The following is a 144,179-nucleotide window of genomic DNA, read 5'->3' on the forward strand; positions in this document are numbered from 1 at the left end:
TTTCTATTTAGCAAGTTAAGGGCGACACAGCTCGCAACTAAAGCAAAGCTGTTTAGGCTTTTCAAAAAATGTTCTGCATTACAAAGATTTCATGGCTAGCTAATTAGCTCACTGTGGCTAACCCAGCTGGCTTGCCCCAGAAAGGGAAAATGCCAGTGACTTCTCAGTGCCATCTTGTGAAGTAAATATTGGTTTTTGTGTTTTATAAGTCTAACAATGCGCTTAATAGACATTAAGAATAGTGAAAATAAAACGTAGTCACTTAGGCCTTGTGTCACTATTTTTTTTTCTAAAATTTTGCTTCATCACCCCTACTGAATATGGCAAACATTTTTTTACCTTCTTAATGAACAGATGCCATATTTCCCCACTTCCTGTGAGGAACACAGCCACACAATCAGGTGATAAATCCAAAGGAGCACTAGTTCAGCCTTGTGTTTTTGCTCTTTAGTGACATTTAACTTCACATTCACACTCTCCACAGACTTGAAATGAAACATCTCACAAAGCACGTTCGGCCTAAATCATTCTGCCTTCAGCTTTGTTGCTGTAGATACACCAGGGAGAAGAAAAAGTGGACTGCAGCTTTGATAAAAATGGCTTCAGTGATTCAGTAGTTTTAACTCATGAAGTGAATGTTTAGTGTTATTATAGTGTATTAATATAATATAGTGTTTAGTGTAAATATTTTATTATATTTGATTTTAATATTTGATTTTATTAATTTTATTGTTAAATATTTTATTATACTGTGAGGTGTACTTGTGTTGCCAGCCATTTACACATTAATGGCTGTGTGTTGAGTTATTTTCAGAGGACAGTAAATCTACACTGCTATACAAGCTGTACACTGACTAATTTAAGTTATATCCAAGTTTCATTTCTATGGTGTGGTTTCATGAAAAGATAGAATGCAATATTTGCAGAAGTGTGAAGAGTCCTGCTCCATTTCAACCACCCAGTAAACCATCCTCTGTTTTATTTTCTTGTCCACTGATTCAGTCGGGCTTTTTGTTCAGCGTAATCATTTTATCACCATTTTGATTGGCTGTTTTATGAAACTTTTAGATGCTTGCAACTGTTGGGGTTTTGAACAAGTTGAAGGACGTTTCACAATATACTCCTCAAGTGCAACATAGCTTCATGTAGGTTGCATAGTCTATTTTGAAACACTCATAGTTTTCAGAAAAACTGATGCATATTGTGTCTTGTAAAAATGTCCAGGATAAAATAAGATCCTGATTTTATATTATTATCACCCATAAGGCCCTTAATTCTAATGACAATACATTTGTTTGAGTACTAATAAAAATAAAAAATAAATCTTGCAAACATCATTTCATAGTCAGTGAAAATGTAACATTCTTTTGGCCTTCGTTTGGAGAGCTTTTGCCAACTTTCTGACCAGTGATGGCCATTTCTAGAGTTGGCATGGCAACAAACAAAATGATGGATCAGCTTGATCTCTCCAATTGGAGCCCTTTCGCAATTAGTAAAATGATATAACTCTCCAAATGCAGCTCAGTTGAGGCTAAAACTGGGCTACGAACATTCGAGTTATAGCTTATGTTGAAGCTCTCAAAGTTTCAGCTCTCAAATGAAGTGGTTAATTCTCTACACTTTTTTTACTTTATAGAAATAAAACATAGCCTATTTTGTGTTATATACAAAATGTTTTATATATATATATATATATATATATATATATAACATTGGACAAAAAGGTATTACACTTTCTTCTATATTTAAATCAGTTTCTGATCATGCCGTTTGGTGATCCACACCACACCTGAGTGTTGGTGTTCTTTGATATGAGCAGTGGAATGTCCTGGATTTCTCAAACTGTAGCATGCTGCCCTCAGAGCTCAGGTCTGGATGTACCTTCAGAGATTTTGTTATTTTGAGCTTAGAGAATGCTGGCTGAACCAGAGAGCATCACACAAGCTCAGCACGACTGGCACCCTCAAACACTCAGTCTGTGAAAGACCTTCTTCTTAGAATACTTTTTTGAACTCAAGACAAAATCTGGCTCTAGGAAGAAAAAATCTGATAAAACTAAAAATGTGAACACTGTTCAGGATGTGTGAGGACTCATCTTTGATTAAAGAAAAATACTGGAGTCAAATTCAAGCATTCTGTTTTAGTCCTTTAGCCTGAGTTTTTCCATCTACAGACCTACCCAGCTCACTGTATTTGCAGCTCTGATGCATTAAACTTAATTTTGCAATTGTGCTGTGAGATTTCATAATAATAGCACTTACATTAAATTGCTGCAGATCTATCAAGGTAGAAGAGGATTTCCTATGACAGAGCCATTTTTAAAGAGCTCTTTACCATGCCACATTTCAGTTATGGAGACTGCAAGGTTATTTATTGATTTTATACACCTTTTAGTAATGGGTGTTGCTGAAACACCTAAGCTCAATAATTGGGAGGGGTGTCCACATACCTAGGTACTTGCATACTAGTGTATCAACTTGACTTGAATCTGTGCGGGCAGAGAATCTAATCATCAAATTACATTACTAAATGCAAAACACGTGCAATGTATTTTAATAGTAATTAAAATGTTTTGCAGTCCAATTTCATTGACTTGTGGTGAACCCTAAACAGAGAAGAAGTCAGTTCTGTGCTTGTGGCTCTTCCTTTTTCTCAGAAACCCAGCGATCTGCACATGCTTTTCTGGAAAGCTGCTTTGGAACAATGACTCTAGTAGAAATGACTGTACAAATAAAACTGAAGTGAATTCAGCTGTTTTAACCCCCCCTATAGAGTTCTGTGCAAACATTTGAGCCAAATTACATATTTTGTTAATTTTGTTTAAGTAAAATAACTAAACACAAAATCTGCAGCAAACTATTCTAATAATTGTTAAAAAAGGGGTTAGAAAAGGTTCATAGTAGATTTTGAGGTATATTTTGGATCATTGTTCTGTTTGTTCTTCAGTTTCCTGAGTGATTGTGCCATATTTGCTTCCAGAATTTCCTGATTTTTAGTGGAATCCATTTGTCCATCTATCCGTAGTATGTTTTCTGCGCCCCTTGCTGCCACACAACTCCAAACCCTCTGTAGATCCTCAGATGCACTTCCATGCTTAACAGACAGCAAGATGTTCTTTTTATCAAATGCTTCTTTATTTTCTCCAAACATACTCTTGGAGAGTTCCATTTTTAATAATCAGTCTACCGCATTTTCCAAACTGCCTCTTCCTTATCTTGGTGTAGTTTTTCATATTTCAGACGTTACCTTTTGATGTACAGGTGAGGTTTCCTTCTGATGACTCATCCATGCAGATCATGTTTGTGCAAACCATACTGCACAGTAGAACAGTGCACCACCAATACTGTCAGCTAAACCTTCTAGCAACAGCTTTGCTAACTTGTGTCACACTATGCAATGAAACTGAAAGACCACAAGATGATAAACAATGTGGTCTGTCTGCAGCTTGATATAGAAAGACGCTTTAAAAAACAAATCTAACACAGCAAATTAGCATACACTTTGTATTATACTGCTTCCGCAAATTGCTGCTGTCGGAAGAAAACCTTGCATCTTCATTTTTGATGTTTTTCAGTTTTTGAGATAATTTGAAAATGCCTTTTGTCCTTTACATTGTGTGTAAATTGCATGATGAAAGGATTAAAAGAAATAGCCCTAAATCACTTGGAAAAAATTCTGGTTCCATTGACTTACATTAAAAGTAGGCTTTTCCTTCTCCTGTAAAGTTACTATTTTGGAGATATGAGGTTCTGTTCTGACAACAGCAAAATGCAGACAACCAAAATCTAAAATAACCCAGAATCCCACTGTGTACAGTTGCATGCAAAACTTTGACCACCCCCAGTCAAAATACATGTTTTCTTGACTTCCAAAGTGAAAAGAAGTTAAAATATCCTCTTCAGCTCTTCAGGGAATAAACTTAAAAATGGCATTTTTAAACATTTTATCCTGTACACCATTTATTTGTTAAAAAATAAAATGCGCCATCACTTTTACACAGGCCACATTTTGTTTTATTTTTTCTAATGAATTAAATTCAGCATCCAGTAATTGTGCATTAAAATGTAGAAGTATGTAGTTTGTTTTCAAATCAACAAACCATGGGTAGCCAATTTTTTACATATGACTTTATAGCAAGCTTTAAAAATTCAAAATTAAATAAAATAATTTGAAGAATGTGAAGAAATAACAATTTTAACGTTGTGTCAAAGACATTTATGTACTGTGTTGCGTAATACCACTTTGTACCACAAGAGGCGACAGTGAGTCGGTGTAACAGTGAGTCTGCTACAATAGAAGCAAAACAAGAGTTAGCATTTGTGCTGCTTTCCATTACTAGAGATGGGAGGTCTCTCTGAGTAAAGGGATGAAGTTTGATGCTAAACCTGCAACATTTCTTCTAGACTTGTAAGTAAACAGTGAGAGGAATGAAAAGGGAGGGGGAGCAGGGTTCGAAATTTGGTAGGTTGTGTGATGTTACATATCGCTCTTTTAACCAGATTCACACTTTAAGCCTTCCAGTTTAATAACCATACATTTGCATACCTCACCACATACATGTGGACTCCTATGTCTTGTGTCTCTTGCCCCATTTGACATATTAGCTTCACATTTGCATGTTCCATTCCACCTTAATTGGCACTGGCAGAATGGAACTGAATATATTAGCTGTATGTTTGAATTTTCCGCCTTAAATGGCACTAGCAGAATAGAATTGTTGCACCATTTGACATATTAGCTTCATATTTGAATGTTCCACCTTAAATGTCGCTGGCAGAATGAAACTGCTACATCATTTAACACATTAGATTCATATTTTAATGCTCATATCCACCTTAAATGGCACTGGCGGAATGGAACGGCAGCACCATGTAAGATTAAGTGTAAGTTCTGAATAAGATGCTGGTGAATAAGATGCCAACTTCAAATCCGTGTGGCTTCGGGTCTTGAATAGATCAATACCACTTGGCCCCATGTGGCTCCAAAATTGCGGGTATGGGTCAAATTCGGCTTCAAATTCACATCTATGCAGACCTCTAGCTCAGACATCAGTGTATTTGCCACACCCATCCCTAAGAGCATGGTCCACAGGGGGCCCGATAGACCACTCCACACTCCTATTAGAGCAATGTATTAGAGGAGGAGGTTCGATGTTGGGAAACCGAGTAAGAGGAACCAACGCCTGCAAAGGAAGTGCTGCTTCAGACACAGGAACAGTTGGCACGGAAACAACGAATTATACCGATATCCAACCCCCAGCCTGCTGACATTCACCCTCCCCTTCTGCTCTCTCTCCCCATCTCTCTCTCTAACATGCTCTTTCAGCCATCAATGAAATCACAACCAAGCCTAGCGTGGAGAGAGGAACAGCAGGGCCGCCGTACATCTGTAAACACAGGCATGCAGTCCTCCACCTTCCCCCCTACTCCCATTTCATTTGTGTTTTTCTGGAGGCAGCTTTCTCTGCTCTCCTTTCTTTCCTTTCTCTCTCTCTCTTTCTCTCTGTCTCTCTCTCTCATTTCTCACTCTGTTTTTCTCATGGTTTAATCCTGACTGTTTTCCCCCCTTCTCCTTCTTTCTATCCCTGCCTGACTCCTCCCTCGGTTTCTCTCCCGCACGCCCTCTTTCTCTCTCTCTCTCTTTCTCTCTCTCTCTCTCTCTCTCTCTCTCTCTCTCTCTCTCTCTCGCTTGTACACACACACACACACACACACAGCACTACGCAAGCGCACACACACATACACGCACACACACTCACACGCCCTCCTCCTCCCCCCATCGCTGCAGTGTCTCTTAACTGCCTTGGAGCTAACAAGAGAGGAAATAGAACGCCGACAGAAACAGGCGGACAGAGAAAGACAGAAAGAGAAGACTGCTTTGTGAATGAGTGTGTGTGTGTGAGAGAGACAGGGAGAGAGAGAGAGAAGGAGAGAGATCTGAGGATGTTGGAGATTCGAGGCTCGCTCTGTCCTCCTCTCTGGCTGAAGGCTGGGCTGCGGTGCTGCCACTGAATGGACGGAAAACACACCGAAACGGTGAGGCCGCCCTTTGTTTTTCGCTGTTCTTCTCCACATACAGGCCAACCCACACTGCCTTTTCCTACCGTCTGAGCCGGGGTAGAGTGCCCTTGGTGTACTCCAGCCTCTGGAGGGTTTCAGCGTCTGGAGGGGAAGGATGCTGTTTTCCTCCATGGCGAAGGAGGTGATGTTCAGTGACGAAGGCTGATGGTATTGGCAAAGGTGGCAGCATTTGTTGTGTGTTGGTGGTATTGATGGAATTGACAGGGTTGCTGGAGTTGATGTTGATGGTTTTGATAGTGTTGTTGGTCTTCAAAATGGTGATGGTGTTAAATTATATTGTTGGTGGCAAAAGTGTTGATAATGTTGCTCATATTGATGGTGGTGATAGTGTAGCTGGTGTTGATGGTCTCCATGATGGTAATGGTCATTATTAGAATTGTTAGTGTTAGTAGTATTGAAATTGTGGTTGGTGTTCGTGGTCTCAATGATGATGGTGATGGTCTTTAATAGAGTTGTTGGTGTTGACTGCAAATAATGGAATTGACAATGTCGTTGGTGTTGTGTGTTGGTAGTGTTGGTAGTGTTGATTGTGTGATTGGTGTTGATCATACTGATAGAGTAGACAGTCTTCATGATGGTGATGGTCTTTATTAGCATTGTTGGTGTCAGTAGTGTAGATAGTGTGGTTGGTGTTGGTGGTCTCCATGATGGTGATGGTCTTTATTAGCATTGTTGGTGCCAGTAGTATTGGTGGTGTTGATACTGCCATTGATGTTGATCATACCGATAACGTAGATGGTCTTCATAATGGCGATGGTGTTTATTAGAATTGTTGTTGTCAGTAGTGTTGACAGTGTTGTTGATGTTTTTGGTGTTCATGGAATAGACAGTGTTCTTGGAGTTGAAAGGGTTTATGGTGGTAAAGATGTTGATAGTGTTAGAATTGTATGGTCTTAATGTATTGGTAGGGTTGTTTGGTGTTGATTATACTGGTGAAGGTGAAGATTTGACAGTCTTGATTGTTGATGGTATTAGATGTGTTTGAACTGGACACATATGAACTTTCAGTGGTGGCTGAGATTGAAAGGGTTTCATATTCCTGATTATACTTTCTATCATGGTAACCCTGAAATAAAGAGAGAGAGTGAGAGAGAGAGGGTCAGAGTGTAGTCACATGGCACTGGGTGTAGCATGTTCATTGCCACGCTTTGCTGGCTAATGAGTGTGAGTAGCTGAGGGAGGTGCACACCCCAGAGAGAGAGAGAGAGAGAGAGCAAGAGAGAGTGTACTTGTGCTGCCCTGCTGCTGTGTCTGTCTCTTTCTCCTTCTCTTTCTCACTCTCGGCAACAATAACAACATCCTCTACCTCACCATTGATCTGTCTCTCTATTGACAGTGGTGTGTGTGTGTGTGTGTGTGTGTGTGTGGCGGTGGTGGTGGTTGTGGGGTTTCGGTGCTCTGGGGGGTTTAATGGAGACAGAGAAGCCAGAGGGGCGGAGGTCGATGCAGCAGAAAGAAAGAGAGAGGAAAGGAGAAAGTGAGAAGGAGGTGAGAGATGGATGGAGTGAAGGCAGAAAGAAAAGGGAGGTGAAATGGAGTGAAGGGGCGAGGTGAAGTGAGAGCAAAGACAGAAGGAGAGTGAGAGTGAAGTGAAGGAGCAAATAAGAGAATGGGAAAGAGAAAAAAAGAGGTAAAAGAGAACAGATATAAGAGCGAGAGGGGGGAGAGGCGTAGGGAAGAGGTTAGAGAGAGTAGAGGAAGGAGACATTATCCTTCTCTTAATTAAAATCCTGCCTTTTTAAATCTCCAAACATTGTATATTTTTATTTCACTGCTGCACCAGCACAAAGTTTAGTGAACTGAATTAAGTACTGAAACTAAACGTTGATTTTAACTCGCATGTAACTGAGATGCAGAGAAGGAGTTTGTGGTTTGTAAGTGTAGCTCCACCAGTTTCTTGAAATTTCTGCATAATTCAGTGGTTGAGCTGAACGTCACTCAGAGTGGTTTGGTGTGCAGTGGTTTATTGCAGAGAGACTGGTGGTGATAGCAACCATGACTACAAAACTGATATGCAAAAGTGACAAAATTACGCATTTTGTTGATTTTCTATTTTAAAATAGGCTAATACGCCCTCCACAGATAACGCACTTAAATGATTTTAAGGCAGTTGTAAAAAAGTAGTTCTGGAACATACTGGAACAAATGTCATAACTTTTGCACAGGCCACATTTTATATGTTATTTTTTCCAATATGTCAATTTGTTTACATGTAGAAATTTAGAAACATTGGTTGAATTCCCCTTTGAGACATGTATTTGATTCTTTTTTGAGGCTGTAGACTGGGGCCTCGGAGAGTGGGCCTGGATGACGACTCCCAAAGTACAGTAATGTTGGCAAAACACTGACACACACATACACAGTGGACGCTGACTCTCAGCAGGGTCCCCGAAAAGCCCCTAATGTTGTGCTAGTGTTACTCACGCTGAAGAGCAGTGCTGTTAGCCTGCAGGGAGACAAACAGATGAAGAGAAGCTGAGGATGGGTTTAAATTTCCATCATTACTCCATAATCAGTGGCTATTTTATTTCGTAACGATTTTATAACGCAGCTGGACGGACAACATGCTGATAATCATCATGCATTCTGTTTCTCACAGTGGCATGGCTGTAAAGTCCTAAATAAAAATTGAAACAGCCCAACAGACGACGTAAATCATCTTCATACACAGCTTATTGCCTAATCTTAAAGGGGCCCAATTAAAGGAGAACCAACTTTTCCTTGCTTTTTTAAATATAAGAGTTGGATGTGGTGTGTAAACATTGCTGAGGTTTCTGAATACAGTCTATATATGGATTTTGTGAATTATTAGTTTGTGTGACATCACAAAAACCAACACTTGTACATATACATGGCTATAACATACATATATATATATATATACAGCCTAAAGCAATTTAGCTCCAGCCATTATCACTTGATTTGCAAGAATTTCAGCCTGGATAGGCTTTTAGAATGAAGACCAATACAGTGCAGCCAATGAGAACAAAGCTAATTTACATATCAGTTTTAAAGGTACATTAACACAGCTAAAATAGTCATGATATAAAACACAGCACAGAAATATTCTAAAAAAGAAAGTATAGCATATGGGCCCTTTAAATGAGGAAGAAAAATCTGTTGTTTTCCACATTAAAGCAAAACTATTTTGCTTAACCACGCCCACCCCAGGTTCCTCTATGACACAATAGTACCTACACTATGAAAAAAGAGGTTTTACTAATAAGTTCACTAATAAGTTAATTAAAACTTAAATATAATGTTTTTAGCAAGTGAAATCATCTTAAACCTAAACGTGTAGTATTTCTTATCAAAGGACTTCTGTGAGAATATTTTGTACTCGTTTAAATTATTTCCTTTTTTTTAATTTATTTATTATTTTAAGTAGTTTGTGTAGTGAAATGATCTCTATGGGCAGAGCATTTTGCTTATTTTATGAAGTATGATTGTGATTTATGATTGGCTGTCTTGTATTGTTCCTCATTAATAAAGCACTCAGAGCTGAAACAGGTCTCATACTTCGGTGTGAAAGACAGGCCTAAACCTCTGTTGGATGAATAGGCAAAAATATGCAACTGCAGTGTTTTTTAAATGACATCACAAAAACAGTGAGCTCAATATGGGCTGTTTTCCTAGTTTAGTTTCCATATATGAACTATATGGACTGTATGAATGATATTTTAACAGTGTTGATGAACTACATCAAACTATATCAAACAAAGATATATTGACTACATTTAAGATACTTTTACTTGCCAGAGAGCTGTTTTTTTGCAGTGTATGTACAGTTTATGAAAACCTTGTACAGGAGTTAAGCTCTTTGTGGAAAGCAGCTCTTTACGTGACTCTGCATTGAGCAAAACTGACCCTGTAATGTGAACCAAGCTGACCTCAGACTAATTATGCATTTTGAATCATATTGTTGAGTAAATAATAACAATATTAGGTTGCTGTTATGTGACCTTTATGTAAAATACAGATATATTTCAGGTCACATTTTGGGCTCAGATGCATTAAACTTTATTCAAATATTTACATTATTCAAACATTAATAAAATATATAAACACAATTACTGACAAAAACGCAAAACAAAGAAAACTATGTTGATGTCAGAGATGTTCACAAGTAGATTCATTCTGAGTGAGTCTCGAGTTTTGGGTAGAGAGTTGTAGTTTAGTCTTGTTGCGATATGCTACAATATGTAGCAAATGAGTTTTTTTAAGTAAAGAAGCAGCTTGAAACAGATGGTTAGCATGTCATTTATATAGCAAATATGCAAGTTAGCGGGTGCAGTAGCTAATCCAAATGGAGTTTGAGTAATTTTTAACTTAAAGAGTCAGCTACGGGCAAGATCAAGTCGAATCATGAGTCAGTTAGGGATGAGAACACATCATTTCACAAGTGAGTTATGGGTAAGTCCGACTCGAGTCACCTGTCAGGTAAAGACAAGTCGAGTCACGACTCCGTCAAGGACAAGACCACATTGATTTGCGAGTCAGTTAAGGGCAAGTCTGAGTCAATTTGTGAGTCTGTTAAGTTCAAAGCCTTGTCAATTTGCAAAAACTGTTCAGGTACTGTATTGAGGTTGGTGGTCCTAATTTAATCAGTTTTGATGGTGCTTTTTTCTTAGAACTTTCAAAAGTCTTCAGTCTCAAGTCCAAGCCAAGTCATGAGTCAGTTAAGGTCGAGGCATGTGTCAATTAAGGCCAAGTCCATTCAAGTCCCGAGTCAGTTACGGGCAAACCCAAGTCGAGTCATTTTTCACTTAATGCCAAAACTAAGTAAAGTCCCAAGTCAGTTATGGGAAAGCCTAAGTCAAGTCATGTGTCAGTTAAGGGCAAGTCCAAGTTGCGTCACGAGTCATATAAGACAAGACCACTTCTATTTGCAAGTCAGTCAACATCAAGTCCAAGTTGTGTTGTGATTCAGTTAAAGGCATGTCCAAGTTGAGTTGTACGTGAGTTAAGGGTAGATCCGAGTCAAGTCACGAGTCAGCCAAGGGTAAGTTGGAGTCAAGTCAGTTAAAGACATGCCTGAGCCAGTTAAGAGCGAGTCAGATTACAAATCAGTCAAGACCAAGTTTAAGCTGCAAGTCAGGGTGAGGCAAGTTGTGAGCTAATTATAGGCAAGTCCTGGTCAAGTCACAAGTCAGTTAAAGTTGTGTCAAAGTCATTAGCCAGTTAAGAACATATCTGAGCCAAATCGTCAATCAGTGAAAGGAAAGACAAAGTCGAGACACAATTTAAGGCACAGTTCGAGTCACGAGTAATTAAAGGACGACTCGTAGTCAAGTTGCAAGTCAGTTAGAGGTATGTCCAAGTTGTGTCAGTAAAGAGTGAGTCAAATTGTCAGGCAGTTAAAAATGAGCCCAAGTCGAATCGCGAGTCAGTGAGACAGGGTGACTTGAATCCCCATCTCTTTATAATATATTTAACTCGTGGAAATTACGTACAGTGAGGAAAATAAATATTTGAACACCCTGCAACTTTGCAAGTTCTCCCACTTAGAAATCACGGAGGGGTCTGAAATTTTCATCTTAGGTGCCTGTTCACTGTGAGAGACATAATCTAAAAAAAAATCCGCAAATCACAATGTATGATTTTTTAATAATTTATTTGTGTGTTACTGCTGCAAATAAGTATTTGAACACCTGTCAATCAGCAAAAATTCTGGCCCTCAAAGACCTGTTAGTCCGCCTCTAAAAAGTCCACCTCCACTCCACTTATTATTCTAAATTAGAAGCACCTGTTTGAGGTCGTTAGCTGCACAAAGACACCTGTCCACCCCACACAATCAGTAAGACTCCAACTACTAACATGGCTAAGACCAAAGAGCTGTCCAAAGACACCAGAGACAAAATTGTAGACCTCCACAAGGCTGAAAAGGGCTACGGCCAAGCAGCTTGGTGAAAAAAGATCAACTGTTGGAGCAATTATTAGAAAATGGAAGAAGCTAAACATGACTGTCAATCTCCCTTGGACTGGGGTTCCATGCAAGATCACACCTTGTGGCGTATCAATGATCCTAAGAAAGGTGAGGAATCAGCCCAGAACTACACGGGAGGAGCTACAGCCCAGAAACATTAAGCGACAGCCCAGAAACCTGGCTGATCTGGAGAAGATCTGTGTGGAGGAATGGGCCAAAATCCCTGCTGCAGTGTGTGCAAACCTGGTGAAAAACTACAGGAAACGTTTGACCTCTGTAATTGCAAACAAAGGCTACTGTACCAAATATTAACGTTGATTTTCACAGGTGTTCAAATACTTATTTGCAGCAGTAACACACAAATAAATTATTTAAAAATCATACATTGTGATTTTCAGATTTTTTTTTTAGATTATGTCTCTCACAGTGGACGTGCACCTAAGATGAAAATTTCAGACCCCTTCATGATTTCTAAGTGGCAGAACTTGCAAAGTCGCAGGGTGTTCAAATATTTATTTTCATCACTGAAGATTTTAATCAAGTAAAATCACAATTTTTTCAAATATTTCTGAGGCAGGATATTTTATGTAAAGGTCAAATAAGTCACCTAACATTGTTATTATTTACTCAGCAATAAAATGATACACACATGTGAATCAAGGACATGCAGTACATTACTGACTACATGCATACATGCACATGCATGTTGGCAGCAGGCGATAAGCAGCTATCGATACGCTCTTGATGAGTGTTGGATTTGTAAATCAATGGGACTTGATGGTCATTAAAGCGATCCTCGCTCAGAGCGTAGTTTGGAGAAGGAGGAAGTGCGGCACACTTCAGCACATTTCGAAATGAATGGCTTACATGAGAGTTGGTAATGGGTAGGCTGTTTTCTCACAGGGGAAATGCCAGCTTTTACACACGCTTATTAAAGAGCCAGTGCTCGAGTGCTTCTAACTGTTTCTGGCTCAACACGAGAGCCGCTTCGGCCAAACACCTCATCACGGTCCTTAAGAAAGCCGGCTGTGGAGCTAAAGCCTGCGTCAGCCAGAGAGCGCCGGGTTCCTTTGCTTTGTGCATGGCAGGTCTTAAGTGATATCATATGGTCATAATAATTCACAATGTGGAGGCATGTTATAGAATCTCACTTCCACTCAGGACAGGCTGGCTTTAAGATTCAATACAAATTTTTTATATTGTGTGTTTAAAAAGGTCTTCATTTGGCACAACTTGTATAAATAAAAGTTCTCATATATAAAATTTTCACCACCTACTTTCACGACCTCTAGAAATTATAGTCTCTTCACGAAAAAGCCCAGCCATTTGAGTGTGGGTGTGTCCACAGCATAAGCCACGCCCCTCTCTACTTCTTTTACTCTTATAGGCTGCACTCAGGTGCCTAGTACTGATCTTTGACAGCTGTTGCCCCAAAAGTTGGTAAAGAACAGACTCTTGGGAGAGAATAAGGGGCAACTGTTCTGTTTTACATTTCTGCTGAAAATAATATAGTAGCATTGATGTTTTTCAATATCAAATCATCCATACTAGCTAAAGTTGAACATGTTGGCTTTAGTTTACAGTTTGAGTGACTGGTATTATATATCAGTTCTGAAGTTTAAAAGTAGACTAACGTTCATGTAATATCATTTCGATGTACAGATGTTAGCATGCTATTGTAGTTAGCATATAGTACAGTGTAGTTTTTCTCTATGGGAAAAAATGCTGTTTCCCAAAATCACCATAGTAAACAACAATGCTTCCAATGTTACTTTTTGTACTGTGTGGCTTTTTCTTCTGAATATCACTGGACTAATTACGAGGTCATTAAGAAGCTGATATACTAGCACGCTAACATCTGTGCGTTGAAATAATGTTGCATGAACGTTAGTCTACTTTTAAACTTCAGTACTCAACTACCTCAGTGGAAAAAGCTTTGCTAGTTTGCGTGGAGTGTTTTGGTGACGTTGCCAGTCTTATGATGTTAGTTCAATATGTTGTAGTCTTAGCTCTTTAGCAAGTAGCAATATTCATATTTCAGCTTCTGAACAATCTTGTAATTCATTGTATTTGGGGTGATTTGGTGAGGTTGCCAGTCTTATGATATTCTGGAGTTCCTTGTACAGAGATGATGCCAACTATAGAATGATGCATGACTTCAGAGGTCCTTTTTGTAGTTTTGTCCATTTTTGTGTCATAGTTGATTTGGGTAATGAGGAAATTGTGTAAATGAATTCGATTCTATGCCAAACTGCTTCTTTACCTTTGTGGACATGTTACAAAATCATACTTTAACGCATGACATGTGTGCCAAAGTCAGAGATCGCAGTGGTGCGAGGTTGCTTCATGGGCGTAATGAACCACAATCTCAGTGAGAGCATGGAAAAAAACAACATTCTGACAAGTATCGGGTCAACAGGTCAGCAGGCCCCCCGGCTTCGTGGAAAAACGCCTCATGCTGAAAGGGCAGCTTCTGTGTAGCTAATGGACGTCAATCCGAAACAAATCATTAGCGGTAATCAAGCAGCCTGTTCTGAAAGCTAGCACATACTCATGCATACAGGAGCAGCAGTGGGGCATGCAGGTCTCTGTAAGGTACCATTAGTTTAGACAGGCAACTAAAGAGGTCTCATGGGAGAGTTTAAATGGAAGCTAAGCATTAAGACTACAGTCTAAAGACTGTGAGGAGAGAAGGAAAGTCAACGCTGGCAAATGTTGGCAGGTTTTAAACGAATCAATTGTCTATAGTGCCAACTGTTAGTCTTGGCTCTGTAGGTCAGTCCCATCCAAACTATTCAGATGTATCAGATCCATTTAACCTAATTTCCTGAATGTATCTGATTGGTTTTTATCTGCTGTCCTTTTTTCCGAATGTCTCTTATCAGTTGTAACGTTTTAACCCCTTAAAATCTCAGAATTATTACATACTAAGACTTATTTTTCAGTAATTACAGGAACTTCAATGCAAACTGGTTGAGCTATTCTTAGGCTATAGAAGTGTGTAATAAAACTTTGGGCTTGCTGGGCGGGGGGTTCAGGGGCTAACTGTTTTGAAAATGTATCTGATCAGTTGTCCCTAATTTCCTAGCTTTTTTAACTCTTTTCTAAAATGTATCTGATCAGTTTGTAGCTTTTTAAACTTTTTTTTAAATCTATTGGATAATTTTATTAATTTTCTCATTTTCTAAATTGTATATTTAAATGTTTTTGTTTTATGTTGGTCATTTTCTGAAATTTACCTGATCATGTTTTAGCTTTTAAACTTTTTATCCAAAATGTATCTGATCAGTCTTTGGCTTTGTGACTGGATTAAATTGTGCAGTCTGCCTGTTTGGGCTGATTTGATGATTTAATGCAATTCAGAACCCAAAACTGATCATGTAACACTTGAAAACCTGCATCGTGCTTGTGACGTGAGTTTCCTGTTGAACTGAGCATGCGTTCTTCACAACAGAGTTCTTTCTTTATGCAAAGGTAATTGTTCATTTTTTTTTATCACTAATTAGAATAATACACATCTGCAGAGAACAACCTACAACATCTATGAGCAGATAAATAGAAGCAGCTTGGACACTCCATCTGTTTGGTCAGTGCTGGAGCAGTGAGCAAGCTGCATGCCCGAATCATCACATACCTCAAAAGTTGGTAAATAAGCTCAAATAGACTTGCTTATGTTGTTTCTGATACTGTCTGATACTGATCATATAAAAATGGACAAAAGTACTGTGTGTAGATAAAATAGCAGTGGTGGCTGTGAGTGAGCCTCTGACACGCCTTTTGTAGGTAGATACAACCAAGTGAGCTCTTCCATTGGTTAAGACTTCAGGAGCTGAACTGAAGGCCTTACATGCTAGATGAGCTCCCAACATTATGAGGAAGAGACAGAGGAGTCAAGCATGTTTCTATTCACAATGGAACCAATTTTATGAGGAAAAGGGGTCACTCTTGGCCCTCTAGAGGTTCTAGAAACGTCACTGTCTGTCAATATGAGACGTAGCCTAACCAGATTTCAGGTAGTCGTTAGGAATGGAAGTGGCCATCTGGAAGCTTTGATTTTGTTCATTTTTGTGTCTTTGCTGATTGACTACATTTGCAAGTTTTTTTGTTTTTTTTTGTAAATTTATCTTTCATTGGACTTTTCATTATTAGGGTGTAAACTGAATGCCGATCATTCCCCGGAGTGAATTGAGGTGAAGCTCTCTGTGACCAGTCTGAAATAGCCACCACCGTCCCGACACAGACCTCTCGTCTTTCCTTCAGAACAATGTCCACTGAATGATTAAAAGCTGTTCACCTTGCCTGTCTTTGGGCTGCTGTCTCTGTCTCTGTGTCTCGTTTGGCACCTCACCATGCAGCTCAGACCTCCACTGATCTTTTCAGCTGATTATTAGCCTTTCTGTTGAAATGAAGTGATCTGACTAAGCATTTATCGTTGTTTAGCTCGGAGGTGTCAAGCTAAAGCAATACTGTTGTATTGCTCATTTTAATATGATTTACAACCAATCAGCCAAATATCAGGGTAGGTTTAGCCTGGACCTGGAGTCAAGCAGGGATAATACAAATATGCATCATTCTACCAAACTGGTTCAGAGTTGAAAACACATTTCAGACTTTTAAATGATCTTGGGCTTTATAATTATAATTTAATTGAGTTTATTTTATTAAAATAAATGATTGAACATTCCATTTTGTCACTACCAAAACTATCATAATCATATCACTACTAAAACCTTACCAACTGTTTCAGTTGTGACTGTTTCAGTAGTGACAATTTTATCTCATGAATCGGAATTGAATGTTCAGGGCCAATGAAAGCTGAGGTGGTCAGGATTTTATGCCGTATTAATTCCCACCTCCTATCTAATTACCCTTCTTTTTCTGTCCATTTTATCTTCTATCCCTTCATCTCCTTTCCCTTTCTTTCTCTCTCTTTTCTGAATTACTCTAGCCCTTCATTTTTTCTTCCTTCTCTCCCTTTCCTCCTCGTCTCTCATCTCTCTCTGCCTCCATTGTTTCTCTGCCTCTCGCCCTCTTTCTGCCCCTTTCTTTCTCTCTTTCTCATCTCTTTCTCTCTCTTTTCTTATCTGGCTTTTTCCACCTTCTCTCTCATCTCTCTTTTTCTTTCTCTCCCTTTTCTGCCCTTCCCTTTCTCTTTCTCTATCTCTCTGCCTCCCTCTCTCTCATTCCCTTTCTCTTTCTTATCTTTCTCTCTTTCTTTTCCATCCCTCTCTCCTCATTCTCCCGCATCTCTCTCTCCTTTCCTCTCCCTTTCTGATTTCCACCTCTCTCTCTCTCCTTTCTTTTCTCTCTCTTTCTCATCTTTCTCTCTTTTCTTCTCCATCCCCCTTTCCTCATTCTCTTTCATCGGTCTCTCCTATCCTCTCCTTCTTTTTGCCCTTCTCTCTCTCTCTCTCTCCCTCTCTTTTCTGTCCCTTTCTTTACCACTTTTTATTTCTCCTCTCCTTCATATTGCTTTATTTTCTTTCCCTTTCACTCTCTCCATTCTGAATTGCACACACACCCACAACCCCCCCCCCTGGGTTTCTGAGCTATGAGATGAGCTGTATGTAGGTCAGCAGGTAGGGGGGGAGAGATGCAGACGTTTGGGTGCTGAAGTGTCTTTAGGAGACTCAGTACAGCAGCTGAAAGGTGTCCCGGCTCAGTCTGTGTGCTGAGCGACTCTCTTTAATTAAAGCCTCAATGCTGCGCTCTCTGTCAGTGAGCTGTTTGGTGCATGTTTGTGCAGAGCTGTGGGCCGTCACACATGCCGCTGGTCTGAAGTGTCACATTTTGGCTCAGAGAGGCTAAAGAACTCCATCAGGGTGATGAGATCAGTTTGATGGGAGCTGGAGGAGACGAAGTGGAGAGGACGGTATTTTCATACAGCATGGATTAACTGATTTTTTCAATCTTGTTTTGATCTGCACTGTCTCTGTTCCTTCTCATCGCTAATCTGGCCAACTGCTGTGAGAACCAGCCTGCCCAAGTGTGCGACTACGTGTGTGTCCCTGCATATGCATGTGTGTTTGTGCGCGTGTAGCTCTGTGTACTTGTTTTTGTACCTATTGCTTGGAATAAAATCTCTTTACATTAACAGGCATTAAAGTCAAGAACATTTTTAACTTCTGCAAATGAGCTTTTTTCAGATACATGTGGGACTGGTTGTATTCTACTAATTGCCATGAGAGGGAGAGAGAGGGGGAGAGAGGGAGAGAGAATGCGGGGACGGTGTTTCTCCTCTGTACTCAGTACTCAAGCACACAGAGAATCTTTGTATTCCTCTCCACGGCTGCACCAGCGGTCATATGATGGAGGACGGGGGGCTCTATGTGTGTGTGTTTATGAGCAGTGAGCCTCTCTTTTTTTCTCTTCTCCCCACAAAGGTTTGGCCTGCGTTCCGGCTCAGTTGCTTAAAGCCTGACCCTGTGACAGTACACAGTAACTAACGCTAGTAGGATAGCAAGTTCTCAGCTCTGTATTAACTGCAGCCAACATGTAGATCTGTAATTAGTGAATCTAACGAGTTTGGTGTAGTACATGAACACTGTTACACTGTCAAAGCCGTTCACTCCCCAGTCTGATCATACTCAGAGGGAAAAAAGAAAATACAAGAAAAATGCAGGATATAGGCCCTTTAAGTCCTTATATGGTCAGGGTCCACCAGCAGACCCAAAGTTTTATTACACACTTCTATAACGTGTGAATAGCTCAGCCAGTTTGCACTGGAGTCCCTGTAGTTACTGAACAATAAGCATTAGTATGTAATAAGCTTGAGATCTAAAAGATTAATGTTTTTATTTTCAGTTTATGTGAGCATTCAGCCTTCCAGAAGTACAATATTTGAAACAAAAGCTGTGCTTTATAGGGTTCAGATCTAATACTCTTGCCACAAGCTAGATATTTTAGTCCCAATACTGTACAGTGCAATACTATACAATACAATACATTGTATTACATGCCTAATCATAAGGGGAGGAGACAGTTCACTGGTTGGAATGTGAATATGAATCATAGCTCAGCGTTTAATATGATGGCTGTATATAAGCAAAGTGACACCTTTCAGTCAAACAGTCCATTCACCTTGTTGGTAAAGGAGTGAGCAGAGAAACCTCCCTTTGAAAGAATATATGCATGTGTAGCAGCTGAAACCCAAAACATATGCTTTCCTTGCTTGTAATTCGAGCCACAAACCACAGATTAGTTGTGTGAGATTTGTCAGTTATTTAATACATTTTGAAACATTTACTTGGCTTTCAGTTTTGTGTTTATAGATTTCCTCCTGTTCAGGTAGAGCAGCCTGGTCTTGTATGACTAGAACGTCCAAAAGTTTGTAGACACCTACTCATCTAGTGTTTTGTCTGGTATTAATATTGAGTCTGTCCTGAGTCTGAGCTTCTGCTCTTCTGGGAAGGCTTAACACTAGTTGTTGAACATTGCTGTGAGGATTTGATTGAGCATTAGTGGGGTCAGGCACTGATGTTGGATGATTAATACTGGATCACTCCAACTCATCCCCAAGGTATTGGATGGAGCACCATCGCTCCAGAGAACAGTTTCACTGCTTCACAGCCCAGTGCTGGGGGGCTTTCTACCCCCTTAGCGACCTTTGGCTCCATGACTACTCCATCGAGTCCCATTCTGTTGGTCAGTGCTTTTTTATGGAGACTCATTTGTTATTACTTATTTGTACCATTAATAAATATTTAAAAATTATGTAACTAACTATGTAGTACTATGTAATTGTGTAACAAATTATGTAATTTTATATATATATATATATATATATATATATATATATATATATATATATATATATATATATAATTGCATTTATGTTAAAAATATAAATTAATATGAAATCATATTAAATAATATTAAATCTAGACTGTTTAGTTTTAACTCTCTTGCATCATCATAGGTTCCTCCATCACCTTCACTACGGCACCACCAATCAGAGAGAACTAGCATGAGTATATCAATGTAAGGATGTTTTTAGGCTTATATTTTATATATCGAGACCACACATTGGATTGAATCAAATAAAGAATTTTGTGAATCGTTAATGCAAAAGCATATGCTCATCAGGAATGACCACTTGACCTGGACCTTGTGAAGCTTTCACAGGACATGAGTGATTTATATTCGATAGTGACACTGTGTCTTTAGTTGAAGCATAAGTATTATTATTTTTAATTAATACATTTTGGGGGATTTTTAGCGATTGAGTCTTTGCCAGTTCCTCCGAGTTGCTACATCTCCGTCTATCATGTGATGTGACCAAGCTGGTAGAGTGAAAGCTACAATATGCTTCCTCTGAGACACATGAAGCTCCGCCACTTCTTTTCAAATGGCCAGTAATACTGCGTTCACGTGTTAGCATTGAAATGTACTGTGTTTGATGCCTCATAGCCGGACACGAACAATGGTGGCATGAAGCCAGGCAAACGTTAGCACAGTAACAGCATTACCAGTGAAAATGGATAATCATCAGACCAGAGCTTTAGCACTGTTGGATGTTATTTACAGGGGAAGAGATGGGAGGATGCTCTGAAGTCTTTTGTGTTGTATAATATTAGGTTTGTCTGTAAATCAACTGTTTGGTGTCCATATTTCCCAAAAAAAAACACATCCAATTTATTTCACCACTACCAAACGTTTGGAAAACTCCTGACAGAGTTTCCAGTCACCACTACAAAATCTGGTGGTGGAGTTTTCCATCATGGCTCAATTGAAAACAATGAAAAATGTGATTTGCTTGTCTTGTTGCTCGTCTGCCAACATGTAAACACAGCATTACGGCCCTACACGCTAAATTTATGATTATTTCCCCATTTATACATATATTTGCATGTTTTAAGAGGTTTTATTTAAGTAAAATTATCTCACTATATTGGCAGATAATTTAGCTTGTTGTAAGAAATGTGCTTGAAACCAACAAAATTATCTGTGAGTATAGTGAGGAGGATAGTTATGCTCCCAATTACAGATGACTATGGCATCACTGGAGATTGAACTCAGACTGGTTCCAGTGCTTGGTCAGATATACTCTGATGCTCTGTCCCCTCATCCGAGTCCTTCCTGGCTCCAGACTGCCTGCTGTTGTTCTTGCACCCCCTCTCTGAGGCGAGTAATGAAATCGCACCCCTGGCTGAGTGCAAGGTTAAGCATCGGAGCAGAAATGAGCCAGATACCGGTTCTCACTGAGCCCCACTGCAGACACCAAACAAACACAGCTCACAGCCTGAATATGAACATCATACATTGACACTTCAGCACCATTCCACTGCTTAGAAGCACAGTTATCACCACCGATAACAATAGCATGCTGTGATTTTGTGTGAATCATTTCTGACTCATAGCTCATTGAAAGAAATGGAGAAATTGTGTGGAAAGTGCAAATTCTAAACTCTCGATCCACACCACTCTGTGTTTATAAGTAGCAGATTAGATATTTATCACGTTTGTTTTTGTTTCCCATGTGTTTGTTTTTTATATTGAAATCAGCTGACTCAGACCTGTCAATACAGACAGTAAATGGAATAAGTATGTAATTATGTAATATAAAAAAGTAATAACTATGTAACAACACATGTAATAACTATGCGATACATTATGAAATATTCTTTAGCAATAGGCTCCTTGCTAGAACCTTTAAATTATTATCTACAAAACCATTGATTAAAAGGTTCTTGTACAAATGAGCCCTTTTTGACACTTTTTGAGCGTGTACTACTACTACCACTACTTCTACTACTACTACCACTACTACTACTACTACTACTAATAATAATAATAATAATAATTTTATTAAATAATTTTAACACTGTTGCCAGGGTTTATTACGCCTCTTTATTGGGAACTGCTATATTAAGACTAGCTCGAGTTCACTGTAAATGCCTTTGTTATGCGGTTAAATACACATGATAATTAGCTTTACAGTTGTTGTTGTTTAGTTCAGAGTCCAACTGGGAGTCCAACATTTCAAATTCATAATTATTATTTTCAGTTAAAATCTTATTGTTCAGTTAGCAGGGGTGTAGGGGTGCTAACCAAAGGTGCTAACAATGCTAATAATGAAAGAAAGTGAAAAGTGAGGTTAGCACTATCCAAATACAAGAAACCATGCTAACTGGTAGGTGTACATTTCCATTCATTGTTAGCATTGCTAGTGATGCTGTAACTAGTAGCCAAATGTTTTCATAGTTTTCATCATTGTTTGATGCTAATGTATAGTTACTGCTTAGCACTGTGCAAATGCAGTAAATCATGCTAACCAGTAGGTACATTTTCGTTCACTGTGTCAAAAAACTAGTAGCTATACGTTTTCATAGTTTTCATCATTGTTTGCTGCTGACAATAATAAAAACTACAAAAGGTATAGCTACTAGTTGGCATTAAGCAAATGCAGTGAATACTGTTTAGTGTTTATTTTCGTTCAGCACTGGCTGTGTTAGCAAACAAATGACGCTAACTAGAAGCTATTCATTTACATTCATTGTTAGCTGCATTAGCAAAGCGTTCATGCTAACTTGTAGCTGTTTTCTTTCTCTAGCATCTTCACAGCAGCACGACCAAACAGAGAGAGTTGTTACTGGATGCTTCCTTTGACGCTCATGTGAAACAACCTGCAGTTCAGCCAGAATTCATGCCAATGCCACATAATTAGGAACTACTGAAGAAGGACTAGCTTGAGTTCACTGTAGATGCCTTTATTATGCGTTACAGTACACATGAGCACTGTAGCGTTGTTGTTGTTGTTGTAATTGTTGAATGAGGAACGTTTCACATAAATTATGCAGCTTCCATTAAACCGTCTGTGCAGCCTTGGCCTAGTTGCGTTTTCCCTTACAGCCCTGTCATTGTCATGGCAGCTCCATGTGACTGAGTGTGACCCGTGCTGTGATTGACCCCACCCCTAACTATCGTGGGATACGAAGGCCAAAGGGGTCTGGCTCTGACCCGCTGTTACAGAAAAGAGCCACTATGTAGCTGCCCACCGCCAGCCTGCGCGGGACGCCTCTGTTTGGGGCCTCAGCAGGCCGAACAGTGACGCTCATTGTTCGGGCAGAGAAGCAGCGCAGTGGCCTTTGAGAGAGACATCCAGGGTCGAGCCTGCGCCCTGAGGACACAATCTTGGACAAATGTGATTATTTGGGGCTCATCATTTGATGCCCTCATGGTCCATCCAAATATTTGGAACCGGACTGAATGTTTACTTGTTTTGACTTGTTTTAATTTTGAGTTCATTGAGCCCCAGTAAGTTAACAGAACAATCATCTGTCTACCTTCCTTTAGAATTTCTTAAAGTCAGTCGAGTTCGAGGTCATCTCTGTTATCTCTGCTTCCAGTCATGGGATGTGATTGTAAGACCCCCATCTGCACTGAAAAAGTGATGCATTGAGTTTGCTTGATCCATATGCACAGTAATAACATAAATAATCTGGCAGTCTTAAAGGTCTGAGCTCATTAAGTCTTTAAAGGGGAACTTCACTAGGTTTGCAAAATTCCTGCATAATTACACGGTTAAGATGTAAACAGAGTCATTCAGATTGGTTTAGTATTAAATGCTCCGTTCTAGAGAAACTTGCCAAGTCAGAATTGTTCACAGAGGGGGTGATAGGAACCAGACATCTACCTCTAAAAGCTCCCTCACAGAAAGTTGCTTCACACGATGTCTGACACACGGTTTTATGACAATTTTGAGAACATTTTGGCTTAAAATATCTTTACACCTAAGACCTTGTAAGGCAAAATATCTGACAAAGAAAAGTCTTTTTTTTCATTGCATTTTTTTTTCTTTCCATCTCAACATTTCTTTAAAAATTCTGTAATTATTAAAGCTGCCAAATGACTTACTTTAAAAGTTGAATTTTTTTTACAACCTGCAAAAATGTTAAGACATTTTAAGACATTATTATTATTATTATTATTATACAAATAGAAGAAGAGAGATTTTATTATTTATTGAGTTTGACACAGTTAATTTTTCCTCAACTTGTTTTGTGGAAAGAAACAGGATCATTTACATTTTTGGCAGTATTACTTAAATGAAAGGAAAAATTGCAGTTCTACCAGTACATGTTTACTGGTACTCACACACTGAAACTCTGGGCTTTCTTTTCAATTATTATATACTATTATTATACATTATTCATTATAATAATCATTATTATTTATTAATCTAAAAGGAGTGGTTTACTCAAGTGTGCTAACAGCGCTAATCAGAAATGAAAATGAATAGCCACATTAGATTTATGCAGCCGAATCTTGCCAACAGCTATTAGTTTTTATTCATGGTCAGTTGTGTTTGCAAACAAATCAACTAGCAGCTCTTGGCAATTTTAAGAAAGTTTTATGCTAGTTATGGTTGGTTGGTTGAATCATGCTAACTAGAAGCTGTTATTTTTATTCTTTGATAGCTGTGTTGAGAATCATGCTAATTACTAGCTATTATTTTTCAACGATTGTAAATTGTGTAAGCAAACAACTCAAGCTAACTAGCAGCTATTGGTTTATGCTCATTTTTAGCTGTCTTAGTAATTTCAAGAAACATTTATGCTATGGATGGTGAAATCATGCTAACTAGTATCTGTTATTTTTTATTGTTTGATAGCTGTGTTTGTAAACAAGTCACGCTAACTAGTACCTTTTCATTCTATGATAGCTGTGTTAAGGATCATGCTAACTACTTGCTTTAGTAGTTTTCATTCTTAGATAGCTGTGTTAACATTCTTGCTAACAAGTAGCTATTAGTTCTGACTTGTTAGTTGTATCATGCTAACTGTTAGGTGTTAGTTTTCGTTCATATTAGCTCCTTTAGCAATTTGAGACCCACATACAAACCCTATAGACCAGTTTCCCAGTCATGGATTAAGTCTAGTCTTGGACTAAATTGATGTGCTAATGTTGATCCACAATTGGCAGTTCATTTTAGTGCAGGATTAGCCTTAATCTGGCTCTGGGAAACTTGCCCATAGAGTGTAAGAGGTTAAAAACAATCCATTTGCTTTTGCTAACAGCAGCAAAATGAACTACATTAGCTGTTCTTACAGTAGTTTTTAGAGAGCATATTGTTACTGTGGTAAAACCTGTTGTTGTTACAATTAAGTACATTTACATTATGTTACATTTTTATTTTGTTGTGTGAGGCTGACACGTGTGACTAATCCAGAAACCAAGAAATAACTGTCTGTGTCTGTGTGCATGTCTGTGTGCGTGACTGTGTGCGTGTCTGTGTGTGTGTGTGTGTGTGTGTGCGTGTGTGTGTGTGCGTGTGTGTGTGTGTGAATAATGTGGAACTGAAATGTCTCCACCCAACAGACTCAAATTGAAAAAAAAAACAGATGTATTTATTTACTAGACTTAATGTATACATCATTTCTACATTAAAATATGTGATATCATCATGTTTTGTCTTCTGGTTTACTGGCACATAGACTATGTGTTCATAGTCTGTATGCCATTCATGTGCAAGCACATTTTAAAAAAGAAGGGATTTTAACTTCAAAATCAGTAGATATATTTCATATATATACAATTCCGTCAATATTTACTTTTAAAATTTCAGCATAATTCAGTGGTTTAGATATAAACTAAGTCATTCAGAGTGGTTTGGTGTGAAATGGCTGATTGCAGAGACTTTATAGTGGTGGTGATGGGAACCAGGGGTCACCATGACTACAACACAAATAGAGACATTTTATTTTCTATCCAAAACCACCAGTGAACTTAGAGTTTTTATATGTATGAAGACACTGCATGATGTCCGAGACATTACGTTCATTTTGAGAATGCTTTGACCTAAAGCATAATGTCGCAGATGTATATCTTTAATTTCACCCTTATTTTTGTTGTTTTTTATTTTTCTTAACAGAATTTACATTGTATTAATATTTCACAGTGAATGCACCAACATGCTCTGAAATTACTTGGAAAGCAATCTTGTTGTTAATTTCCATTCAAAGTGCAGCATGTTTTTTTTTCTATATTGGAGCTAAAAGGTCTTATTCCAACAGCAACAATGTATTTTAAATCAAAACCTTCTCAAAACTGTCATAAAACAATGTCTCAGGCGTGTGGCAATGTATTCATATCCATCTCATGTAATCACTTACTGTGAAGGAGCTTTTAAAGGAGCTCATCTAGTTCCGATCACTACCACTGTGGGCAATTCTGACTGTAATTTTCTCCAGAACACAACATTTCACACCAAACCAATCTGAATGACTCTGTTAACATCTTAACCATTTAATCAGTAGGAATTTTGAATAACATGGTGAAGTTCCCCTTTAAAGACTTAATGTGCTGAAATCTTTAAGGCTGCCAGGTTATTTACTTTTTTACTGTGCATTTGAATCGAGCAAATTCAGTGCATCACTTTTTTCCGCACAGACGGAGGTCTCACAGTCAGATCCCATGACTGGAAGCGGAGATAAGAGAGAGGAAAACTTTGAAATTGACTGACTTTAAGGAATTGACAGTAATGCTGAATGACTTCATCCTGATAATCTGAAGCACATTCACTCTTAACAAAGCTCAGCTTCAGCCCCAGCCATTAGCCTCACATGCTCTTCAGGGGCGTCTTCACTCGCAGTGAGAGAAAAGGCCTCATCCGTGTCTCTCTCTCTCTCTCTCTCTCTCTCTCTCTCTAACTCTCACTCTCTGGCTCTGATATCAGACAGCTGGCATGTTGTAAGATTCCTGTCTGTGCTCAGTTTAAAAACACCTTTAGAGATGCTGCTGCTGTTGGCGCTCAAGACTAGACCAGGAGAAAATCACATTTACACGTTTCTACCCTTACTTCAAATGATCAAGAAAGATCAGCCAAGACTTATTTGGTGTCTGAAGTCTGTGTCTTTAGTCGAGATGGCTTGATAATGCTTTTCCTTTCTGATACTGACTTTAAAAACTTTGAGTATCTATCTGATTCTTCTTCAGTCAAACCCACTAAACTTTAAAATGTGCTATTTTTAATTGAAGCACTTCATATGAGATGAACATCTAAATGTAGCCTATCGTAATGAAAGTACTCACACTCTACTACCCCACAAGTAAAAACTGATTTAAAAAACCTCTATTAATAATTAATTTCAATAATTATTTTCATTCATTGATCACAATTTATGTTTTCAATGAATCAGCTTCTCCATGAATTTATGCTCTTGACAAATCAGAATTAGTCCACAATGTGAACTACAATTTGAAAACAAGGTTCATGCATAAGCTTTAAGTTGGCCTGACAAAGCCATTGCTATGTAGTTGCAGGTGGTTGCTAAGGTGTTGCTGGATTATTGCTATGGAATCCCAGGAGGTAGCTAAGGTGTTGCTAGACTATTGCTATGGAATCCAAGGTGGTTGCTAAAGTGTTGCTAGACCAATGCTAGAGAATCTCATGTGGTTGCTAAGCTGTTGCTAGACCATTGCTATGGTATCCAAGGTGGCTCGTAAGGTGTTGGTAGAGAAATGCTAGAGCATACCAGGTGGTGTTGATAAGGTGTTGCTATGCTATTCAGAGGGGTTTCTAAGATGTTGCTAGGCCATTGCCATTAAATCCCAGGGGTTGCCTTGCCAATGCTTTTGTATTATATTCGGTTTCTAAGGTGTTGACTGTTGCTATATTGTCCCAGATGCTTGCAAAAGTGTTGGTAATCTGTTGCTTTGTTATCCCAGGTGGTTGCTTAGCTGTTGCTAGGTCACTGCTAAGTTATCCCAGGTGGTTGCTAATATGTTAGTATAGACGTGTGCCAATGTGTATGTGAGTTTTTATGTAGTGTCTATGAAGGGCAGTGTGAGACATGTCCTTTGTGACATAATTTGTGGCAGTTAAGCTTAATTTTTTCCACCATTCCACCATTTATTTGCTATGAGAAAAAAGTAAAAGCAATGGTTCTATATACAGCCACAGCAGTTCAAAGAAATATTTGAACATCATGATTTTGTGATAATGAGATTTATTTCCTCAAGATATACAGCTTTTTAAAACCAGCTCATTCATTTTTAGAGTTTAATAAAGAAGCATTCACTTTTTTCAAGGCGTTTCCCTTTAAAAACAAGAACTTACCCAAACATGAGCCAGAAGAACTTATGGAACTTATGTCACCAGCACATGTTGTGTCTTTGTTGCTGGTATAAACCACCTTAACCATTGATTGGTTCATGTTTTTTTCAGCAAGGGTTTTGGCTGATATGAAACAACATTGCACCATTCTGCTCTCTCAGTCACACAAATGTCTACATGTACATGGGATCAAGTGCAGAATCAAGCAAAGCTTTTATTTTTCTCAGTCTAGTGTGAAAATATGAGAAAAAACACATTTTGTGCTGACAGCATTAGCTTCTTATAGTTTGTCATCTCGTGTCGAACTCTCTAATAGAAAAAATAGACACATTCTAAAAACATCAACATACCATCCTGGATTACATTCTGATGCACTTATTGGTCATGTAATAGTACTTTGCATTTTCATCTGGAAGAGTAAAGAATGTACTGTGTAACACCCATCATATACTTGGGTACATTTGACATTACAGCCTCAAAGTTATTGTAAATTGTGCCTTCAGTTAAGATGCTTCTGAATGCTGTCTGAATGCAAATGATCCACCTGAACATATAGCCACCTGTTATAGTTAAAAAACTGTCTGATTTGGACCATTTGAGTTTACTTAACTTGAGACAAGTGTAAGATGATGTCAGGCATGCAGTTAGCACCATGCTAACTGGAGCAGTATAACCTTCCATTATGTGTTAGCTCCAGTGCAAAACTGAAGGGAAAAACTTCAAACACCAAACATATCTTGGCTGACTGACTACATTTGGGCAAAGAGGGGGATTATCTGCAGAATGACTGCTTTAATTGCTGGCTATTTTTCCTGCGTGCTCTTGCAGCATTCGTACACCTCCCACTCTGTCCCCATTCGCAGAAAGTGTGAAGGCCTAAAAACAGCTTTTGTGTGGAAAAATGTGCACTGGGTGTTTCTTGTTAGGGCAAATTATTCTAAAAGATTGAAGTACCAGAGCTACACACAGTGCTGCGTACCTCATGGCTGATTGTGGCGGCAGCAGAGCTCAGCAGGGCAGCACTTTGGATATTGAAATCGCTCTATTTTGGCCTCTTGCATAATGAAATGGCGTGAACGGCCAGCACTGGCTATATCTCAGTCTGCGACCCACATCTCTTGCTCCCTCTCTCTCTCTCTTGATCACTCACTCCTGACAGCAGAAAGAGGATACTGACGCTACCTCTGCACCTTTCTCTGACTGTTTCAGCGCGGCTAAGCTAATATTACCAGTTAAATGTGCTGATCTGTGTTGAACAATTTCTGCCTTTTCATGTCTGAAAGTAAAAGTTTCGTGCCTCAAATCGGGTAGAGTTGTTAAGTAATCTCTAATAGACTTACTTATGTGGTTTCTGACTTTATGACACACTGTAATCTAGAAACATGGACAAAGCTAAGGCTTCAGAATGGCTGCTGCTACTGGTTTTAGCTATACAGATGTACTTTCAGCAGATTTTATTGATGCCATATGAAATGAAAGCATTTGTTTCCAACCGTATGTGTTTGCCTGTCAATATTGTGCCCTCATTACTGCAGTGCTGTTCTTCTGCAGCTCACGATGGAGTCAGGTTTAATATAGCTTCAAATAAAGAAACCTACATTAAACGTCAGGCTGATGGACCAACCTGAATAGCTACATGCAGTTAATGCAGTGCTTAAAGCAGTGGTCTCCAACCCTGGTCCTGGAGAGCCAATTTTGGCAGAGTTTAGTCCCACCCTGTATCCAATAAGCTGCCCTACCCCTTACTGAACTCTTATACATCTGATCCAGCCAATCAGAGACTTCGGAAGCAGTTGATCAGCTGGAGCAGGTGTGGCAAATTGTGGTTGGAATGAGGCTCTGCAGGAGGTTAGCTCTTCAGGATCAGTGATGTAGTCCACTGCCTTTAAGTAAAGAGGAAAACCAACCTGAAACAGTTGGCTTGCATGTAGTTTGAATTATGTATGCTAACTATTGCGATACTAAATTTAACTAAAGTTGTCAGCTAATGTAGCTGATATACTTCAATGATAAACTTCAGCTGGATTAGCCAATAATGTGGCTGCAGCTAATAAAAAAACTTGACTTGACTCAGACTCACAATCCAGAGGCTCATAACTTGATTCAAACTCACACTCAAAAGACTCAAGACTTGACTCTGACTCACAGAGACTTGACTCGAAACGTGACCCAGACTCACACACCAGAGACTCGAGACTTGACTCAGACTCACACACCAGAGACTCGATACTTGACTCAGACTCACACCCCAGAGACTCGAGGCTTGACTCAGACTCACACACCAGAGACTCGGGACTTGGCTCAGAATAGCACAATTGCAAGACTTGACTGAGACTCACACTCCAGAGACTGGACACTTGACTTCGATTTACACTCTAGGCACTCAAGAATTGGCTCGGACCCAAGAAGACTCCAGGCAGAATCCCACTTTAGAGACTCAAGACTCAATTTGGACTCACACTCCACAGACTCAAGACTTAAACTCACAGAAGCGTGACTCAGATTCACACCTCTGTGACTCAGGACACAACTCGCACTCATTGTCAAGAGACTCAACTTAGACTCACACCTAAGAGACTTGAGACTTCACTTGGACTCACACTCCAGAGACTCAACTCGGACTCACACCTCAGGGACTCAACTTTTCACTGCATTATCACTTTAACTCATTCACATATAACCTGATTAGTAGTTCTCTTACACTAGTATATTTGATAAAGGACTGTATTGTCTACTAGACAGTCGATTGTCTTGACTTCGGTGTGGGTGTTAATGCTGTGTTTTGTTTGTTCTGTTATTTTTTTGTCACTTCTCATAAGTGATCAGAAAAGGGAAGGCACTTTTTGTTTCCATGGTATTTGATCTGCTGAGTATTGTGTTTTTTTTTAAGATTATCATTTTTATTCGTTGCTGTGAGTGATTTTGAGACTGCATGAGAAAAGTCCCTGAGCTGCTAATCTGTGAAAGAAATCAAAGTTCCCAGTAAAACCCACAGACACAGAAATCTCTCGCATCCCTCTCACTCTTTCAGTTTCACTCACCACTCTGATGCTGGACACTGTAGGTGTGGTTAGTGTGGACGGCCTGCAGGCGCCAAGCCGCTCAGACTGTCGTCTGTTTTTAAATGGATGCTAAGTGCAATCAGAGGTAATGGAGGTGCAAATAGGGTTTAACGGGCCATCCACAGCTTTCATTACAGATGAACGGATGAAAATCGAAGCTGAGCACCTTCCTGTTTCCTGAGAATATGCACTGAACTATTTTTTTTCTGTTTATTTTTTTTAGATTTCTTTTATTTCTCTTTTGTGCTTGTTTATTATCTCTCGATTTTAATGCAAAACTACAGCTGTGTTTTAAATGTACATAGAAATAAACTTACTTTAACTAATGTATCACAGTGTCAAATGGTATTAGATGATAAACACTGGTCAGGCATGACATTAAAACCACCTCCTTGTATTTACACTCCCGCTGACCAATAGGAGCACTTTGTAGCTCTACAGTTACAGACTGTAGTCCATCTGTTTCTCTACATACTTTGTTAGCCATTCAACCTGTTTTTCAATGGTCAGGACCACAACAGAGCAGGAATTATTTGGGTGGTGGATCATTCTCAGCACTGCAGTAACACTGATGTGGTGGTGGTGGTGTGTTAGTGTGTGTTACGCTGGGCTGAGGGAATCAGACACAGCAGTGCTACTGGAGTTTTTAAACACCTCACTGTCACTGCTGGACTGAGAACCAAAAACATCCAGCCAACAGCATCCTGTGGGCTGCGTCTCGTGACCACTGATGAAGGACTAGAGGATGACCAACACAAACTGTGCAGCAGCAGAAGAGCTATCGTCTCTGGCTTTACATCTACAAGGTGGACTGACAAGGTAGGAGTGTCTAATAAATTGGTGGTGGTCCTGGAGGGTCCTGACCACTGAAGAACAGGCTAACAATGTGTGCAGAGAAACAGGTGGACTACATTCCGAAATTGTAGAACTACAGAGTGCACCTGTATGGTCAGTGGAGCTGATAAAATGGACAATGAGTGTAGAAACAAGGTGTGTTGAAATGTTATGTAATGTATAAGTTAGCATTATTGAAGTTAATCAACAGATCTGTTAATAAATTGATCAAGTTTACTTCAAGTACACAAATTAAGTCCATGAACCTGTACATTAACAAAACTTACAAAATAGCATAAATAATATTAATAGGTCAGCACTGATAATATCAATAAAGTTAATAGGATAGCATTTATAAGATTTATAAGTTAGCAATAATCAAGTGAATAAGTTAGGATTGATAATATTAGCAAGTTAGCAGTAATTAAATGAATGAGTTGGCATTAATAAAATGAATGAGTTAACATGATAATTTAGCATTAATAATGCTAACAAATTAGCATTAATGAAGTTAATAATTTGGCACTGATAAAGTTGACTTTAATGAGGTTAATAAGTTAAGAATAATAAAGTTAAAGGTAATATTAACATTAATATGTTAATGAACTGATACTTTAATAAGTCATTAATAAGGTAAATATATTAGCAGTACTACAAGTAATAAGTTAGCATTCATCCCGAGTGCTGCTACTCTGTACTGTGGTTGGGATAGTGGTTAACACCTCTGCCTTCTACACTGTAGACTGGGGTTCAATCCCCACCTGGGCAAACACCCTACACTATACCAATAAGAGTCCTTGGGCAAGACTCCTAACACTGCCTTGGCCTACCTATGTAAAATGATCAAATTGTAAGTCGCTCTGGACAAGAGCGTCAGCCAAATGCCATAAATGTAAAATAACGTCCTACAGACCTAACAAAGCCTACTTTGATTGATCTGAATAAACTAATGCATTTTACCTATTTCAAAAAATCAATAAAAATTGTAGATTAGAATAAAATATAAACATGTATACAAACCCAATTCCAAAAAAAAGTTGGGACAGTAGGACAAATGTAAATTAAAATCAGAAAGCATTGATTTAAATCATGTTTTTGTGAAGGGAACCACCACATGAGTTCAGGAATACTTAAACAAACTGTTGTCAGTAAACACTTCATCACTGCATCTACAAATGAAAGGTAAGACTTCTACACACAGCAGTCATATGTCAACAACATTCAGAAACACAGCTGACTTGTGGAACCTGTATTGTGTTCTGACGAGTCAACATTTCAGAATGTTAATGGAAATAATGCATTTCATATTCTTCAGGCCAAAGAAGTAAGGCTGAAGGGGGGGTTATTAGTGGGTAATCTGCACATCTGTGAAAGAACCATTAACATATGGAACACATTTTGGTCAGGGACATCCATGCTTATTTCAACATGACAATACCAAAAAACATGTTACACATGTTCCACCAGCATGGCTGCATTATCAGAGAGTGCGAGTACTAGACTGGCCTGCTTGCAGTCCAGCACTTTTTCACATTGAAAATGATTATTTAGCTCAAAATATGAAAACGAAGGCCTCATTCGGTTGCACAGCTGAAGACTTCTATAAAAGAAGAATGGCAAAAAATTCCACTTTCAAAACTGGATCAGTTTGTGTCTTTAGTCCCCAATTTAAAATGAATGATTAAATGCTGAATTTTTGTAAAAACAATTAGATTCATAAGATAAAACATCAGAGACTGTGATTTGTACTGTGTTCAGATGTTCCAAACACTGCTGTCTGTTTTTATAAGCATTTCCTACTGTCACAACTTTTTTGGAATCGACTTTGTAGGTTTACTACCAAAAAACAGCCACCTGAACATGTTATTCATGTGGAAATCATGGGGAATCTAAATGAATTCAACACAGCATTTGTTTCAGGGCACTATTTCATAACTTAGGGAAGTAGCTATGGGTTTATTTATAATGATGACATTGTGAAATATCCACCCATTTCCCAACACAGTGAGTGTCAGTTGCTTTGCCATTTAAGCAGGGCTTTTACAACATTTTGAAACCAAAGACATGACAAAAGTTGGCAAATGCAAAACTTTGCATTTGAAAGGCCAATTGCAGGCCTTATCTCTTTTGGGCCAAATTGGTTTGGTATTACTTTGCATTCAGAAAGAGCATTCAAAAGCTTTTAAAAGGTTACAAATAAAAACAGTGGAATGTTCCAAGTATTCATTTATGTCTTCTTGATCAGTTTATGCTTAGGGTTAAAATGGCTCAAACTGACAGATATGCATTCATATTTACTCTTTACTGCAAAGCCTTTAAAAGGAAAGTTTTCTAGTTTGCTATTGTTCAGTTAGATCCAAATTAGGGACTGATAGTCATATGCAAAAGTTTGGGTGCCACTGGTCAAATGATATTTTTAGCTGATTTTCTGAGTGTAAGTAAGTTAACACATCATCTACAGAGAACACAGTTATTGTTTATTTACTGAATTTAACATATTGGAATTTTACCTGTGCAATATTATGGCACATTTAATTTTTTTCCAATATGTTAAACTCCATGGATCCATCCATCCATCCATCCATCCATCCATCCATCCATCCATCCATCCATCGTCATCCGCTTATCTGAGTCTGGATCGGCGGGGCAGCAGCCTAAGCAAAGAGGACAAGCCACCCCCCCCCCCCCCCCCCCCCCCCCGCCACCTCCTCCAGCTCTTCCGGGGGATACTGAGGTGTTCCCAAGACAGTCGAGAGATATAATACCTCCAACGTGTCCTGGGTCTTCCCCGGGGTCTCCTCCCCGTCGGACATGTCTGGAACACCTCCCTAGGGAGGCGTCCAGAGGCCATCCTTACCAGATGCCCGAACCACCTCAACTGGAGGAGCAGCGGCTCTACTCCGAGCCTCTCCCGAATCACCAAGCTTCTCACCCTATCTCTAAGGGAGAGTCTGGCGACCCTGCAGAGAAAGCTCATTTCAGCCGCTTGTATCCGCAATCTATGTTGAACTCAATATGTTAAATTGTGCATTAAAATTTGCTGCACAGTTTTCTCTATAAATGATGTGTAACTTATGTTCACTTAGAAAATCAACAAAACATGTCATTTGAACAGGGGGTGTTCCAACTTTTGTACTTGACTGTTCGTTATAGCTGAAATGTGTAACGTTGTGGAGCATTGAAGAGGAGGTGAACAGAAGCGAGATTTATTACAGGCAAATCCAGGGTCATGGTCATAACAGTCCAGGGTTGTATAGCCAACATGGAGAGCAGGAGGGACGGACATAATGAAACAAACACAGAATTCCAAACAATACACACCTCAAACATCAAACATATCAAACAGTACAAAGAAATCAAACAAAGACCAGCACTAGCTTAGGGAAAACACAGGGTTTAAATACAAACAGGGATAATGAGGGTTCACAAGACACAGGTGGAAAACAGATTGGAACAATCAAGGTTGGAGTCAAGAAACAAGGGGGCAGAACTGGGAGGAAACGAAACAAAGAGGCACATGGACATGTAAACAAATGCACATGGAAGACTGTGACAAAATGTACTTCCGAATATGGTAAAGCACAAATTCCATAATTCGTTAACATATACTGTATATATTTCAGGGGTACTGAATTCATGTGCATGATGAATATAATATAAGCATACATGTTATGTGAATAAAGAAAATTATGAAAATAACCTGAATGATATAAAAAAAAAAACGAAATTAAGTGACCCTTATTAGTCACACAACAGGGAAATTTCACCTCCGTATTTAACCCACCCGTAAAGTGAAACACCACACACACACACACACACACACATACAATACACCATACAGACACACACAAGTGAGCACACTTGCCTGGAGCGGTGGGCAGCCCTATCCGCAGGGAGCAGTTCGGAGTTAGGTGTCTTGCTCAAGGACACCTCAGTCATGTACTGTTGGCTCTGGGGCTTGAACTCCCATTGTATTTTATTGCTGCATGGAGTTACCTTATGGTAACAATTATTTTTCATCATTTCATATAAAGCCCACATAGTCTAACTTTCATGACAAAATTTTAACTCCTCACAGATTGGTTTTTTCTATTCATAAAGATGTTTTGTATAAATACATATATACATAAATACACACCCACTTTCAAGGGGCTTTAGATGGTAGCCACTATGTGAAGTGTGGATTAAAAAGTGTACTATGATCTGCATGAACAACAGGAAGGCATGCGATCAGATAAATGTGCACCATTTTACATGTAGCGCCTTCATTTTACCAAAGGAAAAGGAAAGAACACAATTTTACATTGCATTTTAAACAAAAAAAAGTGCTTGTTGCCTAATCGCAACATTGTGCAGTAAAGGGATTATTCCTCAACAGCTTCAGTTAATCAGGCCAAATGTCATTCAGTGCAGCTTTCTGAAGCGGAATCATCACTTTTCTGAGTAGCTTCATTAAAGGTTTGTCAGTTTCAGGTGATGGTTATCAAGCTTTTTAGTGAACAATCTGTTTTTTAATCTCTGCTGTTTGAGAATTTGAGCTAATGCTCACTCTGCGATCTCATGATCTTTGTGTAATGACGTTTTATGAAACCAAGTGCAGTTTAGTTTCTCTGTTCTGCTTTGGACCTCGACCAAACAGGATGTTTTGCAGTTGTGAAGCTAAAAGAGTGAGTTTTAATGACATTTAGTCAAAGCTATCATTGCTAATGTGTTGTCTCACCAGATAAGACTTGATGACTTTTAGCAAGGACTTTGGTCTCACTGTATTTGGATAGCCCACCATATATTATCTACAGATGTTCAAATGGTTTACAAACTATCTATTGAAACTTGGTTAATTCTAAACAGTGTTAGGATTTAGACCAGGGTTAGGGCTAGGACCAGAATAAGATTTAAGGTTTGGGTTGAGGCTAAGGTTAGTGTTAGGATTAGAACCAGGTTTAGAGTTAAATGTGGTCAATTTAGTAGATATCTAGTTGAACATAACTTGAAAGTACAGTATCTACAAAGCATCTAAAGAGGACTATCCATGTAAAGTGTAACCGGCACTGTTTTATAAAAGTCCCCATAGTTTAACGCATATCATAGGCAAAGCAATATAAATTATATCAAGACAATGATCTGCAAATGTTTGTGTACCCTTGGCCAAAGGCCTTTTTTTATTTCATTTCCTAAGTGAAAATGATTGAACATGTCCTCTACAGAGAACACTTCTACACATGTAAATACACAATCTTGTAATTTTGTGGAGTGTAAGTCCCCAGTATGTAAATAAATAAAAATAGAACTTGAGCACTAAAAGTTTCAGTTAAGTGTCTTATATTATACTTTACTGCCCACCTTTACTCATTTTACAGTGAAAGAGTACAATGGAGGTATAACCACAGTTTGGCTCAGATATACTATGCCTTTCATATATCAAGGCAGTTTCAGGGTTAATGTAAATGCATTAGTTACACTAGCGTATTAAGTTGTCATCGCTGTGATAGATGTAACACTAAAATCTGACAAGCCATTTTCTGTCTGTGTTCAGTGAATTGTCTTTGCTGCTGTGCATAATGGTGTCACAATAGTATGAGTATATATCTGGCTTTCTGTGTTGTTGACACACTGTTTTTATAGTGTGCACAGTGCTGAATTTGAGCTGTGCTCTGTTGTTCTCCCCAGGCATGGCAGTATGAGGCTGTCAGGTCAGCTGGTGCATTGCTGTATTTTGAATTACAGCAGGAGCACTGAGAAGAAGCCTGGGTCTCTGACTCTGCTGCCGGAGAGTTTAATTCAGTCCATAATCCACTACACCTGCTCCTGCTAATTAACGTCTTTAGAAGTCTTTGATTTGCTGGATCAAATGCATTAGTGTTGGATGAGAAAGGGCCTGTTGTGTTAGGTGTAGACATTCTGCATGTCAAAAGTTTGGCCTTGCTACCTTTTAATTAAGTAAAGAAAATGGTTCAGCTTTGATGACAGACATCAGAAGAAAGGGATTAGGTGTTAGGCCTTTGGCTTTTTTCCCAATGTAGGTAATACCATCACTAATATTTACACGTGTGATATTGCTTTCCCCTAAATTAGTCCTCAGTATGTTCTATTATTGCAAGCCAGCCAATAAAACATGAACATATGTATTAAATTGCTTTGAAGACAAATATTCAAGAGCATCTTTTAGCTAACATGGCTAACATGCTGAAAGCTAGAACCAATTGTTGAAAATGTCTGCATGATTTAATCAAAAAAAGTCATTCAGAGGGATTTGGATTAAATGAAAATCAGATTTCTTTATAGTTGTGGCGATGGGAGCCAGGGGTCGCCATGACTACAACATAAATATAGCCATTTTACTAACTATCCAAAACCACCAGAGAACCTACACATTGTTCTGAGTTTCATATGTAATGTTGATGATGGTAAAATAGTGATAAATCTAAAGACAAACTTTAATTTGGGGACTGTTTTTGCATTTCCACCATGAAAGGATTTTTTAAAATATATGTTTGTCTAAAATCCTCTCAATGTCTCACACTTCAGGCAGTGTAAATAATCATTTTGTATGGGAGCTTTTAGAGGTGGATGTCTGGTTCCTATCACCACCACTGTAAACAACTCTGACACTGTAAGTTTCTCTAGAACAGAGCATTTCATATCTTAAGTATACAGGCATTTTGGGAATTTTTGGTGGAATTTCCATTTACATTTAAATACTGACATAGAAATGGTGCAGAGTCTTGAATATTTCTTCATTGTATTTCATATTTCATATTTCATCATGTATACATCTAACACTTTGTTTGCAGCTATAATATAATAATTATTATAATTATGCAGAGATTATGAAAAAGCTGTGAAATTTTGAAATGTTTTTAGCAAAATGGAAAATGCTAACTAACAACTCTTTAGCATAATGTATAATGTCACAGTTCATTTAGACACACACACACACACACACACACACACACACACATATATATATATATATATATATATATATATATATATATATATATATATATGTGTGTGTGTGAACATGACCAATTTCAAATAATTTGGTGTATTTACTTGTTATTATAATACATTTTTATGTCCATATGTGGCAAATACATTGTAAGTTGCATATATGATAACTGATAATGTATATTTCATACATTTGACACCCATTTATTGCCATATATCAGATTTCTGTATGTGGCCTGGTTGAGGCTCGTGAAGCATGCATGAGGCTACATATTCATGACAGCCAACAGCTCAGCAGACTTAGCATGCCAGGCTAGGCTAGTCTGTCTGTTTAAAGTCTTTCTGCTCTACTGTAGTGTTCCTCCTCTTCTCCTCTCTTCTTTTTATCACCTCCTGCCTCCCACTCTCACTCTGTCTGGCTGCCAAAGGGACTGAAGATCTGCTGAAATTCTCTAGAACAAGTAAACGGCTGGTTTGAGTCATGTGTGTTCAATAAAATTTTCTGACGTCACAATGCTGCTGAGTTCTTGGCTGTCTGGTCAGATTGAAAACCCGTGTCTTTAATACATAAAGTCAAAAGGAGGGTGGTAATCAGCCGTAAAACAGGAAATTCTATGCTACGCCTTATTCGAGCACAAAATGCGACGACATGCGGATGGTTTGAAGGTTTTATTTGTCAGGTAACTTCTCCTCACGAAGACTGCTCGGTTCAGAAAGCTAATTTCTAAACAGCTGTCGTCCTTTGATTTCTGGACCAGACCAAGACGGGAAACGAGAGGGAGTTCTATTTGATTAGAGATTATTGATTGAATTTTATGGCCATAGGAGTGAACAAAGGGACCGACCACATGCTGGCTGCTGTCTGTCCTTGGCTAACATTCCTCGGGCATCCTAACCCTGAGAGCAGCTCACTGTGGCTAACAGTTTTCTGCTCATTTGTTATAGGGGGACAAGTTGGGAAATGTCATGAAAAGCTCATCCAGTTTTCTACTGATGATGTTTATCAGTCAATCAATCAGCCTTTATTTCAACCCAGAAGTACATTGAGGGTGACCCTCATTTACAATGTAGTTGAGCAAATTGCCAAGGAATGTTTATTTAAATGTTTATTAAAAAAAAAAACATAAAATAGAAAACAGGCATAAATATGCAATAAAAACACATTAAAATTATGTAAAAAACAACGAACTTAGATAGTAAGTGATAAGAAAACAAACATTTTACAGTAAAAGAATGAACATCAAATCAAACATTTGCAATAAAATATTTGAATAAACAAATAAACATAGCTAAAGTTTTAGAGACGTCTGTAGTGAATTCTAGCTCATTGGTGCTCTGCAGCTAAAAGCAGATTTAGATCAATTTTATCACTTTTACGCTTGAGAGTGGGTGCTCTTCTAAATGAAAAGCTCATTTTTGGTGCAGTAGTGTGAAAAGGACAGCAGGGTTCCACTATTCCTCACAATTTTAGAACATAAACCGTGCATTAAAAGTTTGTCAATACCGTGCATTCCTTTGGAATTGGAATTTAAATTGAAATTGAAGTAAGAAACAGGACTGTCACTGATTTGACTGCTAATGGTGCCTTCTTGCGTATATTTTCAGCCTGTGAAATGTGAGTGAGTTATGGGTCAGTTTCATGACATGCTTCACATCTTAAAATGCTAATGCTTTATTCACAGGCAAAATATTGTTTAAAGCACATACTGAAACTCTTTGACCCAAAGCTGGCTCAGAGTTAAGTGTTTACAAGAAAAGGGAATAATCTCAGGCCAGCACTGTTACTAATACTGAGATTTACATGTTTGATTAACTTTAATCAGGGGTGGTGAACGTTTGGTGGTTTTTCTACTCCAACACATCTGGTTAAACTCCGAGCTAATTGCTAAGTTTGGTAGATGTGTTAAGAGCAGGACAATCTTCAATGTACGGTGGCCCCCAAGGACCACAGTTCGCCAACTGCGTATTTTAATGTGATTAGACTCTTAACTGCCCACATTATGGGGAAATTATACAAGAGTTTGATGTGATACAACATTCAACATTCAAAATGCTTATCAGTCTATATGTGGAAACTAAACTGTAAAGACAGCCTATTTTAAAATAATTTTTTGTGATGTCACAAAACCAACATATTTACATATATATGTCTAGTCAGTCTAAAGCAGTTTAGCTCCAGCCAGTCATACTGAGGTTATATGTAGTGTTTCAGTCCATACTGCTTTTGAAGAAGGCATAATACAGGCAGCCAATCAGAACAGAGCTCAATTACATACACTATATTTCCAAAAGTATTCACTCACACATCCAAATCATTGAATTCAGGTGTTCCAATCACTTCCATGGCCACAGGTGTATAAAACCAAGCACCTAGGCATGCAGACTGCTTCTACAATGGACGAATCAGGGTTTGGCGGTTGCCAGGAGAATGATATTTGTCTAACTGCATTGTGCCAAGTGTAAAGTTTGGTGGAGGGGGGATTATGATGTGGGGTTGTTTTTCAGGAGTTGGGCTCAGCCCCTTAGTTCCAGTGAAAGGAACTCTTAATGCTTCAGCAGACCAAGAGATTTTGGACAATTTCATGCTCCCAACATTGTGGCATGACACCAGTGCACAAAGCAAGGTCCATAAAGACATGAATGAGCAAGTTTAGTGTGTAAGAACTTGCACAGAGTCCTGACCTTAACTTGACAGAACACCTTTGGGATGAATTAGAGTGGAGACTTCTCCGCCCTTCTCATCCAACATCAGTGTCTGACCTCACAAATGCGCTTCTGGAAGAACGGTCAAATATTCCCATAAATACATTCAAACCCTGCAGAAAGCCTTCCCAGAAGAGAGCTGAAGCTGTTATAGCTGCAAAGCGTGGGTCGACATTATATTAAACCCTATGGATTAAGCATGGGATGTCACTCAAGTTCATATGCCTGTGAAAGCAGATGAGCAAATACTTTTGGCAATATAGTGTATATATCTTACAGACACATTGACCAAAACAGCCTGTTTAATTCTCAAGGTAAAAAGAAGTCAGAGAATGATTATGTAAAAATGAATTATGACACATGAAACTACACAAAAATGTAGGATTTTATTCCCTTATCATGCTTAGTTATTGCAAATTGCCAAAAAGCATGATCATTTATATTAGTAATGTTTTATTAAAGTTTAATAATGTTTTATTAAAGTAAGATGACCCCACACATTCAATGAAGAAGCACTACAGTTACAAGAAATAGTGCCATGACATGAAATGAACCTATAAGTTCACAGTTAAGGATGCATCACACAAACGCTGGACTACTTTCAATGTGCTAAAGTTAAAGTTGCAAAGAACAGTTAGTAATCATTCAGGAGGCAGAGAGGCTTTCCATGTTTAAGTGGATACAAGGAGAACCCCACAGCCCTTTAAAAGCCCCTTTTAAAAACTGAGCAACACTTATTACTGACGATGTATTTATATCTCCTCTAAAGATTTGCTCCATTGGTTTCTCCAGCTCCTGCCAGGAAGCTGCCCAGAAGTCTACTGCTTTTTCTCTTCTGCAGAAATAAAACGGCAGCTTTGGTTATTTGCTTATTCGCCTTTACGCGACTCTGATTAAATGTTGTTTGATCACAGCATGTAGAATCAAGTGGAGAAATGTAATGGAAAGTAATTTATGCTACACTCTTAAAAATGTCTTCAAGGTTTTGTTAGTTAAAACAGTGGTTCTTTGTACAACCATGAACTCTCACAGAACTAATTTTATGCTTAAATGGTTCTTTGCGTTGTGAAATGGGAGATTGTGTCAACATTCTAAAAGGAACCTTTTTGAAAATGGTTCTGTATAGAACCAAAAAATGGTTCTTGTATTGTCACAAGCTTGACATCGTAAAAGTAGAAGAACCTGTTGTGTTGCGTTTCTATGGTTTCACGTGTTTTTCTGAAGGTGGTAAACAATGAGGCACTTTTTTTCTTGGGTTTTCACTGTCGTGCACTTTCAAAGGCTGCATTAGCCAGCGCTTCTCCCTGTTGCTAAGCAACAACTAGTGAGCTATCTGGCTAGCTAAAATTAGCCAAATGTCTTGCTTGTTAATTTTAGATAAAATAACAAAACAACCAAAAAAAAAAAAAAAACCTGAAATCTCAAGCGCAGCACTGATCAAACTCAGCAAGTTATTGTTTGGAACATGTAGATGCAAAAAGTTCTTCTATAAACTCCCCAGCAGTGAAACCAGCTGCTGCCAGACTAAAATCTCATATCTCTAAAATGGTAACTTTGCAGGAGAAGGAAAAACATAATTAACTACAAACAGATGTCAACTGAACTAGAATTTTTTAAGTAATTTGGAGCTTTTTTATTCATGACGTTGTCATGAAACTTCAGCATGTTGTAAAGGGCAGCTGGCCTTTTCAAATTCCGTAAAAAGCACAAAAACAAAAACGGAGATATGACGTTTTGTTCCAACAGCACCGATATGCCATTAGCAAACTGGGTGACCAGCATTAATCAGCTCCAAACCAATATAATCCAACACAAGTCCGGCATAAATCAGCACCAGACCAGCATAAACCAGCACCAGACCAGCATTAACCAGCACTAGACCAGTATAAACCAGCACTAGACCAGCATAAACCAGCACCAGATCAGCATAAACCAGCACCAGATCAGCATTAATCAGCACTAGACCAGTATGAACCAGCACTAGACCAGTATAAACCAGCACTAGACCAGTATAAACCAGCACCAGACCAGCATTAACCAGCACTAGACCAGTATAAACCAGCACTAGACCAGCATAAACCAGAACCAGACCAGCATTAATCAGCACTAGACCAGTATAAACCAGCACCAGACCAGCATTAACCAGCACTAGACCAGTATAAACCAACACTAGACCAGCATAAATCAGCACCAGACCAGCATTAATCAGCACTAGACCATTATAAACCAGCACTAGACCAGTATAAACCAGCACCAGACCAGCATTAACCAGCACTAGACCAGTATAAACCAGCACTAGACCAGCATAAACCAGCACCAGACCAGAATTAATCAGCACTAGACCAGTATAAACCAGTACTAGACCTGCATAAACCAGCACCAGATCAGCATTAATCAGCACTAGACCAGTATAAACCAGCACTAGACCTGCATAAACCAGCACCAGATCAGCATAAACCAGCACCAGATCAGTTAAAACAGTACTATAAATCAGTACTACTGTCCTTTAGTAGAGCTTGCAAACATGGTGCTTTTTAGGAAAAAGCAGCTTTTGTTCATTTCATAATTTGGATCCATAAAGGACTGCTATCATTAATCCCTCATCCATTACAGTTGTAAGTGAATACAAGCGTTACATTTGATCTCACCAGTCAGCACAGAAAAAATACCCATGACACAGAGTACTTGAACGCTTAGAGTTGAACTTGGAGCGCTGCGAGCATTTGTGTTGATCTTTGTAATGGAGGTGGTGCAGCTCTGAGTGTTATAAACAGTCAAAATTTGCTTTTTTGGCTAACTAGCTAGAGAGAATGTGGTGTTGATATTGATTGGTCAGCTGCTCACGGTGCTCAGTGGAAATGTTGACGGTTTTTTAATCTAAATGTGTGGTTTAAAGTGTTGTGCAGGTAAAGAAGAGCTTTTCCATGGTGCCATGCGTTGCTTCATAGATGATAATGAAAGGCAGTGTGCTAAGGAGAATCAGAATTCAGTGACTTTTATTTATTTAAGTTGGAATAAAGGATTCAAAAAGTGCTTTTGTCTGTGACGGCCTTACATGTTGTATTATTTGCTGTGACATAATGGGAAGGACCCCTGTAGCTACGCCCCTGGTCCAGGCCCAGTGCTGTAATTCACAGAATTATGTAAGTAACGATGTATTTAATTATATTATTTGCTGTGTAATTAATTACATAATTACAGTGAAGTAGTATAGCAAAATGGCAATAATAAATCTTTTAAAGGGTTAATTTAGCAGTTAATTTGTCTCTCTGACAATAGCTGTGAAATGTCCTAGAACAATCGAGTGAGTGAGTGTGTGTGTATGTGTGTGTGTGTGTGTGTGTGTGTGTGTGAGATGTGTGGGCCTGTTTGAGTCGGGGTGTATTCAGTGTGAAGTCGGGGTAATGGCTCTGAAACCGTTCTGCACAGTAATCAATTACCGCCTGTTTCTGGGACATGAGTCAGACGAGGGTGGGAGAGCGTGGTGGTGCCGGTGGTGGGGGAGGGGGTGCAGTAATGTGATGGTGACATAAACTGCCCCCACCCTGCAAACACAAACCCCCACCCCCCCCCAACAAAATATTAATACTAGGGGAGGAGGGAGGGGAGGCTGACGTCAGTGCCGTGCGGTAGATGCTGCAGAAGGAAGGCCTAAACTCTCAATGAACCCAGAGCCTGGCTTCAGCTCAACTTCCAGCCACGCTGCCATTGGCTGAGGAGGATGCAGCACAGTGAGGGGGCGTGGCAGAGTTTTGCTTGTGAATTATGGCGAGCAGAGAATGATTTGTGTAGTTTGTGTGACTCTTATACACTATCACAAATCACACAAGTAAGCAGTGTCTGGTGAAAGAGCGGTTGGAGTGTAGGGTGGAAATGTCAGAGGAGGCATTTTCACTGTACAATTAAAGTAAATTACTAGCTGTTACTTGTATTACTTTCATAGCAATGTATTGAACCATAGTAACAGTAAATAACAGGAAAATAGAAACTGTATACCTGCACTACAAGATTACTGTCAAGTATTCAGCTATACTCCTAGTTTGTTTGCTAAAGTCTGCAGGTTTTTATAATATTGTATCTTTTTCAGTTGGTTCGGTTGGTTTCACACTGCAACAGCTAAAGTGCGCCAGATTATACATGTGAGTGTTTGTGTATTGGCCATGAAAATAGAGACATATAATGTCTTCATATCAAATTCAAAGCAGGAATTATAAACCTTACTTAATATCTGCTTCTTAATGCTTGGTTTGGTAATATGACCAGTCAGGTTATTTAATACAGTCCACAATCCATTTTCAAAATTTTTTTTGGCTTTTTTGCCTTTACTAGCAGCAGCTTGCGCTACATAAATGATATGAGTGTCTATCAAGAGTCAGTTGTTACGTTAGATTATAAAGACAGTATTGCATTGACGTGCTGTTGGAAGAAGCAGAAAAGAATGCTCTAAACTGCGCTTCACAATTTTTTAGCTGGTATCTTTGTTTAGTGTGGCCCCAAGTACAGATGGAGTGTTCACACCTGACAGAATTAACCAAACTAAAGAAAACTTTAGGATTGAGAAGGTAGGTGTGAAAGCTCCTTTACAGTTATGATCTGTAATTAACCCCCCACATGGCGAGGACTCGCCAGCAGGCCCAAAGTTTTATTACACACTTCTATTACCTAAGAATAGCACAACAGGCTTGCATTGAAGTGCCTGTAGTTACTGAATAATAAGCTTTAGTATGCAATAAGACTGGAATTTTAAGGGGTTATAATGCAGTAATCTCCTGTATTTTAACATTACAACTGTAAAAGTAATGCAACTCGGTATCCAGTAAATGAAGTAATTGTTTTTCACATATGCATGTTCATTTACTATGTTTTGAACTGTATACATACAGAAAGTCATTGCATTTGAAAAATGCAAATACACATTTTACAGGGATTTGAACTTTGCTTATCATTTGCACAAACATGAACAAAAACTCTGGCAGTACAATAACATTTTTGTCAACACCTCAGTGTTCCAGCTTTTAAACAATGAAAACTAAAGAGGTAAATAAAAAATGCTGTGTAAAACTTTGTCTTAAAAAAAAATGTATGCCTTTTTAACCCTTTTAACAATGCTTTGTGGTAAACCTCAACATCAGCCTTACAGCAATATGCTGTGATATTACAGAAAATGGATAAAGATAAGTTCATTTTAGAGTAAAATGATTAATATAATTTGTCACAGTGAAAAAGTTGTGTTAAATCTTGTGAAATATCCTGGTGATAAATAACAGTGATGGGATGGATAATGGAACATTAGGTGCCCAGACATGAACTAATCAAATACCTATAAGCATGTGCAAGGAAATATATACACATTTTCACTAGTAAGACCACTAGTGAAAATGCCTCTAATCTGCGTTCCTATGTAATGCAATTAAGTTTTTCATTACAAATTGCATTATCAGTATAAGAGTAAAAAGTAGAATCTTTCAAATTTTAATGAGTTTCAGAATTTCTTAGTTTTTGGTGGTGGGTTATTATTCAGTAATTACAGGGATTTCAGTGCAAACTGGGTGAGCTATTCCTCGGTTATAAAAGTGTGTAATAAAACTATGGACATGATGGCAGGCCCTGGCCATTTAAGGGGTTAATGGTAGCGTGCACTCAAGCTGTCTAACATGCTCAATTTCACAAATTTACTGCCAGTTTTTCAAATTTTCTGCATAATTCAGTGGTTGAAATGTAAACAGAGTCATTCAGAGAGGTTTCATTTGAAATGGTTTATTGTAAAGAATATACAAACTCAGATTTCTTTACTGTGGTGGTGATAGTAACCAGGGGTCACCATGACTACAACACAAATATATATTTCAAATATATTTCCTATACAAAACCACTGGTGAACCTACATGTGTCTTCTGAGATTTATATGGAATATTGATGATTGATGTTTTCTTTGTTTACTATTTTGTCTCACAAGGCCCTACAGTATCTTTCCAGCATAGAGAAAAAAATTAAGCCAAAATCATCACAAAACAATCATAAAACAATGTGTCAGACATCCGGCAGTGTATTCATAACCATTTCATGTAATAAATTTTATGTGAGGGAGCTTTTAGAGGTGAATGTCTGGTTCCTGTCATAATTCTGACTCTGTAAATTTCTCTAGAACAGGACATTTCACACCAAACCACTCTGAATTACTGTTTACATCTTAACCGCTTAATTATGCATAGGGAATTTTTTGTGGTGGAATTTCCCTTAAAATTTTAATAGTGACCTAGAAATTATGCCAAATCAGCCATTTTTTTTCTTCATATTTCCCTGCATATATGTGTAATTCTCTAGTGTTTCTTCTGAAATTAAGGGTATTAATAATGAGTTTGTCCCTCTTTGCTGCAGTGACAGCCTCTATTCTTCTGAGAGTGCTTTACACTACATTGCTGTGAGGATTTGATTGAGGATTAGTGAGGTCAGCAACTGATGTTGGATGCCCAGTCCTGGATCACTCCAACTCATCCCAAAGATATTGGATGGAGCTCCATTACTCCAGAGAATGCAGTTCCACTGCTCCACAGCCCAATGCTTGGGGGGTTTATGTCCCTGTAGATCATGCTTGGCAATGCACATGGCGAGCCACATGGTGATCTTTTCTGTGGAGATGCCTGAATCAGCAATGAATTAGCAATGGCCCCACCTTGAAAAGTTGAATTCAGTCATTAGGAGGGCTGTTTGGATACTGTTGTATGGATAATGATGTATGTATGCCTATGCTTTCTTCTGAGATCAGCTAGGCCTTTGGTATGTACAACTGTATGGAAAAGCTTGGGCACCTCTGGTCAAATTACATGTTTTGCTGATATTCTAAGTGAAAATAAGTTACAAATCTTTTACAGAGAACACACCCCTGCACATCTTAATGCACAATCACTTGCTTATTGATAGAAGTTGTTTATTTGATGAATTTAACATAATAGAAAAAAAAAGAAAACTATGTAGACTTAATGGCACACCTTATATTTTAGAAATTGTGCATAAAAACAATCAAACAAATGGCATAATCGAGTGTGTTTTCATTGAGAAAATCAACAAAACATCATTTGACCAGGGGCAGCCAAACTTTTGTATACATTGGCACATGTTTCTGTTGGAGTGCTGAACTGTCTGAGACTGATTTTAGAGGAACTGTTGCTCATTTCCAGCAAAACTCCTATTCTCATGATGACTATTACATTTTGTGAATTATAGGAAATGAAAGGTTTACCTGAACAGAGGGGAAATGAAAGGTGGATTAGCTGTATGAGGACAGAATCTGCTTCTCTTTTTTTCATTCTGTATTTGTATTGGGGCTGGTTTACGTCTGAAATGAAGGCTTCCGTCTGAAACGAAAAGCTAAAAACAAGACCAGCCCTGTTTACTAATGAAAGGCCTGGTGACTGAAAATGTATGGAATTGACTTCACTGGATTGTGTACATCATTATCACATTCATAGAAAATATATAAAAATATATATATAAAAATAATTATGGCTGAAAGTAAGTGAACTGAAAGAAAAGAACTGTGTTGGTGTAATAGATTTTATGCATTTGAATCAGGCACAATCAGTGTATCACTCTTCTTTGATTGGCTATTTTAATGGGTATGGTCTTGTTGTTGTTGTTATTGTTGTTGCCGTTGTCATTGGACTCCCCTGTTTTGGTATCAAAAATGGATCTGTCATTCTCTGTTAACTCATGTTCCGATACTCAGCCTATGGTGCACAGAAGCGTGATGGCATGACACAGTGTTACTGCTTACTGGATTACTCACTTTATATTCTTGATATCTATGTAGTGTGATTTCCTTCACTGAAAATATATATCTCACAAATCTAATGGCAAAAATGTAGTGAAAAAAAGAAACATAGGTCAGCAGCTCAACCCTGATTAGTCCAAGAGCTGTTTATGATCCAAAATCCTGAACTTAACCCATCCTGGAACAGGTAGGGGGTGCAGCATAAATTGCCATGGTGATGTGACCTGTAAAAAGCAGTAGTGTAGGCAGAAATGCATCAGTGGCTTTGCCAAATATATATTCTCCAAATGCACCAATGTCTTGCAATGTCATTACTTCAGTCTAGCTATCAACATTGTAGCAATGAACGAGAACACTGGATTCACATAAACAGAACCAGCACTGTAGCACCTTTCATTATAAATCAAATCATATATCAAAGATGAGGGAAAAAACACTGTAATCCTAAACTGATAGGCTAAAGCATACTGCCACAGCATGCATGAACATATTTTTATGTCTTACCTGTGATGATGTTAGATGTCTGCTTTGCCTATTTAAACTTTTGTGGGAAAAGTAAAATTGTAAGTACCAAACTTGCAGAAAACTGATGATGAAGTTGTTTTTTAAATTTGTTGTTGGTTGAAAATGACAACTCTACAGGACATATTCGCATTTCAGTATTTCCCCAGTTACATCTTTTGCAGCTTCTAATACAAGTGCTGGCACGCTGATAGTGAACTGAATGCTTGAGGCAATGGTGGATAGTAGTGGCTTCTAAGCAGTGCTTTGGGGGCTGAGAAAAGAAGGCGGAGCTTGGCAGAAGCAGGGAAGCCTGTTTCAGTAGATTTCTCTGAATTGCACAGAGGATTGTGAGAAGCAAACTTGTGATCATAATGCACCTTAAAGTTGGCTTCTACAAGCATGCAAGAGTTTAAAGCTTCTCTTTCAGGGCCTGTGCGTCATCATTTAACCCTGGTCTTACGTTTCTGATTTCATGCATCCCTGGCAAAGCTGATTACTCATTAAATTAGATGCCCACTGTTTGGAAAAGGACGCATGTGTAATTCGCTGGATGAGAGAGTGTCACAGCGTGCAACCTCACATAACTGATACAACAATTTATTTATTACCCAAAGTTGAGTCTGATATCTACTATTAGGACCCACACAATAAGAGAATGGTAGACTTATATCTGTAAAGCTACTCTATAAAAGTTTCAGAGTTTTGGAGGCCTCTCTGGTGGAAATGTGTAATTGCATGCAACATGTAGAACAACATTTTGTAGCGTGGGTTGTAAACCGAACACCCTCCCTGAGCAGATAAATCTGATGATTGAAAGTAAATTCAAAAACAACTCAATCAAAACATGAAGGGTGTGTCTTTTCAGCATGTGAGTGAATTATCTACTGTTGTCATCATTAACATTAGTATAATGTTTATTTCGCATTTGAGACCCAAACTTCAAGTCAGACCATCTTTTTTGAGACAGTGTGAGTGACATTAATGCAATAAAGACATACAACATGGTGTAAAAAATTCAGAACCGACCACTTTGACTTTTAAATGGTTATTTCAGGCTTTATAGGGAGATTTATGCAAATTTTAGTCTGTTTTTTTCAGCTTTTTTATGTAAATTGGTATGCATAAGTTAATTTTAAATGTGTTCTCTGTAGAGGATGTGTTATCTTCAGTTGAAAAATCATAAAACATGTACAATTGTACTGAACTGTATATTTTATTGTGGCTACTGCATTAGCTTGTGGCTGGAGTGTTAAACTATTTATTCAAATATTGTACTGTTATAATGTTGAATACTCCAGTAAACTAAAAACTGAAACATTAAGTTATAAATGGAAGGTACTTTTTTCAGGTCCTACTTATTTTTAATATTTTATTCAATATTTTAATGATTCTTAACTATTATACACTATAAATTCTGTGCTGTAAACAATAATAATTTCATCACTTTTTAGATTAAGTACATTCTAAATACACATTTTATTGGACTTTTATTTTAATTATTATTTTAAGACAAGAATTAGAAATGTTTTATAATATGATTTATAATTGTAATTATAAAAATAATAATTATTTTTATATATAATCCAGACTTTTGATAGATAATGTAGATTTGTGCACAGTGTAAAGACATGTAAAGAAAATAACAGAGTTGTGAGGTTTACCACAGAATGAACAGAGTAAAAGCAGTAGTTCAATGAAAAACCACATTTATGCTGCCCCCTTCTCTTCCTCCAAATGTAATTTATCAGCCAGGACATGTTTGGGGTCTAAAGTTTTCTTTTATAGTTTTACACTGGAGCTACAAGGCTAATGTACTTAACAAATAATGTAAGCTTATACCCCACCAATTTGCAAGGTGCTAACTGCATGCCTCAATCATTACTCACTCGCCTCAAACTGTGTGAAGTTGTTATGTAATCTCCAATACACCGCATAAAAATAAAGGTGTATGGATTTTTTTGTTAACTTTCACTTGAATTCATCTAAATGAAATGGGCTCTTATAAACAAATAAATAAGGAGTCATGGCTGTTGGAAAACGTGGTAGCATTTTCCAGTTACCCTTTGCACCGTAGTAACATTTAAAATTTTTATTAAGAATAGATCACAAAAGAACATAAATGCTCCAAAATTGAAAAAAATCTTCTACTAAAGGTTACCATTTTCTTCAGACAGCGACAATATGCTCATCTACAAAACTGCACAGCTCTCTTATGCCACATATATAATACTGAATGCAAATATCAGTATCAGTGGCCTTAATTAAAACCTATTAATAAGTAAAATGTATAAATAATTAAGTTGAACGATGTATGTAATTAGAGTTATAATTAATGACGGACTGAAAAGATGGGGAATTATAGCTGCTGAGGGCTGCAGCCTGGAAGTGAACGGGGGCGACTAGTGTTACATCACCCTCCATTACTCCATTACTGTTCTACTGAACTGGATCAAAGTCAGAGCTGAAACACATTTAGGGCTTTTAACTGACTTTGACTTTGATGGTTTTGATGATAATTGTGAAATAGTTGTGCCTCCTTTTGCTATAGAGCGTCCTGTGTGTGCCCCTCCATCAAGAATGGATTAAAGAACCTGTATTATGCCAACATCATAACTCTTATACTGACTTTGACTTTAGACTAAAATCCTTTTGTTTTGAGTGGTTCTATACCTTAATTATAGTTATTCTATGAAAATAAATGCTTGAACATTTCATTTTGTCACTACCAAAACAGTCATAACACTACCGAAACTTTACTGTTTCAGCTCATTTTGAGCTCAAAAATTTGACATTAAAACACAAAAAGTTACTTAATTGCAAAAAGTATGTGTTTCAGAAGTGACAACTCTTAATGTCTAACTGCTGACTATGTGGTCATGAGGGTTAGCAATGGAGCCTCACTTCCTGATCTAAAATGCAGAGGCATGGCTAAAATAAGGCTGCTTTGTTTTATAGCCACTTTCCGAAAGAAAGTGACCTATAAATGATCTCTATTAATGCATTGGGTTTAGAGCATAACATAATTCTTAAGTCTGATGTATATACATACATACATACGTGTGTGTAGTAAATATGTATTTAGTAGAATATAAATATTGGCTTACTGAGGGGTTAAAGCCACAGACACAGTGAAGCCTAAAAGCTCTATCCAGGGCAAAAAGCCAGCCTTCTATAGATGCAGAGCTTTATTTCATTGAGGTGTTATTGCTGGTCTTTTATATGTAATGTAATAAAGGGATTTAGGTGGAGAAAAATGTTCACACTGCAGGAGAGGCAGTAATAACAGTGGTCAAGGTCCAATGCACCAAAACATCCCTCTGTGTTTAGAGTAAAGACACAAACGGCGGGGCCTGTGGAGGACCACTGCACTACTAACAATCATCCAGAAATATGCTTTAATAAGTGGAATCTCGCTGAAGTAATTACCTTGAAAAGTGGCTGTAAAACGGCTGGAGCCCTGAGCGGTGGAGCGCTGAACAGGCCAGCTGATATAAACCTTTCAGTTATTGGGGCCTGTCAGGATCACAGCACTGTTTGGACAGGTGTTCGTTTTTCCTCAGCTGCCCTTTGATTCTCTCTTCACATCACAGAAAAAACAGCTCTATAAATACACTGTATGATGTCTTGGCAAAGCAAAATCATCAAGCGAATCCTAAAAGGGAAATTCCACCAATCCAAAACGACCAATGAACCCATATGTGTCTCCTGAGTTTTATATGGAGTGTTGATGATAATAAAATGTAGAAAATCTGAAAAAAATTCTGAATGGATTTCAGAATTGATGCTTTCTTAAAACAGAGACATCAGACATTCCAGCGTATCTACATTTATACTAATGTTATAGTGTTTTTTTTTGGCCATAGAACATCCTGTATGTACCCCTTCACCATGAATGGATTAAAGAATCTGTTTTAGCCCAAAATCTTAAACGGAGTCGATCACAGATCATATCAGACACCAGGCAGTGTATTCCTAACTGTTTTTAAGTAGCTTTCTGTGAGAGAGCTTTTACAGAAGAAGGCCTGGTTCCTAACACCACCACTGTGAACAATTCTGACTTGGTAAGTTTCTCTAGAGCAGAGCATTTCACAACAAACCACTCTGAATGACTCCGTTTACATATTAACTGTTTAAATATGCGGTAGTTGCAGTTGTGGAGTTTTTTTTTCTTTTTCAGATTAGGTAGACAAAACAACTACAGTTAGGATCAAAATGAATGAATCATAATGTTTTCAAATAAATATGCAAATATGATAAAATTTACAACAAACCTGTAATACGAAACTTGAAAAATCACATGCTCTACTAACCCCTCTTCCCCACCACCGACAAATCCCGCGTGCCTCTGACACTGCTTGGCAGATCACATAGCCAAGGAGAGTAAAAAAAAAAACACACTACAGCAATGTCTTTTAGTTCAGTTTAGTTTAGTTTTAGTACTTTATTTCTTGGCCTGACAGCATTTTAATGCATTAAATCATGCCCTTGAAAAACATGCCAAAACAATAAATTGATAAATGATTCAATGCTGGTGCATTCAGTCGAGCGCCATTCAGGTTGAAAAAAGCATGCGTGCTGGAGTGGAATGGATGAATGTTGAAGGTGATCTGTTAGGAGAGCAGTGAGTGCCTGTGGGAGTGGAAGGGGGTGGGTGGGGGGTTAGTGTTGGGTGGAGAGGGGGGTTAAATGGATGCTCTTTGTGACAGGTCGTATGCTATTGGCTGTGTAAATTAATAAATGTGAAACCATGGCGTGGCCTACTTTCGTCTCTCGGTTCAGAGATTACATTCCCCAGAACCTGGCAAACAGCGAGGCTGCAGTTTCAGACACAGTGCTGTGCTGCTCTTGGAAAGACTGGAGACTGGGGAAGGGGTGTGTGTGTGTGGGGGGGAACTACAACAAAGGAACAACAACACAAAACAGAAAAGGAGCAACCAGAAGAAAGGTGCTGTACATTGTTCAAAATAAAGCTGCCAAACTGGGTTCTTCGGCATGATGCCATGGGAGGAGAATCACCTTTGGTTCCCTTTTAAACATTGGCAAATGATAACTATTAGAGCTGGGCCTTCAAATCGAGCCATAAATGTCAAAACTTGATCAAAGCACAAGATAAAAAACTCATCTCAACAATAATGCTAACTCTATCCCTAAGGGATTCTAGTAGTGTGTTAATACTAAGCTAAACAACGATTCGCAGGTCTAGATTGAACACAGACATCTGAAGCTTCTAAAAGACACTTTGTGTTTTACTTGAAGCTTGTGAAAGACTCATCATCATATATTTTACCCTGGATTAGTTTTACAGTGACTCTTTCAGTAGAGCTGCAGCCGCTGTTTTCCATTTCTAACAGCCTATTATTCAGGCTCCCACTAGTTTTCAAAATCAGTGATGTTTCTGGAATGTCCAGAAGGCGAAGAATGATGTCTGTTTCTCATTAAATTGGTCCTGCATGTTGGAATTGAATGCTTTAGTTGCCATCCCAAATTTAACTATCAAACAAAAGTAGTACAGTAACACCTGCAGAGTTTCAATACAAGCATTCTACTGAATAAAACTGAACAGACATTTATGTAATTTTTAGTTCCCAGAAATCATTAGGCCTTCTCTGAAGACTTAGAAGGCTCTGAGGCTTCCCCTCTGCTAAAATACTTAAAAATGAGAATTTCAAAAGAAAAATCAAAAATAAAAATTGTTTTTTATTTGAGTTCTGGCAGGGCAACCCAAATATGGTCAACGTCAGATGCCATTATTGTTTTTTCTTTCACTTAAATACATGCGATAGATAGCGAGTCAGTCAGCTTGGTGGCCTTCAGATAGCTAACATAAACAAGCTATAAAACAAATGTAAACACAAGAGGCATAGGCTGGCACATTTATTGTAGTAGCATCACAATGTAATTCAATGCCCTGAAAGCTCACAGAAACAAGTGAGCATAATTTTGGATTGTAGTTCTAAACAAACATGGGTGGTTTTGTCCTCTGTGGTCTGAGGTTGCTGGGATTCTGGGAAAAGCCTGCCCAGATATGTATACTGTCGGGTAATGAAATTTACTGTCCTCTAAGCATTCAAATCCTGGTGTTTTTTATGCGGACGTACCAACTTGGGAATAAGCGCTATAATTTTCCATGTGCATATCCGATACACTGATACATAAAAATTTATAGAACATAGAAAATGGGGCCACATTTACCTGGATTAGCAAGTGCAACATTTATTTCTAAATGTATCTATGATATTTATTGCCCTATATGGATAGCAAAAGGATAGTCTTTGTTAATATTACAGAAAAAGAAATGAAATGAGAGGGAAGCATTTGAAAGGTTTGCCAAAGTGCAGGAGAGAAAGACTGAATTGTACGAACGGGAAAGAGCGACATGTATACCTGTAATCAGGTTCCAGAGAAACTGTGTTCCCTCTGTGCTTAAAGCCTCACACATTGCCTGCTGTCGACATCTAAAGTTGTACGAAAAGGTCACTGCATTTGTTAGTAGGCATATAAACGTTTACAGCGTTTCAGAGCAATCTAACATTACCAGCAAATAAAATAATTTTTTGAAGTAGTCCCTAGCGTGAGCTACACTAGCATTTTCTCTCACCCTTGTTCCCTTCACTTATCCTCAATTACATAAGTGACTGTAATCTAGAACTGGGAATAGTCTGATGTGTTTTCCTAGAAAAAAAATGGGAGATAATGTTGATTAAAGCAGAGCTCATAAAACTGAAAAATGCACCTGCTTTTCAGAGGCTGTTATTTTCTGTTGTGACAGTAAACAAGCAGCCCACCTGCTATTAGCATGCAGAGTTAGCACATGAAGCTCAGTGCAGGTTTGTTGGCTCAGTAAGGCCAGTTAGCACCATGCAAAAGCTCTTTGTATCTCTCTTAAATCAGTTAGGGGTTAGGTGTCTTGCTCAAGGACACCTCAGTCATGTGCTGTCGGCTCTGGGGATCAAACCAGTGACCTTCTGGTCACGAGGCTGGTTCCCTAACCTCCAGCCCATGACTGCCCTAATTAGCTGTGTTAGCAAACTTCTGTGTAGTTAATTGATAATATCTCTATCTTCTCTGTATCTATCTCTGTGTTAGATATTGATAATATCTGTAGTTCACTGATAATATCACAGTTAGCTTAGCTAAGTTATTCTACCCCTGATAGTAAAAAGATAGTTTGCCAATTTTGGCTCAAAGCTAGCAGCCCACTGTCGATGGACACCATAGCGGTGTGCTGGCTTTTTGCTCATCGCTCATTGTCCACTAGAGTGAAAGTTTAAGACAAGGTGTCCCTCTTTTACTCCTCATTTTCCACACACATTCCAATCTCCGCCTTCTCTCAATCTTAATTTATCTAGTTATGTATTCTTTGTAAATTGGTTGAATTAAATCATTTTAACAGTGACATCAAAAATGAAGTCAGTTATGTTCAGTAATCCACAAGAGTTTTCAATTCAGATTCAAGTCTTGAGTGTTGAATGTGTGTGTTCACCTGGAGTAGCTCATTTGAACAGCGTGGCTTCTCTTAATGTAAACAAACTTTAAACAAAACCATTTTATATTAAGCCTGACCATTTAACATGCATCTCATGAGATTAAAAACTAGCTGACCTTTCTAGAAATCATTGAAAGTTTCTGGACTAAGTCTAGACACATTTGGTGGTTTTCCTACGATCCAGTGATCTCTAACCCTTAATTTGACCAAAGTTTAATAAGCTTAATTAGCTTAGGCCAGTAGTCAGCTCAGCTGACTCACTTAACTTATTTAGCATAGCACCTAGCAGTGAGCCTAGCAGGGACAGTAGGCTGTTTTTGACACATCTAGCTATGGGGAAGGACATTTTCCTGTGTAAGCTTTGGTTGTGTATCTGAGGTAACTCAGAAATGCAGAACGTAAGAACAATAGAAGAGAAAGAATAGACAGTGAACACAGGGTCACAAAACAAAGAGCAGAAGCTAGACCGAATGGGAACGTGGTCTGTGTGCATGTTTGACTACCATGGATTTGTATTGTGAGCTGGCGCATGCACAAACCATTTAGCATCTGTCTGTTTATTTTACTTGTGTAACTCAAGTGTCATTGTTTGCTGAGGAAGTACACTCTAACAGAGCGCGCGCATGTGTGCAAGTACTCACATCATTTTATCAAGCGCCTGTTCATATCTGGGTGCAGGTTCGTAGCGTTACTTTATACGCTTCAAGTGTAGCTGGCTGTGATTATGATTATATTACTTTCCCGGAATCCATTTGCTTTAATAAAGTGTTCTCACATTTTGTGGACACAAGACTTAGTTAGCTTGAAACTGAGCAGACAGACTCCTCTAATCAGAATTTGGCTCAGCCTGCTGTCATGTGGCCCCGTGTACAAGGCTGATACGGTCAGACCAGAGGAGGGTTGCTAGTAAATATTAACTGAGCTTTGTAGCAAGTTTGGAGAGAAAGTGAAAGCAACGGGTGGGTGGGGAGGGGGTTGAATTTGTGGCTGCGGTCACTGGAGAGCTGTTTGAAAAGAGAATTTCAATCTTAGAAAGCAACGTGTTCAGCGTGTAAAGCCACTTGTGTTAAGTAAGCATGTTCAAAGCCTATTTTTGCCTACTCTGCTCTACAGCAGGACCATATGCACTCTGTAAGTGCTACTTTAGCTGCTGCTTTTTTTCTGCATCTTCTTGATTCTCATGAAAGTTAATCTGTTTATCTTTTTACCCTTCAGGTACCCATGCCTTTGGCTGTCTGAGAAGCGCTGGCTTATGCAACGAAGAAACAGCAAGACAATCTGTTGTCCAGAAGTCCTAAAAGCACCACCTGGAGAGCATGAGGTCTGACAGTCTGTAGAAGCGTGAAAGGAAAAATCAAGGACTATAGAAAAATATCCGATGATCACCATCTGTCAGATACAAAGGAGCGCTCACTCTATAACATGAGGGAGGACACAGAGGGGCTTTTGCCTTATCCACACTCTCTCCCTCAATGCTGACAGGTTCTTTTTAGTCATCACTTTTTGGGGGGGTGTCCCCTCCTTGACCCCCCCATCTACTGGGATCTACCAAGGAAGCCAAGCTGCTGAACCAGGACACAAGTGGGTCTTCTTCCACCATGTTCCGGTAGCACTGAATACCATATCCCATATTGTTGATCTCTAAGAAAATACAGATTCACTGCTGAACTTGGACGAATGCAAGCAATCTAAATCCACCTACTTCTTTGCTTTGGACTAGGGTGAGGTCAGCAACCCATTTGTCACTGACTTTGTTACGCTATTGATGCTCTTCCTCTTCACCTTTCTCTAGTATTATCTCCTCACCTTGGCATCGATTTCCTCTTCTGCTTTTCTGTACTTTCTGGGAGTTGTTGTGGAGTTCCTGTGTAACCCGTATCTGACCATGGGCTGCCGACAGAGTTCGGAGGAAAAAGAGGCGGCCAGGCGCTCAAGGCGCATTGACCGGCACCTTCGCTCAGAGAGTCAGCGCCAGCGTCGTGAGATCAAGCTGCTACTGCTGGGCACCAGCAACTCGGGCAAGAGCACCATTGTCAAGCAGATGAAGATCATCCACAGTGGTGGCTTCAATCTTGAAGCTTGCAAGGAGTACAAGCCGCTGATCCTCTACAATGCCATTGACTCACTCACCCGCATCATCCGGGCCTTGACAACTCTCAAGATTGATTTCCACAACCCAGACCGTGCCTATGATGCCGTTCAACTCTTCGCCCTCACAGGTCCAGCAGAGAGCAAAGGGGAAATCACTCCCGAGCTTCTGGGTGTGATGAAGCGCCTTTGGGCCGACTCTGGGGTGCAAGAGTGCTTTCAGCGCTCCAATGAATACCACCTGGAGGACAACACGGCCTACTACCTGAACGACCTGGACCGGATCTCTGCACCTGAATACATTCCGACCGTGGAGGATATCCTGCGCTCCCGAGACATGACCACTGGCATCGTAGAGAACAAGTTCACCTTCAAGGAGCTCACCTTCAAGATGGTGGATGTGGGTGGCCAGCGCTCAGAGAGGAAGAAGTGGATCCACTGTTTCGAGGGCGTGACCGCAATCATCTTCTGTGTGGAGCTGAGTGGCTACGACCTTAAGCTTTATGAGGACAACCAGACGGTAAGTGCAACAGCAGTGTCTTTGGCACAAAGTTGATTAGTAGTCGCTGATGCCAAATATGACTTACTTACACAAATGGTCTGTAATGCTCATTTGATACACAGGTCAATTCTAACAGATAGCAGCACACCACAGGAAGCATAGGGGGTGATATGGCTTCTATACTTTCATTGCACCAAGGAAATGGCAGTGACAAACTTTGAAAGAAGATATGAAGGCTTAGTGGCCCAATTAGTCAATTAATAATCAACAGCATGATTGTTTAATAGCCATTATAATTATTAGTTTCATTGCACTGTAAAAAAAGAAATAATGCTTATCACACAGTTGGAACTTTGAATGATGGCAAGAAGAAACAGCAGAAGGCTAAGATGTTCAAATTAATCAAATGATTAAATAGTCATTGACAGCTTAATCAATTACAGAAATTAAGTTAATATTAGTAGTTAATAGACATTATTCATTAAAAATAAGTAGTTTTGGACCATAACATAAAAAAATTATCATGTCACACAGGCAGAACTTTGAAAGATTGTGAGAAAAAACAGAGGAACATAGTGGTCAAATTTGATTAATTGAATAATAATCGGCTTAATCAACTTAAACAGCTTAATCAATTATAGAAAATATTATTAGTTAATAATAGTTATTTATTAGTTTCATTGCACCATAAATAAAAAATGCCTCTTGTACAGAAAGAACTGATAGTGGTGGCAAAGTTAAAAGAAACAGCAAAAGGTATATGGCTCCAGTTAGTCAATTAATTGAACTGTAACATTGGCAGTTAAAATTTTAAGTGTACAAATAATCAGTAGTTAATCATAACTAATTATTAGTTTCATAGTTACACCATAAAACAAAATTCTCTCTCATAGTAAACCGCTTAAAAAGCAGAAGGCATAATGTTCCAATTAGTCAGTTCATTAAATAATAATCAACAGCTTGAATGATTAAAAAAATAAGCATTAGTAAATCATCTGATAACTCGGTACTCTGAGGATTGTGTCACAGTTCCGGATGGCTTCTGAGTTCTGGGGAGTGAAGCCTTCACAGGAAATGCAAGATGGAGATGAAATATATATAGGAAGTTAGTTTTGGAGGGAGGAGGCCTTTCAGGCGAGGTCTTTCCTGTTATTTCATAACTCCATTTTAAGATTGACTAAACCATAAGTGTATAGCATTACACGATGAGCTTAGCGCAATAGTAACCAGGGCTAAAGCAAACAGACGGAAATGAACAATAACATTAAGGCAATAGCGCCGAGTTTGAAAGCCGGTCAATACGCCTTAGTTCACCTCAACGATGTGGGACTTGCTTGGATAAAGACATTGGGGAAAAGCAGAGAGAGGTGGACAAGCGCAGCTGTGTTTTCTGGCAATTGAGGTGTCCAGATAATGCAAACAGAGCCACACTAGGGTCTGACATTATCAGCGCTACGCAGTGTCATCCTCACCATAAATCCATCCTGCCGGTGGCCCCTGACGCTCCTACTCCTTTATCTCCCTATTTCACATTTCCCATGTGCCAACCTGCCCACAAAATTCAGCTCTCATGCTCCCCACACTTGAGAGAGCAGACACTATTATGCCTGATCTCCGCAAATAATTTACACATGATATTTACACTGGCCCATTGAGTTGGATACACTCGGGCAGTCTGTGGGTAAATAAAGGTGTGTTTGTTGTAGATACTGATATGCTTCTTCAGTTCTGCTTGTTGGCTCCCTCTTCCTGCAAGGGCTAATTGCTAATCACCAACTTCTCACATCAAGATAGTGGTGCGTTAGCCTGGAATATCAATTAGCGATGGAGAGTTAAAAATAAAAGTGTTCTGTGAGTCATAAAGGGGGAGGGTGGGGGACATGTACAAAAGTGATAATTGAGTTCACAGTGCAAGGTGTTAGGGTGTACCTGCGAGAATTAGCATCCTTGGCACCGGGGAAATAGCTGATGCGAAGGTTTGAATGTCCTGCTGTGGTACATGTGGTTTGCGCATGTGTGTGAGAGAGAGATCGGGTGGATAAGGACGTGGCGAGTAGAGGAAGTTGAGAGATGGTAGGAAACTAAAGTCAGCATTCTAAGAGGGACAGTGGGGAAGCCTCACTTCAACAGCTTGCGTGCCCTTGATGCCCTTATCTCTCCAGTAATGGCTGGAGCAGTTAAAGACGGGCTCAGGCTGTCTCCACATATGAGTCACTAAATTTATAAAATTAGCAGTGCTGAACGATCCCTTACAGACTTTGAATTCAAATATGCATGAGTCCTTCTTTATATATACATATATGTGGTTATGTGAGTGTATATGTGCACAGTTTAGCTGCAGGTTTTTTAAAGTTAAATATTAAATATACCTTCAATTAAACAGCTGACAAAGACTGAATAAAAAAGTAGGTAGAAGGTAGAAATCCAATCCAAAAATGTTACCTTAGCAAATGAAAACATCGTTAATCTAATCAATATCCTTAAAATGTCTCATTATGAGGTTGTTGTGGGAATATGATGAGACTTATTTCTAGACATTTTTTACTTGTTTTAAGCGATTTTGTCTAATTAAAGAACTTTATTCAATTAGCAAATTATTTTACTTGTTTCATGCAGTATTTCTCAAAATAAGCAAAAATGAGGAGGCCGGCCTCTAGTTGAAATACGAATGGGAACATCTGTAACGCTCAGCTTTCCTATAAGGCCTTGCTTACATGGCATGATCCTGCATGATCTTTGCATGCGTTCAACTGGCCTGAAACCGTTGGAGTGAAACTGCGGTTGTACAGTGGCGCCTCTGTGACTCTGCAATCTGAACCTTCTCTGTTCATAGGGTATACTCTGTTCATGTACATTGTGTGCCCAGAAAACCAGCATTGACCTAAATGGAAAGAAAACAAGTTTTCGGTTCTTAGGTGTTTCACACTAAAGTGGTTGTATGGCGAAAACTCAAACTTACAGGGTTCCTTTACCTCACATGAAGTTGATAAGCCAAGACATGTTGGAATTTTGCTTCTATAGTTTTGCACTATAGCTAACAAGGCTAATGTAGCTAACAAGGCTAATGTAGCTAACAAGGAATGGGAGCTTATATGCCACCTATTAGCATCACGCAAACTGCATGCCTAAATCTCCACACAGTTGCTCCAGGTTGGGTCATGACAGCTTAGACTTGCTTAGGTGGTTTCTGATTCTATCATCTACAAAAATGGACAGATATTTATTTGAGATTGCTTAACCAGATGTAGCTAGAGGCAGGTGTGTAATGGTCTAGGCATGCAGCTTGCACAGTGCTAATTGGTGGGGTATAAAATGAAGAACTTTGGACACCAAATGTGTCTTGGCTTGACTGCAGATTGAGTGAGGGGCAACTATGTGTAAGAAGCAATTAGGCCTGTTACAATTCCTTCATAATTGCCTAATCACAATTATTTGAGCATTGTCTCTCAACAGTGGGGAACTACTGAGTATTAACAGCAAGCTGAGTATAACAGCAAACAAGACAGCTCAGCCAATTTGCTTTAATTAGAATAGAATAGAATAGAATACTGAACCATTTGTCACTGTGTTCTCACACTGTGAAATTAGACCTCTGCATTTAACCCATTCCGTGCAGTGAAGCACCCACATATATGCACACTAGTGAACACACACACTAGGGGGCAGTGAGCACACTTGCCCAGAGCAGTGGGCAGCCCTATCCACGGCGCCCAGGGAGCAATTCGGGGTTAGGTGCCTTGCTCAAGGACACTTCAGTCACAGACTGTCAGCCGAGGGGTCGAACCGGCAACCTTCCGGGCACAGGGCTAATTCCCTAACCTTCCGCCCATGACTGCCCCACTTTTTGTTGCAATAAAGGAAAAAATACATGCCATGATTGTGATAAGTGGGTATAAACTATTGTTTTACACACATCTGGATGATTTTTAAAAATGTATTTTTTTCTCTGTTTTCAAAATAATCTTTGCCCTTACCAGACTCACCATGGAGCCACTGAGGAGCCAGCAGTTTTATCAGGATGGCCATGGCCCCCTTGGCCCACACTTGATGGGTATTTGTATGGGGCCTAAACTTGCTTTTTCATTGAACTATCTCGTTATGCAAATACTTTGTTATATTCCTGACCCTTAACACAAAACGTGCTGTCCTGTTAATATGGTGATTTGTCAAGAGGCAATATAAGGCATCATACATGTTTTATACCATTAAAAATGTGCTCCTGTGCACACATGTACTTCCCTATTTATCCCCTGGGCTACATTAGGACTTCATGCATTTCATAAATCCAGAAGCGAGCTGGTACAAGAGTGTAGGAGTGAGGGCCTGAGGCAGGAGCCCCTGAATTAGATTTGTGAATGAGTACACAGTGTATTAAGACAAGTCCACCACGCTTACAAAGCACCCATTTAAACCACACCAAAGGTATCAAAGCAAGCAATGATTTTCATTTAAAGGGATATTCCAGTTTCAAACTAGCATTTAACATGTTATTTGTAATGTTGTAGAACAGCAGTGTATCTGTAAACCTCATCAGTTTAATAGAATTAACTATTTTATAGCATTTTTGTGGTTTCCCATCATATACTAAACAAATACATCTAATGTGATGTTCTGCTATGTAGCACTCACATCAGCTTCTGGCTTCTTTCTGCATTAGCCAGCCTGCAAAGTTTTTTAAACAGCGAAGCTTCAAATATTCACTCTTTTAGTTTTTCAAAGTTCCTCCCACCTTCAAGATGTATCATCATGAGAGGGTTTTCTTACTCTTTAAAGCAGAAAAGCATATTGTAAGACACAAGTAGGCATGTTTACAACAGATGTAGTAATGGTTGCATTTTTATCTTGGCTGGAGCACCCTTTTAAAGTTTCAGAAACACACTATATGGCCAAAAACATGTAGACACCTCACTGTCACACCTATGTGACCTAACGCTAAGTTGTTCAAAATGTCTTTGTATGGCATAACATTAACATTAAGTGGAACTACAAAAAACAGCCTCAGCCCATTATCCCTCCTCTACCAAACATTACTGTTAGCACTATATATTCAGATAGGTAGTATTCAGATTTGTCCAGATTCGACCATCAGACTATCAGGTTGTGAAGCATGATTCATCACTCCAGAGAGATGTTTCTACTGCTCCAGTGATGTCATGCTTCACACCACTCCAGCAGACCCTAGGCATTGCGCATAGTAGTACTTAGGCTTGTGTGCAGCTGTTTGTCCATGAAAATCCATTTCATTCCATAGTTCTTGGGCTTATGTTGCTTCCAGAGTTTGTAGTTGACCAGCACAGAAATTTCACAAACTGGCTTGTGGCAAAGGTGGCAGTGCCATGTTTAAAGTCACCGAGCTCCTCAGTATAACACATTCTACTGCCAGTGATTGTCTAGGGAAATTGCATAGCTATGTGCTTTATTTTATACACCTGTTAGCAATGGGTGTGGCAGAAACACTTGAACTCAGTAATTAGCAGGGGTGTCCACATACTTCACTCTCTATGCTGATAATGGTACTCTACATTGAGCAGATGATCCTTCAAGAGCATCTGAATTAGGGAAACAGGTGGATCTAATTAGGGCTGCAACAAAACTCTGCAGGAGCTTGACTCATTAACAATCACTTATTGCAAACATTTTGGAACAAACCTAGCTGTTCTGGGCTCATGAACACATTACTATATTTTGGAAAATTGTACTTATTTGTATAAGGTTAGTGTTGCTTCCAAGTTGCGCACACACAGTAAGTAGCATTAGCGCTAGTCTACAAGCTTAGCACGTACCATGCCTAGCATGTCTGGATTTGCCTCTGAAGAGTAGCTTAGCATTACTGATGATCTTCTTTGGAAAGAGTAAATAATATAGAAATTATAATGCATTAGTGTAGTTTTACATGCTTAGCACATAGCATGTAGCATACAGTATGGCTGGTTCTTTTTGAACAGTAGCCTAGTATTACTAACAGTCTTCTTTGAAAACAACAAAGTCAGAGTATGTAAAACATTAATGCAAGCAAGTTTACATGCTTAGCATGTAGCATGCATTGAATTTTCAGGATAACTCTCTTTGGAAATGGTACGATATACCAATAATATATAAACAATAATAATAACAAATAATATAGAATATGTAGAATTAGTGCTAAAGCTTACTTGTTTGGCCCATAGCATGTAACATACAAAATGGACTTGCATTTCTGATTTTTGAACAGTAACTGAATATAAGGGATTGTGCTCTATTCTAAAACTATGTATTGTTGCAATAATTATATGACATTATCACAGTCACAGAGCACAACAACATTAATAACAACATTGTACAATCTGACAGAATCACACCGTAAATACACAGAGACAAAAATTATCCTCAACTTTACACTCTACGCTGACACAGAATTCATTAGGCTACATTATCTTTCTTTGTACTTGTGCTAATTTTCATTATATGCAGAGAAAGGGTTAGACTCAAGATGCTAGTAAGAACTGACTAGACCGGTTCTGGGTTGTAATTTGACCTTGCTGTGTAATTTGGATGTCAAAAGAGAATACACTGGCCAGGATGCTTCTGTTTATTAGCATATGAGGAGGCCGTCAGGCACAGTTGATGTATTCTAGCTTGGCCCTGCTCCAACTGACTGGGCACTAACTGGCTGCAGGCCAAGGTCATCAACCCTTCCAGAAAAAGAGTGCACAGCCACAAAACAGCTCACATCTGGAATAATAAAGAGACACAGATTAAGCCTGTAGCACTGTGTTAAGCTGTGGTGCTAATAATTATGCTAACATAGGCTTTTTATTGAAAGCGCTTCAAAGTTCAGAGCTCGTTTAAAACTTTGTCTAGAAATGTTTCTAGACATGTTTCACCACCCTCTCCCGCACTCCACATAGCATGCTTAGCCAGATCAGAGACCTTCCCTGACACATAGTGTCTGTGTATGAAAGAAAATGTGTTATTGTTTCAGATTCACTTTGACTGTAAAGGAGCATTCTGGCCCAGAATTATGGTTTAATATGTTATACGGTGTTCTGTGGTGCAGCACTGTATCCCTCAGCTTCAACGCTTTGACATAATTCACAGTTTTGTGTTCTTGTTATGCTTTCGTTCATCAGTTTTCTCACTACAGTACCCAACATGCATTATGCAAATACATCACACAGTAATTGGTGTAATAAAAACCCCTGTGGTGTTAAGTCAAAGTTTCAAGTTAAGTCAAAGTTTATTTATATAGTGCTGTTTACAACAGGCGTTGTCCCAAAGCAGCTTTACAGAAAAATCTAGGTCTGAGTCCCCATGAGTCTTGCCAGTGGTGACAGTGACTATAAAAACTCCCTAAGAGCAAGAGGAAGAAACCTTGAGAGGAACCAGGACTCAAAGGGGGAACCCATCCTCCTCTGGTCAACATCAGATAGCAAACCATAACACAAGAGCAAGATAAGCAGAGAGTAAGGTTATACCTTTAGCGTAAGTATAAAGATTCAGAAAAAGGAAAAAGCAGGTGAAGCAATGGATCTGATGAGTCTGTGCAGCAGCAGCATCAGGAGGGTCAGTTCAGGCCAGTGAGGTTTGCACAGCTTTGTACAGCAGGAAGCTCCATGGTGGTCAAAGTGGTCCAGTGACAGGTGAACAGCGGGCACCTGATTAAGACAAAGGAAGAAACTGCATCAGACTGCCTGAGATGGGCAGTCAGCAACCAATGCTAACTGCTAGCCTAGCCACTGATCTAAAACCAATGCTAACTGCTAGCCTAGCCACTGATCTAAAACCACAGCTGACTGCAGGCCTAGCCACTGATCTAAAACCACAGCTGACTGCAGGCCTAGCATGTTTACAAGACATTTAGTGTTACATTTTTCATTTTGGCTTGACCGGCCCTGCAAACTACACTGTTGTCGGAACAAAACCTTGTATCTCCATTTTTGTAGTTTTTCAGTTTTGGACACAATTCAAAAATCCCTGTTTCTCTTTACATTGTGTGTAAATTTCATGGTGAACCGACCAAAAGAAACAGCCTAAAGTCTAGTTCCATTGACATACATTGAAAATAAATATGGTTATTCCTTCTCTGGTAAAGTTATTATTTTGGAGATTTGAGGTTTTGTTTCAACAGCAGTGAATTGTATTCATAAATAGCATAAAATACTGTCACTGTTCAAAATAGTTTACTTTAAATGTAAGTCAGTGTAAAGTGTAAAGGATGACTACTGTGTTTAAATGATGTAGAAAAATCTAAATTAAAAAATGTATTTTTTTTGTACAGCAATGACATGCACCTAAGTTGAAACGGACAGTGGACAACATTTAAGTGTCCTTTTAGGAGGTTCTTTCTTCTACCTGAGACCCAAAACAGAGTACAAAGATTATCATTTCATGAGGCACAGTTCGTTCTCCTCCCTCCCTCTCTCTCTCTCTCCCTCTCTCTCTCTCTCTCTCTTTCTCTCTCTCTGTCTCATACTCACACCCCTCCCCTCAACATCCCTTTTCTCAATCCTCTTTTTTTTTGACCCATCCCTCTTAAAAAAAAGAGCCAGTTGTCACAGCAACCGTTGCCTAGCAACAGAGCAGGTCCAACGCATCCTAATCCAGTGCTGTTGACAATGAGCTGTGACGAGTTTGGGTGGGGTTTTTGGAGGTGGGGGATTTGGTGGTTTGTACAACGCTCCAGAGAGATAGAGAGAGTGTGTAAACGAGAGGAAGAGAGAGAGAGAAAGAGAGAGAGAGAGACAGAGAGAAAGATAGTGCCCATTTAGAGTTGGGCAATGTAGAGAGGGAGCTGCATTGCGCAACATGGCCCACTGAAGTGAGCAGTACAGAGGGAGAGAGAGAGAGAGAGAGGGGACTGTGTTTAGCTGGGAGGGAGGAGATGTGGGTCATGGGAGAAAAATGCACACGCATCTCAGGAGGCCGCGTTTGGCTCTGGCAGCCGCTTCAGTCACGGAAGACCACTGGCCACAAGGCATCTTTTATTCTTACCTAATAAACGACAGCTGCTTCTCTTCTTGCTCTGGCCCTGTGCACAGCTCCAGAGATCATCTCTGCGTTTATTCTTCCCTCGACTGGTGGTGATAACTGAACCTGAAACTACTGACCTACATTCAAACATTCATGGTAATTACGCTTATGCAATTCAGTCTGTCAGCCATCCTTTCCTGCCTGAGTCCCAAACTGCAATATTTGCCACAGGTTCCATATCTCGTGGCTATGGCATTAAACATGAACACTGTTATTATAATAACATCCAGGGAGGCCTCTTTTATAAGGACTTATATTCTTTCTTCACTCCTAATTTTTCCCTGGGGTCCACTTATTATGTTTATTATGTGATTTTATATACCAAAAACAATCATAATTCATTTTTACATGGCTCTCTTTATTCCTTACAGTTAAACAGGGTGCTTTTGTTACTGTTTCTACTGAGTTCTGCTCAAAATGATCTGTTTCAGTAGTGATGTGATTGTTCTGGTAGTGACAAAATGGAATGTCATTTATTTTAATAAACTAAATATAATAAAGGACTCAGAGCAAAAGTATTCCAGTCTGCATTCCAACTCTGAGACTGAAATGTTTATTACATTAATGAGATTGAACAACTTGTATATATATAACATTATATATATATATATATATAATGATACAATTTAAAACAGATGGCCTCAGTGGAGGAGTGGTTATGCATCCTGAGGTTTCACACACTGCAGAAAGAAGGAAGTGTTTTGTGTTGCTTAACTTATGAAAAACTGCAGTATCATTGCAAGACTGTTGCCTACATGCTCGAACACAGATGAGTTATTTGTTGTAATGTTGGGTCATAATTCCAATACTGCAGCAAAAGATGTAGTTATGTTATAACTGAAGTTTGGGGGAGGAACGTGCCTGAAAACCCTCCTTCTTCCAATATAACACCCTATAAATCTCTGCACTGTTTCTTAGTCCTGCATTAGTCCTGCTACAGCTATGAGGGGGGTCTGGCCTTCTACCTACAGGCAGAAGCTGCCCAGAACTCCAGCCCAAGTTCTCAGAGTTCTCCCCTCTCCCTCAATCAGTCTTCTCTCATACTACCATCACCATGCTGAAGGCATGATTGGAACTCATAAATAATAATTAAAACTTCTGTTTGTGTGTGTGTGTGTGTTTGTGTGTGTGTGGTGGGGGGTTAATATACCAGCTGTTCCTCTATAAAACATAATATTCTCTCTGTATACCATATAACATCTACCATAAGTATCTATGAACGCATTCATACCTCACTATAATGCATTTCTAAGATCTTATAAGCATGGCCATAAACATAAATATATTTATATCTGTATATCTGTTTATTATGCATTATGTGTTGCAAACATAATGTTTAGTAATAAGACTTTATAATATTTCTTTTAATATATTGTGCCTTTTAGAAAGTGATGTTTTAACCCCTGAACAGACCACAGTCCCAAACTTTTATTACACATTTCTATAACTGAAGAATAGCCCCACCAGTTTGCACTGAAGTCCCTGTAGTTACAGAATAAGTCTTAGTATGTAATAATACTGGGACTTTTACGGGATTAACTGTATTGGGTTTGCAAGCTTTAAGTGACAGAATTTGTATATGCATTAGAATAAATATTCATGTTTCTTTTGCTGTGAAAAATACAGTCATATGCAAAAAAAAGCATAAAATATAAAAGGGTGCCATTACTTTTGCATGGGCATTTTATATTTTTACATTTTCCAATATGTTAATTTCAGCAAATAAACAATAATCATGCCTTATAACGTGTTATGTGTAGAAACTGTGCTCACTTGTCTTCACTTTTAAAAAATCCACAGAAGACATTTGTTTGTTGTTTGACCAGGGGTGCCTAAACTTTTTTACACAACTGTCATGTATCTGAACGTGACTTACAAAGCACAATATTAACAGCTCATGTGGAGTAATGACATGCAAGGTCCTTTTTATGGATATATCTAGCATATATCTTAATGCATTATAGCATGTTATGAATGTGTCCGTAAGGTTTTTATGGACACAGTATTCATAGAAAGTGTGGGTGAAGATTTTTGGCCCTGTTTGCTTTCCAAGCTCTGTATCCAACTGAGCTCGGGCCGCAGCTGCTCCGGAGACCACAAGCGGGTTGTGATTTATTTCAGCAGAGAGCTTAATGTAAACCAAAGTTCTTACACAAAGAAATAAGACACACACACAGATACACAAGCGTGAGCCTTTCCAACCTCCTGTGCTGTTAGCAATGCACGAAAAGTGAAATAAGGCCGTGCAGCACAGACACAGAAAAGGCTCTCCGATATTTTACGTGGATGTCGATAAGACAAACAATAGCGGTGGAGTCAGCGCAGTGAGAGCTATAAAGGGACACTGCGCTGGTCAGGCAGACTGCTTATGGCTCTGTGGCCTTTTAAGGCAAAGATAAGCTGTGTCATCGTTTTAGGCATGTAGTCTGCGATATTGGTCATTTTTCATAAATGGACATTTTAAAGATAAAAACATACTGCAGTCACACTGACTGAACATTTCACAAAGATAAGCATATTTTTGTTGTTTTTTCTCAAAGAGAGAGAAGCTGCATTAGGATTTGCTCTCTCTTAAAGACTCTAGTTAAAAACAACTTATATATATATATATATATGTAAACAGTCATTCAGAGTGGTTTGATGTGAAATGCTCTATTCTAGAGAAGCTTACCAAGTCAGAATTGTTCACAGTGGTGGTGATAGGAACCAGATGTCCACCTCTAAACGGTCCCTCACAGTTATTGTTATGAGTACACCGCCTGATGTCTGAGATATTGGTTCCTATGGATTCCTGTCACCAACACTGTAAAGAAATTAGAGTCTCTGCAATCGACCATTTCACACCTAACAACAGGAAATGATTCTGTGTACATCTCATCCACTGAATTATGCAGACAATTTGAAAAACTGGTGTAATCTTTTATTTGAATAATGATTAACTTATATAAGTACAGTGAAACTTCTTAGTACATCCAGGCTTCAGCATAGGAACTGAGGTTTGTGGATCGGACACAGGGGGCCAGTTGGAATATTCTGTCCCCTCAGTTTTGCATTCCTGTTTTGTTCTTCATACACTCTCAGAAATAAAGGTATGAAACTGTCACTGGGGCAGTACTTCTGTTGTTACTGGGGTGGTCACCTCAAGAGTACATCTCAGTTCCTTTTGTCAGTTAACATAATTGTACCATAATCCACCAAAATGATATTGTCTAAGTTGTATTGACTCCACACACCCCATCTTGTCTCCACTCTTTATGTTTTATAGTTCTGTTTTAAAGCATTAGGTTGTGAAAAGATACAAGTACCTACTTTTCCACGGGGAAAACCTTATTTAAGGTACCTTTCTAACTAGAGCAAACCAGTTGATATAACCCGATATATGTAGGATGTATAGCTGTGTGCTACTGTCCTCAGTTTAATTGATTTCCACATGATATTTGTACAGCTTTTCAGCCCAAAACAATTTTTAATCTCTATTTTACAATGTTCAAATACACTTAGAGACCTATCACTTTCAATATCGTAACAGTAGCATGGAGAAAAAGTAATATATACCACATGGGCAAAGCAAAATTTCTGTAAAGGGATTTTTGGACAAAACCAAACGTGTTTTAAATGCAGTGGAAACTTCACATAAAGTTCAAAGCACTATTTTAAAAGAACATGGACAGATTCCTTGCATAGTCACTGCGATTCTGTGGCCTTTCAGCTGCAGTCCAGCAATTATTTTCTTTATTTTCTACATGTTTATAGCCAGCATGTTACTTGTCATTTAAGCTGTTCTACTATGCCACCATCTTGATGCACATTTGCTTGGACTGCATTTGTGACAATGGAGCCTGATTTTAAGGCATCCGTACAGCACAAAAATTGAGCTGACTCCAATTAAATTGAACACAGTCCACAAAACTGAAAGATGTCATCAGTACATGTTTTTATTTTCATTTTTTAAAATTTAGTATTCATTTGTCTCTATCATTTATTTTTGCCAACGTCAATTATTATTATTATTATTATAATTATTATTATTATTATTATTATCATCATCATTATGTGCCAAGTCGACTCAATGTCTGTCTCCTGGTGAGCATATGAATGGTTAGGCTTCTGAATAGCTGGTTCATGCTTTCAAATATTACTCACCAATAATCATGCTCATTTGGACATTAAATATACATAAAGTGCATCTATCAAATAGGCTTATGCATGAAAATGTACGTATGTTTAATGTACTTATTGTCTCCATATGTAAGTGAGCATGTCAAAATTTGTAAAAGTGTTTTTATTGTGTTAACATGCTGTTTTTGTTTATTGTGTCAGGTAAATATGGCTGTCTGATGTGAAGTTGCAGTCTTGGCACAGATGTCTTGGAGAGGCATGAATAGTTTTTACAGCAGGGAGTTTGAACCCCTCCCTTTTCGCACCTCATTGCTCACTAGCAGCTCAACACAGAGTCACAACATTTCACACATAGAGAGACAGCAGTGCCCTAGTTCATATGATAACAGAGCAAAAATATTACACTTTCTTACAATAATTAAAAATATCTATGTTTTCCATTCCGCTGGAGTAATGTCCAATGTATTGCAGAGAGAGGTTACTTAGTTTGTACAGCTGAGTTATCAGGTAAGTTTCACGATGCAAGCTTTACTCTACAAGTTTAGTACTAAGTGGAATGCAGTTGTGCTAACCCTGCTGCTGCGCCTCTTTTGGGCCTTTTTGGTCTGAAAGAAAATTTATATAACAGCTGTTGTAAAATCCACATTATATGCACACCTATGACTGCCTTACAACAACTGAATAGTATATAACTGCACCACACGGCACAAAAAACCCTTTGTGCTGTTAATGGAATAATCTTGGATTCTCATGCTGCTCGCATGGACTACCGATTGTACTGAAGTAAAAACTAATTTTAAGTTTAAACTGAGGGGCTGGAGACTTATGTTGTTAACTAGAGCTAGGCTGGTCAGCTAGCTAACAGGCTGAGGTAGCTAACGGCCTAAACAGCTTCACCATTAATATCACAGGCTTAAATGAAAGGACTTCTGGTATGATTAAATGTAAATTGGCAGTATAAAAGACCAAAAATGTCACTTGAATGGATTACAAACTTCAGATGTTTGCCTTTTAGTCAGAAGTAGTGTCTGTATTAACTAAATAATGTGCTACCTGTGGAAGTTTAGAGACTTTAGCCTCTGCAGTGAAATTCAGCATCATTTATCGAGTATGGATATGGCTGTGTCCCAAATGACTGTTGAGCTGTATTTTGCACTGTTGGATGCAGGATGCGATACTTTAATCCCTACATAGTGCACTATGTAGTGAGCATTTGAGATTCCGTCTCAGCATGAGAAGAGGGGCGCTGCTGGATTGGTGCTAAATAAGACTCACGGTGGCAATTTGGTGACCAGAAAGTATTTATAAAGAGAAAGTTTCGCATTAAACAGTGCTGTGTTATCATATGTTCATTATTATATGACAAAATATACTGAACATTCTTCTCCTCATTCAGTGGTCCATGGTTGCTTGGCAACGATCCCCCTCTCTAAAAGAACTACATTTCATGGTGGAATACTTGATTATGTTGATTATTATTAATAATGGCTTAAACTATTTTTTCAAAATTGTGATTTTATCATGTTTTATGCTGGCCACCATGAAATAAAAGCAATAAGCCACTTGAGGCTGTGTGTTACTGCGATTTTATCACAAGAAAGTTTTACTCAGCTTCGCATCAAGCCTGAGAACACCCTTCTTGTGATAAAATCGCAGTAATGCAAGGCCTCATGTGGCTTATTGCTTTAGTATAAAACTCCACAGTGAGAGGCACAAGCAATCACAGAACCCATGCAGCCACCAGCATAACAGAATGAAATTAAACACTAAAAGGAACAAGGAAATACAATTTAATGACTAAAACAGAACTGAGCATAATCACTTTACTCAATCTCATACTTCAGTAGAAGTAAAGGTGTTCTCATTTGATAACACTCTGCAGTTCACTGTAAAGCAAACAATATGTGGTGAGTTAACATGTGAGCCATTCTGAACACAGTGAAAGAGTGTGTGAGAGAGGGAGAATGGGGAAAGAGAAGAGAGACTAATCCTCACCATAGGGTCACATGATAATTATCAATTACAGCGTATCTTGCTGTGCAGTGTTCTTTGTGTGGCGGCAGCTGTTATAAAGGCCAGCCGTTCTGGGATATCAGTGAAAATCACTACAGCATTAGAGCATGTATCAACCTGTGTGTGATAATATTGGAAAAAAAATAATCTGGCATTCATTTGAGTCGGAAAGGATATATCTGGTGATGAAACGCATGCAGTAAAATGATGCCCCAGCCTGTGGTTGCAGTAGTCGATGTCCACATTGAAAAGAGTGATGCACTGATTTGTCCTGATTCAGATGTGCACATCATTCAACCTCTTTCACACTGACTGGCTCTGTAGTTTTCAGAACTTCTACAGTTACACCCAGGGATGTGAGGGGGCCCTGATATTTTCATTGCTATAAGAACAAAACATTGAATAATCATTAAAAAAAAAAATTCTTTACAGAATTGAAAACGGCAGAAGCCCTTTGCAATGTTTTCAAACTACATGATGAACGGACCAATAGAAATGCTCCAAAATGACTTGGAAAAAAATTAAGTTTCATTAACTTTCACTCAAAGTTTAGAACATTTTTTTCTTTTCCTGTATCCACTTTGAAGATATGAAGGTATGAACATACACATACACATAATGATATGCTTTGCAGTTAATTTTATATTTGATTATTTATATCAAACAAAATGCTTCATATCATGCTATATTGCAATGAGAGACAACAATATACACTTAAACCTGACTGTTGATTGGCAACCTTCTGGATCCAATCTATGCAAATGAGCTGAGCAGTGACCAAACTGCCATGGAAAGCACCTTCTGTTACACCTCTAGTCGAGCTACTCGCCTCAGCCGTTCAACACTCATACTCGTACAAACATTGAGCAGGAGATAAATATATCCCTCAACTATTTTCATAAGTAAAACATTTTCATTGAAGCTTTTGTTAACTCATGGCATTTTCAATGGAAACAGTGCTGGACTGCATGCAGGCCAGTCTTGTACCCGCACTCTCACACTGTGATTACACAGACATGCTGATACAGCACTTTTTCTTGATGTCTTCATGTGTCATGTCCCTGAAAAAGACGCCATCTAGAAGGCAGCAAATATTTGCTCCGAAAGCTTAGTATTAATTACCTTCACAAATGTGCAGGTTAACCACTAATCCCCCTCCACCTTGACAGATGCTGGTTTTTAAACTTTATGCTGGTAACAATCTGGATGGTGCTTTTCTTCTTTGGCAGAACACAACGTCCATTATTTCCAGAAATCTGAAAGTTTGCAGGCGAACTGTGATTAATAACACTGCTGGTTGTTAACGCAGGAGCGTCTGAGGGATTGAAGGTCACACATATTGAGTTGTGGTTTTCTGTCTTGACCTTTACACAGAGAGATTTCTTGGGATTTCCTGATTCTCATTTTTTGGAATGTGTTTCAGGCATGTATTTAAGATTGAGTGAATGTTTACAAAATATAATGAAGCTGATCAGGTAAAACGTTAATTATCTCATCATTGTTAGGTGACTGGTGAATTTATAAATCACTGCTTTGTGTTTTTATTTGCATTTCAGCTACTGTCCCTTTTTTGGGTTTGGATATATTAACAGACAGACAGAGAAACAGATAGATGAATAGACAGATAGACAGACAGATAGGCAGACAGACAGACATACAGACAGATAGATAAACAGACAGACAGACAGATTTCTCTCTGCCTCTCTCTCTATTTGTCTGTCTTAATCTCTCTGTAAATCGCTCCTCTGTTTGTCGTTGCCGTGGTGATTATGATAGCGAGTTATTTATGTTAAACTTTAGGTGGATGGATTTTTCCACTGGTTGGGTGTTTCCAGCTAGTTCTGTTTACTGGAAACAAAACATTAAACATCAGTGTGCTGCTGATGCTCCTCATTACTCCACAAGCTTAATTAAAGCCTGTGTGTGGAGCACCAGGGGAGAGAGAACACTCATGGGGGGTTTCAAGTGGGGGTGTGAGGTAGGGAGGTTCACGCTGTGCTGCGTATTTTGCAGTAGGGGGGCACCCCCCTACTTTCACTTATTCTCTCTCTCTCTCTCTCTCTCTGTCTTTGTCTGTCTCTCTGTCCTCTCTTTCTCTGTCTCTATTTAATTCCAAAACATTGTATGGATATGATCATATTACGCTATAGTGTATAATCTTTTTAAAATTATTTAGCATGTCTACTCCTGGACAGCGTTTTTCACCTTTATTACAACTTTCACTCTCTTTAGGAGACTTTGCTTCCCAAACACATTCATATTTAAACACATTTTGATGAGAAGCGGTTTAATGAATAAAAGCCAATAAATAATAACCTTAATAAGAAGTTATTAAATCACAAATCATATAGTGTCATATTTTAAAAATATGTTTTCATTTTATTACAACTTCATTCTGGATATACATCTTATTAGGCTATCATTGGTGATGTTATATGGACATTTCAATCACTTCTAGAATGCTGTTTGTCATTCTGGACACTCTAACATTTCTTCATTTTCATTCACAGCTTTATTATTAGCTGGATCCTGTGAAGTGTAGACTAGTAGCATCATTGGTTTCATATTAATGAAAACTGATATTAAACTTGAATGTGAATGATTGTGTTTCCTCTCACTGAAGAGTCCTTAAAGCACAATGTATTTATCCATCTGGCCCTGTTCTGTCTCACCCTCCTTCTGCTCTCCCTCTTCCTCTCTCTTGCACTCTCTCTCTCTCTCTCTCTCTCTCTCTCTCTCTTTCTCTCGGATCTTGTGATTTGCTCAGAGCGTGATGTGTTGTTTAACCTTTTGAACAGCGGCTCAGTCTTTACTAAACCCCTCCTCCAGTCACACGCTACTGCTGCCCACCACGTGCCCACAGCCATTGCATCAGACATCACACACAGCACAGACATATACACACACAGACCATGAACAGCATTTAAAACATTTAATTTAATTTGATTTATTAGAAACACTCACCTTATTCTTCTACTCACTAGCCACTTTATTGGAAACACCTACCTTGTGCTTCCACTCACTGGCCACTTCATTAGAAACACCCACCTTGTACTTTCACTCACTGGCCACTTTATTGGAAACACATACCTTGTTCTTCCACTCATTGGCCACTTTATTGGAAACACATGCCTTATGCTTCCACTCACTGGCCACTTTATGAGAAACACCTACCTTGTGCTTCCACTCACTGGCCACTTTGTTAGAAGCACCTTCTTTGTGCTTCCACTCACTGGCTACTTTATTAGAAACACTCCCTTGTATTTCCACTAATTGACCACTTTATTAGAAACACCCACCTTGCACTTTCATTCACTGACCACTGTGTTAGAAACATCACCCTTTTTCCATGGATATTGGTGCAAAAACTCCAGCAAAACCATAGTAGTGCTGAACTATGTACCTGTCACATGGAGTAAAGTAAGTTGCATAGTGCAAAAAAAAAACAGTAGTAGCAATTCTGAAACAAGAGTTGTGTTTGCACTTTTGTCCATTTATATAGATAAAATGGGATGGGCATTTCAATTAATTTTAGATTTGAATTTGTGAGGTATTATTGGCATAATGAATAATCAAATGCCTAAATTATTAACTCCCATCTTTAAAACTTTAAGAAAATATGGAAATTTTTAAAAAGATGTGTTATCTAACTACTAAAAGAGTCATTCAGCTTCGGCATGCACCACCTTGGATATGTCAAAACCGCCATGTCCACATCAAAGAAAAGGTTACAAAATGTATTTTAGAGTTAAAGTTAACATTCCCTTCTATTTATAATAATACATTCATTCAGATAAAAACTTTTTTTCACAATGTTTGTAAAAAATTTAAACAACAATGCTAGGCACAGCAAATAATATTTTAGTGTCCGCCACTGGCTCCGTACAGCCATGAGAAGCTTATGGGTGCAGCCATGCAAAGCGGCTCTGAGAGTGCGCCATACTCCCTGTTAAAAAGGTCAGTTTGTTGTGACTGCTGCTTTTCTGGGTGGGTGGTTTGTAGTTAATTTGAATGATTGTAACCGAGTTCGAAGTGACTACCCTCCTCGGTTGTCATGTTGGAGTAATGCTTGGCTGGGCGTTTTTTGCTGCCTGTTGAAGTGCCTATTCAAATTAAAACAATTGCATTATATGTAATGTTTTCTGTGTTTTTTCCGGTAAAATTAACCCAGTTGTGCTTTGTATTAAGCACTATATGACTCTGAAGACCCTCTGCCAGTGCAGCACAGAGCTTTTCGCCTGGTACACAAAAAAGAGTCAATTTAAGGAGTTCCAGGTCCCTTCCTGTTTCTCCCATTATATCAAAAATATGTGACTATAAAACAATAGAGGGTGCCATGAGGAGTGCTCAGTGGATGGAGGTTAATGGTGCTAAATGGCTTTGAAATAATACAAAACAATAATGAAAAAATAAACATGTTTTAATTATGTTTTAGTTATTTCGGAAAAGAAATTAAGTATCTTTCTGTATTACTACAGAAGACTACAGAAAGACTTTGATCACTAATGTTACTGCTACTGAGAGCTGATTGGTTAAAATTACTGCTAGTGAGAGCTAATTGGTTAGCATTACCCCTACTGAGAGCTAACTGGTTAGAATTACTGCTAGTGAGAGCTAATTGGTTAGCATTCCCCCTACTGAGAGCTGACTGGTTAGCATTACCCCTACTGAGAGCTGACTGGTTAGAATCATTGCTAGTGAGAGCTGACTGGTTAGCATTCCCCCTACTGAGAGCTGATTGGTTAGCATTACCCCTACTGAGAGCTGATTGGTTAGCATTACTGTTATTGAGAGCTGATTGGTTAGCATTCCCCCTACTGAGAGCTGATTGGTTAGAATTACTGCTACTGAGAGCTGATTGGTTAGCATTACCCCTACTGAGAGCTGACTGGTTAGCATTACTGCTACTGAGAGCTGATTGGTTAGCATTACTGCTACTGAGAGCTGATTGGTTAGCATTACTACTACTGAGAACTGCCTGATTAGCATTACCCTTACTGAGAGGTGATTGGTTAGAATTACTGCTAGTGAGAGCTAATTGGTTAGCATTACTGCTACTGAGAGCTGATTGGTTAGCATTACCCCTACTGAGAGCTGACTGGTTAGAATTACTGCTACTGAGAGCTGATTGGTTAGCATTACCCCTACTGATGGCTGATTGGTCAGCATTACTGTTACTAAGAGCTGACTGGTTAGCATTACCCCTACTGAGAGCTGATTGGTTAGAATTACTGCTACTGAGAGCTGATTGGTTAGCATTCCCCCTACTGAGAGCTGATTGGATAGCATGACTGCTACTGAGAGCTGATTGGTTAGCATTACCCCTTCTGAGAGCTGACTGGTTAGCATTACTGCTACTGAGAGCTGATTGGTTAGCATTACTGCTACTGAGAGCTGATTGGTTAGCATTACCCCTACTGAGAGCTGATTGGTTAGCATTACCACTACTGAGAACTGCCTGATTAGCATTACTCCTACTGAGAGCTGATATGTAGCATTACTGTTACTGAGAGCTGATTGGTTAGCATTACTGCTACTGAGAGCTGATTGGTTAGCATTACCCCTACTGAGAACTGATTGGTTAGCATTACCACTACTGAGAACTGACTGGTTAGCATTACTGTTACTGAGAGCTGATTGGTTAGCATTACTGCTACTGAGAGCTGATTGGTTAGCATTACCCCTACTGAGAACTGACTGGTTAGCATTACTGTTACTGAGAGCTGATTGGTTAGCATTACTGCTACTGAGAGCTGATTGGTTAGCATTACCCCTATTGAGAGCTGACTGGTTAGCATTGCCCCTACCGAGAGCTGACTGGTTAGCATTCCCCCTACTGAGAGCTGATTGATTAGCATTACCCCTACTGAGAGCTGACTGGTTAGCATTCCCCCTACTGAGAGCTGATTGGTTAGCATTCCCCCTACTGAGAGCTGATTGGTTAGCATTACCCCCACTGAGAACTGATTGGTTAGCATTCCCCCTACTGAGAGCTTACTGGTTAGCATTACTGCTAATGAGAGCTGACTGGTTAGAATTACCCTTACTGAGAGCTAATTGGTTAGCATTACCCCTACTGAGAGCTGATTGGTTAGCATTACTGCTACTGAGAGCTGATTGGTTAGCATTACCCCTACTGTGAGCTGACTGGTTAGCATTGCCCCTACCGAGAGCTGACTGGTTAACATTCCCCCTACTGAGAGCTGATTGATTAGCATTACCCCTACTGAGAGCTGACTGGTTAGCATTCCCCCTACTGAGAGCTGATTGGTTAGAATTACTGCTACTGAGAGCTGATTGGTTAGCATTACTGCTACTGAGAGCTGATTGGTTAGCATTACCACTACTGAGAACTGCCTGATTAGCATTACCCCTACTGAGAGCTGATTGGTTAGAATTATTACTAGTGAGAGCTAAGTGGTTAGCATTACTGCTACAGAGAGCTAATTGGTTAGCATTACTGCTACTGAGAGCTGATTGGTTAGCATTACCCCTACTGAGAGCTGATTGGTTAGCATTACTCCTACTGAGAGCTGATTGGTTAGCATTACTGTTACTGAGAGCTGATTGGTTAGCATTCCCCCTACTCAGAGGTGACTGGTTAGCATTACTGCTACTGAGAGCTGATTGGTTAGCATTACCCCTACTGAGAACTGACTGGTTAGCATTACTGTTACTGAGAGCTGATTGGTTAGCATTACTGCTACTGAGAGCTGATTGGTTAGCATTACCCCTACTGAGAGCTGACTGGTTAGCATTGCCCCTACCGAGAGCTGACTGGTTAGCATTCCCCCTACTGAGAGCTGATTGATTAGCATTCCCCCTACTGAGAGCTGACTGGTTAGCATTCCCCCTACTGAGAGCTGATTGGTTAGCATTCCCCCTACTGAGAGCTGATTGGTTAGCATTACCCCTACTGAGAGCTGATTGGTTAGCATTACCCCCACTGAGAACTGATTGGTTAGCATTCCCCCTACTGAGAGCTGACTGGTTAGCATTACTGCTAATGAGAGCTGACTGGTTAGAATTACCCCTACTGTGAGCTGACTGGTTAGCATTACTGCTAATGAGAGCTGACTGGTTAGAATTACCCCTACTGAGAGCTGATTGGTTAGCATTACCCCTACTGAGAGCTGATTGGTTAACATTACTGCTACTGAGAGCTGATTGGTTAGCATTACCCCTACTGTGAGCTGACTGGTTAGCATTGCCCCTACCGAGAGCTGACTGGTTAGCATTCCCCCTACTGAGAGCTGATTGGTTAGCATTACCCCTACTGAGAGCTGATTGGTTAGCATTACCCCCACTGAGAACTGATTGGTTAGCATTCCCCCTACTGAGAGCTTACTGGTTAGCATTACTGCTAATGAGAGCTGACTGGTTAGAATTACCCCTACTGAGAGCTGATTGGTTAGCATTACCCCCACTGAGAACTGATCGGTTAGCATTCCCCCTTCTGAGAGCTAATTCTTTAGCATTACCCCTACTGAGAGCTGATTGGTTAGCATTACCCCTACTGAGAGCTGATTGGTTAGCATTACTGCTAAAGAGAGCTGACTGGTTAGAATTACCCCTACTGAGAGCTGACTGGTTAGCATTCCTTCTACTGAGAGCTGACTGGTTAGCATTACCCCTACTGAGAGCTGATTGGTTAGCATTACTGCTAATGAGAGCTGACTGGTTAGAATTACCCCTACTGAGAGCTGATTGGTTAGCATTACCCCTACTGAGAGCTGATTGGTTAGCATTACTGCTAATGAGAGCTGACTGGTTAGAATTACCCCTACTGAGAGCCGATTGGTTAGCATTACTGCAACTGAGAGCTGACTGGTTAGCATTCCCCCTACTGAGAGCTGATTTGTTAGCATTCCCCCTACTGAGAGCTGATTGGTTAGCATTCCCCCTACTGAGAGCTGATTGGTTAGCATTCCCCCTACTGAGAGCTGATTGGTTAGCATTACCCCTACTGAGAGCTGATTGGTTAGCATTACTGCTACTGAGAACTGACTGATTAGAATTACTGTTACTAAGCGCTGATTGGTTAGCATTACTGTTACTATGTGATTATTTGTTGGTATTATTGGTACTGAGTACTAATTGGTTATCAATACTGTTACTGAGCATTGATTGATTAGAATTATAGATAGTGAGTGCTGATTGGTTGATAATACTCCCCACTAGGAAATTCTCTAGCTGTAGCTTTTTAATGACTAAAATTGTCTTCCTTGCTTTGACCGGCAGACTTTACAGTGCCCTTTGGCGGAGTATAGAGTTCAGACATCTCTTGGTATTTTATATGAGAAAGTAAAACGTTAGAGTGGATAATTTGCACATCAGAAATGCTCATTTGATTTTTTTACATTTGAATTACTACTTGAACATTCAAAAACTCTCCCTAATAGAAAGTCATGCCTAATAGAAAACAGCGAGTCATACAGTATCAGAAACCATTTAATAAGGATGATTAGAGATTACTGAACAACTGCACACAATTTGAGTCAAGATGTGATGATTTAAAAATGCAGTTAGTATCATAAACGAGATTTTTCAATGAGCTGTTGCTTTAACGGCATAGTCTGGGTTTAAGTGGCTCTTATCATGACTGCACCTCTGGCATGAGAACGCCAGCCAAGACAGTCTGCATATTGTATATAAAAGAAAACACATATTTGTACTTGTTTAAAGAAATTCCATATAAACTGAATGAGCCTTTTTTCTGCTGCTATGTTCACACGCAAAGTAGGGGTGCACTGATCACAAACATCATGTGTAGGACTGACTGTATTCAGTCATTCAAGTTTGAACACTAATGAATATCACTTTTTTTTTTTTTGGCCAAAAGATTATTGTTTCGTTCTGAGTCACTGGTTTTACGCAGTATTGGTAATTATGTGGTCATATGCTGTTTTTGTTGTTGAGAAAGTTGCTTATCCTGGTCAATGAATTTGCATGTTTGTCACTGACAAAGTTAACTTTGGCTGATGCATTTAGTGTTGAAGCGATTGGTGCAGATGTTCTAATCTACAGCTTCTGCTATGTTAAGAAATTCTTCAAAGATCTACTGAAAAGTGGAGCATACTAGTGGGCTGAGAGTTATTTGAAGGGTAAAATGTTTCCTGGGGGTGCAGAGCAATCCACAGCTGATGTCTCCAAAAGCTCCGTAAACAGATACGGTTCAGTCATGCCATAGTGTAATTAAATCTGCAGTGTCAAGACCACAAGACTCAAAAGACATTCCAGACGATTTTCAGACGCAGACTGGTCAGTGATTAAACCTGTGTAGATAGCCTAAACCCGTTATCAAATAAAAGTGTAGTTTATTTGCTGAAACAAGAACCACAGTAAAAGTAAAAGCACATTTCCAAATAAAGGTACAAAACTAATAGCTAGAAAAACTGTTTAAAGCTGCACTATGTAAGTTTTGGGGTATTTGGAGACCTCTCTTGTGGAATTGTGGAATTGCGTGCAATGTGCAGAAGAACATTTTGTTTGTGGATTGTGCTTCAGCCTTCGGCTGAAAAGGCGCGACATCACGAAAACAATGAATTCAAAGCAGGCAACTTAGTTTCCGTTTATAGACTGTACAGCTGGGGATCGTAAGGCACATTTTAAACTCAAAAAGTGAGATAAATGAAGTTTTCCACAACTCTCTATTGTATATCAGAGCAAGGATTTGCCATTTCAGAGACTCCAGGATTTGGTAAATAGGGTTTTTTTTTAAATATTCATACAAAATACGACACCTATTGTGCTTCTTTTCACAGGTCTGTAAAAGTGTGAAGCAGGACAATTCTGAGCGCTTCACAGATATTATTTACATTCTGTTCTCTGTCATTATTATTATTATGGGAGAAACGCAATGGGGTAATTGCACATGGGCAGATGACTAATTGAATTAAATAGAGCGCTGAGCAGGTCTACAGAAACAGAGGTTAATATCCTGATTGAAGATCCAGTGCTTGTTGGAATCTAAACGATTCAGTGGGCAAATTGCCCTCATTAGACATGCTGCGTCAATTTGTACCGTTTTCTTCTCCTCCTCTGTGTTGTTTTTGGGCTGCTCTGTGGCGGAGAATGAAGCGAGGCCTTGGCTGTTGAGCAGGTTGGAAATTAATCTTGATAAATATTTGGAAAGGGATCGTTTGTATTTATACTGTGGACATTTGGAGATGATTCGCTGGGTTCCTGGTAGAGAACAATAAAATATTATTCTGAAGCATCAGTGGGTGAGCCCGTCTCTCTCTGCATATCATTTGGCTGGTTAGTGTTAATCTATACTGTGGAAAGAGACACCACACTGAGGGCCAGTTTCACACAGAGACACGTTTTGATAATGAGATATGCAGCGGCATTAAAAAGGTCGCAAATGTGTTATAGTTTTCTTCAATGGATTTACCACATTTCTGCAAACTTCTCTCAACATTCACTGCATGCAAAACACTGTCCATTACATTAAGTTTGTGTCATTGTTACAGATGATGATCGACTATGCTGGCTGACAAGACCCTATTCATTGTACAACAAAAAACTTTACAAACTCATAAACGCGCTGCGCACACAGAAAACACTTTCATCAACGTGACTACACCTGAACTACATTTCACACACTGCAAGAAGAAAAAACAGGCAATTTCAGAAACAGCACAAAGCCAGTCGCAACACAAAAAAAGTGAGCCATAACACAATGGAAATGAGCCACAACACAAAAGATGTGAGCCACAACACTGTCCTCAGAAACACAAATCTTCGGAACTTCAAAAAACGTACTTTTACTGGTGAATGTTTGTGCTGCATATAATTTAAAAGTCTGAATGGCTCTGTCCTCTTTGATTGTCCACCAGAAACACCTCCATTGTGTTGTGACCTGCTTATCAGCGTTTCTGACGTTTCATATTTGTTTTTTGTTTTTTTTTGTATTTTTAGCATGTTTATGAAATGAGATCATTTTGATAGTGTTTTTGAGTTTGCAGCTCATTTTTATTTTGCAGTTTGTTGGGTCTTCTCGGCCACCATGACTGACAAACGCTTCTCAAAATAATAAAATCTGCTGCAAATCCATAGACGCTTTGCAAACTCATCTTCAGAAACACAGCAAAGTCAGTCACAACACAACGGAAATGTTTCCAGAAATGGAGCCGCTCAAACGTCCAGGCTGTGCAAACATTCACCAGTAAAACAGAATGAACTTTTATTAGAGCAGATAACTAATATCACTGTATTGTAATGGGAATTAGCTATAGAGTGTAACTGTAGAATTTGTGATAGCAATAGCAGACATGACTGATAACTACTGTAGTACAAGTAGGGCATGTCAGATAGCTTACTAGCCAGCCAAGCTAACTATGAACTCACTGACATTCTATCTCAGTTTTGAGTCTTCCACTAACATTCCTGTTCTGTTTTGAGCATGTTTATGAGTTTGCAATGTGGTTTTCATCGTACTGTGCATGTGTACTGTAGTTACATGCATAAATTCTTGAAAACAATAAGCATCTACAATCCTCCAGAAAAGTCAGGGACTTATGTATTTTCAGTCAAAATGGCCACTATGTTAATTTTCCCTGTCAGAAAAGCCTCACCAAGTACAAATATTAGTAACTTGTCAGTATTTATTATGTCCTCTCTTTATCTTTAGTTCAACTTTGTTTCAGGATACTCGCTTTTAGTTTCTCAAAGGAATTTGCAGACACACTTCCAAAGTTCCCTCTTTGGCCCAATCCCATTTCTTCTTTTTACCCCTACCCCTTGTTTTTCAGTGTCACCTTGCCTCTTGGAACTGAGCTACAAGGGGTAGTGGTCGAAATCTTCCCTACGAAGTGGGACCCTCAAATTAAAACAGCATTACTTCATTAACAGGCTGTTAGCGGTGCTCTGTAGGCAACCCTGCCAGTCTACACTGATAGCAGAGGAGGGTAATTCCTCGTTGCTGAGCTTTATATACAATTAGGGAATCATATGCCTTTAAAGAGGGGAAGAAAATTATTTATTATTACCCACCCATAATTCTTCAGTGATATGAAGCCAGATATGAAGTCAGCTATTCGCCAGCTTCTTGTTCAAATTTTCCCATTACATTGTAAAAGGAGCAGCAGTTACATTCTGGTACTTCAGGCATCAGAACTACACTGTTTATGGTGGTGAGGAGAGCTAGCCAGCTACCAAGACATCAGCATACTATTAGCAAATTTTTATGCTCTTTATGAGGAAACGGACCATAATACAGGTAATACAATGGTTATAGTAATTTTGTTTTGAGAAAAAACATTTGTGGGTTTCTTTTGTCACTTGCACAACAATGCTGTTTTCCACTCTTCTTCAGAACAAACTTAATGTACCAGAGTTTCTTTGTTTCATTTCGTATTCCCCAGTGCTTTCTATACTGCAGACTGAAAATCTATGTTACAATCTTTCCAGGTGGCTTTTAATGTATGTATGAATTAATGGTAGTTAATTGGCTGGCAGTGTTCTGTATGAGACAATTAAGCACAATCCTTTGTATCATATATGTTCTTAAAATAACCACAGATAAGTTTGATAATACTAATAAAAGGTAACAGTTAAATGAAGTAGTAAATAAAATAAATAATCATGTTGCACTTGAAAGAATGATCATTTGCATAACATCTTCAATTCATTTATTGCTACATTTCATAATAGCATTTACTGTCCTAAGCCTACCACACACATATGAATGTGCCAGCTAGTGGTCAAACAACCGAGTGTAAAGGCTGACCTATTAAAAATGTATCATTTCTTTAATTGACGTGGTTCCCAATTTAGTGGAATGCGTTTAAAATAAATCTACTGTTTCACTGTTGATGTGTCCATATTGAACAGTTCCTTGTTAAACAGGAATATATAAAGTGTACTCAGTTGACCTACCACTGAATACCTGAACTGACCTTAGCGTGCAAGATCAATTGAGAGAAAAAAAAAACAATAGCAATTCTAATTAGCCAATCCTACTGACCACTGGCTGCTGTAATGGATCCATGAAAAACACATTTTCCTGCTATGTGCAGTCATTAAGGAGTCAGCGAGCTGAGATGAGGTTTAGAGGATAAAGTGCGAGTTTGACGCATGCTGTTGGAGGAGGGAGGGTGCTGAAGAGCAGGTTTCTGTCTGAGCCTCTTCAGTCTGCAGTTTAAATAACACTGCGCCACTAGCTGGCACAGGCAGGGTAGGAGGTGTGGCGGGTACTTACTGGTTACACTGTGCCAGGAACTGATAATGAATTACAGTTACCATTGTAAAGAGCAGCATCGTTTTGTCTTCTTTTTTTCAGTCAGAAATCTGCAGCACTCCCGAATCCCTGTAGCTATGCATGGTGGTGGATGATATAACATTAACATAATAAACTGTCTCACAATAAGCTTTTATGAACATACTGTTTTGTCTGTACTTTTGTTTAAATTAAAATTTTTCTTAACAACTACAACTAGGCTGATGAAGATGAAGGCTAGCGAGCAGGCTCTCCTGCTTGAAAAACAGCATTGACCCACATTGGTCATCAGCAAAACCAGCTAATGTTATGTTTTCCATGGTGACTATGCTGGGTGTCCAGCTAAACCAGCACCAGACCAGTACTAGACCCCAGCTTAGACCTGAATGAAATGCATGCTGAGTTTTTTTCAGCAGGGTCCTCTTTTATCATTCAGTGTTTGGCTTTGAATTAAAGCATTCACTGTTTTTGATAGATCTGATTTAAGTAGTATTAAATGCTGTTAGCTTGATGTTAGCATAACACAGAAAATCCAATAGATGCTCTAGCTAGAAAATACCATTATCACTGCAGTGGTAATTTGATAAGAAAAGAATGATATGTTCACAGTTATATGACAAAAACTAATGCAATATACAATGAATGTGTTGTCCTTATTAAGTGGTGCATTCATTTATGTTATTCATTAAATGTTTCTATTTTATTGTAAGTTGCCAGTGTTTTTTAAAAACAGTAAGCCATGACAGACTGTGCTTTGCAATGGTTTGATCAGAAGTAAGGGATGTTGTTAGGCATAACATGAAGCAGCCAAATGCTTTATTAGATAGATAGATAGATAGATAGATAGATAGATAGATAGATAGATAGATAGATAGATAGATAGATAGATAGATAGATACTTTATTGATCCCGAAGGAAATTTAGGCAATGTATTAGAGACTGATACAGCACATAAAACCTATATTTCAATAAAGAGATTTATTTGCGCATATCTGTGTTTTGGTCAGTGCATTGCAGGCTTGAATCCTGACTGTGTTGCACATTCAGGAGATAATTACTGAATCTACATAAAGTAATGGTGTATAATATATGAAATATTATGTAAACAAAATATTGTGTTTTCAGTGTGATATTTGCTGGTATATTTTATATATTCCAACTTTTCAGACCTGAGAAAAACTGAATATTTTCATGCATGTCAAAAATACTCTAAATATAGCTATAACGTGTCTCCCTCTCTCTCTCTTTCTCTCTCTCTCTCTCTCTGTCTCTCACTCTCTCTCTCTCTTTAGAGTCGTATGGCAGAGAGCTTGCGTCTGTTTGACTCCATCTGCAACAACAATTGGTTCACCAACACCTCGCTCATCCTCTTCCTGAACAAGAAGGACCTTCTGGCCGAGAAGATCAAGCGCATCCCGCTAACCGTCTGCTTTGCTGACTATAAGGGCCAGAACACCTACGAGGAGGCGGCCGTCTATGTCCAGCGGCAGTTTGAGGACCTGAACCGCAACAAGGAGACGAAAGAGATCTACTCGCACTTCACCTGTGCCACCGATACCAGCAACATCCAGTTTGTGTTCGACGCCGTCACGGACGTGATTATTCAGAATAATCTCAAGTACATTGGTCTGTGCTAGGACTAGGGGAAGGGTGAGGGGGTGGTCTATGTTTGGGGCTTTTGGAGGCAAGCGGATCATCAGCGAAATCCTTCACAAACATTGAGATCTGGTGGTCCGTCCATTGTATTTGGCCTCTATCGCTTGCTAGCTATAGCAGGAACCAATATAAGATGGCCAAGAGTGAGGAAGCAGATCCTGCTGTCTTGCTTAAACATTAGAAGGTTCATGTTTGAGGACTACTGCGTTGGTATAAATGTGTTTGCACTGAATTTATGAGAATATACACACATACACACCCTTATGTTTTTTTGCTCACTCACAAAAAGACTCAACTGGCAATTGCAATCGATTGTCAAGCACACAGTTGACATGGAAACAATGATAGCTTATGACAGCTTCCTTTCAGACCTGCCAAACAACCCCCTGAAATACAACGAGAAGCCCGCACCGTCCCCTTTGAGTCCAGTCCCATCCTGCAAGAGTGTTGGATTTGAGCAATGCTGCTTTGGGACAGGATTAAAAACAGGGACGGTTTTTAGAATATTCTCTTCTAAGAGAGATAAAGTATGTAATTGGGGAGCCTATCAGAAAAAAACTGATATCACTTTGGTTCCCTTCCAAAGGTGAAAACTGCCACCGTCTAATTCTGAGATATGGCTTTTTACACTGTATTTTATTTATGGCTGTCTGACCCATAGAAAAAATGCTCTTTTTGCTGTTTGTTTTTTTGTCTTTTTTGGTTTGTTTTGTCTAAAATAGGATGTACGGATGTACTTTGATCTTGAGTTTTAGAGCAAACGCCTGATTTTCCGAGAGTGTTATGATGAGTTGAGCATTAAGTGTTTCGTAAAGATCATTCCACTTTCCAAAAAAAAAGAAGAAAAGTAAATAGTGCCAATATAAATGTAAATAAAGAACAGACCATCCAAAAAAAAACCTTTTTGGTTTTTACTGAGAAACAAAAAAAGAGACAAGAAAATGCTGAAACATTCAAATATGCATGATTTTGTTACTTTCAAATTTTGATAAATTATCATTTGATTTGTTTTCTTATATTTTTTGATTTTACTAATATACTCCCAAATGCATATATACAAAAATATATATATATAAAAGTATCTATAAGACAAAGTCGAACACTGTGTACACTTGTACAGCTGTTTTCTGAGAGGTATTTATTGAAGAGAAGACTGTAAGCAGAGACAGTAATTCATATCCAGCTCAAACCCCAACCCAGCATGTGAATATTAGCCAAGAATATGCTGGTGCAACAACAAAAAAAACAAACAAAAACAAGCAAACAAATAAAAAAAAACAAAAACTTATACAAGCAAAAAAGTAATGGAAAAAAAAACTCATACTAGCGAAAGAAATCTTTCCTTTTTATTCTGCCGTCATTTTGAGTGGACATTGTTCTCGGTATGATGTGTAAATAGTATGTGAGGTGCATTCTTTGTGAGAAAAAAAAAATTCACTTAAAGATATAGGGGTGATCGGCAGGAAGAAAAGGCCCCATCCCCTTTCTTCATCTCCTCCTCTTCCTCTTCTTCTTCTTCAACTATGATGATGATGATGATGTGCGACCATCCCAAGCTAAGGGCTTCAGGCTTGACTTTACATGATGTCCACTGATAAACAAACAGAGAAATATTTAAAAAGAAGTATAAAAGAACAATAATAGTGAATAAAAAGGTTTATGCAAATGTTTCCTTGTGCTGGAGATGTTTTTGTTGGTTGGGTGGGCGTCGTAACAAAATCAGATCTAACAAATTCAACAGGCACTTCTGAGAAACACCTAAATAAACTATTTATTTAATATTGTGATTAAATATGCGTTCACTGTTCTACCATCAGTTACACTGGACCCTTTATTAGAAACCCCCTCATTTGTGCAGTCAGAGACTATGGCTCATCTGCTGATGCACAGCTCATGTTTATGTGATCCTCTAGTACTTCATCAATGCTCAGTTTCTGATCACAGTGACACTCTTGGCTGGATATTTTGGGTGGTGGCCATGCTTGAAAGGACAAGGTAGGTATTTCTAATAAAGGAACTAGTGAAGGGAAGTACAAGGAGAGATCAATTTTTATATACCTCACTGTCATAACTACATAATATAGACAAAAATTTTCATAGCAATCACTGAATAACAAGTCTTCCTTAATTCGTGTCTAAAGTTTAGTATGATGTGCAAAAATGCCACAGAACTTGTACTCTACCAGTCTAAAGTTATACAGTAATAGCTTGAATATGTAACACCACATATCTGATTGTTGTAGTTGTTGTTATTATTATTATTATTATTATTATCAATAGTAGTAGTAGCAGTAGTACTAGTAGTAGTATTAATAATATTAATAACAATAATTACTGTTCATACTTTTAGTCACACAGAAATTGGAACATTTTATTGTTTTGTAAACCAGTCAACAGTGATATAAGCACAAAGGTGAGTGTTTCTAATAAAGTGGCCAGTGAGTGGAAGTACAAGCTAGGTGTTTCTAATAAATTGGTCAGTGAGTGGAAGCACAAGGCAGGTGTTTCTAATAAATTGGCCAGTGACAGGAAGTACAAGGTCGGTGTTTCTAATAAATTGGCCAGCGACTGGAAGCACAAGGTAGGTGTTTCTAATAAATTGGCCAGTGAGTGGAAGTACAAGATAGTTGTTTCTAATAAAGTGAATAGTGAGTGTATATGTTATACTGAGCTTTGTAGTATGTTCATTTCATGGTATTGATGAAGCCTATTTGTGTTTTTAATTACTTTAAAATGATGTCTGACTCAGGAAAATGTACTTCACATACTTATTAAAGAAAATACTGAAACTTTCTAATTGGGAATGTAATCAGATATAGGCTTTACATGGTTATTATTCTTCTATTTAACGGATTATTTACAGGATTACCCACCTCGTTCAACTGGATACAAATCGTATTTCGAATGGCTTCAATCTGACAAGTCTGTTCCAAGTGAGGCTTACATGGATGTATTCTATCCTATTGAGCTATTAGTCTGATTATTAACAGATTATCAGGCTGCATGTAAACGTGGCTACTGTCATAACTACATAGTTTACATATTATTTTCATAGTAGTCTTAATTCAATTATTTAATCTAAATAGTAGTCTAAATTTAATTAATTAATTAAATTATGTCTTGTAAGTAAATTTAGGATGATAAATAAAAATGCCACAGAACTGTATTGATTGGTCTAAAGTTGTACAGTTATAACTTGAACATCAAACAACAATAAACATATCTGATTATTACTATTTAATAAATGTATTGCTTTTAGGCACATAGAAATTGAAATGTTCAATTGTTTTGTAAATCAGTTGTCTCATTTAACCAAGAGACTGAATTTGAAATGATAAATTAAGGGTTTAAAAGTGGGCTGACTGAGTATGCAGAGAAACAGATGGACTACAGTCTGTAACTGTGGAGCTATACAGTGCTCCTCCTTTATGGACAGTGAGTGTGGAATCCTCCATCTAGATTATAGGCAGTACTGTGCGAAAAATGAGAGTTTACCCTTCATTTATTTAATTTCCACTCAAAATGGCCATCATGTACAAGCTATTCATTTTTCATCACCAAAAAAAAGGAGACCTGCTTTCAGTTTTATAAATAAATCTGCAGGAATATTTTTCCACACCTCCAAAGTTCAGTCTTAGAAGCTGGTTGATCATTTTCTGAAGTAATTAAACACATTGATGTTGAGGTCTGGACTCTGTAGTGGTCAGTCCATTGTTTAGCTTCTTTGTTTGATGTGTCTCCTTTTCTCACTGAGGCTTCTTGACAGCTATATATCCTTTCAGACCCATAGTGCTGAGCTGTCTTCTCACAGTGGAAGGATGGGCAGAAACACCTGTGGTTGTTTTCAGATCTGAAGCCGCTTGATTTTCTCCTCTCTCTCAAAGATGAAAGCTTTAAGTGCTGTTTATCTGATGGGGACAGTTTTGGTGTCTAGCAGGTCTTCCAGGTGGATGTTAGAAGTCAAAATTTCTCTTAGCTTATAACCATTTGTTCAACTTCAGTTTGGGAAATTCCTGTTTTTCTCTGACCTTCCTCCTTCTTTTATCTAATCTTAGTGAGGTGGGGGGGTCAGACTCAGACTTTTGCACAGTACTGTAGCTGCTGACCTCTGTGTTTTTCGTCATTATTCCTCAGTCACTCGTGGAGCTGCAGTGCATACATGCAGGAATCCATGAGAAAATGGTTTTCCTTCTGTGGCTGTCTTTACATAACTCAGCTCGGTTCATTCTGGGAAGTCCCAGCATTCTCTGCTGTATTCCCACAACACACACCATTCTTTATCTCTCTCTTTCTCTCTCTCTCTCTCTCTCTCTCCTTCTTCTGTGCTCTAGTCCACTCTTGGACACCCTTGAAATCTGATTGCCCTGCGCTAGCGCCAAACAATCAACGCGCTAATTAAGTGCGCAATTAAATTATTCTGAAATTGATTTATGTCTACAGAGAGTTTGCCTGAGATGTAAAAAGCCATGTGTGGGTGTGTGCATGTGTGTGTGAGAGAGAGGAGAAAGTGTGATTGAAAAAAAAAATGAGTATGGTGGAGAAGACAGTTGGGACGGTCACACATTCCATGCCAATTAGTGCCCAAACCCGGGTTGACCTCTGTCGCTGTTTACAGAGTGCTCTATTGTTTTGCACTTGGAGAGGAGAAAGAAGCAAATGTGTGGAGGAGCTGCTTCATTTTTCTGGTCTGGTTTGTTCGCAGTGAAGTCCTACTGGAGCTGGGATAGTTTTACTAACTGTCATTTAACTTGCTTGAAACCTACATGACTCTGAATTGCAATATGGCTTGTATGATGTAAAGCATGTTAAAACTCTTTTGAAACTCAGCTACAACAGATGCAAGTGTCTCAAATTTATAAAACAAGTTTCATGAAATAACTAATGAAAATGCTCATATCAGAAGACAAAAAATAAAACAGAAGGTGGTTAATTTGGTGGCCAGTTAGTGGAAGTACAAGGTATGCGTTTCTAATAAAGTGGCCAGTTAGTGGACGTGCAAGTGGGTGTTTCTAATAAAGTGACCAGTTAGGGAAAATGCAAGGTACATATTTCTTATAAAGTGGCCATTTAGAGAAAACACAAGATAGGTGTTTCTAATAAAGTGGCCAGTTAGTGGAAGTTCAAGAAGGGTGTTTCTAATAAGGGGGTGAGTATGTGAAAATACAAGGTAGGTCCATCCATCCATCCATCCATCCATCCATCCATCCATCCATCCATCCATTCATCCATCCATCCATCCATCCATTTTCCAATGCTGCTTCTCCGTCAGGGTCGTGGAGGGTTGCTGGAGCCTATCCCAGCAGTCATCGGGCGGAAGGCAGGATACACCCTGGACAGGTTGCCAGTCCATTGCAGGGTAGACAGACAGACACAGACAGTCACTCACACCTAGGGGCAATTTAACATATCCAATTGGCCTGACTGCATGTCTTTGGGCTGTGGGAGGTAGGTATTTCCAATAAATTGGCCAGTGAGTGGAAATGCAAAGAAGGTGTTTCTAGTAAAGTGGCCAGTGAGTGAACATGCAGGGTGGGTGTTTCTAATAAAGCGATCGGTGAGTGGAACTACAAGGTAGGTATTTCTTATAAAGTGACCAGTGAGTGAACGTACAAGTGGATGTTTCTCACATAGTGGCCAGTGAATGGAAGTACAGGGTCGGTGGTTCTAATAAAGTGATTGTGTGTTTATATGCATTATATGTCTGAAAGTATCCAGACAGGTGCTCTAATTAGTGAGTTCAGCTAGTTTAAGGGGCACCCAAGTCACCATGACAACCACTTGTAGGTCAGCACTTTAACAGGTCACACTGTCCTGACCTTAAATCAGCTCTGATGAACATGAATCCCATCGGCAATCGCTCGCTATAAAGTGGACCTCAAAAGTACAGAGGGAAAAACAGGCAGCTGTTTTCAGGACAATAAAATCAAATGAATGAAAAATCCCACACAGGGCTGAACAGCAGGGCTGGCTGGTGCGTGCCTTGTGACTGTCATGAGCAGTAACGAAGGAGAGATGGCGAGAACGCACACACAAGCTAAGCTCATTTTTCAGAGTGGGATTAAGCAAGAGGAGCAGAGAAATTCAACTTGAAATAGAGACCACGATGAGACGCTGAATGGCCTGATTCATTCTCAAGACCGAGGAATTTTGTTTGCATCACATTATCGTTTGTTAATTATTATCACAATATTGGCATCTGCAGTGTGATATAACAGCATAAATGAAAGCTCTAACAGTCATAAGAACTATGTTTAACATGAACATCTCCAGTAATGTCACATGCTCATGTCAAGTGTTACCAATGTGTTATGACACAATTACTATTTCAGTGGAAAAACATGTTTCTTATTTTGAATAAAATAGTGTGTAGCTCATGGCTGTGAGCAGTTTATTTTTACATTATTGATATGAAATTGTCTGAGAGTTAAAAGTTAAAAAAAAACTCAAATGCACTAGAAATGAAAAATAAATACAAACATGAAGAGTAAAAGGTATGATTTTCCTTTTACACATGTTCTTGAGTAAAAGCACAAGTATTCAGTTTCAATAATCCTTGAATAAAGTAAAAATCCAAAATAACACAAGTGCAAAAAGAGGAACAATTGCTCAAAAGGCCCATAACACATAAAACCCATTTTTCTTTGCTTTATTGACATAAAAGACTGTAAGGTAGTGCAAAAACCGTTCATGGTTCAAAACATATCATTCACTCTGTGATTCATTTAGTCCATATAATAAGACAAAAATATTTCTATATATTTACATATTAAGCAGTATTGTAATAACCAGTTCTACAGAGCTCTAATTATCTACTACATAGTTGGTTTGCAACAAGCAAATTTTAGGTCAAAAACTTCAAAAATGAAACCTGACCTGCCTCATCTAACACCTTTTATTGAGTCAGAGTGATCCAGAACTGATTATCCAACATAAGTACCTGAGCTCACTAATGCACTTGTGGCTGAATACAATCAAATCAATTGAAGAGAAACTTGCAGACTCTGATTTCTTTATGGTGGTGGTGATAGGAACCTAGGCTCACAACATCTACAACTAAAATCAAAAAAATCAAAATCAAGTTCACTTTCTTATTTCTTTTTCATAGCGATCGGCTGCAAATCTGACAAAATTAAAATGAAAATGCAAAATGGATAAATCAACAGCAACGTGACAGTCTGTGATTCCGTTTTCGGTGCTGTCGTGCTTTAACTGTCAGAATGAAATGGAAAATGAAAAGGAACATCAGTGCCACCTGCTGGAGATTCATTTTTCATTTTCCAGTTCTCTTTTTCTTTTTCTTTTTCTAGCTGACCAACATGCAAATATATGTTAATTAGCACTAGGCGGGGCTACGGGTACATTTTAGGACAGCCCCAGCCATCTGAGATAAAACACGTCATGTCTCAGATCTGGTGACCAAACGGCCTCAGAAAAAACTGCGAAAATGTTACACTGGCATTTATATCGAGATACACCATAGTGTTCTAAGTCATACGATCTAGTCTTTGCTCGACCAGGCTTGTGTTTGGTCTGTTAACTTTTATCTGAGGCCGTTTGGTCTGATAACCTTTCTCTGAGGCCGTTTGGTCTGACAGCATTTGGTCTGATGTTCAGTTTCACCAGATCCGAATCATGACGGTGTTTTTTTCTGGAGACTCGAAGTTTTTTTCTTGAGGAATGATGGCGAATCTGACTCAGACGGCTGAGGATGTCCTAAAATGTACCCCGTGGCCCCGCCTAGTGCTAATTAACATACATTTGCATGTTGGTCAGCTAGAAAAAGAAAAAGAAAACTGGAAAATGAAAAGTGAATCTCCAGCAGGTGGCACTGATGCTCGTTTTCATTTTCCATTTCATTCTGACAGTTAAAGCACGACAGCACTGAAAACGGAATCACAGACTGTCACTTTGCTGTTGATTTATTCATTTTGCATTTTCATTTGAATTTTGTCAGATTTGCAGCCGATTGCTATGAAAAAGAAATAAGAAAGTAAACTTTGCGTTTTGATTTTAGTTTTGACACTTATTCTGCGTTTCATGAAGAAAAGCCAAAGCCAAAGTGAAGTTTGCATTTGCTTTTGTCTGTTAGCTTTTTCATTTTAGAGTTGGCCATGAAAAATCAGAATAACGACTAAAAAGAAATGACAAATCGGCGTTTTCAATTTATTTTTATTTTTGTCACAAACGACTCGTGCTCATGAGAAAAATGAAATTGCAAATGAAGGCATTTCATTTCATTTTCAATTTTGGCAGGATGTTTGTGCAGATGTTTGGAAAAGGAAATGGCAAAAAGAGGTTTGCATTTACATTTTATTGTTTTCATTTTCATTTCCTTTTTGGCTGGATTTGCCTCCCATAAAATACAACCATTTTATTTATTATCCAAAAGTTGATGAATAGTAGAAAGTCTGAAAAAAAATAAAATTCTCTGGGGATGATTGAGCCTTAATGTTCTGCATGTATCTCCTTGCCAGTGACGGCTCTTAAAATTACATTTCAGGCCAAAAGCATTAAAATAACATCACACAATGTATTCATAACCACTTCCTACAATGACTTTCTGTGAAGGAGCTTTTAGAGGTGGATGTCTGGTTCCTATCACCACCACTGTGAAAAGTTTCTCTAAAACTGAGAATTTCACATCAAACCAGTCTGAATCACTGTGTTAACACCTTAACCACCTCAACCATGCATATTTTTCCTGAAAAATCAATGTAATTTCTCTTCTAGGAGAAACACTGAGTAGAATGAGGAGGTGTCTACAAACTTTTGCACATTTAACAATGAACGATGGCTTTATTCAAGAGCGGAAAAGTGGCTGGCATTCTGACCAACTTCTTTCTCAGCATATAACTACTATTCATCACCAGTTCAGGCAGTTATGGGCCACAGTGAAATTATAAGTGTCAATCTGGACTCCTGCTCAGCCTCCCTGTAAAGCACAATTGATCTGACACTAAATGAAATCGCACCCAGGATGAGCCAGGGTGATTATCTTACACACATTTGGCTTTAGCGATCATTAAAAGAGGTGGTTGACACAGCTGCGAAAGTTAGGGCCCTCTAAGCCTCTCCAGGCCGAACAAGCCTCCAAGGCTTATAATCCGTTGTGAAAGTGGCCCTGTATGTGCATTAAAAAAAGACAGTGGCTGATGATTTAATACTAGACAGCAACACTTCAATTTGTGACCTTACAGCATAAAGAAAATGTGAAGATAACATTATATAGGCCTGCTTGCATGCTATTTCACACTGGAACCACATTTAAAATGAGCAGAAGAGCACAATCTAACATGCTTAGCATGACACAGCATGTGTGTGGTGTGTGTGTGTGTGTGTGTGTGTGTGTGTGTGTGTGTAGACCCTCTCTCGCCACCTAGTGGTGTGGTGAGGCCAAAACCACACTCACATTCATGAAAATACTCATAAACGCTCTTAAAAATATAAATTGAGGCTGTGCCAAAAAGGGCACAGCTGATTACATTAAGTGTATTAAATATTATTTTTTATAAAATAGTATTTTACAGGGCAGGCAGTCTGTTTGAAGGCAAATCAGGTTTATTCTGGTGTTACAGTGACATCTGCTGGGGAAATGTGCTCCAGTCTACTGTTAGCTGATCACCACAGATCATCCTCTCTCGTGGAGACTTTTTTGTGGTTTATCTAACACTGTGTAAGTTAAAGGGTTTGGGGAGATGGCGGAATGTTTAATTACACGTATTTACACTTAATAATTACAATAATTACTGTTAACTTTTATATGTGAACAAAAATGTCTTATACTGAAATTACACTGCTGTGAAAACCAGCATAGACCAGCATGGCTGATCACCAGCAAAAAACAGCATGTTGTGTTTTGATGCTGGTCAACCAGCATGACTACGTTGAGGTGACCAGCTAAACCAGAACCAGACCAGCACTAGACCAGCATAAACCAACATGAAATGCGTGCTGTCCTGTGCTTTTTTTTCAGCAGGCTCTGAGGTAATTTTGCCAATATGTTATTTCACTATAAAAACAGAAAAAATGCTTTCTAATTTTTATGTATTTTTTTACTTTCTAAGCTGATTCTTTATGATTTCTTTATTTTTAATAATTTCATTTTTAACAGTTTTTTTTCTGATTCTTATTTTAAAACCCATTTCCGAGCCTTCTCTGTTTCCGGCAGTAGCATGTCACATAAAGTGAGTTAGTATCTCTAAGTAACTAAATAACTAAATAAATAAAAAAAAAAGAATATTTTCTCGATATATTGACATAGTACTTAAAATTGTTGAGTTATTACTTTATCATTATAATTACTCACCTTCTTTAAAGTTAATAAGGCAACCTCTCGACATAAATAAAGCATGGTAGTTATTATTGGTAGTATTTAGAGAAAATGACATCATTTTGAGACAAACTAAGTCAGCCTTTTTGATAGACTGCTGCAGATTTTTACTGCTTTAATTTTTTTTTGTTTTTTAAATTTTGTGAATAGATTTTTTTTTCGTTTTTTTTTTTTTTGTAATAAATCGCTCTCTCCGCTATCGCGGTACGTCAGCCTTTAGTCACGTGGTTTCTCCGACGGTGCAGTGGTTGCCATGGAGATTTGCCTCGACGCATAGAGACCCACACTCGGTTTGTCAGGTAAGTTACAGATACCAGCGCAGAAAATACAGAACAAACACATTAAAATAGACCAGCAGTCATCAGAAATCCAAAGAAAAACGGTTCCAAACAGTATTAGCGTCTAAAACGCCTGATGAGTGAGCAGTCGGCTCCGCCCAGAGAAAAGAAACGATGCGGTTAGTTTAGCGACCTGCTAGTTAACGTCTGCTTTCATATCCATTCGGCAGTTTAACTTACCGATCTGTCCACAGCCCCCAGCCCCACCCCTCCTCCGCGAAGCTAGTTAAATGCGTTTGTGTTGATTCTATTGCCACTAAATAACAGATTTAGCGTTATAATCCTCTGAAATGTTCATGATTTTGTGGAAACAATATGGTCTCATCAAATAAAGCTGCTTAGGTTCCTCTGACTCTACGACATGGGTTTCGTTTCTACACTACGCTGTTAAAAAGTTGTTTGCATGATGAAATGGTTTTTCAGATTGATGGAGAATGTGTTGTAGGTTATATGGCTTTATACGGAACCTTTTTGAATATGGTTGAATATTAAAGGGTGTTTTAGCTTGACGTTGTCACGATAGAAAGACTGTTTTTGGTGCTATATAAAACCATGCACAACATATTCTCCATCAATCTGAAGAACTGTTTCACACACACACCTTTTAAGCCGTTTATCCTTCTGGCTACCTGGGGGGGGGGGATCCCAGCAGTCACTGGGTGGCAGACAGACAGACACATACATTCATACCCACACCCACACCCACACCCATACCAATGTAGCATGTCCATTTGGCCTGACTGCATGTCCTCAAACTGTGGGAGGAAACCGGAAGAACCATCTTTTTTAAGAGTGTGCAAACTGTCGGATTATATAAACTGTGTCAGGAATAGGAGCACCTTAAAGTATCTGAATTTCCTTATGGGACTGGAAAAACTCATAGAAATGCGCTAAAACATTTAACTAAGTTATATAGAAGCAACAGCAGTAGTAATAGAGGCTGTGCTTAGAGGCCTATGTCATGAAGAACTGAACCATACCTGCTTTAAAAAAAAAAAAAAAAATCTGACATAGCGTGTAAATATTGTTTCAAAGCATACTGTTCAGTGCCCAGTCCATACAGCAGTAAAAACAGAGTTTGTTTTGAATTCACTGTTTTTGTGATGTCACAAAAACAAGCACATTTACATATGTTGTCAGAAACAGTCGAAGGCATGACGTTCACACTGTGAGTGTTTCAGCCTGGGCTTCTTTGGAATGAGGCAAAATACAGAGCAGCCAATCAGAACAGAAGTCATTTACATAGTGTCACTAAAGTTAAAGGGCATTTCCACAGATTTTTCAAGATTTCTGCATGATGAAATTATTAAAATGTATTTTTTATGAAATTATTAAAACAATGGGCTGGAGGTTAGTGAACCGACCCTGTGACCGGAAGGTCGATCCCCAAAGCCGACAGTACTTAGATGTCGAGCAAGACACCTAACCCTCAACTGCACCATGGGCACTGCAGATAGGGCTGCCCACCGCTCTGGGCAAGTGTGCTCACTGCCCCCTAATGTGCCCCCTATTAAATTATGAAAATGAAAAAAAATGGTGGAATGTCCCTTTAAGAATGTTTCCTCCTTTTCCTGTGAAGTTACTGTTTTGTTCCAACAGTTCAACAATATGTCTTAAAGGCACATTTACAGAAAGAGCCTGTTTAATTCTAAGGGTTAAAGAGAGGTTTAAAAACATGCAAAATCAAAAGGAAGAGAATATGAGTCATTTAATGATTCTTGATTTTATATAGCTTTTTCTATATATGCCTTTATTCTAACTTATATCTAGAAGTCCTTATGAGAGCCTTATCTTTAAATGCAAAGCTGAGATAAGTAAGCGAGCTGACGCCTTACAGGTGTGCAGCTTTTCAGGTGTGCAGTTTTTTGTCTCCTAGCAAACAGCCCAGAAGGTAAATAGCTAATAGCAGGCTGCTGAGCTCTCTGTGTGCTCTTCTCCCCTCAGCTCAGTTACCTGGACGCACGGACGGCCTGCTGAGAGAATGCATTTCAGTCCACCTGTCAGCAAAAACAGGATCATATCCAAATTCCCAAAGGTAGGACAGATAATGATATCGTACAGTGCTGAAATGGAGAATATAATGACTTATTTTAAAAGGAATAGATATTTTGCACACTGTTTGATCCTGAAAACCTCATATTTTAGCCTTTCAGTTGTATCATGTCAGTCTGTTTCTCTTATTGTAAGTGTTCTGCTGAGGAACGTCACATGTATCACATTGATTAGACTGATGGTGATTATTTACACTGAAGGAAGTGAAGTTAACCCTTAGAAGTCGCAGTTATCAGCAGCACGGTGTAATTTGTTATAAATTATCTCTGTAGCTCCTTGAAACAAACAGAGAAATTCTGTTGAAAGTACAGATTTAAAACTTTCAAGCATGTTTGTATGCAGAAGAAGATATATTTTATTATGATTTGAATATGAATTTGATGAAAAGTTATTGCTGTGTACTGTTTTGTTTCACAGAAAACAGACTGTACATGTTTTGGCAATGCTTCTGTCACCTGTTGACACTAAAACAAACAGAAAAAGTCAGTCATGCAGACTCAAACCTATGACTCGGATGTAATACACTATGTAATCAATCGGCTAAGTGTTAACCTAGTCAACTCAGTGCTAGCTGCGTTCATCCTCTCCTACTTTTGCTGAAAAGCAAAAACATTCTGGAGGTTGTTTGTGGTACGCTGCAGGCTTCTGATTAAAGATGTGTGACCTCCACAGAGAGGCCTCAGACTGAGCTGATTATGAAGAACAGATCACAGGACCTTGCCTGGATCTGGACACGTTAACTCATCAAGTCCATTCTGCTGCAGTCAAAGAGAGCCACTGTGTCAATTCAGAGAGTGGGGGACAGTTACTAAATAAACAGCATGACTCCTTCCATTTTTCCCTTTATATATATATATATATATATATATATATATATATATATATATATATATACTCACTCTGTACTCGCGTCACATCCAGAGGCACACTATTTTAATAATAATTTATTACTTCTCATGTGGTCGTTGTGATATCTGACCGTTTACGTGCCCATATTGCACATCCGTAATATGTATAGTACTGTGCAAAAGGCAGAGATTATGCTTCAGTGGCAGACAAAGCAAGATACATGAAAAAATATACAATATATATAATACATAATATGAAGATAATATATCAGTATTACACCTTATATTAATATAATGTGAATATAAATATACACCTGTTGAAGAAGTCTGTTTTTCAGCTTTTAAAGAAAGCTGCAGGGATATTGTTCCACATCTCCAAAGTTCAGTCTTAGAAGTTGGTTCCATTTTTTGTTTCTCACCATCCAAATAACCTCAAACACGTTTAGTGATGATAAGTGTATATATATATATATATATATATATATATATATATATATATATGTGTGTATTAAGTATACTTCCTTGTTTCTCATAGTCTATTTTATCAGCTCCACTTGCTCTGTAAGGGCACTATGTAGTCGTACAATTACAGACAGATGTCCATCTGTTTCTGTAGATACAAGAAGATGTACTTATTCAAGTGGCCAGTCAGTATATATGCGTGTACCGTACTGTGCAGTATGTGCACCTAAGCACATTATTTAAAACCGTTTGTCTTTTTACCAGTAAAAACACCATGTATTATTAGAATAAATGCAAATCACCATGATTACAGTTACAGAAGTAGTTGATATCTTGTGAGCTAGTCTGAAGAACAAAGTGTATTTCCAGTTTTCTCCTTTATGATTTATTACATTTCATCAGCAACACACTAGATTTTGCAGAATTAAGTATTGATTAATCCAACTAGGTAATGAATGTTAGCTTCAAATAATGCTGAGCTTCCTTGAGGAGAAGTTTGTAAAGTGTTAAACAAACACATTGGCACATAAAATCCCTACTTATTGTATTAATATTATTTGTATTTATTGTAGTGTCAGTGTTGTTTCTGATCAGATGAATGCTTCCCACCCAGATCAACAACTTTTTAATTTTATTTTGCTCAGGTGTCTAAAACATTTGCACATTATTGTGTGCATGTGCAGATATGGTAGTTGTTGCTCAGTGTTTCTGTGTTTCTGTGTGTTGCAGTGCTATAATCCACAGGCCTGTCTGCAGATGAAGGACGACTGGAATGCTAAAGCTAAAACAGTGTGCCTAGACCGAGCGGCCAGGCAACAGGGGTCAGTATTTCACCAAAGTAATGGGATTTTTGTCCTGTTTAGTGACTGAATCTGTGTTTGTTTTGATTGGTGCCGCCCAGTGCACAGCATTAATGTACAGCATACTTTAAGTGTGTACCAAATGAGAAAAAATCCACCCAACTGTAAAAAACATGCCCGCTACATTGCCCACTGTAGATGGTACATGGCCAGGGATTAAATAGATCATTAAGGCAACTAATAATAAAACAGTATGTCATAAAGGATGTGTAATAATAATAATAATAATGATAATAATAATCACTCTAATAGCAATAAATAATAGCTAAACTAGACAAACACCAGTCTGTACTTTTTATTATACTTGAGTGTCACCTGGTAGTTAATTGCAGTTGCATCATTTGTAATGTACAAGACAGATGTGACTTAGTGCACTGAAAACAAAAGGCACTTTTATGAAAACATGAAACTCTTTTTTTGAAGAACGTCTTTGTTTTTCTGTTCACCTTTTTTTAGACTGGACAGACTAAAGATGTCAAAAGCTGTTGTAGTGGGAGACCTCAATGTGGGGAAGACTTGCTTAATTAACAGGTACAGATACTTTAATGTAAACGAATTGTAATGAAATGTTTGTGGCCTGTTTGTGAGTATATGCTGTATCCTGTATTCCACCTGAGATGTTCTTGTGTTCCAGGTTCTGTAAGGATGCTTTCGACAGAGACTACAAGGCCACTATCGGGGTTGATTTTGAAATAGAGAGATTTGAACTGTCTGGGCTTCCGTACTCTCTTCAGATGTGAGTGGGGCTTCTTCACCGCTCTAACTCTAACTGTTATAATCTAACTCACTTTTGAGGATACTTAATTAAGTGCTATTTTTCTTGCGTCACTTTCAATCGCTGTATTTGATTTTGTGCTTGTAGCTGGGACACTGCCGGCCAGGAGAAATTTAAATGCATTGCTTCGGCGTATTACAGAGGAGCTCAGGGTGAGATCTTCATTACAGTTTTATATTTTATTATCATATGAATGCCTATAGTGGGTACCCAGCATAATGACAATGTTTTCTGTTTGTTTCTTTCACAGTGATCATTACTGTCTTTGATATGGCAGATATTAAGACCCTGGAGCACACACGGTGAGTGAAGGTCATGGACATACTTTAAATGGCCTGTGTCATATAAAACTCACTTTTTAGGTGTTGTACGTGTGCATTCTGTACAGCCTATATATGGAAACTCAGCTACAAAAGCAGCCTGTTTTTAATTAATTATTTTTGTGATGTCACATTTACTTAAGTGTAATGTCAATAAGGTTGGAAAATGGTCATGTAAAATTGAGTAATTACCATTTCTGATACATAAAACCATACAAATATTATAATAGGATCTGAGGAGAAAAAATAAAATATAAGAAAATTGCAAAATAAGTGCTATTATTGTACAAGACAGTGTAGGACATGGGCCCTTTAAACATGCATATGGTGTTATGTATATATATATATACACTTTAAAACTATAAATATATAGGCATGTACGCTGTAGTCATCTGTAAGTTCACTTTCACCTCTTAAATGTCCAGGGCCTGCGGGTGGCTTCACACTTTTATTGCAGACTTTTACAGTTTAGGAATAACTCAGTTCACACTGTTATCTGTGTAATTAAGCCTTAATATACTTTCAATTTTTTCTCCAAGGTAATTTTGGAATCTATTGGTTTCATCATCTGGAAATGTTCATACAATGTAAAGGACAGCTGCTTGAGCTCATATTATGCCAAAAACTAACAATCAAGATGCTTTTTTTGGACAGCAATGACAGAACTAGAACTTTGGAGGTTTAACAGGAAGAACATGAAAGTTTTCCATGCGCCTGGGTTTGAGCGCAATAGCTGTAGAGGGGAGAAAGGAGTAAAATCACATTTCAAATTTTGCTAAATCAGTTTTAAATTAAGATTAATAATCATTTTAATTCAGTAAATCTAAACATTTCTACTGAAAATCAAAACAAAACCGTTATTTCAAACACATACTGTTTATGAACAATTTGAGTGAAAGGGGGTGAGTGTAAATGCTTCAACTTACCCCATAGAAGGACTTCATTGTAACAGAAGGAGGGGCTAGTTGCAATGGTCACTAGAATCTGGCAAATTCATGTAAAACATTTTAGTTTATTTGAATTCTGTGACATATAAACACAACTCATTTATCAAAAACACTGGCAAATACAAACCATAAAGTTAAGTTAATTTGATAAAAACAGTCTTCAGGGAGAATCTAGAGAAACATCTGTCTGATTGCTAAAATTTACATTTGACATTGGTATGAAAATACATTTTATCTCATGTTAGTTTGTGCCCCACTCCTCCCTATAACGTAGTACTATCAGGTAGGTCTAAAGTGCACTTAAAATAACAGAGTGATATTTATATGTGTTTTACAGGCAGTGGCTCCTAGAGGCTCTGAGAGAAAACGAACCAAGCGCCTGCTTCATTTTCTTGGTTGGTACCAAGAGAGACCTATTGGTGAGAATGAATCTCCTCTGTCTTACTGTCATACTGACACATACACATAGACACGCACACAAACAAGAGAGAAAAAAAATCAATATATACAAATATAAAAATTAATTATATATACTGTATATAATACAATTGATACAAATACATAAGAATTTAAGAAGTTAAAACACAGGTGTATGCAAAAGAACACCAAATTACATGTGTTGTTAAATTAAAGTGAAAATAAGTTAAGATGTTTTTTTCAGAGCACTTACAACATTTAGGCATTTTACTGCTAATTACAGTACATAGTTTTATATATTTGCTGAATTTAGCATATTAGAAAAATGAAACATAATATGAATGGGTCAACATATTTGTCACTTTAAAAACCCTAAATCTTTAATAAATAAATGTTTGGCTTACATGTACAATAAGGCACACAGGCAGTTTAGAATCTTATATTAGTGTGGCTCTTATTAGTCTCCAGAGGAATGCCAGCGGACAGAGAGAGACGCAGTGAAGATGGCATCGGAGATGAACGCAGAGTTCTGGTCTGTTTCATCCAAAACAGGTACATGCTGCACTGACATTCATGTCGTATGTGCTTTATGCTTTTAGAATATTAATTTATGTGAGTATTCTATGTAAAATAATCAAACATAAATAAATAAAAAACAATAGCCTACTTTCAGCTTCCTACTTTTGGATTAAATTACATTAATAATCAATATACAGTACTGGGCAAAAGTCAGAGACCATCCTTGGCTTTCTACCAAAGACAATATTCCATAGAAAATCAACTAATATAATATCAAGCAGCTTGATTTTCTCCTCTCTCTCAAAGATGAAAACCTTATATCATATATCACTGAGCATAAAGCATATATCACTGAAAAAATGTGTTGTGTTTTTGAAATATAGGAGTTTGCAAAAGTAGTATGGAAAAGTGACAGCCTCAAAAAATGTTATGTTTTGTTGTTTAAGTACAAGAAAGGTGCTGTTTATCCGATGGGGAAAGTTTTGGTGTCTACCAGGTCTTGCAGGTGGTTATTAGGAGCTCCATTTTCTCTGTAGCTTCTAATTATTTTTTCACCTCCAGTTCTGGAATCTCCTGTTTTTTCACCTATTTTCCTTTCATGTTCTCCTTCTATATATAAGTGCATTATCATATATATATTGAAAAATGAATAACTGAATAAATGAATACATGAATAGTGACTGTTTTGTGCAAAGCGGCGTCTGAGCTGTGTTGCTGTCATTGTGATAACACAGATCATTGTGTGTATGTGTCACAGGACAGAATGTGCAGGAGTTCTTCTTTCGAGTGGCTGCTTTGGCATTTGAAGATGCCATCCTGCAGGAGCTCGAGCTGGGGAACAGCTCTGCACGGATAGGAGACGGAGACATTCTCAGTAAGTTGTTAGTTAAGAGCATACAGTCTTTGGATGGATGAAGAATGAACATTTTGATGTGATAGTTTGGCAAATGGAGTCGATCAGACAAGACATATTTGTGCATGAAGTTTGCTTTTTAAGATTTATACTGTACTATATATTTATACAATGTAGCAAACAAGTGTGGAAGTGGATTCTGGGTGTAAGGGGATGTAATTGGATATTAGTGATGATTGACAAGAAACCAGATAGTGTTTCAAAAGTGATAATTGCCATGTTGGGAAAGAAAGCAAAGTTTTTAAATTCTGAACAGCCTTCCTAATATTAAATGTCTTTTTTTATTTGAACAATAGATAATTCAACTCACTTGAGCACATTTAGCATTCTAGCAGTTTTTAGCATGTTTCTCCAGGGAGCTATTAGCTTGCAAGTCTAATAGGTTTTTTGAGTGTGTCATTTAAAGAGAAGAAGCTGTAATGAACCCATACCAGCTGGAGCTCACAACACATGTGTTTGCAGTTACAGCTTTCAAAATGAGAGTGAAATAGTTTATTAACTGAAAATGTTGAGTTATCCAGTATTATACTCAATTTGTGATTTTCACTGAACTTTCAATAAAGCTTCAATAAATCTTTTAATGTTAGCAGCAGACTGAACTGGCAAAATCATTGATAATCAAGTTTTTTTTTTATTGCCCAAGCCTGTTACAAAAACTTATAAAACACACCCAGCAACTATTAAGGCATTAAATTATTATGTTGGTTAATGGAATAATTATTTATTGTGATTATTTCAAAACTCAATCATTTATTGGACATTGTTACATTGTATAGTATTTTATCACTGTTTTATGAAAGCAATATGAAATCAAAATAAACAAATTTTAGTATAAAGATGATAAACAGAGAAACAGGGGTAGTAATACTGCTTTTATTACCTAATAACTGTAACACAAAGACTCTTAATGCTTGTTTCTGACACCGTATTCTTTATACTGATTAATGCATTCTGAATGATAACACTGCGTTTTGTTTTTTTGGGGTTTTTTTTTTTGGCAGAAGCTGACAGAGCACCAGGAAGTCTTGAGGCTGTGGCAGTGAAGAAATCTTGCTGTTGATTCAGATCCAGAACTTTATTCTGAAGCCAATAGAGGAAGCAGCAGGGGGTCCAGGATGAAGGAACAGAAGCAATATTCAAAGGCAGAAAATCCATACACTTTCTTCACAAGGGATCCCCGCTGAGCTATTATAGAGATGCTGTATATGGAGTTTTGGCTCATTAAGGGAACAATACATTATATTTACCCTGGATTGAGGACACTAAATGAGAGTTATCATGGTATTTTATAGCTTCAGTATTGTGCTTCTTTAACCACTGCCACTGTAGAAATACATATGACATTTAATGTGGAACTGTTTGAGAGCCGGAAAGTATCAGCTTCTCTGGCTCTTCATACTTCAGCACGTGTTAAAACCTGTCACTAAATTAATTACAGTATTCTTTAACCCTTATCTGCTCCAAAATGTAATTGATTTGTAGTTTTAAAGCTTTTCAAAAGATGACAGCTAACTCTTTATTTTTTTCTTTATAAGATTTTTAATATTGAACATTTCTGTTGCCGTTTTGCTTTTTCATTAAATACAAGTTAAATGTATTATGTTGTTATGTTGTTTGATTTGTAGATTTCCTCTTTCTTGGTGGCTTTACACCATTTGGCACAGAAACCTGAACAAACTTTACTGTTTCATGAAAAAGTCAGGCTTTCAGATATTTCTTGAAGAGTCAGGGACTGTTTTGTGATGTAATTTGCTATCTCATGGTTTTTTTGCTGCATTATATATAATATATAAATATTAATAATGTTTACTTAATTGCAGAAAATATGTGTTTCGGTAGTGATTCTTAATGTTCCACATTGATTCTCAGATTTTGAGACACACTTACTTAAAAACAGTAGGATCTACCTGCTTACCATGTGGCCATGAGGGACAGGGATGCAGCCTCACTTCCTCCTCTAAAATACAGGGATAAATAACACTCCGCCTCCAGACTAAAGCTCTCAGTGTGTCCCAATTTAGGGGCTGGATCCTTTGAAGGACGCAATCTAAAAAGGCATGTGCTTCGAAGGCTGCTTAGACCCACGAAGGCTGAACCGAAATGAGATGATCTGCTCTACGGCAGATTTTCTGCTTGCGCCATAGCACTGCTGTTCCCGCCCTCACCGCTGAGCCACAAAACACCATTCTTGTGAAGTTCTTTAAAGATGGTGCCAGAAAGTTTGATTTTAATTGTTTATTTTTTCATTTATTAGAGCTTTACTGCCAGCTACTAAAGAGGTTTTTTTTTTTTTTTACATTTGTACTGTTTTACATTTGCCTCAGTTTAAACACAATACTTATATTTATATATATTTAAGTTATACATAAGAGTGAACTCTTCAGTCATCATTCGCTCCTCTGTTGATGTCGGACACATTTTATGAGTTCAAAGTCATTTTTTGTCTTTTTAATTAGAAAAGTATAAGTTCATATTACTGTTAACTTTTGTTCTGTAACTACTGTTCTGAATCTGTTCGTGTAACTACTGTGTATGTGCAGTGTACTAATTTGCACACTGTTTAGTTTGGTAATGTGCAGCCTTGAAACAAAACTCTGGTCCCAATCTCAGAAAGCTCCCTACTATATAGTCTATATAGTGCACTTTCAGAGTTTTGAGATGTTACATTCTACATCCAAACACTGCACTATTTATCCAATTTATTTTTGTTTATTTGACATATTGTTTGGGTGCAGGAGCCTTAATTTTAAGACCGACATAGTGCACTAACCAGACAGCAGACAGTTTTGGGTTAATTCCTATACAAGTGCTGGCTAACTACTAGGCAGAAACAGAATAGGTACAGGTGCTCAGCAGCTTCATACAGTTTTGCCTTGTGTCTCCGTCTGTGGGCCAATTCTGGCACAGATGTTGTGGACCAGCAATTAGTTGGTCCAGACGTGAGCCACATTCATGAGTTCTACACACTTTACACTGTGTGGGCCAGATCTGGGCAGAGGCCCCAGTTGTATACTTGGCCAAAACAAAATAAAATGCTTTATTCCAGAGAAACTGACTGAAGCAGAATTGTTAACAGTGGTGGTGATAGAAACCAGATGTCCACCTTTGAAAGCTCCCTCACAGAAACTTATTACATAAACTGGTCATGAACACACTGCTTGATGTCTGTGCCATTCTTTTACAGTAGTTCTGTGATAGAATTATTGGTCTACAACGTATTTGTGGCATGCGCCCACCCCCGGGCCCTGACAATGATGGCTGCGAGAGCCAGCATGAAGACAGGGCCCGAACACCCAGTGGGCGATGAACGGTTGTTTTTCAGGAGTTGGGCTCGGTCCCTTAGTTCCAGTGAAAGGAGCTCTTAATGCTTCAGCAGACCAAGAGATTTTGGACAATTTCCTGCTCCCAACTTTGTGGGAACACTTTGGGGACGGCACCTTTCTGTTCTTGACTGCGCACCAGTGCACAAAGCAAGGTCCATAAAGACATGGATGAGCGAGTTTGGAGTGGAAGAGCTTGACTGGCCTGCACAGAGTCCTGACCTCAACCTGATAGAACACCTTTGGGATGAATTAGAGCGGAGACTGCGAGCCAGGCCTTCTCGTCCAACATCAGTGTTTGGCCTCACAAATGCGTTTCTGGAAGAACGGTCAAACATTCCCATTAACACACTCCTAAACCTTGTGGAAAGCCTTCCCAGAAGAGCTGAAGCTGTTATAGCTGCAAAGGGCCATATTATCATATATTATCAAAGGTCATATATATAATATATAATCATATTAAACCCTATGGATTAAGAATGGGATGTCACTCATATGTGTGTAATACTTTTGGCAATATAGCGTATCTCAACCAGATTATTTTGAAAGTCAGTGGAATTCCCCTTTTAGGACCCTGTTATTCAAACTGTCCAGGTTAGTACTGGATGCTGTAAAGCGAACCGCTCCCTGCCAGCAGACGGCGCAGTGACGCGCTGTTACACCAGCGCTCACCTTCATACGCAGAATAAGAGAGGAGCTGTTATGGGAAGAGGCGAGCGGACAGAAAAGCCTCAAAACTGTACATTACAAAAACTGAGCAAATGCTGCGGCTACAAACTTACAGCACGCTTCACTCCCTGAGCGGTTTATACCGTCTGGCTTTTGGTAAGTTAATCTTACAGTGAACACTCGCTGTCAGAGGCGGAGCTGAAGTCAGCTTCGTACTCGAGTCGTGGCGTTCCGCCGTCAGGGGTGCAGCGGGTATTCTGGCAGTTATCTTAGATATTCTGGTGCCTCAGGTGTAATAATAATAATAATAATAATAATAACTGCTGCACCATTTAAGGTTGAACGGGACGGCAGAGGAGACCTTGAACAGTTGAGCAGCTGAATTCCTGTGTCAAGCAGTGATAAACATGCCCCTGTTACAACTTAACTCAAAACGACTTGCTGGCATTGAGTTAAAAATGGACATTCATTAAAAAAATACATAAACTTTCTCATTTCAAACATTTCACATCTTGTTTTTTGTGCTATTTTCAGTTAAATATCGGGTTTAAATGATTTGCAGAGCTTTCCATTCAGCTTTTATTTACATTTTGCACAGTGTCCCACCTATTTGGACATGTTTTACACAACACACACACACACACACACACACACACACACACACACATATATATTCCAGCAAGTAATTGCAGTGTACACAGATGTAGTAAAATTGTAGTGCAGAACAGTTTCCAGATGAACAGCACGTCCTAATCACTAAGTGCTTCTGAAGCTGGACGAGGTGTTTATATTCAAAGTGGTAAATGCAGAAACGTAATGTTAAATAATGTTATGTTTAATTACTGCTGTGTTTGTCTGAGCTACTGCTGTGTGATGTCTGATGCGTTTCTGATGTAAAAACAGAAATACATTAAGGAAGTCTGGACTTTTGTGAACAGCCCTGAAGCTGATGACTGCTGGTCTGTGATCTGCTGTCCTGCTCCATCAGAGATAAACATCCAGCAGCTACAATGACGGTCACCATGAAGACAAAGACCTACAAGCTTGTAGTCCACAAGAAGGGCTTTGGAGGGAGTGGTGAGTGACCTGCAGATGCAGCTGTAGTGCGCTCCTGCATCCACCTGCACTGCAGTGTAGTTCTGTACCTGCTTGAGTATGTTTTATTTACCTGGTTGACTGTAGCGGCCGCCTTTATTTGGATAACTCTTATTTAAGGGAAATTTTGCAATTTCTGCATAAAGACATTCAGATTGGTTTGGTGGGAAATGCTCTGTTCTAGAGAAACTTACCAAGTCAGGATTGTACACAGAGGTGGTGATAGGAGCCAGACGTCCACCTAAAAGCTCCCTCACTGAAAGTGGCTACATGAAATGGTTATGAGTTGAGGGTGGAAAATATGACAATATTTTATCATTATCTTGATAAATTATGTCACATTACGCTTTTCTGAGCATATCATGGAGATCACCAGTAATTTAAAAAATACTGTAATTAGCCCTGTTTGATTGGATTTAGTGCAGTTTGTAAAACATTGAATAAAAATCATTGTAAAATTATTATTATTATTGTTGTACTTTTTAAATGTGGCACTATATGCATATTGCTTATAAGCATGGTTTTTAAATTGGCTTTAGGGCAGTACATTGTGTGAAATATTGAGAAAAAAAGTTGCTGATGGCTGTTCTTAAACATTGGCATTACTATGTACGTGTGCCAAAATATTGTGCTATGTATTGTGTATCAAGATAAAGTCTTTAATTATTGTGTAATGATATTTTTGCCATATCATCCACCCCTATTACAAATACACTGCCTGATGACTAAGACATTGTTTTATGGTCATTTTGCTCACTTTTTTCAATCGAAAAAATATATATATATTTTAAATCTCTTTATTGCAAAGTGGTACATACATGGTGTTTTTTCCCTCAAAAAACTGCTGTTTTAAGATTTCAACATTACATGATTTTGTACTCTTTTAAATGAACAAATGTTCTAGTGAAACTCACTTGGTTCTTGTCAGCATGCGATACAGGATTAGAGTTTTGGTATGAGATTAAAGCAAAAGCAGATTTTCCAATATTTCTGCATAATTCAGTGGTTGATGTAAACAGAGTCATTCAGAGTGGTCAGGTGTTACTGAGATTTATTTACAGTGGTGGTGATAGGAACCAGGGGTCATCATGACTACAACACAAATAGTCATTTTATGTATCCAAAACCACCAGTAAACCTACACGTCTTCAGAGTGTTTATATGTAATAATGATGAAAAACAATTCACTGTATGTACCTCACCACTATGAATAAAAAAAAATAGGTCAAAATCCTCTCAAACAGTGGTGAAACAATGTTTTATGCAGTGTATTTATAACCTTTTAATGTAATAACTTTCTATGAAGGAGCTTTTAGAGGCAGATGTCTGGTTCCTATCACCACCGCTGTGAACAATTCTGGCTCAGTAAGTTTCTCTAGAACAGAGCATTTCATACCAAACCATTCTGAATGACTCTGTTTACATCTTAACCGTTTAATGATCAATTTTCGAAAATCTGAAATTCCTTTTTAGCACTAGGGTTACAGATGGAGTAAGTGTGAAGTACAGAGTTAAAGAAAAGTGACATGTTGTTAATAGATATTTATTTGAAAGCTTTACCTTGGTAGGAGAGAATATTAAGCATTAAGGATGTCCTACGCACAGACAAACTGTACACAGACTCTGTTGATAAAATATCAAATGCCATTCATTACTTCTCTTGTCCTCCTCAGATGATGAACTGATGATGAACCCGAAGGTGTTCCCTCAGGTTAAACTGGGTGACATTGTGGAGATCGCACACCCAAACGATGAATACAGGTGAGCGATGAACACTTTGTCTTTTCTTAGGATTATACAGGAACAGCTGCAGGTAGCTTCTTTCAACTGTTTTTACTCTAGAATGTAGCCTTATTAGCAATACTGATTCTTTATTAATCTACCAGTGTTCAATTAAAAAATATATGCTAGACAGTAAATCTGATTTCTGCTCTGTATTTTGTGACCAGTCCTCTCTTGCTGCAAGTGAAAAGTCTGAAAGAGGATCTTCAGAAAGGTACGTAAGCGTCTTTGATTTGCTAAGAACGTGATCTGAAAAAGTTCTAAAGCAGTCACTTCAGGCCATCCAATATAGTGATTTTATCACACTTAAGAGGTGCTATGTGTGCTGTCGAAAAGGCTCTTAGGAATGGTGAAATTACTGGAACGTATAGCCTCCAGTGCATAACCAAGTTTAAGTTCTGTTGTTTTGATAAGACCATTGATGTCTCTCAATAAATGTGTTTTGAAGCAGGAAAAATGCATATAAAACCTGTTGGGTGGTCATTTTGCATGCTATCTAGACTGACTGTGTTTGTGCTGTAGATACCACACGGCCCCTGAGTAATTATATGTATTGTCATGTTGCCCTGCTCCTTGATAAAATATTCATTAAAAATGACTTGAATGATTTATTAAAATCCCATTGAAAGGGCAAATTTTCCACCAAGAATGTAGTTTGTTAACAGTAGACTGTAGTTGCCAATCAGCAAAACTGTTAAAGGCTGTTGTTGCATTAGTACAGAATTCTGATGTGGTGATAATTGTGAATATTTTTCAGAGGCTTTGAACATGGCAGATTTTACAAGCAGAACCATCTGTTTATAAAATATATTTTATGTCCTTTTAGAGACAATCAGTGTGGACCAGACTGTTGCTCAGGCCTTCAAACTCAGAGCCTATCAAGATGTCATCATAAACATTGTGGACCCAAAGGTGTTCTAAACCTACATTTGCTTCAGACGTTTTAAACAAACATGTGTTTTTCAAGTTAAATAAAGCTAGCTTATCACACACAGCGTGCTCGTCAGCTCGTCTTGCAGTTCAAGGTGACTGTATCAGTTTTAACTCCAGGTGCAATTTAAATAAGTGTTCCACTTATGTGTGGTTGGTTAGTGTAGTGGTTAACACCTTTGCCTTCTACGCTGTAGACTGGGGTTCAATCCCCCACCAGGGCAAGCACCCTACACTATAGCAATAAGGGTCCTTGGGCAAGACTCCTAACACCACCTTGGCCTACCTGTGTAAAATGATCAAATTGTAAGTCGCTCTGGATAAGAGCGTCAGCCAAATGCCGTAAATGTAAATGTACCTCTGTGGATCCCTGGCTAGCTTGCATGTTCTCAGTTGCATTTTCTGCAGAGAATAAATGAGAGTGTGCCAGGTAGCTAGCTGTCGAGAGCTGAAGGAAAATTATTCAGACTGTCACCACACTGGCTGGTAAAGCCACTGTGGCTGAGTATAGCGCACACTGGGGTATAAAGCACGTTTGAGTGACTTAAGACTTTCATCACTTCACTGTTCTCTGTAACTCAATGCTGTTCAAACAGAGCCAGCAAACTGACCCAGGCTGCCAAATTGAGCAGGATCCCCAGTTTAGCATTTTAATGCAACTTACTATGAAAATTAGTATAATGATATTCTGTAAAAGAAAAAAACGTATAGTAGTAAGGGCAAACTGAAAAACAGCTTTTCATTCAGTTGTCGAAGTGAAACATGTCTTGAGTTCTTCTTGTTCTTATCAAATATTAGAAGACTGTATGTAGAATATTCAAATATAAAAATGAATCAATAGCCTTAATTCCAACATTCCAAAATCTGTGCATGGGTCGCTGTCTTTGGAATCATGTACCATGGCCCATTTTAAAGCTCTATTAGCCATAGTTTTATTCACCGTTATGACTTTGTTGGCTGAAACTTAGTAACTGAAGTGAGCAGTGACTTCAGCTTTCTCTGAATTGTGTCTGTTTATCAGGATGTAACTCTGGATCTAGTAGAACTGACCTTTAAAGACCAGTACATCGGCCGAGGGGACATGTGGAGACTGAAGAAGAGTCTGGTTGGTCAATTTAAGTATCTAAGTCCAGGCTGAATAAGTGTCACTGTAATAGGGAAGAGTTAGAATATTGACATACTCATTCTTGACCTTCAGAATAAATATGTGTGTGTTTTATTGTTATTACATGATTACATTACTTTTTTGTTATATTGATGCATCAGAACTAAATTACTGCATGCAGTTAGACTATTTTTTTAATGAATAAATATATCGCTGCTGTCAGAACAAAACCTCTTATCTCCATATTTGTTGTTTTTCAGTTTTTGACATAATTTGAAAATGTTTAACACTGTGTGTTAATATGCACCAAAATGACTTGGAATAAACTCTGGTTCCATTGACTTGCATTGAAAGAACAATTGTAAAGTTCTCATTTTGGAGACACAATGTTTTGTTCCCACAGCAGCAAAATACATTTTATTTTAATGAATTAGTGTTAAATGTATTGATCATTAAGAAGCACATATAAAACGATTAAAGAACAATTCAGTCATATTTTTTTCTTAGATTTCTGTACTACCTTGGACTGACTTCTTCAGTTTTGTAATGTTTTCTCTTTCCAGGTGAGCACATGTGCGTATGTGACTCAGAAAGTGGAATTTGCTGGTATCAGGTAGCAAATTTTCTCTTTCATTATGGAACGTCTGTGTTAGTGTATGTATCCCCCACTGAGTCTGCATCATCATCTCTGTCCGTTCCTCAGAGCTCAAGCGAGTGAACTGTGGGTGAAGGGCGAGAAGGTGACATGTGGCTACATCAGTGAGGACACGCGGGTGAGAAACTCTTAGGGCTTTTTCTGAGCCTTCTTGATTCATATGAATTTAACCAGACAGACCTGTTTTAGTTTACACGTGCGCAGTGGCCTTGTTGTCTCTATGGTCCTGTCTCATACTGTGTAGGTCATATCCAGCATCCAGTCCAAGTAATTTAGTATTGCAAATCATATTTGTATTTTGTAGCTGGTGTTGTGCCCATATTAGGAGCTCCAGGGTCTCATTTATCAAACGGCATAACCATAGTTTTGTGCATAAATCTCACAAACACACATTTTTTCTTATAGAAAATTGACCTTTTATCAGCAATACTGGAAGCCTTGGAGACAGTGCAGCCGGTAGTTCATGCGAGACATGGTCATTTTATCGTTTTGGTAATATATGTGAAAGGAACTCTTCATCCACAAGTTACAAAGTATTAAATGGCCTCATAAGCCTCAGCCTATACTGGTGCCTCTTTCATAGTTGGTGCAATATTATAACCTCCACTGTTGCAATGTATGTTGTTGTCAGAAACTTTTTACTCTGAACGGTCTTCTTATCGATGTATGGCTTAACATCCATGCCATCCATCCATGTGTGTAAAGGAAGCATAGAAGTATGTGGGCAATGATGGTTACGTTTGAAATGGATGTTTTCTTTTTCATGCATAATGGGAATATAAATGAGGCTTAACTGTGCATATGCAGAAAAAGTGTAATCTCACATAAACCCATTATAAACTTGTATCAGTTATAAGCTATTTTAGTCTAACTGACTGAATGTTTGGCCACTGTTGTGCTCTAGTTTCCTTAATATGGCAATGAGCAGTAAAAAAATAAAATACGTATTAAATATTTTTTTGCATGTATTTAGTTTTCTGCTGCACACCTGCTATGTATGCACGCCTCTTAACTCTCTTCTCTCTCCTTGCTCTTTCATTCACTAAATCACTTACACAGTCACTCATACAGTTTCGTTGCTGGCCATATCACATTACAGGACTCACGTGTCGAGTTCATGCATCAGATGGCCTTGATCAGTGCTTGATCGGAAGGATAAGGATGAACCATTACTGCTAGTTTATCTCTGGGTAGTTTAATCGTGTTTTGACAAAAGGTTAATAGCTCTACATTGTGCACATTAAGACTGTTTTTTTTTTTTTTTTAAACTTCTCAAGAAACACGCCTCAGTGTTGCAGTCTACTCCACCAATTTTTCTCATTTTCTGAGTGGTTTGGTGTAAAATGCTTTATTTAAGAGAAACTTATTGAGTCGGAATTAATCACAGTTGTGGTGATAGGAACCAGATATCCACATCTAAAAGCTCCCTCACAGTTATTACATGAATTTATAATAGATATGTTGCACAGTTCCTGAGACATTATTTTATGATACTTTTGAAAAGGTTTTGTCCTCAAACATATATTTTTTAAAATCTGTTCATGGTGGAAGGATATACGCAGGTTGTTGCGAGGCAAAATAATCCTCAAAGAAAATTTATTTTTCTGATTTACTGCTATTTAACAATTATTAACATTCCATATAAACCTCAGGAGACCTGTGTAGGCTCACTGGTTTTGTATAGTAAATAATATGTCTGTGTTTGTGTTGTAGTCATGGTGACTCCTGGTTCCTTTCACCACCACTTAAAAAAAAAATCTGAGTCTCTACAATCAACTATTTCATACCAAACCAATCTGAATGACGTTGTTTACTTCTCAGTGATTGAGTTATGGAGAAATTTTGAAACTTTGACAATTGGAATCAGGCAATGATGTTGAACCATTAAAATGTGCCTTATACAGATTTTTTGATGACATCCTTAGTTGCATGGTGTATTGCATATTAAATATGCGTTCTAAATAAATTCAAGCAGCATTTTTATTTGTTGTAGCATGTTATTGTGTTCGTGTTGTTGGGATCTGATGATGATGTGTTTGTTTTTGTGTCTTTCCTGTAGGTGGTGTTCCGTTCCACCTCGGCTATGGTGTACATATTCATCCAGATGAGCTGTGAGATGTGGGACTTTGATATCTACGGTAAATCTACTCACTCTTTCTTCTCAATCAGTCAGGCTTATGAGGTTAAGCTGGCTTCTCAGTGATTTCTACAGATTGATATGATCTGTGTACCATTAGTGCAGAGGTGATCAGTGATGAACAGCTTCAACACTGAAAAGCACACCTCACCACAGCTCTTTCAAAAAGCTAAAAACAAAGCATGTTGTCTCCGCATGTTGTAAAAAGGTGTTATAAACCGAAAGTGTTCTTACTATTAGAAATGTAGTTCCAGTCTAATCAACCATCTCTACAGTTACAGTAAATTTGTCAGTTAATTCATTTGTGTGTGTGTGTGTGTGTGTGTGTGTGTGTGTGTGTGTGTGTTTTTAAAGGTGATCTTTATTTTGAAAAGGCTGTCAATGGTTTTCTGTCAGACCTGTTTACAAAGTGGAAGGTGAGTGTTTTTGTTAAATTGAGAAAGGATGTGTGACATCAGAGTTGTGTTTTAAGATCTGACAGTAGCAATATTAATGATGCTTTTTCGTTTGTATTTAATATAGGAATAATGATTATACTCTGACTGACAAAGTGAGAAAATAACGTTTTTGTCTTGTTTTAGGAGAAGAATTGCAGTCACGAGGTCACAGTGGTGCTGTTCTCACGCACTTTCTATGCTGCTAAGTCACTTGGTCAGTTTTCTGCCCAATAATTGATTTTTCTAAATATTTTACATAACTGTTTCATTTTTTCCTTTGCATTTCATTTAGTGTTTTTGTAGTAATGCACTGTAATGAATATTTTGGCCAAAACTGAAATTTGGGACATTCTCTGCCAAAAAATGGCAACAAATAAGAAAAGTGTACATAAAATAAACTTACCAAAGTAATCACAGTATGTAGATTACAGTTTGTGCCATGAAATCCAGGGTCCTCAATAACAGAGAACAGTTGGTCATTCAGGGCAATTAATTTTTTTCAGATTTTTGTTTTTTTTGTTGTCATTTAGGAATTTTCTTTACAGTTAGTATTAGTGTACTAGCAGGGACTTTCTGCTTCTGCTGGTATGCTGTATTCTATGTATCGAGTAGGATGTTGAGTTTTCAGGTGCTTTAAAACCTGTAGTGGAGAAGTTCGTAGGTGTTGTATCTTCTTTTGATATTTAGAATGAACAGTGATTATACATAGATAGATTATAAAGTCTGATGTCCCTCAGGGATCCGTGAAATAGTTCCATATGGAAAATATTTTCGCTGTTTATCTGCTACTGCTCAAACTGTTTGAATGTATCTGTGATGACTGCCATATGAGAATGAAACAAATGACGCTGTTAATCACTATTTCTCATTAAGTGTTAGATTTTATTATGGACCTATTTGTGTTTCTATATCTAATTTTTTTTTCTCATAAGGGATAAAAACTGAACTGTTTTACTCAGTGGTCGACATTTGAGTTCATCCCAAGTGTTTTTATGTGTAATTTTCTCCCATTAGATGAGTTTCCTGAGAGTCAGAGAGGCGTGATCAGGCAGGATCATGACGGACGCTTCTTCGAGGATTTCTACAGGTGTGAGGAGATACATTCCTCATTTACCTTTCATGATTTTCCATGTGTTGCAGTACTACTGTTGTTTGATTTGTGGTATGGCTGACCTGTGCTGTGTTTTAGAGTGGTGGCTCAGAATGAAAGGAGGGATGAGTGGACGTCTCTGCTTATCACCATTAAAAAACTTTTCATCCAGTACCCTGTGCTTGTGCGTCTCAAAGGAGCAGGTACATGCTCACACACCTGCACAAGTCATTCATTTACTTGTTAACTATTTTACACACATAGCTAGAGCTACGTAGCTAACCATGATCGATTACGTTTTACATTAAGTTAACGGTAAAGGTAAATGTCGTCGTTCACTTTCAGCAACAGATCAAATCTAAATGATTTTGTGTCGTATAATCACTGTTGCAGTTGTCCATCCCAGAATAACTGTCACTCCTGCTGGCTGACACTGCCATTTCTTTCTTCTGTTTCACAGATGGCTTTCCCTGTGGTCAGAATTCCACCTCCGCTCAGGGGAATTACCTAGAAGCGATAAACTTGTCATTTAATGGTTTGTGCAACTTGGAGTTTTTCATGATTTCAATTTTAATTAATTAAAAAAAAACTTTTAACTTTATTTACTTTAATATGAATATTTCATGATGAATGGTGAAAGGTTGTTGATGAATGGTGAAAGATTTTTTCCCCCTCATTAACACACGTTAAGAAATTTTTTTCTTCTTGTACTACTGTTTTCTTATGACAGCTACACTGGTCAAACTTTGATAAGTTAACATGTTCTCTACAGGAAATTTAAATGCAGAATTTCCATTTGTTTGCTGAGTTCAACACATAACTTTTGCACTGGCCACATTTTGTGTTTTCTTTTTTTTTCTCTCCCAAATATAAAATTCAGCAAGCAAACAGTAGTTGTGTGTTAAAAGTGCAAAGGTATGTTCTCTGTAGAGGATGTGTTCACTTATTTGCACTTATGATAATTTGACCAGGCGTGGCTAAACATTTGCCCCCGATTGCATATTTACCTTCTTTGCAACTGTTCTGGGGTATTGCATGTAATGTCGGTAATGTTATTTGTGTTGCAGTCTTTGACAAACATTACATCAACCGTAACTTTGATCGCACCGGTCAGATGTCTGTGGTCATTACGCCAGGAGTTGGGGTGTTTGAGGTTGACCGTCTTTTAATGATCCTTACCAAACAGCGCATGATCGACAATGGTGAGTTGACATATTGTGGCCATATTGAATTTCTATTTTCAAGTGTAAAATTATGAAAAAGCTTTTGTTTTCTGTCTATGGTTTCTATACTACAGACCTGCTGACCTTTACATGTTTTGCGTAACAGGTATACATTTTGACATCAATGTACACTGATATGATTTGTCACTTTACGCAACAAAGCTGGTGATACCTGTGACTCCAGTTGTGACTGTGCAGTACTCAGATCTAACAGCAAGAGCAGCAGCTTCTAGCCTTACAAAAATTAAAAGAAGACAAGTTTGACCAATCATGACAAATGTGTAATGAGTTAACCTGCCAGCCTTGGAAAACATTCAGCGTTAATAACATTAGCCTAACGTTATGTAATTAGCGTGTTAGCTTGCTTGTTTACCAGGTATTTAAGTTGGCAAAGCAACACTAAGCTACATTGTCTGTGTCACAGTTTGTTAAACGTGACTTTTCACAGTACTGTATTCATAATTATTATTGCAGCCAAAACTGTAATCGTAATGAGAACAGGAGATCATGGCAGGGTGAAATGTCAAGCTGGGAAGCTGCCAGGAGGTGTGTGTGTGTGTGTGTGTGTGTGTGTGTGTATTTTCTCAAGGTTGGCAGGTCTGTATACTATGTAATGTTTTTTGTTAGAATTGTCAGAATATTATTACTGAATCAGGAGAATAAAAGCATTCTAAAATGCTGCTGCGAGTCGAGTCGCCCTGTAAAGCCTGATATAGTCATTTAAAAGTCAGAGGCATCGGGTCTGGAGTTTTTCACACCACATTGTACGTCTTTATGTATTAACGTCACACGCACGGACTCAAAAAGAAGGTCCGGCTCAATGTTTATGTCTCAAACTCAGAATGAACATCAGACAGATGAAGATATGATGACAATAGTAGATAATTCACTCACATTCTCATAAGACGTCTCTTTCACCAGGTTTTGACTGAGATCTCTTTGAATTCTCTATCAATCGTCAGAGTAATCCACTTAGTGAAGGGAGCCAAAGCACAAGCTATTGTACAGTGTTTTTCTGCATGTTGTGTGCATTTCCACATTTCAACCAGAGAGGTCCCCAAAACCCCAAAACGTACATATTGCAGCTTTAATTCGAATTCTGAATCGTAGCAAAATAATTAAACCAAGTCCTGGAACACATGAGATTTTATCAGTGAATCTTTTCCTAAAGCAGTTAAATTGAATCATGAGGTCAGAGGTTTACAGCCCAGCTCATTTCCTGTGATCAATCAGAACCTTTCTCAGACCTTTCTCTGTATGAAACTGATCATTAAATGGCCATTCAGTTTCTCTGTAAACACCTTAAGAGCCATTTAGCTGCAGCTCATCTTCCTGTTTACTTCCCTTCACAGCGATATTGTGACATCTGCAGATGTTATTTTATACAGTGGGTTCCAGAAGTCTGAGATTACGTAAAAAATCTGGAATTCTAAAAAATTTATCCCTGGGAATAAATATAAAATACATATTTAGAGGAAAATGCTCTTGTGGCTGAATGCAATCAAATCCTCACAGCAGTATTCCAACATCAGGTGTAAAACCTTCTCAGAAGAGGCAGCAAAGGGGGACAGACTCGTTATTAAAGTGGAATTCTTCAGATTTTTCTGTATTTCTGCACAATTCAATGGTTGAGGTCATTCAGAGTGGTTTGGTATGCAAAGGTTCATTTTAGAGGTTTAGATTTACATGTACCCCTCCATCAGGCCTAGATTTAAAAAACATTTTAGGCGAGAAATTCTCTAAATGTTATTAAACAGTGTCACCAACATCAAGCAGCATGTTCATAAATGTTTCATGTAACTGACTGTGAGTTTCTCTAGAAAAAACTATTTTGTATCAAACCACTCGGAATGACTTTGGTTATATCTTATCCATGTAATAATGTAGAAAATTAGATGTAATAAATTATGGAATTTCTTTTTCCAGCCTTAAAAGATCAGATGCTCTCAGGTGGATATAGTCTGCTCATCAGAGGCTTTGACATGAACTTGTGGATTCCATGACAGCTTGAGTGCAGGCTGTGCTTACATGTTAATGGACATTTAGTTAAGCAGTCATTTTCTGCAGAATTATCGCAATAAACGATATCACACGATCCAAATTCAGTTATAAAGCACATGAGTGTCGTAGAGCTTTACTCACATTTCCTACAATGGTAATGTAATTACTGTATATTTAACATCGGTATTAGCTAATATTATGTAATAATTTGTAATGATAAGACGGTCTGTAACAGTTTTAGCATGCAGTCATTTTCTGCATTTATTTGGTTGGAAACTAGAATAATGCCAAAGTGGCATCTTTCTTCTGGACAAACGTATCCATTTAATTGTCTGTTGAACTCTAATGTAACTGAGTTTTTGTTTCCTTCTTTCCCAAATTGGAAATCTGCATTATAATATGGTCAAGGGTGTTCAAAGTATGTATAAATGCAGTTAATTAGTGATGTTCTGCTTGTTTATATACATTATACTAATTAAGTAAATATTTTTTTCTTTTCTGAAATTCTGAAGCTCATATAAATACTTTAAAGATTGAGCTTTTTACTCAAACTGTTATGCTGATAATATAACTTGGAATGAAAAACTTTGTATTAATTTACATCATTTACATAATCACAAGCATTTTCACTAGTGGTCTCACACTTTTGGATCCAATTGTGGTCATTGTCTTTCTTGGTGGTCTGTGAGTTGCTGAATGGTGTGCTTTTGAATAACAGGTATTGGTGTGGATCTGGTGTGTATGGGAGAGCAGCCCCTCCATGCTGTTCCTCTGTTTAAGGTTTGTAGCAATGCTCACATTCATCACACATACAGCGTTCTTCACGGTCTGTGAGAACCCTTCAGATTCTGAGAATCAAATAATGTGATGAAAGTTTTGGAAAAGAATTTCGCAATGTGATCAAAACAAAACAAAAAAAACTTTATGGCTGTCAAATGATTATGTATTTAAAGTAATAATGTAATTAAAGTACAATGAATGTCATTATTTTGGATAGATAATCACGATTATTCACTAATTTGCTAAGAAGGATTTAGTTTAGTGAATTTAGTTATGGCTTCATCAAAGTATATATTGCATGCAGTAATTTCGTAACAGTATGATCACGAACTAAACACTGAACACTAATTTAAATTACAGAGTGACGGTGGCTGCGTGCTCCAACCAATCACTTTACATATCATATTGAACAAATGTATCCAGTCTTATCCACAAAAGGGCTTAAGTGATTGCACGTTATCATTGCAACAAAACAAGAGCACACTTGATCAGTTGTTTGAAGAGTGAGACTGACATTAAACGAGTGGAAACAGGTGTGCTCTGCTTTTTTGGAATGAAAACCTGCACCCACACTGTCCCTTTGTGGACAGAAGTGGACCCCTCGATATATACAGTGTGTGCAGAATTATTAGGCAAGGTTTCTGTTTATTCTTGAACAAAAACTATGTTCTCAATCAACCCAAAAGCCTCATAAATATCAAAGCTTAATATTATTGGAAGTTGGAGTGGGTTTTTTTTAGATTTGGCTATCTTAGGAGGATATCTGTTTGTGCAGGTAACTATTACTGTGCAGAATTATTAGGCAACTTAAAAAAAAAATATACCCATCTCACTAGTTTATTTTCACTAGGTAAACCAATATAACAACACAAAATTTTGAAATAAACATTTCTGACATTCAAAAACAAAACCAAAAATAAATCAGTGATCAATATAGCCACCTTTCTTTACAATGACACTCAGAATCCTTCCATCCATAGATTGTCAGGTGCTTGATCTGTTTACGATCAGCATTGCGTGCAGCAGCCACCACAGCCTCCCAGACACTGTTCAGAGAGGTGTACTGTTTTCCCTCCCTGTAGATCTCACATTTTATGAGGGACCACAGGTTCTCTATGGGGTTCAGTTCAGGTGAACAAGGGGGCCATGTCATTATTTTTTCTTCTTTTAGACCTTTACTGGCCAGCCACGCCGTAGAGTATTTGGATCCATGTGATGGAGCATTGTCCTGCATGAAAATCATGTTTTTCTTGAACGATACCGACTTCTTCCTGTACCACTGCTTGAAGAAGGTGTCTTCCAGAAACTGGCAGTAGGTCTGGGAGTTGAGCTTCACTCCATCCTCAACCCGAAAATGTCCCACAAGTTCATCTTTGATGATACCAGCCCATACCAGTACCCCACCTCCACCTTGCTGGCGTCTGAGTCGGAGTGGAGCTCTCTGCCCTTTACTGATCCAGCCTCGGGCCCATCCATCTGGCCCATCTAGAGTCACTCTCATTTCATCAGTCCATAAAACCTTAGAAAAATCAGTCATAAGATATTTCTTTGCCCAGTCTTGACGTTTTATCTTATGTTTCTTGTTCAAAGGTGGTCGTTTTTCAGCCTTCCTTACCATGGCCATGTCCCGGAGTATCGCGCACCTTGTGCTTTTTGATACTCCAGTAACGTTGCAGCTCTGAAATATGGCAAAACTGGTATCTTGGCAGATGGCATCTTGGCAGCTTCACGCTTGATTTTCCTCAATTCATGGGCAGTTATTTTGCGCCTTTTTTTTCTCAACACGCTTCTTGCGACCTTGGCTTCTTGGCTATTTGGCATGAAACGCTTGATTGTTCGGTGATCACGCTTGTTTGGCAATTTCAAGACTGCTGCATTCCTCTGCAAGACATCTCACAATTTTTGGCTTTTCAGAGTCCGTCAAATCTCTCTTCTGACCCATTTTGCCAAAGGAAAGGAAGTTGCCTAATAATTAAGCACACCTTATATAGGGTGTTGATGTCATTAGACCACACCCCTTCTCATTACAGAGATGCACATCACCTGATTTACTTAATTGGTAGTTGGCTTTCAAGCCTATACAGCTTGGAGTAGGACAACATGTATAAAAAGGATGATGTGATTAAACAACTCATTTGCCTAATAATTCTGCACACAGTGTACAGTCAGTGGTTCAGCTCCACTGTGATTGTAGCCTCTTGCTCTCGTTCTTAAAGCTCATGGATTTTGGTTACAGTGGAGGCTCATGAGGGGAACTCGAGCGCCACCAAGCTTTTGCTTTTGTTAGTTGGCTGCTTATAGATATATCCATAGTTCTTCCACTATTACTGCCCAGTGTAAGCTGCTGAAGGTGCTGAAGGTATCACTTTAAAAGCCATTTAAAAGTTTTATGTGAATGAGAGAGCTATAATCACACATTTTGTCAGAGCAACATAGAGCTCAGTTCAGCCTGCACTACCACAGATCCTTTGAAGGGTTAAATTAGGAAATAATGTTAATGCTGTTAGCAAAAATGACTAATAAAATTATCTTAAATCTAGTCAATAAGTCTAATGTTTCTCCTGTTGAGATTGTTGTAAACTTATTTTAAGATTATTTTAACTTATTTCCAGCATTCCTTACTTGTTTTAAGTGAATTTATTAAGTATATTTATCTCACTATATTGGCAGATAATTTTGCTTGTTTTAGGAAATGTGTTTGAAACCAGTAAAATTATGTCAGTACAGTGAGAGAATTTTTCTTGATAAAAATGACCTAAAACAGGTAAAAAAAGAAATAAATCTAGAAGTAAGCTAGATAATTGTATAAGTGCATTCATCTCAAAATATGAAATATTAAATAGTTCAACTAGAATTAAGATCATTTCACTTGACAAGATACTATTTTTGCAGTGTAGTTTTACACCACACTTTTACAAGGTTAATGTAGCTAATAAATAATAGAAGCTTGTACCCCACCAATTAGCACTGTGCTAAGTGCATGCTTAAATCATCACAGTTTTGCCTCAAACTGTGTAGAGGAGTTCAGTCGTTATCTTATAGACCTGTTTGTGTGGTTTTAGACGTTGTGTGACGCACTGTTATCTTCGGTTCTGTGCAAGTGTTTTGTTTATTTGCTAAATATAAAAAGAAAATATGGCCTGTGCAAACATTAAAACACATTTTATATGCTGTTTTCTAATTATTTTTTAACGAGTAAACTGTTAAAATAAAATAATTTTTTTTTATACATCAACAAAACATGGATGTTCAGATTTTTTCATATGACAAAATTCAAGCTTTAAGATGACAGTATATTTATTGTCAGATTAAAATAGCCACTACATCCATAAATACAACTTGTATACAACAGTTTGATATAACAACATGTCTATCGGTTATCTTAATTAGATCAAGTTATTTAGACCAAGGGTGAACAAAAAGCTAAAACTTCACAATGTGTTTGCCTTTGTTGATTCAAACTTCAGGAACTAAGAGCAAACTAAGCTGCTAACTGTAGTGCATTAAAAAAAATAGCACTTTTTATATTTTGTGTGTTTTTGATATTTATGAAAATATCTTAAACTAAGCAAACAAATAAAAACTGTGCACTAAAATTTGCAACAATTTCGCCCAGGAATTAAAAATTTTTCTATATGATTATATAAGCACAGACAAAATTCAGGCTTCAAGAATGTAACAGTACATTTACGGTAAAATGCGTAAATTTTATTTTATGGCTCCACTGTTCCTTTATTGCATTGAAGCAAAAAGTGCTTGAATCTGAGCATTAAATAAAATGGTTCTGGACAGAGTTATTGATCTTCTGTTCTGAGAAGTAATCACGTTATACAATCAAACAGCAGTCACCTGGTTTTGAGTGTTTACATTTGTGTGCATCGGTTTGTTAATGACAATCTGAAGTGATGTTGCTAAGTGACCCCAGTTTATTTGTTGAAGTTTAATGACATTTATATTCTCCATCTTTTCAGTTACACAACCGAACGGTACCTGGCGACTCCAGACTGGACGACTATAATCTGCCCCACTGGATCAATCACAGGTGAGGCTGCAGAGGGAATGCAGGAAAGTAAATATTTGATTATTGGTAGTCAGTGACTTACTGGAACACTGCAGATGGAGAATGAGATAAGCACTGCTCATTAAACCTGCTCCAGTTATCCATTTCTAGCTACTGCCCAAATCAGGACAGGTTCCCTTTTGTCATGATTCCTTTTAAAAACGATAGTTCAGCAAAAAAATCTTAGATAGGTTACGTAATTACCCCCTTAGCCTGTGGTGTCTTAAGAGCTGTGAGGCTAATTAAGCTGTAGGTTTTTAGTTAAGTGAACAAAAGTACAGGCTTTTAGCTTTTGTCAGCGTCATAATTACTAGTGGCAAACTCTGTGAGCTCTGAGTTTCTGAGTTAGGGGCATCAACAAAAAAGCAAGGGGCATTGCTAATAGTAGTTTTGTGACTGGTTATATTTCAATTCTTCAGACTAAAACCATCCACAAACGAAAATGTTAATGTAGGCATGTGTGATGCTTCTAGCTGATTAATTACAGCATTAAAGCATTACTAAGCTCATGCATGCTGGGTATTGTAGTGAAAGAACATTGATTTACAAATATTTACAGTATAAAATTGAGAATTCTGTAAAATTGTCATAGATGAGGAATATCATGCTGATGCTACAGAATACTGCATAATGTAATATAAACATTAAACTCTAGTTTTAGTTCAGAATGCTGATTTAAGAACTTAGCACCAGGTTAGTTTGCGGGATATGACCTTCCATTGCTTGTTAGCTACATTAGCCTCGTAGCTCCAGTGCAAAACTAAATAAGAAAAAAGTCCACTAACCAAACATGTCTAGGCTGTTTTTAAGTTTTAATTTAATTTGTTTCACCATATTCCTCGTTTAGATCTGAGCTTTATGCTCTGTAGAACCCTGAACCAAAAATTGACTTGAATTTTACAGCTTCTACACATCAAAGAGTCAGGGCTCATGCAGCTGTTTCACTCCCAGGATCAAACTTGCTGGCTGGAAGGTGAGTGGTCACTTGAGTCTATGTTGTTATTATTCACCTGGTGCTGTTTAGTGATTGGTGGAGTCCTACAGTAATACATGTCTCTAACTTAATTTGGATGGTATTACATTTATGTGGCATCCTCAGGTAATAAGCACATCTGTTTAAATAAATCTGTGTGGATCAGCGCAAGAGAGTAAACAAACTGTCACCATTTTTAAAAAAAAACATCATTCATTTTCAATGATTTGTTAATCGTTAGATTAGATTGTTAGATTTTTTTTTTTTTAACCAAAATTTTCAGTCTTTTTTTCTCTTTCGGCCAAACAAATGTAAGGGCCACTTTAATCAATCAAATAAAAAAAATCTAAGTTTTGGTACATACCTAGCAGCTACTGGTATAAAATTTTACATTATATTATATTCACAATATCATCACCTTTTAGTTTTCTATGGCTTAGTGTGATGTAAAAATGTAGTTTTTTGTAAAATACTACCCACTAGAAAATCACACATGCTGCAGTAATTTTATTGCAGAGTAACACTTGGGGAAAAATTGTGAACAAAATGAAGAAAAAAAAAACTTAGTTGTGCTGAACATATTAATAGGCCAACCAATTGCAGTTAAGTTTTGGATGTTAAACTTGTCATTGTATTTCCATTTTTACATTTTTCATTTAATTTGACAATACCGGCTGTTTTCATTGTGATGACTGTTCGTGTTGAATAGATCAATAGAAGTAATCTACAATCGCTCAATATGATCTTTTTACATTAACTTTTTTCCTTCTCCTCTAAATATATTATTAAGAGATATGAGTTTTTGGTCCATCAGCAACAATATAGAGATATAATTAGAGGTATATGTTACAATTTCATGTTTTTGTGTGTTATATTGTATAAAGTGAAAATGTCTTGTATTTTAATTACATTATATGTATTAAATAAAGGTAACTTGCATTAAATAAACATTAATGTAAACAGATTGAATGTACAACCCTTTGTAAACAAACTCATATGGAATTAAAATTCAGCTTTAATCATGTTACTGTCAAAACAGTATATATGAGTTTATAACTCATATAACTTATAACTCAAGTGTGTTTAGAAATATTGATGCTTTTTTTTTATTTGAAATAATGCTTTTTCCAATCTTTCTGTATATTTCAAGCTCCATGCTGAGAAGTCCAAGAGCAGCAAAGATCACTGTAAGTTATTCTATGAATAGGATTTATGTCTCTTCTGCTTCCATAATGCTTTAGAGGAGTATTAAAGTATTTCAACATGTTTTTGTTTGCTTTTTTTTTCCAGCTCTCGGGGCTCCAAAGGACTCAGAGAACAGTTTGCCCATCCAGGTGGACTATGATGCCCACGATGCTCAGGTCTTCAGGCTTCCAGGACCTTCTAGAGCTCAGAGGAGCACAAACTTCAGGTTAGCATACAAAATCGTACAATTATTTTACCAGGCCCTTTTATTTGCCAAGAGAGCTAGCTCCGCTGTACATAGCAGCAGTGTGTATAGCTCCCAGTGCTAATGGTAAAGCTGCACTGAATGAACTGTACAACACTGTCAGCGATCTGCAAAACACACATCCAGACGGACTGTTTATTGTTGCTGGAGATTTCAACCATGCTAATCTGAAGTCAGTACTCCATAAATTTCACCACTCATCAGACATTCCAAACCAGACCAGAAGCACGTGAGAACCTGGCCTCCAGGAGCTCTCTCTGCTCTTCAGGACTGTTTCTGACTGAGATGTTCAGAGAAGCAGCAACCTCAGGTGACTCCATCAACCTGGAGGAGTATACAGAATCAGTGACTGGCTACATCAGCAAGTGCATTGATGATGTTACTGTCTCCAAACTCATCACTACACTCCCCTACCAGAAACTATGGATGACTGCAGAGGTGCGCATGCTGCTGAGAACCCGCGACAAGGCTTTCAAGTCAAGGGACAAAGCAAGCCTCAGGATAGCAAAAGCCAAGCTTTCCTGGACCATCAAAGAGGCTAAGTGTACCTGCACAAAGAAAATCCACAATCATTTTCAAAACACTGCTGACACACGGTGCATGTGGCAGGGCATCCAGGCCATCACCAACTACAAGTCACCTCCACCTGCTTGTGACAGTGATGCCTCCCTTCCAGACACGCTTAATAACTTCTGTGCTTGGTTTGAAGCCACACCTCCTCCAAGAGAACAGGTACTGTATCTGTTCACTGCTGATGTGCGGAGAACTCTACACGGAGTCAACCCGCGAAAAGCACCAGGATCCGACTGCATACCGGACAGAGTGCTCAGAGAATGCCCCGAACAGACATATTCAACATCTCTCTGAGCACTGCAGTCGTCCCAGCATGCTTCAAGTCCACCATCATCATCCCTGTGTTGAAGAAGTCTCCAGTGTCCTGCCTCAATGAGTACCATCCCGTTGCACTCACTCCCATCAACATGAAGTGCTTCGAGAGGCTTGTCATGAGGCACATTAAAGACCAGCTTCCTCCTTCATTGGACCTACTGCATTTTGCATATCACCCCAACCGCTCAACAGACAATGCCATCTTCACTGCTCTCCACCTGGCGCTCACCCCCCTGGACAATAAAGACACCTATGTCATGATGCTGTTCATAGACTTCAGTTCAGCCTCCAACACCATCGTCCCTCAGCAGCTGATGGACAAACTGAGCCTGCTGGGCCTGAACGCCTGCCTCTGTAACTGGGTCCTGGATTTCCTGACCAGGAGACCTCAGTTAGTCAGGATAGGTAATAACTACTCCAGCACAACCACACTGAGTACCGGTGCCCCTTGGCTGTGTGCTCAGTCCACTGCTGTTTACTCTGCTGACTCATGACTGTACTGTGAAGTACAGCTCATACCACATCATCAGGTTTGCTGATGAAAGTACTGTGGTGGGTCTGATTAGCAAGAATGATGAGTCAGCGTACAGAGATGAGGTGCAGCGGCTAACAGACTGGTGCAGAACCAACAACCTCTCTCTGAATGTGGACAAAACTAAGGAGGTGGTTGTTGACTTCAGAAGAGAGCGAGATGACCACCCCCTACTTAACATCACTGGCTCTGCTGTGGAAATCATTGGTGACTTGACTAAAGGCGATATGAAGCTTTAGTTAATAACAGAAGTTGAGTTGATTTTTAATTAACATCATTTTGCATTTTGGGAGGTCTGGGCCTCATTGCTCAGGATGCTGCCCCCGCGACCCGAACCCCAGAGAAGCGGAAGATGATGGATGGATGGATGGATGGATGGATGGATGGATGGATGGATGGATGGATGGATGGATGGATGGATGGATCATTTTGCATTATTATTATTACTATTGTTATACAGCACCTTAATGCAATGTGATTATAGGAAAATTACAACAGGCAATCAAAATACTAAGAAAAAGACATGATATAAAAAGACTGCTTAGTAAAGATACATCAAATTGAAATCAACATAGAATAAATAGAAAAATGCAAATACTACATATAAAAAATTAATTTAAATAAAAAAGGACAATAAATGAAAAGGTTCTTAAAATTTCTATACATTTTTGAATTATTTCTATATACAGTTTAGATTTTGTTTGTATTGTCTTATGCTGTGCTGTTTTAGATCAAGCAGGGACAGAGAGGCCAGTAGGAAGAGTTGGGGTCCAGCAGAGTTGAGCATCGGCATTGGGGGCTGCTCTCCTCCTGTGCGTCCAGCAGGGGGCCCTGATGAGCAGCGCAGTCTGGCATCTGACGACAGCCTGACACACATCTCCAACATCCTGCTGATTCCACGGCAAGCACACGGCCAGTACGAGGTCAGCAGCTCACTTGGATACACCAGCTGCACCAGAGGTACATCAGCCTGCTGAGTGTAAACTTGTGCTGATCTCATGTATCGATAACCAATATCAACTGATATGAAGCTCTCACAAATTAAGCAACATCAGGAAAAATCCCTCTAATAAAGCATTGAGTGTTAATGCCTTGTTTTGTATTGTTACACACTTCTGATGTGGAGAAAACCATTAATGTACAGACTAGTACAGTGTTTCCACAGATTTGAAATCTACTTGTGTTGAGCGAGGAGAAACACAGACATAATGTAAATATAAAAAGACATAAATAATGAACTGAATTACTGATAGTGATTGCACTTGGTTATTACAAATAGACATTTTTGTTCATTTACAAGATTTTGTAAGTGTGTTAGTTACATACAAATATTAATCACACCAAGGCTTTTTTTATTTACAGGCTTAGCTTATATCTTTATATTTTCTTGTGTGTGAGTGATGTATTTTTCCCTGCGAGACCATATACTGTCACGTAAATATATACACTCACTATGCACATCATTCGAAACACTATACTAATACTTGTTAGGGGCACTCATTGCTCTCAAAATAGTCTCAGTTCTTCGTGGCATGGATTTCAGAAGATGTTGGAAACTTTTCTTTGAGATTTTGTTGATGTGGACATGATTCCATCATGCAGTTCCTGCAGAATTTTTAGGAATTGTGTCAGCACTTTCACGCTACCAACCTCCAGTTCTACTACATCCCAGACATGTTTTAATAGATTTAGATCTGGTGACGGGGAAAGCCACTGAAGAGCACCTAATTCATTGTCACATTCATGAAACCAGTTTGAGATGACTTCTGCTTTGTGACAAGATGCATTATCATGCTGGAAGAAGCCATCAGAAGATAAATTGTGGCCATGAAGGGATGCACAAGATTAGCAACAATACTTAAATAGGCATTCAAGTGATGATTGGTTTGGCAGTGTAAATGTGCTTTCAGTGCTGTTGGCTGATTGCTGTTATGTGTTTTGTCTGCATTAGAGTTGTTGGAGAGGATGGTGGGGTCTCAGAGGGACTCCAGCGCTCCAGGCCGGTTTACTGTGGGCAGTGCTGAGTCCACCCTGCATGTCCGGCCAGGGGGATACACGCCCCAGAGAGCCCTCATTAATCCCTTTGCTCCATCGCGCATGCCAATGAAGCTTACCTCCAACCGCAGACGCTGGATGCACACTTTCCCCGTGGGTAAGTTGCAGAGGCCACAATAAGCTCCAAAATCTCAACTACACATTGTGAGAATCCACAGAGCTGTATGTCAGACGAACACTGCTTGGCTGTCTGGAAATGCTGAGTGCAGTATGAGAGCCAAGCAGTGCTCAACCTGAACCAGAACTAACTCCAAATCAAATGGAGCAGTTTGAGGATTGACTAATACATAAAGTGTGATGTTACAATCATTTACATATACCTTCAATATATTACAAAAACAGTGAAGTGAGCATTCATTCTTTGTCATCTCTTAGTTTTTTTTTAATTCATCTTTGGATTCTGCCAACTGTTATTTATTTTCACACTGCACTCAAGCATGTTGGCAGACACCTTTAAGAAATCTCTACGAAATAGAAACAAAGGCCCACCACATTTAGGGTTAGGGCTGCATGAAAAATCACATTATCATTGTGATATGAGTTTCCATAGTTAATACATAGATAGACAGAATATATAAAGATCAGGTTACCTCACACATAGTGACATTATTGGACTGGCAAAGCGTAGCATCAGATGCCAAAGTGTGTCCCTGCTCTGAGAACTAGCCTCTAACTACTGAACTACCATCCTGTAAAAATTGCTAAAAAACATGTGTTCTCACTCTGTGTTAAGTGTCAAATCCGTAGAATGTATGGTAAAATGTATGAAGCACTGATGGCTATGGTTGTTTTGAAAAAAAAAACCCTACATCATCATGGGGAGTGTCTATATATGTGTGTATATTTCTAAATACATATAGAGTTAGTTGTCTTTTAACAGAACACAAAAAATCCTGTTAAAGGCCCCAAAATTAACAGTAATTGATCACTTCTCACATCATCATTGTGATATCCAGCAGCTTTATCAAACATCACAATTTATGTCTATGTCATGCAGCCCTATTAAAGCTAAAGCTGTCTGTTACAGAGAAATAAACACACTTAAATCTGTCAATAAATGGTTGTGTAGGGTCCTTAAATTTGTACACCCTAACTCAGTTTTGGTGTGTCAGGTCCCTCTGGTGAGGCGATTCAGATACACCATCAGACACGGCAGAACATGGCCGAACTGCAAGGCAACGAGCAGAGAGACCCCGCCCATACCTCCGCCGAACTACTGGAACTGGCCTATCACGAGGCCACTGGAAGGTAAGACACACATGCTAAAATATCCAGAAGTATCAGAGACCCTCCTTCAGGAGGAGATTGCAATCCTTGGTGCACGAAGTGTAATATGGTGTGAGGGGGAAACCAGAGGCTCTGAGTGAGTGAAAGAGTAAATGGAGGAAGTACCTGATCTATTACGTGTCCATTGAAAGAGCTATGTCTAACACAAAGAACACAGAACTGTTCATTTCTCATGTTACCAAACAAAGTCGGTAAAATGGTAAAACAGCTGAAAATGGTTTGCCGTGTGTTGTTTCTCAGACGTTAGCCCATCATAAAAACTTCAGCGTCAATCAAAACAATCAAATCAAAGATTTAGTTTTGTTAGCCAGAGTGACCTTGTTCATGCCAAATCCGCTTTGCTGATAGCAATTTTCTTTTATACCAAAAAATAGCTGAAGCATTAAATAACTGATAAGCCAGCAAACATCCAAACTGTGCTGTTAATTTAACGACGTGTTCATGTTGATAAGAAGCGGAAACACACAAAAATGTCAAATGTTAATATATTTAGCTACAGCAGCACAGCAAACACTTCATTTCAGTGCAAGTATAAGCAGAACTAAACGGCTGTGTTTTATAGCCATTAGTATTTCAGTGCAATGAAATAGCAGCAATAAGTAGTGAATTTTCAGGACAGTTTTTTGTAGTTCTAATGTTAACTAATGTGACCTGTTTTGCTGTTGCTGAAGAGAATCGTAACACTTGAAAGAGCTTCACTGTTGTTGAGGTGTGGTGTGATTCGGAACTTACAAGGTCTGATTTGCTTGGCCAAGCAAGGTGTTATGCTTTTCCCCAGTGTTGGACAGTGGAGGAGGTTTGCCATCTCCATTTATGTTAGAAAATCTCTCTGAAAGTATCCGTACAGCCCTCCTAATGAGTAAATGAGTAATTCAGCTATTTCAAGGTCACCCTTTGCTGACACATTTATAATCTTTGTAGAAAAACATTGCAGATAGAATGGGACACTCTGCAGCAGTCAAACATGAGCCTCAGTGCCCTATGCCAGGCATCAGCTAGAGGCATATAAAGCCTCACAGCATTGGGCTGTGGAGCAGGGGAACTTTTGGACATATAGTTTAGCAGCATTGTAATATATTGCTGTTGTCAGGGGAAAACCTTGTATCTCCAAAATGATAACTTTACAGGAGAAGGAAAAAATCTACTCTACTTTTAATGTAAGTCAATGGAACCAGACCCCCCCCCCCCCCCCCCCAAGTCATTTTTGGTCCATTCATCATGAACTTTACACACAATGGGAAGGACGACAGGTATTTTCAAATTATGCCAAAAACTGAAACGTCAAAAATGGAGATACAAGGTTTTGCAGCGATATCCTTTACGTCATTTTAAAACAAGTCAGTGACCAAAATATTATATTTTAAGGCTTGTTGTTTCAGCTGCATATTATAAGTCCCCACACTGGACCATTACTTGTTGCAGGGAAGGAAGGGGTAAAACAAGCCAAGCTTAACTGCAGTAACAGCTGTTGAAATGTACATTAACAGAAGGATTAAGCGTCCTCAAGGGTGCCCACTAAAGTGCTTTTTAATGCAGGGTTTAGTGTGTGAACTGGGCTCAGGTGGTCTGTCCATTGTTCTGAGAATACCAGCATCTTCTTTGTTTGATGTGTCCTTTTCTCAGTAGACCTTCTTGACGGCTACACATCCTTTCAGACCCATAGCACTGCAGCTTGATTTTCTCCTCTCTCTCAAAGATGAAAGCTTTAAGTGCTATTTATCTGGGGAGGGCAGTTTTGTAGGGTTGTTAGGAGTCTCGTTTGTTCATATTTTTACTTATTTGCCTTTTAATGTGGTCCTTCCTTGTGCAAGTGTATTTATTATACAATTATTATACAGTTATTATACAAATCACCTCACAAAAAGATACTGTGTACATAATTGCTTTAATTGGTAATTAAATAAATGAAGGGTGGTCTCTGACTTTAGCACAGTACTGTAATGCATTGGTCAATGGGATGTTGAATATAGAAAATAGTTGTTTGTTTGGTTTAAGAAATAAACAGTAAATTCTTTATGAATGTGTGTTAAAGGAGATCAGCCTCTCGTCAGACTGGAGAGAATGGGCTGTACATCACTGGAGGGAATGATGATTGTTCTGGTAGTCCAGCCAGCAGCAATAGCACAGGTACAGTATAGTCTCTTCATGCAGGTACACTAACCACACAGCATCATTTAATCACCCAAATACATTAATTACATAGATAAGTTAATCATACAGATACACTACACCTGCTTCACAAAGGTACACTCATCACACATGTACAGGACATCTTCATCACACAGGTACACAATTCATACAGGTGTAGTACAACCGCATCACTCAGGTACATTGATCATACAGATACATTAAACACACGTAGACTACACTTCCATTACAAAGGTACAATAATTACCCCAGTACACTAGATTTGCATCTCATAGGTACATTAATCACACAGGTACAGAACACCTGAATCAGGGAGTTTTTATGAGATGTTTAAATCTCAATCTTTGTGGATTAGCAATACAGAGATTTCTAAACTTTATTTTTTGAGGTTCACAGATGAAGTAAGTAAAATGCAGATATTGTAATATAGTATCATCACTTAAATGTTCTGCTCTTCCAGAGTGCAATAAATTTGTCATTGAAAACGTCTTTGAAATATCCATCAAATATAAACATCATTCCTGCTCCAATATTTTTTATAGTAAATGTCGACTGCCGATACAGGTATAATTTCAGTATTTCTTGGTTGTGAGGATGTGATAGCATCTTAATGAATATCTTTGCAGGTACACCAGTCAACCGTGGCTCTTTTGAAGAGTACTCCAGCAGCCCAGACCCAAGTGAGTGCCAGGTGTATGTATGTATGTATATGTGTGTGTATATTTATCAATGTGTGTGTGTGTGTGTGTGTGTGCACATATGCATACATTTTGGACGATGTGAAAAATGTAAATGAAAACAAAATGCAATGATGTGCTTTCAGAAGTAAAGATGGAGAACGGTTCAAAACTATCTGAAAGACTGCACAGTCAAAAGTGACTATTATTAGTCCCACAATGGGGAAATTTCACCTTTCCATTTAGCCCATCCGTGAAGTGAAACACCGCATACGCACTAATGAGCACACTTGCCCGGAACTGTGGGCAGCCCTATCCGCAGCGCCCAGGGAGCAGTCGGGTGTTAGGTGTCTTGTTCAAGGACACCTCAGTCACGTACTGTCAGCTCTGGGGATCTAACCAATGACCTTCCGGTCACAGGGCCAGTTCCCTAACCTCCAGCCCATGACTGCCCGATTAATAATATTTCTCAACATAAAATAGCAAAGATGTCTATGAAAACAGTTCATTGCTGCATCCACAAATGCTAAAACTCTTAAACATAAAGAAGAAAGCATATATAAACAGGATCTAGGAACGCTGCCACCTTCTCTGGGCCCAAGTTAATTTAAAATTAACTGAAGTGAAGTGGAAAGGTGTCCTGTGCTCCGGCAAATCAACATTTGAAGTTCTCTGTGGAAATTATGGAAACTTGTTACCAGTGCACAGTTCAAAAGCCAGTATTCATGATAGTATAGGGGTGCGTTATTGCACATGGCATGGGTGATATGCACATCTGTAAAGGCACCATTAATGCTCAACGATATATGCATGTTTTGGCAACATATGCTGCCATCCAGATGGTTTTCTTTTTCAGAGAAGGCCTTGCTTATTTCAGCAAGACAATGTCAAATCACATTTTGCATGTATTACAGCAAAATTGCTCTGTATTAAAATAGTCTAGGCACTAAACTGGCCTACTTGCAGTCACTGCTGAAAACATTTGGTGCATTATAAAATAAAAAGTAAAAAAAAAATATATATATATATATATATATATATAAATCGCTTCTCTCGGAAGAAAACCTCGTATTTCCATTTTTGACGATTTTCAGTTTTTTACATAATTTGAAAATGTCTGTTATTCTGTACATTGTGCTTAAATTTCATGATGAATGGTCCAAAAGAAATATCCCAAAATTACTTGGAAAGATGTCTGGTTCCATTGACTTACATTAAAAGTAAAGTATGCTTTTTCCCTCTCCTGTAAAGTTACTATTTTGGAGATATGATGTTTTCTTCCGACAACAGCGATATATTACAAAGGAGCAGCTGTGTTAATCAAAAACAGAGTTTTGTTAAAAGAAGAGATGATGAAACACAGTGGTGAACATGCCCCCATCCCCACTTTTATATATATATATATATATATATATATATATATATATATATATATATATATATATATATACAGTGGTGTGAAAAAGTGTTTGCCCCCTTCCTCATTTCCTGTTTTTTTGCATGTTTGTCACACTTAAGTGTTTCGGAACATCAAACCAATTTAAACAATAGTCAAGGACAACACAAGTAAACACAAAATGCAATTTGTAAATGAAGGTGTTTATTATTAAAGGAGAAAAAAAATCCAAACCATCATGGCCCTGTGTGAAAAAGTGATTGCCCCCTAAACCTAATAACTGGTTGGGCCACCCTTAGCAGTAACAACTGCAACCAAGCGTTTGCGATAACTTGCAATGAGTCTTTTACAGCATTCTGGAGGAATTTTGGCCCACTCATCTTTGCAGAATTGTTCTAATTCAGTTACATTAGAGGGTTTTCGAGCATGAACGGCCTTTTTAAGGTCATACCACAACATCTCAATAGGATTCAGGTCAGGACTTTGGCTAGGCCACTCCAAAGTCTTCATTTTGTTTTTCTTCAGCCATTCAGTGGTGGACTTGGTGGTGTGTTTAGGATCATTGTCCTGCTGCAGAACCCAAGTTCGTTACAGCTTGAGTTCACGAACAGATGGTCGGACATTCTCCTTCAGGATCTTTTGGTAGACAGCAGAATTCATAGTTCCATTTATCACAGCAAGACTTCCAGGTCCTGACGCAGCAAAACAGCCCCAGACCATCACACTACAACCACCATATTTTACTGTTGGTATAATGTTCTTTTTCTGAAATGCAGACAACACAAGTAAACACAAAATGCAATTTGTAAATGAAGGTGTTTATTATTAAAGGAGAAAAAAAATCCAAACCATCATGGCCCTGTGTGAAAAAGTGATTGCCCCCCTCGTTAAAACATATAACTGTGGTTTTTAACACCTGAGTTCAATTTCTCTAGCAACACCCAGGCCTAATTATTGCCACACCTGTTCTCAATCAAGACATCACTTAAATAGGAGCTGTCTGACACAGTAAAGTCCACCAAAAGATCCTTAAAAGCTACACATCATGCCGAGATCCAAAGAAATTCAGGAACAATTGAGAAAGAAAGTAATTGAGATCTATCAGTCTGGAAAGGGTTATAAAGCCATTTCCAAAGCTTTGGGAATCCAGCGAACCACAGTGAGAGCCATTATCCACAAATGGCAAAGACATGGAACAGTGGTGAACCTTCCCAGGAGTGGCCGGCCGCCCAAAATTACCCCAAGAGGGTACGACTCATCCAAGAGGTCACAAAAGACCCCACAACAACGTCCAAAGAACTGCAGGCCTCACTTGCCTCAGTTAAGGTCAGCGTTCATGCCTCCACCATCAGAAAAAGACTGGGCAAAAATGGCCTGCATGGCAGAGTTCCAAGAAGAAAACCACTGCTGAGCAAAAAGAACATTAAAGCTCCTCTCAATTTTTCCAAAACACAACTTGATGATCCCCAACACTTTTGGGAAAATATTCTGTGGACCGATGAGACAAAAGTGGAACTCTTTGGAAGGTGTGTGTCCCATTACATCTGGCGTAAAAGGAACACTGCATTTCAGAAAAAGAACATTATACCAACAGTAAAATATGGTGGTTGTAGTGTGATGGTCTGGGGCTGTTTTGCTGCGTCAGGACCTGGAAGTCTTGCTGTGATAAATGGAACTATGAATTCTGCTGTCTACCAAAAGATCCTGAAGGAGAATGTCCGACCATCTGTTCGTGAACTCAAGCTGTAACGAACTTGGGTTCTGCAGCAGGACAATGATCCTAAACACACCACCAAGTCCACCACTGAATGGCTGAAGAAAAACAAAATGAAGACTTTGGAGTGGCCTAGCCAAAGTCCTGACCTGAATCCTATTGAGATGTTGTGGTATGACCTTAAAAAGGCCGTTCATGCTCGAAAACCCTCTAATGTAACTGAATTAGAACAATTCTGCAAAGATGAGTGGGCCAAAATTCCTCCAGAATGCTGTAAAAGACTCATTGCAAGTTATCGCAAACGCTTGGTTGCAGTTGTTACTGCTAAGGGTGGCCCAACCAGTTATTAGGTTTAGGGGGCAATCACTTTTTCACACAGGGCCATGATGGTTTGGATTTTTTTTCTCCTTTAATAATAAACACCTTCATTTACAAATTGCATTTTGTGTTTACTTGTGTTGTCCTTGACTATTGTTTAAATTGGTTTGATGTTTCGAAACACTTAAATGTGACAAACATGCAAAAAAACAGGAAATGAGGAAGGGGCAAACACTTATTCACACCACTGTGTATATATATATATATATATATATATATATATATATATATATATATATATATATATATATATATATATATATATATATATATATATATATATATATAATGTATAAACAATTTCTCATTTGCAATATTTGATTTGTTTTCAATGAAATACAGGGTTTAAATCATTTGCACATCATTGAAGTTTGTTTGTATTTGCATTTTATACAGAGGCACAACTGTTTTTGAAATTGGGTTGTGTACATACACCGATCAGGTATAACATTATGACCACCTCCTTGTTTCTACGCTCGTTGTCCATTTTATCAGCTCCACTTACTATATAAGCGCACTTTGTAGTTCTGCAATTACAGACTGTAGTCCATCTGATTCGCTCATACTGTACAGTAAGAGATGAGCTATCATCTCTGACTTTACATCTACAAGGTGGACTGACAAGGTAGGAGTGTC

The 144,179-nt window shown here is 38.4% G+C and overlaps 3 protein-coding genes across 7 annotated transcripts in view; all 3 read left to right on the forward strand.

Annotated features, from left to right (window-relative positions):
• Positions 1-5,699: 5,699 nt before the first annotated feature.
• gnaz (guanine nucleotide binding protein (G protein), alpha z polypeptide) lies at positions 5,700-91,649 on the forward strand. The gene is made up of 3 exons (XM_017697271.2): positions 5,700-6,035; positions 58,587-59,979; positions 89,617-91,649. Exons 2-3 carry the CDS (start codon positions 59,257-59,259, stop codon positions 89,959-89,961), a joined length of 1,068 nt encoding a protein of 355 aa, XP_017552760.1. The 5' UTR covers positions 5,700-6,035; positions 58,587-59,256; the 3' UTR covers positions 89,962-91,649.
• Positions 91,650-100,536: 8,887 nt separating this feature from the next.
• On the forward strand, positions 100,537-110,340 carry rab36 (RAB36, member RAS oncogene family). The gene is made up of 11 exons (XM_017697230.2): positions 100,537-100,609; positions 102,593-102,683; positions 104,740-104,831; positions 105,327-105,401; positions 105,505-105,606; positions 105,733-105,797; positions 105,896-105,947; positions 107,250-107,331; positions 107,791-107,881; positions 108,606-108,722; positions 109,763-110,340. Exons 2-11 carry the CDS (start codon positions 102,630-102,632, stop codon positions 109,819-109,821), a joined length of 789 nt encoding a protein of 262 aa, XP_017552719.1. The 5' UTR covers positions 100,537-100,609; positions 102,593-102,629; the 3' UTR covers positions 109,822-110,340.
• A 2,416-nt stretch (positions 110,341-112,756) lies between these two features.
• depdc5 (DEP domain containing 5, GATOR1 subcomplex subunit) overlaps positions 112,757-144,179 on the forward strand; it is a 64,423-nt gene continuing 33,000 nt past the window's right edge. For 3 of the 5 annotated variants that reach the window (XM_017697268.2, XM_037547250.1, XM_017697267.2), the window contains exons 1-24: positions 113,761-113,827; positions 115,519-115,606; positions 115,795-115,841; positions 116,454-116,539; positions 117,579-117,662; positions 118,226-118,275; positions 118,366-118,435; positions 120,377-120,455; positions 120,809-120,870; positions 121,036-121,105; positions 121,906-121,978; positions 122,081-122,184; positions 122,442-122,516; positions 123,049-123,183; positions 125,924-125,985; positions 129,957-130,027; positions 130,949-131,018; positions 132,169-132,205; positions 132,309-132,429; positions 134,619-134,848; positions 135,840-136,040; positions 137,056-137,191; positions 139,263-139,357; positions 140,005-140,058. In XM_017697268.2, the coding sequence (XP_017552757.1) occupies positions 113,761-113,827; positions 115,519-115,606; positions 115,795-115,841; positions 116,454-116,539; positions 117,579-117,662; positions 118,226-118,275; positions 118,366-118,435; positions 120,377-120,455; positions 120,809-120,870; positions 121,036-121,105; positions 121,906-121,978; positions 122,081-122,184; positions 122,442-122,516; positions 123,049-123,183; positions 125,924-125,985; positions 129,957-130,027; positions 130,949-131,018; positions 132,169-132,205; positions 132,309-132,429; positions 134,619-134,848; positions 135,840-136,040; positions 137,056-137,191; positions 139,263-139,357; positions 140,005-140,058 (2,167 nt within the window). Of the gene's footprint in view, positions 112,907-113,653; positions 113,828-115,518; positions 115,607-115,794; positions 115,842-116,453; positions 116,540-117,578; positions 117,663-118,225; positions 118,276-118,365; positions 118,436-120,376; positions 120,456-120,808; positions 120,871-121,035; positions 121,106-121,905; positions 121,979-122,080; positions 122,185-122,441; positions 122,517-123,048; positions 123,184-125,923; positions 125,986-129,956; positions 130,028-130,948; positions 131,019-132,168; positions 132,206-132,308; positions 132,430-134,618; positions 134,849-135,839; positions 136,041-137,055; positions 137,192-139,262; positions 139,358-140,004; positions 140,059-144,179 lie in introns of those variants that run through there. The other 2 variants (XM_017697265.2, XM_017697266.2) reach the window with 2 other exon arrangements.

Source organism: Pygocentrus nattereri, chromosome 18, assembly GCF_015220715.1.
Source record: "Pygocentrus nattereri isolate fPygNat1 chromosome 18, fPygNat1.pri, whole genome shotgun sequence".
NCBI classification, from domain to species: Eukaryota; Metazoa; Chordata; class Actinopteri; order Characiformes; family Serrasalmidae; genus Pygocentrus; species Pygocentrus nattereri.

Bases quoted from the DNA above. Each gene is read 5' to 3' on its own strand.
- gnaz (XM_017697271.2), top strand. From the start codon at position 59,257: ATGGGCTGCCGACAGAGTTCGGAGGAAAAAGAGGCGGCCAGGCGCTCA. The intron at 59,980-89,616 runs GTAAGTGCAACA...CTCTCTCTTTAG, and splicing joins TTTATGAGGACAACCAGACG to AGTCGTATGGCAGAGAGCTT.
- rab36 (XM_017697230.2), top strand. From the start codon at position 102,630: ATGCATTTCAGTCCACCTGTCAGCAAAAACAGGATCATATCCAAATTC. The intron at 104,832-105,326 runs GTCAGTATTTCA...ACCTTTTTTTAG, and splicing joins CGAGCGGCCAGGCAACAGGG to ACTGGACAGACTAAAGATGT. The intron at 105,402-105,504 runs GTACAGATACTT...CTTGTGTTCCAG, and splicing joins AAGACTTGCTTAATTAACAG to GTTCTGTAAGGATGCTTTCG.